Genomic DNA, 139175 nt, shown 5'->3' on the forward strand with positions numbered 1-139175 from the left:
ATCATAAATTATACATATTCATCATAGACGTATTATCGTTTTCAAAATATTGTATGAATCTATTTAATTTTATATATTTTAATTAACAGTTACATAAAATAAATAGATTATATATTTTAATAATTTATATTTTAAAAATTTAATAATTTTATAAAATAATTATATTCTATTAATTTACAATATAATATTTAAAAATATGTAAATATTATTATAAATATATATTTTATTTTTAATTATTTATTTATATAAATATATTCAAATAGTGAATACATTGAAATCATCTGAAATACAATTATAAATTATTTAAAAATATTCTAGTATAATTTAATCAGATCATATATATATAAAATTAAAAAAATTTAAAATATTTTATAATATAATTATTTAGAAACTAAATATAACTAAATTCTTACATTATAATAATAAAACATAATCTAAATTAAAATATTAATCACAAGAGTGTAATGAAAAATTAATAATTTTATAATTAAAGACAATAATATATAGTTATTAATTAAAACACAAAGATTAAAATTGTTTATTTTTAAATAATAAAATTGAAGTATAATTTATAATAAAGGTCGAGAGAGATTTTGTGACATAACCCCATTTTCTGCGGTTGATATTGAAAATCAAAATTTATTAGAAAGGAATATAACCATCTTTCTTTTTGTAGTTAGAATTTAATTAATTAATTATTTAAATTTTTATTGTAATTTATTTATTATAGAAATGATAGGCATTATATTAGAATTTCATATCTCCAATATAAAAATTTAAGAAAGCCACAAAGTCAAAATGCAATAAACAAATAGAAGAAAAAGAGCAGAAAGAATGGTTGAGTGAAAAATGCAAAAGCAATGGCAGTGGAGATATTAGAGCAAAAAGAAAGGGCAAAAACAAAACTTGGAATATCAAAAGCAGCATTTATAAACCAAACTGTAAACTTTTTCTCTAATTCATTCAACATGGAAGGAAAGATTTTCCTTTTTCATCTCCATGCATATCCCATGTCCTAAAAAAGGCTGCTATATCTCTGACTACCACCACCTATCTTCTCCCTCCAACCCAAAAGGTCAAAAAAAGCCCACTTCCCCTTCTCTCTCCATCTCTATCTCTTTCATGGTCATAACCCATAACCTCACTTCTGAAACACTCATCTTCTGCTAGCAAGCAAACCCATCTTCTCTCTGCCAAACCCATCAAGAAAAAAGAGAAAAGAATTGTTTAATGTCCATTTCTAATACTTTGTTTATGTGGGTTTTCATGGTTTCAGTAAGTAGGTAGAGAGATAAGGAGGATTCTTGATTTGGGTTGTTCTAAAGAGGATGATAGATCTGAAAGAAATGGGAAGCAAATGGAGGAAAGCAAAATTGGCACTTGGTCTCAACATGTGTCTTTATGTTCCTCAAACTCATGAGCAAGATTCATCTCCTTCTCCTTCCAGATTCTCGGACACCGTTTCCCTCTCTCCTACTTCTGCTCTTCGCCGTGGCTCCACTACTCCCACCCCTTCATCTTCTGGGCTCCGCTTGCCCAAATCCAGTACCAAATCCTCTAAGGTATGTCCGTATGTATATACTTATGCTATTTTTACAGGGTATACATATTTCTTGTATTTGCTTTGAGTTTGTTGTTAAGAAAATTCTTGCGATCTATTTCGGACGCGGATTAAAGTTATAATTATATAAGATTTATATATTTAATAAATAAATTTTATTATGTATTTTATATTTTAAATTTATAATAAATTAAATTTAAAAAAAAATTATTGTGATTAGTAGTTTCATTTCTAATGTTATTAAGATTTCTTCTCATTAATTAAGAAATTATTTAACATCTTGTTAATAAAAATGTGATAATAATTTAACTTAACTTGGTGGAGTGATTAATATATAATTTTTAATATAAATTTATGTTTAAGTTATTATCACTTTAATTTTTTATTAAAAAATTTAATAATTTTATAAATTAAATGTATTTAATATAAATTTAAATTAATATAAAAATTTATATAAAATTAATTAATATATATATAAAATAATATATAAATTTATATATAAATATTTAATTTTTTTAATGATAAAATAAAATATTATTAAAATTATAATAATTTTAATAAAATTTTATTTTTATATAATGTAATAGTTAATAAATTTATTTTCATCTAATATTGAGTGTATTTGACTTTTTTTTAAATAAAGTTAAATTTTAATTTGATCTCTTTAATATTTTTCAACCAATTAGGCATTTGAGTCTTTAAAATTATAATTTTATTTCAAATAAATACTAAATTACACGTCACTCACATGAATATCAACAGATGTTAAATCTTTAACTTGCCGTTAATGGATCCCACCAAAAACGATCTTTCCCTTTTCCTTCTCTCTCTTCCCGTTAGTCTGTCGCCTGTCGTCTCCGGCCATTTTTCTTTCTCGCTTGCAAGGCATTGAAACTTCAATCTTCTCTCCAATATCTCACCCTGCAGTTCACTAAACCCAGGGCTTCCATCAACGACTCATAAGCAGAACTCTAAGGAAATCTGAGTTTGCCTTATTTGAACCAGGAACTTGTGTTGCATGGAAGATTAAACCGGCTTGTTAGGTCATGTAATTGACCATCTCAACATCGTTGAGAAGAAAAAATTGAAAGGACCAAGCCCGCTCAAATGAATTGAAGATGCTCGAGATTGGTCTTACAATGAAAAAATTGAAGTTAAAAGAGGTGATTGGTCGCTGGGTTTCTGTCTAATGTACTATTAACATAGACTTAGTAGCTGACAATTCTAATTATATGCATCAATCTACAACCTCCATGATTTTACTTCCGAATCATATAGCAATAGCACAATGATCTGCAGGTGAATTACCTGGGTGCATCACTGCCCCTTAACGCAAGCATTGGCGGGGATTTTTCCCTCCCTGCTGCAAATGTGCTCTTTCAATCCATCAATCTCGTATTCTTGTACACATAGATCTTGAGAGAAAAGTATCTCCCGTAGCCTCGCTGAGGCCAGGAGAGAGATCCGCCGTCGGTTACATGGACAAGGCTATGCGATTGAAGTGTGAGGTGGTGAGGAAGAAGGTGGCGACGGTTAGGACGATGGCGCCGACCTGGTTGGTGAAAAAAATGTGTAATTTGGGTTTCTGGTAATTTCAGTTGAACATGCATTTTATGAAAATTAATTAGGATAATCTATGGTCGTTTTTTGAGTTAGTCATAACTTATCCGTTAACTGACTCAGCAAATGATTAATTAACAACGTTTAAATCAGAGCAAAATTAAATTAAAATGGAATTTAAAGGGCTTAATTAATTAAAAAAAAATCATTGAAGAATTATATCATTTTGTATGATATGTAATATGTGTTACTGTTAATGCCAGTTCATATCACTGCCTGGTGCCTAACTTTTTGTTTTTAGCATCTTTCTCAATTCTCACTCTTGTTTCAATGTACTTATAAGAGTGGGGTATGGTGGGTGTGTGAATGATTCCTGTATATATGTGAAGATGGGGCATTGGTTGTCATGTTGTTTTCAACTCTCTCTCCATAAGGCAGAGGTTCCTTTGTGGGGGAAGTTAAAAGTGGGCTAGTCCCTTTAAGGACCATTTTTTCACTTTGGCTTATTAGAAAAGTATTACACTACCACTCTCTAGTGGTGGTGTTGTGCTTCCTCTTCATTTGCCTTGATGGGAAAGTGCTTGTCTGGTCAGCACCTACTTTACTATTCGACACATACCCACACCCACACAAACATACGCCCATCCTTCTCTCTCTCTCTCTCTCTCTGCTTTTGATGGTAATTTAGAAAAGCCTGTAGACCAGTTGATTGGGATCTTTCTTGCAATAAGATTCAAGAAAGAAAAAGTTAGGGAATTAAAGAACTGAAAAATAAAAATAGGGACAAAATTCTGGAGCAAACCCATTATTTTCCCTTCTTTTGATGAGCTTTATACGTTTATATATATTTTAATTTGTTTTTGGATTATTATCTTTAAAGCTTCATCATTAGTTTGTTACTTTGTTTTAGGGTTGGGCTGGTCAATTATTCTTTTCCTGTGAAAAGTCTCCTCCTTGATTGTTGATAATTTGCCATTATTTCCTTTGCAATCTTTGACTGACTAAAATTTTATTAACAAAATTATGGAGCAAGCCCATTATGGTCCCTACTTTTGATGATTTTCTTTCATATTTCTTTTTGTTAAATTTAAAATATCATTATTAATGGCTCTTTGATTATTCTCTAGAAAGGTATTCTCTTTAGTGGCGTTATGTGCTTTGCAAAGCTTTTACTGCTTAATTTTGATTTCTTATTTGATTGATCAATTGGTTTAATGGTATGTACCATGTTTTTGGAAAATTAGCTGCCTATACAAGCAGATATAATCATGCCCTAACTCTTTCTTGATGCCTATACACATCAGTTTATTGTTTCCTGGATAACAAATAACTGTGGTTTCATTGGAACATGAGCAATCATCGAACCGTCTAGATTTTCAAGCTAACTGAGGTGTAGTAGGAGGATGTATAAATATAATTATTGATGCTCTTTCTTATGACTCATGAATTGATACTTTTGATTGAGTCTAACTTGATGCCTCAGATCAAGTGGTTCATTGCTTTCTTAGTATTAAAAATGTAATTTCTTTTCAACTAGTGTTAGACCTTGAGGAATGCAATCCTGTGGCAACACTAATAGCATCCAAATGTCTAGACCTTTTGAGGTGCTTTTACGTGTCAATAATCTCAATTGTTAATGAAATTGTTTACTTTCTGCACTTCTGAAAATTTGTGGATATACCGCAAGTATGCAAAGAAAGTGTCAACTGGCACATTCAAGGTTCTTGGAATTCAATATTTTTTGTCTTGAGTTTCATTTGAATCAATTTTGCCTATTGCTTATTCTAGCCTATGATAGTCCTCTTTGTCATTTATTTTCTCATAGCTTATATTTTGACTGGGAGCATTTTAGGATTAATGTTTCAAATGGCAAATGCATCCCTTGTGGACTCTGAGAACTTGATTGAAACTCTCTCTCAATGGTTTGGAATGCATGTCTCTAGTTGATAAGACTGCTTGCTTGGCTCAAATATGGTATCTATCTTTGTGCTGACACTTTCAAAAAAGCAATCTTTCATTCTCACCAGCTTGACCTTTTTAAATTGCAGAGTACATGTGCAATATGCCTGACAGCCATGAAAGCAGGACAGGGCCATGCCATTTTTACTGCAGAATGCTCGCACTCTTTTCACTTCCATTGTATTACCTCTAATGTAAAACATGGGAACCAGATTTGTCCAGTTTGCAGAGCAAAGTGGAAAGAAATCCCCTTCCAAAACCCGGCTTCTGATATTTCCCACGGAAGGCAAAGAATTAATGCGGTAGGTTGGCCCCGGGATGATACCTGGATGACTGTTCTAAGACGGCTACCTCCTGCTCGGCTTGATACAAACCGGCATATCCCATCACTTTATCATGCCCAAGAACCACCTATCTTTGATGATGATGAAACCTTAGACCAGCAACATGTGATTGCTGAGAGAGACGTGTCTATTATAGATGGTGTAGGTGATCCCAATTCTGTGGGAACAATAGAGATCAAAACATATCCAGAAGTTTCAGCTGTTTCAAGATCAGCCTCTCATGATAATTTCACTGTACTAATACATCTTCAGGCTCCCGTTACAAGTGGAAGGCATAGTGGCAGCAGTAATAATGCTGAATTGCCACAAATGTCTCAAAATTCTCGTGCTTCAGTTGATCTTGTTACAGTGCTTGATGTTAGTGGTAGCATGGCAGGAACAAAGCTTGCTTTGCTAAAACGAGCTATGGGGTTTGTGATTCAGAATCTTGGCCCCTCTGACCGACTTTCTGTCATTGCCTTCTCATCCACAGCCCGTCGCCTTTTTCCTCTTCGTCGCATGACTGAGGCTGGAAGGCAGGAGGCATTACAGGCTGTTAATTCTCTGATCTCTAATGGTGGGACAAACATTGCAGAAGGCCTAAGAAAAAGTGCCAAGGTGATAGTAGATCGGAAGTGGAAGAATTCAGTTGCCAGTATCATTCTATTATCTGATGGACAGGATACATATACTGTCACCAGTCCTAATGGAACGCATCCTAGAGCTGATTACAAGTCACTTCTCCCAATATCAATTCATCAGAATCGTGGCACAGGTTGTCAGATTCCCGTGCATTCATTTGGGTTTGGCACAGACCATGATGCTGCCTCAATGCATTCAATTTCTGAGATATCTGGGGGCACATTTTCATTCATAGAAGCTGAGGGTGTTATTCAGGATGCATTTGCACAGTGCATTGGAGGGCTCCTGAGTGTGGTAGTGCAGGAGCTACAGGTCAAAGTCGAGTGTGTTCACCGGAATTTGCATATTGGTTCTATAAAGGCAGGTAGTTATCGAACCAGTATCACGGGCAATGCAAGAATGGGTACTGTCGATGTTGGAGACCTATATGCGGAAGAAGAAAGAGATTTTCTAGTGACAATTAATATTCCAGTTGATAGGTCGATTGATCAGATGCCACTGCTGAAGGTCGGATGTGTATACAGAGAACCAATTACAAAAGATGCGGTGACTTTGGAGGGAGCTAGTCAAGTCTGGATACAAAGGCCTGAAATAATCGGAGCACAAGTAGTGTCAATGGAAGTAGATAGGCAGCGAAGTAGGATTCATGCAGCAGAGGCAATGGCTGAAGCTAGAGTTGCTGCTGAAAATGGTGATCTAGCTCGTGCAGTCTCTGTCTTGGAGAGCTGTTACAAGTCGTTGTCGGAAACTGCATCTGCACAGACTGGTGACAGATTATGTGTTGCATTATGTGCTGAGTTGAAGGAAATGCAAGAAAGGATGGCAAACCGTCAGGTATACGAGACATCTGGAAGGGCTTATGTCCTATCAGGTTTGAGCTCACACTCATGGCAGAGAGCAACTGCACGAGGTGATTCCACTGATAGTACAAGCCTTGTGCAAGCTTACCAAACTCCATCCATGGTTGATATGGTAACTCGGTCTCAGACTATGTTGTTAGGGAACCCATCATCTCATCGAAAACTCCGGCAAGCTCTGTCATTCCCAGCTGCTAGACCACAACCAAGGTAACTGGCAGCATTATCTTTGAAAGTTCTCCTCACCCTACATTCATCTATTCTATATCCAAGAACCTTTTTGTCTGCTTAATTTTTGTTTTTTTTCATTTTTTTTACTCTTTTGTTGTTTGGAAATCGGGCTATATTGGAAGAGAGGGATTTGGTTTTAAAAACTGTGGGGTATATTTCCTTGTTGTACTTATGTAAATGAATAAGAAATTGGGGGGGGGGGGGGAAGATGGGGGAGAGATAGCTGAGATGAGTTTAAGAGAAAGAATGGTAAAACGAAAAGGTGGGGTTAGGGTTTTACATAGTCCAATTATGGGTGGATGTACATAAGGAAAATTGGTGTTTTTTTTCTTTTCCTAAGAGGAAATGGGGTATAGCCATGTAACTGTGGGGATACTTGAGTGAATTCTTCTCTTCAATATATGATATGAAATATCTGCTCTTGATTCTTTTCAATAGCTTGCACTATTATGTCATATTCCAGAGTTTACTCAACTGGTTAAAAGATGAAAGAAATACTGCATATTGGCACCAATCTTTTCTTTAAAATATGAAGCTTAAAAATCATTCATAAATTCCATCTTACTCATAAGATTGAGTCAAGATCCAAAACATTTAACAATATAAACTTTATATGAATCCTATTAAACCTGGATCCATACATTTCAAGCATAGAAACAAGGTAATGAGCAGGAATGGAGCGTCTCAAAAAAACCATGAGGCATCCATTTGCACCATTTAGAGAAAGACAATTTACTTGGGATAGGCATAAGGTCCCTAGCCATAGTATGGGGGCACCTGTGGATAATAATGGGTCATGGCATAGCCTGGGAGATAATACTAGTAGCCATTTCCACTCAGGATTGGTCAAATTCTGGTTTCCTCTGTGAGTTCTGCATATTTTCCAGCTCTTGCAATCTTCCTCAGAAATTTGTTTGGATTCACTCTACTTGTAATATATGCCATATCTTCTTCAGCATCTATACTGTAACCAACCACTAAACAAAAACATGGAGAAAAATGAAATCATACATCAATCCACTGACTCTGTGAGTGGATATAATATCTCAATCCAAGAAAATTTATCCAAGAAATTGCAATAGATTTTCCTCAATACTTTGTTGATTGTCCTATACCATCCTGGGTGCCCACTTTCCAATGGCAAGTCTGTAAATTCAGGGATGAAATAAGGAAAAAAATTTCTGATCTAATTTAAAACTTAAATTAATGTAGTAAATAAAAATAAATTTAAAAATTGATCAAACTTAAGGATAAATATTTTATTAACTTGTAAAAAAAATGAAAATTTCTTAAATAAACTCAGCTTATCAGTTATTCATAAACTTGATCAGTCAATCAATTCATTTTATTTCAATCTCCAAGTAGATATTTTATTTAAATTTATTTTTATATAAAATTAAATTTATAATAATTACATTTAAATTAATATAATAAATATATTAATTTTATATAAATTTTATTTAATATAAGAGTTGTGAAGTTGATTTTATAATATCTCCTCTACAGTAACAAAGATTGAGCTAATTAAAAACATCTAATTCTTTTCCTTTTGGTTGGTGTGAGAAACCCCACACAATTAACCACAATCATCACCAAGATTAGCTTTTCTCTATCTAAATCCATAAATTATGCAACAAAAGCAGATAATAATTGAACATGAGGGCCTTACAAGATCATAAATCAAAAGCACAAATCATAACAAGCATTGCCCTTCTCAAATTAGTGTCATTTCATTATTTTGGAGGTAAATAAATGTTTCCACATAATTTATAATTTTTTGAATTAATAATAAATGTTGGTACAGTGATATAATTCACTGTACTTCTATAAGAGAAATTAGGTTTAATTTATGAATTTTGAAGAAATTAATTTTTTTTATAAATTATAAAATGAATATAAAGGATATCATAATAATTAAAAAAATAAAAAAAAATTGATAAATTAAATACTAAATTTAAAATTATTCATCTACTTATAAACAATATGATTAAGGCAATTATTTATTTACTTAGTACTTAATTTCAATTCTATACTTATCAGAGATTTTTTTTTGAAAATCTTATTGGAGATATTTAATTTAACACATTTTTAGCTTTTTTTTAATTATTCAAAAGTTTTAATTTAATATTAATTTAAGATAAAATAAAAAATTTAACTCCTAGTTAAATTAAGAAATAAAAAAATTTTTAAAAATTTAAAAATTAAAATTTTTAAGTTTTATATAAATTGAAAAATTAAGAAATTTAATCTAAAAATTTAATTTTTAAGCTAAATTAAATTTAAATTAAAATTTTAAGATTAATTTGAACAAGTTGATTAACTAAATTAAAATTTTCAATAAGTATAAGGATGAGATTAGAAAATAGACATTATTTATTATTTTAATGTTAAAGTTTTAGATTATTATACAAAAGAATAATAATTTTTTTTTCTTTTTTTTTCATAAAATAAAAAAGCGAAAGCCTCTAATAAAAAAGTGCAGTCTCAAGAAAAATGAAAAAAAAAAAGTGAAAGGGTGTCTGATCTGAGTCCTTGAGTAACGAAACTAGCACATAACTCGAAAATTGACAGTCGGACGGAATCCAACGGCTCTTAATTGACCATCATTAAGAACCAACGGCTATAGTCTTAACTGTCCCCATCTTCCCCATTCTACAGCCACGTGACACAACAACTCGCAGCAGAAGCAGAGCGACACCTCGTCTTGAGTGCATCACATATTTCCCTCACTCTTTGTCTCTCTCAACCGCTTAATCCACACTTTTCGCTCTATGCTCCCAAGCACACTCACAGCTGCTCTCGCTCTCTCTGGATCACATTGTTGAAGTTTTGATGGATTAATTCTTTCCTCTGCATCGCCGTTCAAGTTTTGCATCGGACTGCAGTTGCTCGGCGAAAGCCATAAAGGTACTTGAAGCAAGCTTCAGGTACGCTAGGTGTTAGAACTTGTTATTTTTTCTCTCTCTTTTTTAAAGATCTTTGGTTCTTCATCATTCGACTTCGCAATCTCTGATTGCGATTTTGGTAAAATGAATAAAAATCCAGTGCGCTAGGCTCGAGAATAGAATTTTCCGGCGTCGTGACATGGCATGCCGACAATGGGAATGAGATTCTATGATTTGATTAAATTAAAAATTTTGAATATACAGAAAAGAACTGCGATCTCCGCTAACGAACTCCACGTCACCATGTTAAAATACAATTTCTCTTAAGCCGTTGATTTGTACATCGGTTCCGATTATTTTTAAATTAATGCCATCATTGTCCAGTTTCTACGCTTACGGTACTAGCAATTCTACAGTCGAATTCTGGACGGCCGACACCCACTAGTAGTGGGTCCCACTTTATTCGCAGAAATGTTGAAATTCTACTTTGCAACGTATGGCTTTGAAGCCAAGTCTTTTTAACCGTTAAGCCTCTGTACTGTTTTGATATTTCAAAAATTTTTATCTTATTTTTTTTTAATTTCCACTTTTTTCAGCTCAACAAACATAAACAAATTGTGGGTTTTGTTTAGATTCTTAACTTCTAAAATGGTTGAAAGGTCTCTTTCGTGTTTGCAAATATGTTGCTTTCAAGAGGTGTGGTGGATGGGTTTGTTTCTTTTATCATATTTCATGTTTTTGTATTTAGTCTTATTAAAACCACCATTAGTCTCTATCTGCTGTTATTATATGGTGTCAAGTGTCTGTTTCTGGATTTGCTTTTGGACTTCTTATTAGTTTGCTCTCAATATCATCAAATTGTCATTGGTTTTGCCCCATTTTAGAATTATCCATTCTTTGAACTTTCTTGGCTGTGTTTTGCTTGGTTTAGATTTCATTCAATTAATGCTAGAAATTTCAGGGTGAGTTGCTGAGAGTCAGTTCGTATTGGACTGGGCTATTTTTCATTGTTTCTCAGGTAATTGTTGTTATGGTTTTGTAAGTTTCTTATGCAGGATAATGGCCTTGCTAGTTTTGAGTGTTGAGGAAATTTATTTTTGAAAATAGTTCTGTTTCAAATGTATAGAGGAAGCAGGATGTTACTTACTGAAGTTTCTGTTAAATTGTCATTTATTTGTGTGGGTCTTCTTTTTTCTCCATTAATGTAGTTATATTTGGTGTGGGGCGTTAAAACCTGGGTTGAATTTGGTTTGTGGAGTTACGTCTGGGGTATCTTTGGTCTAGAAGGAGTCTTTTCCTGAGTCATTTCATATCTAAATTACTTTATCTGTAACCATGCCTTTCTCACCTATTAATGAATTGTCTACCTCTCACTGTTTCTTCCGACTCCTGTTGCATTTAAGGCCTAGAGTCATGTATATTACTAGATAGTACTTCTGATTACTGTATATGACCAATAATTAACTTAGAGCATTTATCAAATGTTTTGTTACTAGCATCATAATCGAGTTTTTCATTTGGTATTGTATTGCTTATATCTTGCTTGAATAATTAGCATTGCACTGTTTATGGAAAATCATTGGAAGTGTAGGTGTTTTTGTTGGCCAACCATTGATTTACCAATTCCTACTCCTGTTGCATTTAAGGCCTAGAGTCATGTATATTACTAGATAGTACTTCTGATTACTGTATATGACCAATAATTAACTTAGAGCATTTATCAAATGTTTTGTTACTAGCATCATAATCGAGTTTTTCATTTGGTATTGTATTGCTTGTATCTTGCTTGAATAATTAGCATTGCACTGTTTATGGAAAATCATTGCAAGTGTAGGTGTTTTTGTTGGCCAACCATTGATTTACCAATTCCTACTAATCTCCTGATTGTCTTTCTCTATGCTAATTTTTAAGGTTAGCTATCATGCATGTTGCTTGACAATCGGTTGAAGCTTTTATTTCTCCTTTTTCCTAGACCTCTGCTTTTATACTCGAGTTGAATAATTGTCACCTATCATTAAGCTTTTGAGATCGTTTTTCTGTTGCAGATTGGAGGATTTAAGATCAGAGAAGTTTGGGAGGCAGACCCCTAATCCTAATGAAGGTTTCCATTTGAGTTCTTTTTCCTTTTTTTTTTTCTTTTTTAAATATGTTAACTTTATCAGTGATTTGCCTTCTCTTTAATGTTTCATTACACTGTAATACAATTTTAACCCTATTATTCCTTGAAAAGAATCTCAAAGAAAAGATGAAATTTTGATTCTTGGAAGTTGCATTATTGATTCTTGGAACTGCTCAAAATATATTAGTACAGTTTAACAATAGGATATTATTTCCTGCTAATTTGGCAGTTTAAAATGTCACCCTGGATAATTGCATATTTTGATTTTTTTTTTATAATAAAAAAACTGTTAATATATTGAACTTTTAGAAGATATTTGTTTTAAATTAGGATAGAATTGACTAGCAATTTTGTTTTATGGCTAGTGTTGGAATAAATGAAGCTTCAAGTGGAACTTGCCCTTGCTTGCCTCTTTGGTTTTATCTGGATTCAGCAAGGCTTTTGTGGTTAGTATGGATAATTATCCTGTCCCTTCTTTTGGCTTTCTATAATGTTAAAATACAAAAATATAAACCTCATTTACAACCTGCCCTGGTACATTGGCAAACTTCTGAAAGCCTGGGCATCTCCAATCAAAGGAGTTCCATTTAATTTTCCATTGCAATAGATGTGCATAAGCCATTTCACTATTTGTGCATTGATAATGGAACTAGTAACTGGAACATGTTTGAGTAGAGATGCGCAATGGAAGGTTATCTTTGGCATTCCTAAAGTAAATGCCTTTTCCTGCTACGTATTAACATTTCACAATGTTAAGGGATTTTGTACATGGTGCTGAACTGTATTTCTTGCCATCTATACAAGGACACTGAAGTTTGATTTCTGGTTGATTGCGGTGCAGATGAACTTTCCACTACATCAGGCTTAAAAAACTGGACATGTACGTGTTCATTGCCACATCAAGGAAATCAGAGTTATGTTAAATCTAACTGCTCTACATCCTGTGATTGCAATATAGGTATGCTGCTGGTATAATCATCCAGAAGTTCTGAATTACTATTGATATATAATAGTCGCTGCTGAATGTTTAACAGAACATAAACATGTTGCTACACAAAAAATGATCAGTCATGAAAATATCCTCTGTATGAAATATTCTTAACAGAAGTTTTTAATCTGGGAGATTAGGGCAAAAAATAGCTTATGCCTAAATTTATGAGTCCATATGCTAAGTAGAGCTTCTAAAACATAAATTGCTTAAGTTTCTGGTCTGGTGCCTATGGCAAACCATAAAGAAGTGAAAGTTTGTCTCATTATTATGTTTCCTGATATTGTTGATTTTGGAACTGCTATTGGTAGATTTATTGCTCTTTATGAGGTATAAATTCATGAATGAAAGACTGTATTGTGCTCTATTTGCCCCCTCAATTTCTCCTCCTCACAGTTGACATTCTTACATAAGGGATGCATATTTTGGATGACAATTTTTTTGAGTTGGATCCTTGCATTTTAAAAAAATAAAATTCAACAGTAATTTTTCTGATCCTATATCAACCCTACAAACAACATGTTCATGTTGTGGGAAAATATCTGTGTATTGAGTTTGTATGAAAATTAATTGTTTGTATTTGTTATGATTGGCAGCTATGACTATTCCTGGTATCTATTAACAGATTTTGCCTCTTATGTGGCAGCTGGAGGACCAAGTGGAGGTATATGGACATGTGTATGTGCTGCTGATGGATTTCCTAAAGTAGCTTCTGGCAGTCTTAATACTACCTGTTTTACATCCTGCAACTGCACTTCTGGTACTCCCTTGCTTACAGCCTCTTCTTCTTCTTCTTCTTCTCCCTTGCTTAAAACTCACAACACAATGCTTTTGTTTTCTTTGCATAGTTCCGTCTGTTAGTATATTGTTTGTGCTTTCTACAAAAAAAAAGTATTGTGTTTGTGCTTTGAATTAGGTGGCTTTCCATTGCAGAAGAGTTCAGATAGATTTCTTGGTTGAATCATTTGCTTTGGCAAGTGTAATGTTCTGATATCATGCTGTCCTAAGCGATCTAAGGCTCTTCACATCCTCCACTATTAGGACATGAATTGATTCAGTCGATATTTAATAATATATGGTAATACCCTAAGAAAGGGCAACCAATCCTCTTTGTTTTCAATGCATCTGTACATCTGGACATGTTCGAATTATATATGCCTCCTAGTTGTGATTTTTGATGGATAAGATCCTGTGCCATGTAGAATGTTTGATGTTAAGAGGAATTGATGATGACAAAGCCCAGTTTGTTGTGTCTGATCTGAAATTGATCAACTGGAATTTGAAGGATGCTGCTCTTTCAACCACAGGCTATATCTAGACCAATTATACAAAACTCTATCATGGAGTTCCCTGGATTTTTTTTTTCCTCTTTTAGTTGAATAGATTTTAAGTCATTCAAACTGGATGATGAAGCTCAAAATGACTGAAAATCATGTGTGATTGAACTATGGCATTGTGCAATAGATGATTCAACTTTTGTAGCTAAATAAGGAATTTATTATTTGTCTTTAACAGGCAATTCATTCCATTATCATTTGATGGGATAAGCTATACTGTGCAGTGGTTCAAACTGGTCTTTTACCTTTACTTCTCAAATTTATTTAAATGCAATGTGTCTTTTAACTGATCTGACTTTGATGATATTTCAACCTAGTACCTACTACCTAGTCATTTGCTACTGGTAAGATTTAGTTTGTAGCCTCACTTAGTGGCATTTGCTTGCTTCTAAACAGGATCTCTTACAGAAAATGGAGCTAGAAGAAATCACCTCTCTGGAAAAGTTGTTGTGATCATTTTGCTACTATGTGTCATACTTGCAACACTCACCTTTCTTGCTTCCATAACATGCTATGTCTATCGAAAAGATAAATGCCCTATCCAGCGGCCAATATTCTCTTCAGACAGAGATACAAGTTACAACAGTGCTACTAACTTAATAAGTCATAAGGCATCTTCAGTATCAGAAATCAAATTCAGTATTGATTCGCCCATTAATGCTATCTCAGGTAAGTGGGATTATTATGATGATATTGTTGTGTGATCAGCCTGACTTGGTTCTAATCAAAGTTTGGCCTCTCAACTGCTTATTGCTCAGATTTTTTTTTGACTTATTGTTTCCAATTTCTCAGGGTGTTTTCGCAGGGCTTCTTTATTGTGTAGGAGCGATTCAGAGATTATACATGGCACCATATTCCGATTTTTATACTCTGACTTGGATCATGCAACAGATAACTTCTCCAATTCCAATCTTATAGGACTTGGTGGAAGCAGCTTTGTATATCGTGGCCAGCTTAGAGATGGTAAAATTGTGGCAATTAAGCGACTTAAAGCTCAGGGAGGACCTGATGCTGACTCTGTCTTTTCAAAAGAGGTACTTCGTATTTTTGTTTTTCAAATGTTGGTTAAGGAACAGATTTTTTGTCCATTTTTGTCTCGAAACAAAATAGGAGAAGTTTCTGCTCCACAATTTTCCATACATACTTAGTGCATTATTTTGATGCTAAGGTTGAAGTGTTATCAAGACTTCATCACTGTCATGTTGTACCCTTGCTTGGATACTGCTCAGAATTCCAAGGGAAACATTCTGAGAGGTTGCTGGTCTTTGAATACATGCCTAATGGTGACTTAAGGGATTGTTTGGATGGAGTTTTGGGGGAAAGCATGAAGTGGGAAACTCGTGTTACAATTGCAATAGGAGCTGCAAGGGGCTTAGAATATCTCCATGAAGCGGCTGCTCCAAGAATTTTGCACAGAGATGTCAAATCCACAAATATCCTCCTGGATGAAAACTGGAGAGCCAAAGTAAGGATCTTATGTTTTGGTGGTATCTGTTATGAATATTGATTCCAAATTGAATGATGAAAATTGTGCTGATTGTGTATGATGAAGTTATAATTTGAAATAATTAAGGTAAAATTGAAGTGTAAGATGCTGTCACACATTTACTTGCTCAATTCATGCACATTTACTGTCTATGTAAACTACAAATGTGCAGATTACTGATCTTGGTATGGCTAAACGTTTAAAAGCTGATGGTGTTCCCAGCAGTTCAAGTTCTCCCGCAAGAATGCAGGGCACTTTTGGCTATTTTGCACCAGAGTATGCAATGGTTGGGAGGGCCTCTCTCATGTCAGATGTTTTTAGTTTTGGTGTAGTTCTTCTTGAGCTTATCACTGGTCGACAACCCATCCATAAATCAACCAACAAAGGAGAAGAAAGCCTTGTCTTATGGGTAAAGTAAATCATCTTCTATGTACTGCATGCATTTATTCCCCTAGTTTGAGATATTAACTTTTATTAGTGCTGTCTAAACATCTCAACAGCAATTAAGCTTCTCTGAATATCATAAATTCCTTACCAGATGAATAAGTTGGCATTACATGGACAAGGAAATTGTTCAAGATTTCTCATCTTCTTCCATTTAATTGTCTCGTCTTGAAATTTTAGATTTGAATTCCCATGGTCTTGTTTTTCTTATTGAAGACAATTATACAAGTGCAACTGTTTTGGGAAATAATAGAAGTGATTCATACTTCTTCTTTGTGTAGGCTACTCCTCGTTTGCAGGAAAGTAGGCTAGTAATATCAGATTTGCCTGATCCACGTTTGAAAGGTAATTTCCCAGAAGAAGAGATGCAGATAATGGCTTACCTAGCAAAGGAGTGCCTGCTGTTAGATCCTGATGCTCGCCCAACCATGAGTGAGGTTGTACAAATCCTCTCAACTATTGCACCAGATAAGTCTAGAAGGAGAAACATCCCCATAAATTTTTTTCGGGTAATGTAATAATCATAACTAACCTATTGGATGCTTTCTAGTTGATAATATTTCCCTGGTTTTTGACTATGAATGATTTGTCAATTCTCATTGCACGTAAAGAGAGTTATTAGGTTGTGTTATAGGCAATACAAGCTGAAATTAATAGATTGTACAATGAGAAATAATACAGTAATAATACACTTACAATCCTAACAATACAAAACATTCTATCATTGACTATTTATTCTTGGTAGACATAAGCAGTTTGTGCTCCATTGGTAAATGCCTAAGTTTCTGGGTTTCCCTTGGATGTGGTATGTCTGAAAACAATTAGTGTGTAAAAGACAAGTTGCATGTATTTTTCAAATCCAGTGGTCGCAGGTATATACTTGGCCTACCCTGTTATGCAGATGTATGCTAAATTGAATTAATCAATTCTGTTTTCCGAGAATGCAAAACTTACCTATACAAGTGAGCCAGTGATTGTACTGTAAATATTATCTCAAAATTTCTCAAATGTTCACAAAGGTACGTGCACATACCCCATTAATACATTTAGTAAATTTTTACATGCTTCATTTGTCATGCAGATGTCTTCCTCGCGCAGCATTAAAAATGAGTCATACATTCAAAAACCAGACAGTCAAGTTGAAGGTCCTGTTAATGCAGCAGAACTGAGACGAGATATGTCGGTTAAACAGTCAGCTCTGTGTTCTACGCCATTGGATGTTGAGGATACTCCCTCTGTTGAACACAATGCCAAGGGAGCAGATCCTGTTTCATCAGAGTATATGGAAAGACTGATTCTCTTGACCTCAAAAGCTAGGAGTTGGCGTGCCACAGATGAAGAAGCTGTGGACTTAATGGAACCTCGGTTTGAATCATTCCACATGGCAAATAGATCTCCTTGACAAACTAGCCATATATGAAAGCAACTGTTATGATCTAGGAATTTGCAGTTTTCTGTTACAAGTCTGGCAAGCAAGTTTTTAAGGTTCCCCATTTGATCTTTTTTCTTTTTCAATTAAATTTATTTCTTCATTTAAGTAAAAGAAGAAGAAGAAGAGGACGAAGAAGAAAGATCTCAGGCAAATGGACATTTATCTTTTATTATTGCACTTAAATTTTTTATGTACACCAACAGTTACAGTAGAAAATTCGTATTGTTTTTTGGTGATTGATGATATGCATACGAATCTTGATGGTCACATATTGCTCCAAATTTGCACTGTAAACGTATCCATTTACCTTGTTGTATATGAAACATTGTTGAGGTGCAAAATGATATTCCTGTTTCAAAATTGAATTCTTTAAATTAGGATAATCAAAACAATAATATACTTTGGGAATCTAATTGGTGGTCTTGCTAGAGAGATTGCTCAGTTTTGTTGGGCATTTGATTCATTCTATTGAATTGATATCATTATTGTTCTCCTACATTAGTTTGGAATAAAGTATTTGTGCTATATATAAGATTTGAGCAAACCTCTTCTTCTTGAATTAACTTTTAGGTAGAGTTAGACTCGATCTATTTTCTTTTCTGCATTGCTTTAATGTTGGGCCATTCGTAAATATGTTTGCCTGCAATTTCATACTTTGTGATATAAGATTTGGGTAAACCTCCTCCTTTTGAGCTAGCTTTTGAATGAGATCTGATCTTAGTCAAACTCAGGACTGGTCTTGTTCAATGGTTCATGAGCTCAAATTGGTCCTGGACCTGCAGTTTCAGTCCCGCTTGAATCAATGGCTCAAAATTGAAATCGGAACCACTAATGAACTGAACTGAATTCGATCTTGAACCATCTTGATTCGAAATTGGGTGGAACCAGTTAAGGCCAATTCAATTCTAATTCGTTCCCTTTTTCAACATTGAATTGTTGGTTTCGGCTTAAGTCGTGATAAAAGTGATATTTTTATTACTATAAATAATTTTAAAATATATATAATTTTCACTGATTTCACCAAATTTTGCTTCCTTCGAACGTCCTTTTCATTTGAAATCAATGGCCACAGTATAAACCAAAAGAAAAACTATTTCTTTCGAATGTGAACTTTCTTTCAACTATATATAACATCTTTCAACTCACTGTCTTTTGTTGACAGAGTTTATGAAGGTATTAGCTAGAAAGTATGAACAATTAAATTAGGTGTAATTTTGTGTGTGCGTGTGTGTTGGGTCTTGGCATCTCCCTTTGAATGGTAGTTGAGCCTAGGACTGGAAGATGGTGTGTTGCATAATATATATCTATGCATATAAAACCAACATATGATACCATCTACCTTCCTCTGATAGAAGTATTTGTCAATCATCTAGGGTCACCAATGGATCCTCCTCCACCCCCAAGTACACCACTGTTGCCACCGGCTCCGCCTGCTGGAGGATTCTTGGATTCATGGTAAGATGTTAAATCTAGTCTATTGTTTCATTTTACTGATTATTTAGAAGAAAACAATGAAAGCCAGGTTGAAATGATAAAATATTTGCTAGAATTTTTTTTTTCTAATTCTTTTTTGGAATTTCTAATATGCAGTTTGTGGTTTCTGTGCTGCTGTGGTCTGTTTACAAGCTGCTGCCCTCCACTATTTGAACCTGTGCCTCCTCCTCCATAAAACTGCATTTCTCAATTACCCACCTTTCCTTGGAATAGCTTTTGTGTATGTGAAGTGAAAAACGTAGATAGTTTATAGACACTTTTATCTTCCGATTTGGTCCTGTGATGTTAACAAAAATTCATGGAATTCTTCCATTTAAAATTTCTTTTACATTTTTGGAGTTTAAAATTTGCCGATCCAATTAGTCTGAGATTAAAACTTGATTATTGATATTATTTTTGAGTTTGAAACCTTGTGATAGTTGTTTGTCTATTTTTTAAAATATAATTGACTCTAATGCCTTATTAATTGTTGTATTTGTATCTTCTCAATCTCATTCTTGTTTTTTGGCAAAATGTGTGACAACAGAATTTTGTTTTTTTTTTTTTTTTCTTTTTCTTTGATAAGATGTAAGGAATTGCCAATTAGGCACTGAAAATATTAAATATCTATGCAATTATTTATTTATCAAGTCATTTACCATCCTACCTTGCTCGCATAAGCTGCTGGTCCAAGCAACTAATACATATATGTATTCACACCGTTGTAGCCTGTTTGGCATTGGCTTTCCAAATAAGAAATTATTTTTCTAAATAAAAGTGTCATTTTAGATATTATTGAGGAAAATAATTTAAAAAAGATTATTTTATTATTTTAATATTTTTATAACTAAAATTAATTAAATTTAATTTTTAATTATTTTTTAACACTTTCTAATTAGTATATTTAAAAAATCAATTTTTTCACCACATTTCAATAACAATGCCAAACACGTACTGAATAATGAAGTGAAAAAAAAAATTCTAAATTAGAATAGTTAATTGTCTTACAAGATTTATTTTTAAATGAAAGATAATTGATTTATTATGGCGTAAAAGATATGTGGCTTAATAGTCTTATTGTCACACATTAATTTGAGATTTAATGGTCTTATTGTCTCACATTAATTTGAGATGAGGTATTTGAGATATACATATATATACGACTTGAGTAAATTTTTTTCTTTTAAGCTAATATTTATGATTGAGTTAGATCTGATATATTTTCTCTACATAAATTTAAAATTTAATAGACCTCAAATTAAATTTTAAAATAGACAAATGATCTACATAGTTAAATGAGATGGTAGGGAGGTTTAACATAATTTAACCTATATATGAGTAATACTTTTCTCCAATCCTTCTAATAAAGTGAAAAATAAAATATAATAAAATAATTAATAACTTTAGTGTTGTTTAATAGGTTAAAATTTTTTTAATCAATATATTAAAAATAAAATAATAAAATATTATTAAAAAATTTAAATAAAGTCATTTATTAATTTATCACACATATAATTATATTATTTTATTTTGAAAATTTTAATTATTAAAAAAATTAGTGTCAAATTTTATAAGTAAATACATTTTTAAATGCACAAAATGCTTTTTTACTTCAATTAATTTTAAATTTTATTAAAAAGAAAGTTTAATAATAAAATTTATGGGGAATATATATATATATATATATATATATATATATATTTATTTATTTATTTATTTTAAAAAAAAGTTACTTTTTAAAAAATTTACTTCTAAAAAAAGTAGAGAATTTGAAGACAAATCCATTATTTTAAGTAATATTAGAATCTTTTCAGGACTTTAAGAAGATAACAAATCGTTTAATTTAGAATACAAGAGACAGAAAACCTGTAACGGCTCTCGACGAAGTTCTCCCACAAAGCAAAAGCATATATAATTTCTGGGTCACTTGAAACCTTGGGGACTCCAAAACGAAGAAAAGCGAGAGAATGGCCTCGAAACCCGGTTCAGCTCCGACGACGTACTCTCCGAACCTGGCCTGTAAATCCCGACTGCCCATTTTCAAAGACTCCGATGTCGATTGGGTCCGTCCTGATGGCCGAGGCTTCCACCAGTGCCGACCCGCCTGTACTTTCTCTGTCCCCAATTTTTTTTTTTTCAAATGATATATCAGGATTTGTTTTTCTTTCATTTTGTTGCTTTGACATTTATTTTTGAAAATTTTTTTTCCTTTTTGTTGCTCTACTTTCAGCACTTGGTCATAGCCCGTTACTTGCTCTACTGATTTTTTTTTTTGTTTGTTTAGCTGATTACTATTGTCTGTGTTTTTGTGATTGGATTGAATGATCAGTATTTCGAGGTGGGCATTTGGAGATTTAATTTGGGTTCTGATATCTTTCTTGGTTTATGTCTGGTTTATCTCTCTGTAGAGTGAACCATCAGCACATGCAATATGCTCAAGAAACTTTTGTTATAAAGGTGTTTTTTTGGTTCTTAAACTGTCTGGTTCATTTTGGTTGCTTCATTATCTTTCTTTTTTTTTTCAATGCCAAAAGTTAGGATTTTGATTTATTTTTCACTTGTTATTTGCTTCATGTGTTTGGTTGGCATGATGGGTGATTGGATTAAAGTGAGTCTTTTTATCATTTGTTATTGGATTATGTGAGTTTGAAACATTTTCAAAGCAGGGTATGAGTTTTCTGTTCTATGTTGATATTTTTTTTCAGATAGGTGCCATATGACATGTATATCAGTTGCTTTAAAATGTTGTTCATATAATTTTGTGCTTGCAAAATATTTTTATGGGGTTTTGATATTTACATTGTTCTCTGTAGCTTCAACTCTTCACTATAAAGAACTCTTGTTGCACATGTATTAGACACTTAAAATGGACATGGATGTTGGCTATATTTGTCCATGAGAACAAATTATGTAAAACTTGAACAAAGCTGAGTTTGATTACTTATGTATTTGATACGTGTACCCAATTTTGAGCAACATAGTTATTTGATTTATTGTCTACAAAGTTTTGGTTATTATTATTATTATTATTATTTAACAAGTGTTACCTACATGTCCATTCTCTGATGTTTTCCTTTCTTTTTTTCCCCCACTATGTGAAGCGCTGTGATGTTTCAATATTATTAAAAAACAATAGTTGATCCCAGTTAATGTAACTTCTTATTGGCAATACTTGTGCTAAGGAACTTCCACAAATCATGAATATTCTTTTTCCCATCTTTTCTGTTCTTTGCATCTTGAGTTTCCACTTTCACATCTATTTATTTTCTAAATTATGCTGTATTTGGGTTTTTTCAAGTGGTATGGTACAAAGGCAACTGGGCTCATTCCTTGTTAGTTTTGTTTATGATTTGTTTTAGGATAGTTTAAATTTTTATTACTAGTGTTGAAGTTAGAACAATAGAAGACAAAGGTTATTTAAAAGGAGAAAATAACAAGAGTAAATTTACGTGGTTTGGCTATCAAGAGCCTATATCCACTGACACAAAATTTCAAAAGGCTATATCTTTGTTCACTTGTATTCTTTTTTAATACATTGTCATATTTATAATGAAAGGCACAAGACATATATGGAATACCATAAATTAAGGATTCTCCACTATCCCTTAAATTGAAGATTCTCCATTATGAGAGATCCCTTGAATTGATGAAGAATCTCATCAATTCCAATGCTCCTTTTTGATGAGATTCTTGTCGAAGTTAATAATTCCCTCACAATAGCTCACAAATAGCACAAAAAAACACAAAGCAGCTCGTAGGGTGCACTTCCCTCTCCAAAGTCGGCAAGGAAACATCAACACAAAGCAACTCACAGGATTGCACTTCCTTCTCCAAAGGCGATGTTGGTGAAGGAAAAAATAACAAAACAGAACACCCTTAAGGAAGCACTTAACCAAACAGCAAAGCAACAAAAAAAAAAATTCTTAGAAAGCAGAACACATTTTCCTGAAGTCAACTTTTGTGCCAAAGCCTAGATCACCTATAACAGTGCACCAGATCCACCAGCAGCGCACCTGACTATGTTAAGGGCGTTGAGGTGACTCTAGAAAAAGAAGGTAGGACCACAGGAGATGAAAAATGCACCAGATACCTGTGCTCGCCGGTGCTTGGGATAGGAATCACAGAAGCTGCGCGTGGGGGCTACTAGCTGATACGGTGTCCGCAAGTGCACGGGTCACAGTAGTATAGTTTTTAAAAATTGATATCGATCCCACAGGGAATTGTGCTTAAATTGGAAATAAAAGTATAAGCAAATTAGAATGACAAAAATTAAAAGATATTAAAAATAAAATCTAAAAATTAAAATTAAGACAAAAATTAAAGATGTAAAATGAAATTTGGAATTAAAATTGGTATTTGAGGAATTAAAACTAGATCAATCAATTAACTAAAATTAATTAAACTAGATTACCCAAAAAATTAATTTGAAATATCTATTTATGAAATTGAGAGAAATTAAATCTAAATTCAATAAAAATAAAAATAAAGTGATTATAGAAATTGGATTTAAATTGGATTTAAATTTAAATTGCTATTTATGAGGTTTGGAGGATTTATATCTAATTTCAATGAAAAATAAATTGATTCTAGAGATTGGATTTTCAATATTGTTTGCATGTGGTTTTTCCCTAATTTAGCCAAACACATGAGAATTGCAATTTTGAGGGAAATCAATTCTTAAATTTTTGAAACCTTTTTCAAGCATCTCAAAATTGGTTTTCATTAAATCAAACCCTGTTTTCACGGTATTTCAAATCTAACAAAACCCAATTAATGCTCTAATTGATTTTTGAAAGTTCCTTAATCTTCTTAGCTTATTTCTAACACCAAGAAAATAAAGTTTATTGCAAGATTATCCATCCCCAATATTCACTTTTCAGTCCATCTATTAAGGATTAAAACTTAACTTAATGAGGGCCCATTCATCAAGCAAGGAAATAAGCACACAAGCAATAAATCAAAATATAACAATCTTCATTTAAATGGCTAAATCAGTTCAAAACCACAAAACAAATCAATATTTACAAACCCATCTCTAGAATCTCAATCAACTACTCACAAATCATTGTTTAAAGACAAACCCAAATGAAGAAATGAAGAAATAATGGAAATGTAAGCTAAAAGGGGTAGAAAAACCCAGCAAATTTGCAGCAGGATCTCTGCAGAAAAGTGCAGAAACTTGATCCTTGCTGCTGCTGGAAGAAGATGCAGAAGATGCTCCTCCCTTTCCCTCTTTCTATCTTTCTAAAAATGCCTCCCTTGCTCTCTTTCTATCTTTCTAAAAATGCCTCCCTTGCTCTCTATGCTCTCTATATGGAAAGAAAGTGATAAAATGGGTCTTTATATAGGCTAAGGGATTGTTCTAGAATGGGTAAAAGGGGGAAGGATCTAGAAAAAGTGAGGTAAAAAGGCTGGAGTAACGGAAATGCCACGTCAAAAAATTTTCCAGTAAAAACGACATAAGCCGAGTCAGTTGTGTCGCGGGTTGTGTCGCTCTCGGCCATTTTTTTTTTTTCTCAACTTCAAAATTTTTTTTTTTTTTTTTTTTTTTTTTTGCAATTCGATTTTAATCTCCTCCAAATGGCTACTCTGATCAAAATACATCAAATTTCTCCAGATTTAACCTACAAAACAAATAAATTCCAAAAATTAAACTAAGAAATGTGAAAATTGTAAAATTGACTAAATATATACTAATATCTAAAATAATAGCTATGAATAAGGGTAAATTATGTGCAAAAATTACTCCTAAATGATGATATAAAATGCATGCATCAAATTCCCCCATACTCAAACTCTTGCTTGTCCTCAAGCAAAATTTCATTAAAACTCATTTGGAAGGGAATAGAATCAGTCTTTGAAAACACAAAATTCACTAATCCAAACCACCAACTTACCTCTAGCCACCAACATTCCAAATTCCCACCAAAGAAAAGCACAAAGAATGAAGCAAGCACTCTCAACTATTACAGAATAGCTAAGAATTAACCAATCAACCCAAGCAACAAATACCAACCAACTACAAGAGTCAATTGTGCCAAAACAAACCTAAATGAAATAGATAGCCAATGTGTCTCAAATAGATGGTGAGTAATGTATGGAAGATTATATTGCCAAACCCATATGCAAGCATAAAAGATCTAACTCTACTAATGTAACAAGCATTTTTCAAAGAATCATTAGGTCTTTTTAAGGGTTGTAATGGGGTCTAATAGGGTAAAATTGTGGTTAACAAAGAAAGGGAATAAGGTAAACAAAATATGAGAATAATATTAATCATGAAACTCAAAGTGCATCCAATATTTTTTTTTTTTTTTTTTTTTTTATATCAAGAGGAAAGAAATTCACAATGAATCTCAAGTGCTATCACAATGATTATACAAAGGGACTATTTTTTTTATGCTTATTTTATTTTATTTTATTTTGATTTTGTATGTGTCCCTATTTCATGTCACACCCAAAATTACCTTTGGGATATTTTGGTGACCTTTTCAACTTTTGACAATTACTCTAGCACTTTTCAAGATGTTTCAATCCTCCGAGATTTTTTTTTTTTTTTATTTATTTATTATTATTTTATTATTATTATTATTATTATTTTTTTTTTATATCATTATCATTTTTTTATGCACTTAATTGCTAAAATACTATTCTCATAGATAGGTGGTAGTGTTTAGGTTTAATGGCTAGGTAAATGATTTGGGTTCCAAAGAAATTAGGAGATTAAGGTTCAAGGGGGTTTGCAAGGGTTAAAATGAAATTGAGGTAGGTTAAGGCTAAATGTGAGGTTTAAAATATGAAGGAATGCCTAAATCATATTCTTATCAAATGCAAGTTAAAAATTTCGCTTTGAAAGATCTAAGATGCTTGTTCTAGGAATGGTGAGACGACAATGACCATTTTCTTCCTTAAAGGCTTATCCAGACACTCAAAACTCAAAATAACTAACTAGCACTGCATACCTAAATTGATATATTAATTTTCAGCTATTAAGTAAGAGAAAGAATAATGCTTAAGACTTTGTACCCAGCTGGAACTTTCATTCCACTAACCATCTAAAGGCAAGCTGGATTGCTTGAATAAGTGGCTTATGGAATTCAAAGACTGGTTTAAAAATTCAAAAATTTTAAATGAGTGAATGATATGCATGAGTGTAAATGTATAGTCAACCTAATTGCAACTAAGTATGCGTAACTAAGTATATGAGGCTATATGCAAGTGTATATACGTAGTAATGAATGTGTCACTATATGCAAATGAAAAAGGAAAAATAATTTTTGCAAAAAATTTACCCTCTCCCCCATACTCAGAATGAACATTGTCCTCAATGTTAGAAGAGTGCATGGAATGGGATAATGTGCAGAAAATGGGTAGATCATATGTGCATAAAGAATTATTACCCTGTTGCATAAGCGATAGCACAACTTGTGTTGACAGTGACACAAGCTGAGATGAGAATTGTTACCTCATTGAAGTGCAGCCAATTTAATTAGATAAAATTTGGACAGCTGCTGCACTCATTGCAAAAGAAACAGTGCAATGGAATCCATTAATTAAATCGATTAATCTCAAAAATTTGGAATAGGGAAGTTAAGCTCAAAAATATAGCCATCAAGTGTAAATCCGAAGTAGCACATAAAAGCAAGTGAGCAATGTACTAAAAATATAAAAGAAAAATGTATTTTATGAGGAACTAAAAAAAACTGAATAAGTAAATGGTTCAAGTAAAATAAAAACAACACAAGCAAAATAAGTTCAAAATATGAAGTAATTAAGCAATGAAATTAAAGACATGAAATGTTTTTTTTTTTTTTTTTTTTTTTTTTTTTTTTATGCTCATTTGCTTGCAATGCATTGTATCCCATCTGCACAAGGAAATTAGAACAATGTTAAACTCTGAATAAGGAGTATATAAAAAAAAAACTTAAAACAAATGAAAGAAAAATTGGGAGTTATGCACAAAAATGCTAAGTTTAGGTCTTTAGCTTGACCATACTTACTCAAAATTTCATGGAGAATGAGAAAGATAGCAAGTTGCTATTTTCTCAATTGGCTCACCGGCTAAATAATGCCTCAACCTTTGTCCATTTACCTTGAAATTACCAGATTTTTCACCAAAAATTTCCACAAAGACCATGAGGTAAAACTTTCACAATTTTGAATGGACCTGACCACCTTGATTTTAATTTTCCTGGAAAAAATTTTAACCTTGAATTGAATAAGAGAACCAAATCTCCTTCTTTTAAGTCCTTTTTCTTGATATGCTTATCATGCCATTTTTTAGTTCTTTCTTTATAGATCCTAGCATTTTCATAAGCATCAAGTCTCAATTCTTCTAATTCATCAAGTTGCAAAAGTCTTTTATGTCCAGCAGCTTGCAAATCAAAATTGATTGCTCTAATGGCCCAATAAGCTTTGTGTTCTAATTCTACGGGCAAATGGCATGATTTCCCAAAAACTAACCTATAAGGTGTAGTTCCTATGGGGGTTTTAAATGCTGTTCTATATGCCCAAAGAGTGTCATCTAATTTAAGGGACCAATCTTTTCTGGACTTATTGACAGTTTTCTCCAAGATTTGCTTGATTTCTCTATTTGTGATTTCTACTTGGCCATTTGTTTGAGGGTGATATGGTGTGGCAATCCTATGCTTTACCCCATATTTTCTCATCAACTTTTCAAATTGGTGGTTGCAAAAATGGCTACCACCATCACTGATTATGGCACGTGGGGCACCAAACCTGGTCAAAACAAATTTTTTCAGAAATTTTACCACAACTTTTGCATCATTGGTAGGTGTAGCTATAGCTTCTACCCATTTAGATACATAGTCCACCCCTACCAAGATATATTTATTCCCATATGAAGATGGAAATGGCCCCATGAAATCAATTCCCCACACATCAAATAATTCAACTTCTAATATGGACTGTTGGGGCATCTCATCTCTCTTGGAAATGTTGCCTACCCTTTGGCACCTATCACACTTGCTTACAAAGTCTCTCACATGTTTAAACATTTTAGGCCAATAGAAACCTGATGTCAAGACTTTTTCAACAGTTTTTGAGACACTAAAATGACCACCATATTCAGAGGAATGACAATGGTAAATAACATCATGCATTTCTTCCTCTGGTATACATCTTCTAATTATTCCATCATTGCATCTCCTAAACAAAAGCGGTTCTTCCCAAGAATAAAATTTAACATCATGCAAGAATCTTTTCTTTTGCTGCCAAGATAAATCAGGTGGCAAGACACCACAAGACAAGAAATTCACAATATCAGCAAACCATGGAAGTGCAGAATTCAACACATACAACTGCTCATTCATGAAAAATTCATCAATTGGCACAATTTCATCATCTTTATTTTCAGTTTTTATCCTAGAAAGGTGATCAGCCACCACATTCTCAACACCCTTTTTATCTCTTATTTCCAAATCAAATTCTTGAAGTAATAAAATCCATCTAATCAACCTAGATTTAGCTTCTTTCTTGCTCATTAAGTACTTTATTGCTGCATGATCAGTGAAAACAATTACCTTTGAGTTGACCAAATAAGAACGAAATTTATTGAGTGCAAATACTACCGCAAGGAACTCCTTTTCAGTTGTGGCGTAATTGACTTGAGCTTCATCAAGGGTTCGGCTTGCATAGTAAATGGCATAAGGTTTTCTATCTTTTCGCTGGCCAAGGACAGCTCCAACAGCAAACTCACTTGCATCACACATAATTTCGAATGGCAAAGTCCAATCTGGGGGTTGCATGATAGGAGCTGTTGTTAATGCCGTCTTTAACCTGCAAAAAGCAACCATACAATCTTGATTAAAATCAAATTTAACATCATGATTCAAAAGATTTGTTAAGGGTTTAGCAAGTTTAGAAAAATCCTGAATAAATCGCCGGTAAAACCCAGCATGTCCAAGGAAACTCCGCACTCCTTTGACAGTGGTTGGAGGGGGCATTTTTTCAATAATTTCTATTTTGGCTCTATCCACTTCAATTCCCCTTTTTGAGATTAAATGCCCTAAAACGATTCCCTCTTGGACCATAAAGTGGCATTTCTCCCAATTCAACACCAAATCATTATCAGCACATCTCTGCAAGATTTTAGACAAATTAGTCAAGCATGAATCAAAATTAGTTCCATATACTGAAAAGTCATCCATGAAGACCTCCATAATTTCTTCAATAAAATCAGAAAAAATAGCCATCATGCACCTTTGAAATGTGCCAGGCGCATTACACAATCCGAATGGCATCCTTCGATATGCAAAGGTGCCATAGGGACATGTAAAGGTAGTTTTTTCTTGGTCATCAGGATGTATTGGAATTTGAAAGAAACCAGAATATCCATCTAAGTAACAAAAGAATGAATGCTTGGCTAATCTCTCTAACATTTGATCCATAAAAGGAAGAGGAAAATGGTCTTTTCTTGTGGCATTGTTCAACTTCCTATAGTCTATGCACATTCTCCAACACGTACTTGATTCTAGTGGGTATCAATTCATTATTTTCATTTTTAACCTGTCACCCCACCTTTCTATGTTACTACATGCACATGACTAACCCACTCACTTTAAGAAATAGGGTAAATAATTCCAGCAGCTAGTAATTTTAGGATTTCCTTTTTCACAACATCCTTCATTGTAGGATTCAATCTTCTTTGATGTTCAATGGAAGGTTTACTATTTGGCTCAAGGAAAATCCTATGCATACAAACTGTTGGACTAATTCCTTTTATATCATCAATTGCATAACCCAAAACTCTTCTATATTCTCTCAATACTCTCAACAATTTGTCATTCTCAATATTAGTCAAACATGCATTAATTATAACAGGATATGTTTCATTGGGTCCAAGAAAAGCATACCTGAGGTTGGAAGGAAGAGGTTTAAGATCTACCTTTGGGGCATCCTCTACCTTTAATGATGGTGGTTTGATCTCCAAATTTTGCACTCCTTCAAGTTGAAAAATTGTGGCTTCAGGATGTGGTGGAGAGCTTTCCAAGTATTGCGCAAAAATAGCCATGTTATCATCATCAATGCTCCCACCATGGACTAAGCAATTTTCAAGTGGGTCTTGTGGATAGCTTTTTCTGAAATGCTCTTGAACAATCTCATCAATAATGTCTACCCGCAAACAAGACTCAACTTCTTCATGTTTTCTTTTCATGGCTGGATTGATGTTGAATATCATTTGATCATCTCCCACTCTAAGTGTCAATTGCTCACCCTTTACATCAATTAATGCACCAGCTGTTGCCAAAAAGGGTCTTCCCAATAAGATAGGAACTTTTGTGTCTTCTTCCATATCCAAAATGACAAAGTCCACGAATGTTAAATTTTCTAACCTTGATAGTCACATTTTCAAGAATGCCTTCGGATACTTAATTGAGCAGTCACCAATGAGAGATACATGTTTGTGGGCTTCAACTCTCCCATATTCAATTTTTCATATATTGAAAGAGGCATTAGGCTGACACTAGCTCCAAGGTTACATAAGGCATTTGCCACACAGTTATCACCAATATGACAAGGAATGGAAAACACACCCGGATCTTTGAGTTTGGGAGGTAACTTCTTACGGATTATAGCCGCATTGCTCTCCCAAATTGATGGTGTCATAATCTTCTAGCCTTCTCTTGTTGGAAAGAATCTCCTTCAAAAACTTGGCATAACTCGGCATTTGGGATAGTGCCTCAGTGAATGGCACATTGATATACAATTTTTTTAGCACTTCAAGGAACTTGCCAAATTGCTTGTCTAGTTTGTGCTTGATGAATCTTTGAGGGTAGGGAAGGGTGGGTTTGTAAGGTTCAGTAGGGATGTATGGTTTCTCTCCCTCATCTTGCTCACTTTTGCTTTCTTCTTCTTTTTCATTTTTCTTGCTCTCAACTGAATTTTCTTCTTTTGTGCTTTCTTTTTCTTCTCTCTTGTTTTCACTCTCTTGACCTACTTTCTTACCACTTCTCAAGGTCACCAACTTACATTGTTCATGAGGGTTTTGTGGTTGGCTAGGTAGTTTCCATAGGAATTGCTTCTGATGAGCTTGCTTGTTGCGCCAAGTGAGTCTCCAACATGCGGTTGTGGACTTGTAATTGATCCATGGTTTGTCTCATGTGTTGCATTTCTTCCTCCAATTTGCTATTCATCTTGCTTTGTTCAGCAAAAAATTTCTCCATCATGTTCTCCAAGGATGGCTTCGGTTCATGGGATGGAAGGGATTGTTGTGCTCTTGCTTGATATCCAGGTGGTGGCTGCCTTGTGGGCTGAAATTGAGGCTGAAATTGAGGCTTGTTCTGCTGCATAAACTGCTGGTTATGAGCATAATTTGAGCTTTGGCCTTGTTGAGCAAAAGTTGCTTGTGGTCTCCATGTTGAGTTGTTCATATTAGAATAAGAATTTCCCATAGGTTTTTTATGATAAACTCATGCATAAGCAGCTTGCTCTTGCAAATAATCATCACCATAAGAAGAATAATTAACTCCACAACTTTGAGTTCCATTTGTGAAGGCAACTTGTTGCATAGTTGTAGGAGTTGAGGTTGTTGCCTTTGTGCAAAAATCACTAAGAAGCTGAGTCAACTGATCAAATTTTGCATTCATGTAGTTAACTGAGTCAAGTTCATAGATCCCAGCTTTCTTTGGCTCAAGTGCTCTAGGATTTCCCCATAAATGGGTATTATGAGCAATCTTCTCTAATAGATCATAGCATTCTTCACTTGTCATTCTCATGAAATCTCCTCCTGCTTGTGAATCAATTGTGTTTCTTATGGCTGGAGTAACTCTGGTGTAGAAATTCTGAACAATCATCCATTTGGGTATTTCATGATGAGGACATTGCCTTTCAAGCTCCTTAAATCTCATCCAAGATTCATACAAAGTTTCATCATCTCTTGGTTTAAAAGCTACCATCAAATTCCTCAAATGAGTAGTTTTCCCAGGTGGGAAAAATTGAGATAGAAAAGCTTGAGATAGCTGCTCCCAAGTAGCTATAATAGCTTGTGGGAGTGAGTCATACCACTCCAATGCTGAATCCCGAAGAGAAAATGGAAATAATGTGAGCGAATAACTTCATCGAAACTCGGGTTGTCTTTGTGTACCACATATCATCAAAAATTTCTTCAAATGAGAATGTGGATTTTCATGTGGGCTACCTCCAAATTGTGAATTCTGAACCATTTGAATAAGACCAGTTTTTAACTCAAATTGATTAGCTCCAATAATAGGTCTGTTATCTCTCACATCTGCACATCTAGGAAAAGCATAGTCTAACATGGATCTTCTTTGAGGATCATTTTGATTAACCACAGCATTTTGCCCGTTTTGCTCATTTGCTCCATTGTTTCCACCAATAGCTCTATTTTGATTCTCCATATTTTCTATTGTCTCCTCTTGCTCAAATATTTGTTGTTCTTCTTTTTCTGCTTCTTTTCTTCTCTTGTACTCCTTTTTGTTGGCTCGTGAATTTTCAATTTACGGGTTGAACAACAATTCGATTATCACTTGTGCTTTTCGATCGTCTCATAAACAAGAAAAGTACGAAAAACACAAGGAACAATAGTGAAAATAAAAGAAAAAAATTCTAATTAGCTTAAAACAATTAAAATCCAACTTAAAAACAAACAATTCCTAAGAACGGCGCCAAAAACTTGATACGGTGTCCGCAAGTGCACGGGTCACGATAGTATAGTTTTAAAAATTGATATCGATCCACAGGAATTGTGCTTAAATTGGAAATAAAAGTATAAGCAAATTAGAATGACAAAAATTAAAAGATATTAAAAATAAAATCTAAAAATTAAAATTAAGACAAAAATTAAAGATGTAAAATGAAATTTGGAATTAAAATTGGTATTTGAGGAATTAAAACTAGATCAATCAATTAACTAAAATTAATTAAACTAGATTACCCAAAAATTAATTTGAAATATCTATTTATGAAATTGAGAGAAATTAAATCTAAATTCAATAAAAATAAAAATAAAGTGATTATAGAAATTGGATTTAAATTGGATTTAAATTTAAATTGCTATTTATGAGGTTTGGAGGATTTATATCTAATTTCAATGAAAAATAAATTGATTCTAGAGATTGGATTTTCAATATTGTTTGCATGTGGTTTTTCCTAATTTAGCCAAACACATGAGAATTGCAATTTTGAGGGAAATCAATTCTTAAATTTTTGAAACCTTTTTCAAGCATCTCAAAATTGGTTTTCATTAAATCAAACCCTGTTTTCACGGTATTTCAAATCTAACAAAAACCCAATTAATGCTCTAATTGATTTTTGGAAAGTTCCCCTTAATCTTCTTAGCTTATTTCTAACACCAAGAAAATAAAGTTTATTGCAAGATTATCCATCCCCAATATTCACTTTTCAGTCCATCTATTAAGGATTAAAACTTAACTTAATGAGGGCCCATTCATCAAGCAAGGAAATAAGCACACAAGCAATAAATCAAAATATAACAATCTTCATTTAAATGGCTAAATCAGTTCAAAACCACAAAACAAATCAATATTTACAAACCCATCTCTAGAATCTCAATCAACTACTCACAAATCATTGTTTAAAGACAAACCCAAATGAAGAAATGAAGAAATAATGGAAATGTAAGCTAAAAGGGGTAGAAAAACCCAGCAAATTTGCAGCAGGATCTCTGCAGAAAAGTGCAGAAACTTGATCCTTGCTGCTGCTGGAAGAAGATGCAAAAGATGCTCCTCCCTTTCCCTCTTTCTATCTTTCTAAAAATGCCTCCCTTGCTCTCTTTCTATCTTTCTAAAAATGCCTCCCTTGCTCTCTATGCTCTCTATATGGAAAGAAAGTGATAAAATGGGTCTTTATATAGGCTAAGGGATTGTTCTAGAATGGGTAAAAGGGGGAAGGATCTAGAAAAAGTGAGGTAAAAAGGCTGGAGTAACGGAAATGCCACGTCAAAAAATTTTCCAGTAAAAACGACATAAGCCGAGTCAGTTGTGTCGCGGGTTGTGTCGCTCTCGGCCATTTTTTTTTCTCAACTTCAAAATTTTTTTTTTTTTTTTGGCAATTCGATTTTAATCTCCTCCAAATGGCTACTCTGATCAAAATACATCAAATTTCTCCAGATTTAACCTACAAAACAAATAAATTCCAAAAATTAAACTAAGAAATGTGAAAATTGTAAAATTGACTAAATATATACTAATATCTAAAATAATAGCTATGAATAAGGGTAAATTATGTGCAAAAATTACTCCTAAATGATGATATAAAATGCATGCATCACTAGCATGGCCGATGGTCACCGGACTTCACAAGGAGTTTGATCGGCACCCTTGCTTCCTTTTGGGGCTGGCAGTGAGACAGTGGTGTCACTTTATAATGGTGACCCAAAGACACAGCCGTTGGCAAGCAAAGCAGAGGAAGGAAAAAAGGGTTTTTCATTTTCAGGACCACTGCTCTGATACCATGTTGAAGTTAGAACACTAGAAGACAAAGGAGAAAATAACAAGGGGAATTTTATGTGGTTCGGCTACTAAGAGCCTAGATCCACGGACACAAAAACTTAAAGGGTTACATCTTTATCCGCTTGCATTTTTCTTCAATACATAGTCCATATTTATAATGGAAGGCACAAGACATATGGAATAGCATAAATTAAGGATTCTCCACTATACCTTTAATTAAAGCTTCTCCATTGTGAGAGATCCCTTGAATTAAGGGAGAATCCCATCAATTCCTACAACTAGAAGAAATCTTTTTCAGAAAGTTGAGCTTTCTGTCTTTCACATATAAAAGTATGGTGCTGCCTGTAATCTCATAGTGTGATCATGTGTTTTCACTTGTTATGTCTCCTTTGTAATTGAAAATCCACTGTTTAGTGTTTCAGCATACTATGGATGAGAGTGAATCTCATGTTTTATTGCAGAGTTTTTATGTAGACACTAAATCCTACTGGTTGGTTCTTTAAAAGAATTTATGTACCCGATGGAATACCAATTGAAGTGTGGAAGTGTTTGGGAGATATGAGAGTGGCATGGTTAACTAAATTATTTAATAAGATTCTAAACTCAAAGAAAATGCCTGATGAATGGAGGATGATTATTTTAGTACCTATTTTTAAAAATAAAGGAGACATACAAAGTTGCTCAAACTATAGGGGAATTAAACGTATGAGCCATACTATGAAGTTGTGGGGGAGAGTTGTGGAGTATCGACTACATCATGATACTGCTATCTCTCTCAATCAATTTAGCTTCATGCCTGGTCGTTCAACTATGGAAGCGATCTTTCTCATTAGAAGCTTGATGAAGAAATATAGCGATGTGAAGAAAGATCTACACATAGTTTTTATTGATTTGTAGAAAGCTTATGATAGTGTTCCAAGAGATGTCTTATGGAATGTGTTAGAACAAAAAATGGTATCTATTAGGTACATACAAGTGTTGAAAGATATGTATGAAGGAGCAATTACTATTGTGTGTACAGTGGGAGGGGACACGAGATTTTCCGATCTCAATTGGATTACACCAAGGATTAGCTATAAGCCCTCACCTTTTTATATTAGTTTTAGATGAATTGATGAAACATATACAAGAGAGTATTCATTGGTGCATGATGTTTGCGGATAATATTGTTCTGATAGATGAGACGCGAGAAGGAGTCAGTAGAAAGCTAGAGTTTTGGAAAAGTACTCTAGAGTCAAAAGGCTTTAAGTTAAATAGAACGAAGACAGAATACATGCATTACAAGTTTAGTGAAGGACTGAAGGTCAAACTGGTGATAGGGAAGGAGTTAGTGTGGATGACGTGGTATTGTCCCAAAGTAATCACTTTAAATATATCGGATAGGGGATGTGAGGAGGATGTTAGTCATAGCATTAAAGCCGGATGGTTGAAGTAGAGACGTGCTACGGGAGTTTTATGTGATCGCAAGATTCCTAATAAGTTGAAAGGAAAATTTTACCGTACAGCCATACGACCTGCTATGTTATATAGTAGTGAGTGTTGGGCACTGAAGGAGTCGTATGCGTCTAAAATAAGAGTTGCAGAGATGAGAATGTTAAGGTGGATGAGTGACCATACTAGATTAGATAAAGTCCGTAACGAGAGTATTAGAGAAAAGGTAGGAGTGTTGTCAATTGAGGATAAGTTGAGAGAAGAGAGATTGAGGTGATTTGGTCATGTGAAGCGTAGACATACGGAGGCTCCAGTTAGACAAGTAGAGCACATTAGGTTAGAGGATAGAAAGAAAAAAAGGGGTAGACCTAAATTGACTTGGAGGAGAGTAGTACAACATGAGCATTACACATTTCTGAGGATTTAACCCAAAATCGTTTAGAGTGGAGAAAGCGAATTCATATAGCTGACTTCAAATTATTGGGATAAAGGCTTAGTTGAGTTGAGTGCAGTGCATTATTATCAGCTTATTGGCTTTTAAACGCGCGCGCGCGCACACACACACACACTGACGTGTGTGTAATGTGATTTTATCTGATTTCCTTGAAAGATCATTAAGTTTTTTTCACTTGCAGTTTTTAGGACTGGTGCTGTAAATGCTGCTGCAGGATCAGCTTATGCTGAGTTTGGAAATACAAAAGTCGTCGTGTCTGTGTGAGTCTATTGTTTCCTTTAATATGCATATCATCCTCTCCTTGATCTCTATTATATATATATATATATATATATATATATATATATATATATATATATATATATATATATATTTTAAACCTTTTAAATTTATTGATGAGGTTTTTGTGATGTACTTATTCTGGCAGAGCTATTGGCTATGCAATAGAAACATGTTTTTACATTTTATGGGTCTTTCTTGGTTCAGTTTTGGTCCCAGAGAAAGTAAGAAAGCAATGATGTATAGTGATGTAGGCCGGCTGAATTGCAGTGTGAGCTATACAACTTTTGCTACCCCAGTCCGTGGACAGGTAGATGAACTAAAGGCATCTATGAATTTTGTGATACTCATGTTGCAAGTTGTCTGTATCTAATATGTGAGATTTTTTTTTTTTTGTTAGGGATCAGACCATAAAGAATTTTCCTCAATGCTTCATAAAGCTTTGGAAGGTGCGATAATGTTGGAAACTTTCCCCAAAACAACTGTAGATGTTTTTGCATTGGTGTTGGAATCTGGTGGCAGTAAGTTACAGCTTCACATTAGCCTTTTAAATCTGGGCCTAATTAGATTTTTGAAAAATGAAAAGGTAAAGGATGAAAAAAGGAAGTCTAGGTAAGCAAAATTTAAGGTTGTCTTACAATGAATATTCCTTCACAAAGGAATGACAGGTTTAGTCTGCAGGATAACACAAATACTGTTCTGACACAGCTGTCATTGCGTCAAACTGATATTGGGCACTGGTGCTTTTTGTGTTTAAGTTTGAGATTGAATAGCAAGTCCATGTATTCTTTGGAAGTTTATGTCCTTTTTTCTGCAGCATAATTTATCAACATAATTTTTTTGATACTGAGAAAGTTTAAGCTTACCTTTGATCTCATTAATGAACTTCATCATTTTCTTTGCAGGTGATATTCCTGTTGTAACATCTTGTGCAAGCCTTGCCCTGGCTGATGCAGGGATTATGATGTATGACCTCATTGCTGGAGTTTCAGTGGTATGTTTCCTGCTAAAAATTCTGTTTTCTGACACTTCTGTTTGTGATTAGCATGAAGTATGCATCATATATTTACACAATCTTTCATTACATTTAGTAAAATATCTATTTATAATTCACGTGATTGGTCTTTTTATTATTGTTTGATGCAAGTTATTAAAAGAACTCTGGTAATCTGACAGAGATCTAAAAATAGCACAAGCAAACAATTCTATTCGTGTAGTTAGTGACCATCAGTCTATTGATTTTGCCCAGCCATCAGTGTAAGAAGGGCATCCTTATGACCTTAAATCCTCTATTGTCATTTCAACGCGTTATCCTTCCGTAGTTTTCATTATCTTCACAAGTTACTATTACAGTTCTTGCTTGTAAAAAATTTAATCCTTCTTAGGGATCATAGTCAAGAAGCGATTCAGTTCATTGCTATATTGTCTTTCTTGCTGCTGGTGCAAGCAATTGGTTATCATTTGGCTGTACCTTCCTTCTCCATTTTCGTTAGTGTGCTTTCATCTGCACTATCTCTTGACAATATTAAGCTAGTTATTGTAATGAACTTGTCAATGGATATTAATGACCTCCTAGCTTAAAAGTTTCTTTGTTTGGAGAGCACACTGGTGGAGCCGCATAAGGACCAGAGGGGGCCAACTCCTCATCCAAAAGAAGCTCTTAATTTCCTTTCTAACTTTTTGGCCTTTGCTTATTGAACATGTGACCTAAGGAGATGATAGAGAATAGAAATTGAGTGGCCATGTTTACATTAGTTGCCTTATTGGAAGATTTGTTATGTATTTGATATTCTGAAGATCTTCTGATCTATGGAACTAATGCTTTTGGAGCTTTTTGCAGTGAAGGATTATGCGGTCGAAAACATCTGAGGATGATTCAATAAGCTTTAAATGCATTTATAATTGCCTTTATTTATTTATTTTTTTCGGAGATAAGTCTAGCTGCTTTAATCTTTTGCACTGAGTTTGCTCATGCTTGTTCCATTGTCAAATTTTCACACGTGCTAGCAATTAACATCTTTTGGTGCCTAGTCATGTCTTGGTACAAACCTCATCATTGATCCGATTTTGGAAGAGGAAAGCTGTCAGGATGGAAACCTAATGATTACCTGTATGCCTTCTCGTTATGAGATCACTCAGCTGACTGTTACAGGGGAATGGTCTGCTGCGAAGATGAACGAGGTATATCACTGAAATTTCCAGTATCTTTGTAATGCCAGTCACATTGTCAAACTGGTATTGGTTTTCTTTTTTCTCTGCTGTACATCATGCACTAAGCAACATTAGGTGTAGGCAATTTTTTGTGGTTTAGCTGTACTAAGTCTGTTCTTACTGACAGGCAGTGCAGCTTTGCCTTGATGCTTGCTCAAAGCTTGTGACAATAATGAGGTCATGTTTGAAAGAGGTTGCTTCTGCTACACAAGATTAGAAAGCAACTGAGAATAGTAATTGTGCCAATTAATACAAGTCACCTTTTTTAGCCATTTACCATTCCTGGTTTCTTCCCTCTCTCTTCATCATATCTTTTAAGTACGAATGATTATACAGTTTTATGAGATTGATTGGTATTTGCTGTGAGTTTTTTCCATCCCTGAATTTTCCCTGCGTTTCACCATGCCGCCTATTCATTTCCCGGACCCATTTGTTTCTACCAAGTAAATTGTTCTGCATTCCTGGATCAATTTAGTTCAGATTCTCCATTTTGCATTTCTTTGTTTATCTAGGCATTTAGATGGTAGGATCTTACATTTATGTATCTTTTCTCTGTGAAATGCAGACTTCATAAAAGGTTGAAGTTTCTTGAATTTTTGATCTCTTTTTTTTTTTGGGTCAAATTGGCTCTAGGGAATTGCTAATTTTAGTAAGAAAAACCAAATTGTAATTAAAAGTGTAGTTTGCTTTGAAAATAAATAATGACTCATGAACAAAATAAATTGGTGAAATTATAAATGCAACAATGTAAATATTTGATTTTTTTTTTTAATTTATGAAACTTATTTTTTATTTATAAAAAATAAATAAAAAATATTTTTATGTGAAAAATAAAAATAATTCATTACATAATAATTTTTCATGGCTTGTATTTTATTTTATTTTATTTTTTTCATTCGGCTCTATCCACATCTAATTTATTTTAGGATGATTTACATTGGTTTGCATCATTGCTTTTTTATTTCGTCTTTCTCGTAAAATCATGTTATGTTTTTCCTTACTAATATTACTGACGAAGTACTGCCCTCGCTAAGTCCCGATGGTCAACATCGTCGGTCGCTATGGCCGACTCCACTAAGTTTTTCTCCTTCGCTTGGCGCCAACATTACATATTCCGTCAGTAAAATTAATTCGGAAAATAAAATTTCTGTAGTTATTTAATAATTTTCTTGTAGTATTAAACTAACTAAAATATTTGGTATTATAATAATGAATGATGAAAATTGATATATTATAAAAATATATATATATAAAGAAAAATTAAATTATGAGTATGCATAATGCATCATATTATTAATAATAAAAGGAGAGTCAACGTGCGATTCGGAAAAAAGTGGACATATGGTGGTGGATCGTGGCTCTTGGATATGCATGCTCTTTGTAAAAGTAAGCTTGGTGTAAAGCAGACTCGTGGTGGCTTGGTGGAGTAATTAAGCTCTTTTTGGTATCATAATTCTACGTTGAGACGGGTGTGGGTAAAGAAGTTAGTATATAGGACAGATAGTAGAACAGATAGTGAAACAGAATACAAGATAGACATAGAAAACAATAGAAGATATCATAGAATGAGATCAATTAGGAAGGAACAGGATAGGAGGAGGATTAGGGTTGGTACTTGGAATGTTGGATCACTTACAGGAAAATTAATAGAGCTTGTGGATACCTTGAAAAGGAGAAGAGTGAATATTGCTTGCATTCAAGAGACTAAATGGGTAGGAGAGAAAAATAAGGAAGTGGGTAATTTAAGGTACAAACTGTGATTTACCGGAAAGGAGAGAAACAAGAATGTTGTGGGCATAATCATAGATAGGACATTGAAAAACGCTGTAATAGCTGTGAAAATAGTAGAAGATATAATTATACTAGTAAAATTAGTACTAGAAGGAGAAACAATAAATGTAGTTAGTGCTTATGCCCCACAAATAGGACTAGATAGTGAGAGTAAACAAAGGTTTTGGGAAGATATGGATGATTTAATACAAAGCATACCGAATGAAGAGAATGTTTTCATTGGTGGAGATTTGAATGGACATGTAGGAAGTGATAGGCAATATTATGAGAATATTCATGGAGGTTTTAGTTTTGGCAGTCGAAATGAGGAGGGAAAAAACATCATGGATTTTGCTATAGCATACGACCTGATACTAGCAAATACCTACTTTATGAAAAGAGAGTCACATTTAGTGACTTTCAAAAGTAGGCAACATAGAAGCCAAATTGACTTCCTCTTAACCAGGAAGACAAATAGAGCTCTATGCAAGGATTGCAAGGTCATTCCAGGAGAGGCTTTAACAAGTCAACATCGGTTAGTGGTCTTGGATGTCAAGTTTAGGAATAATTCAAGTAAGGTCAGAAGAAATAGTGTAACTCGAACAAAGTGGTGGGAGTTCAAAGGAGTAAAGCAAGTGAAGTTTAAAAATGAGCTTCTTGAGTCCGAAGCATGAAAGTTGGATATGGAGGCCAATGATATATGGATACAGATGGCATCAAAGATTAGAGAAGCAGCTAGAAAAGTACTTGGAGAGTCTAAAGGACATGGACCACCTGCAAAAGAGAGATGGTGGTGGAATGAGAAAGTACAAAAGGCAGTGAAGAGAAAAAGGGAATGGTATAAAAAATTACTTAAATGAGATAATAATGAGGCATATGAACAGTACAAGATAGAAAAGAAAGAGGCAAAAAAGTCAATTAGTCAAGTAAAAGCACAGACCTTTGAAAAGTTATAAAGAAGGGGAAAAAGTATTTATAGATTAGCAAGGAGGAGAGAAAGTAAATGTCAAGATCTTAATCAAGTTAGGTGCATTAAGGATAAAGAAAGAAAAATGTTGGTGCTTAAAGATGAGGACATTAAAGAAAGATGGAGAAATTATTTTAATGATCTCTTTAATAATAGTCAAAATGGTAATAGCGTGAATATAGACTATAGAATAATAGAAAAGAATGTGAATTATACTAGAAGGATTAGATCTTTAGAAGTAAAAGAAGCACTTAAGAGAATGAAAGTGAGTAAAGCCTATGGACCCGATGGAATATCAATTGAAGTGTGGAAGTGCTTGGGAGATATGAGAGTGGCATGGTTAACTAAATTATTTAATAAGATACTAAATTCAAAGAAAATTCCTGATGAATGAAGGAGGAGTATTTTAGTACCTATTTTTAACAATAAGGGAGACATACAGAGTTGCTCAAACTATAGGGGAATTAAACGTATGAGCCATACTATGAAGTTGTGGGGGAGAGTTGTGGAGTATCGACTACATCATGATACTGCTATCTCTCTCAATCAATTTGGCTTCATGCCCGGTCCTTCAACTATGGAAGCGATCTTTCTCATTAGAAGCTTGATGGAGAAATATAGAGATGTGAAGAAAGATCTACACATGGTTTTTATTGATTTGGAGAAGGCTTATGATAGTGTTCCAAGAGATGTCTTATGGAGTGTGTTAGAACAAAAGAGGGTATTTATTAGGTACATACAAGTATTGAAAGATATATATGAAGGAGCAACTACTATTGTGCGCACAGTGGGAGGGGACACAAGATATTTTCTGATCTCAATTGGATTACACCAAGGATCAGCTACAAGCCCCTACCTTTTTACATTAGTTTTAGATGAATTGACGAAACATATACAATACAAGAGAGTATTCCTTGGTGCATGATGTTTGTGGATGATATTGTTCTGATAGATAAGACACGAGAAGGAGTCAATAGAAAGTTAGAGCTTTGAAGAAGTACTTTAGAGTCAAAGGGCTTTAAGTTAAGTAGAACGAAGACAGAATACATGCATTACAAGTTCAGTGAAGGCCAAACTAGTGATAGGGAAAGAGTTAGTTTGGATAGAGTGGTACTGTCCCAAAGTAATCACTTTAAATATCTCGGCTCAGTCCTTCAAGTAGATGGGGGATGTGAGGAGGATGTTAGTCATAGGATTAAAGCCGGATGGTTGAAGTGGAGACGTGCTACGGTAGTTTTATGTGATCACAAGATTCCCAATAAGTTGAAAGGAAAATGTTACCGTGCAGCTATACGACCAACTATGTTATATGGTAATGAGTGTTGGGCACTGAAGGAGTCATATGCGTCTAAGATAAGAGTTGCAGATATGAGAATGTTAAAGTGAATGAGTGGCCATACTAGACTAGATAAAGTTCAAAATGAGAGTATTAGAGAAAATGTAGGAGTAGTGCCAACTGAGGATAAGTTGAGAGAAGGGAGATTAAGGTGGTTTGGTCATGTGAAGCGTAGATATACGGAGGCTCCAGTTAGACAAGTAGAGCACATTAGGTTAGATGATAGAAAGAAAAAAAAAGGCAGACCTAAATTGACTTGGAGAAGAGTAGTACAACATGACCTAGAAGCATTACACATTTCTGAGGATTTAACCCAAAATCATTTAGAGTGGAGAAAGCGAATCTATATAGCCAATCCCAAATTTTTGAGATAAAAGCTTAGTTAAGTTGAGTTGAGTATTAAGACCCATAAACCAATAAACCAATTACCTTGAGATTTTGAGTTAATATAGTAGTCGAGAGTATGTTCTTTTACTGGACTATAATAAAAGATTTTCCCCATGCACTAGATCTTTGACACCTGCAATTGCTTTCTCTATTCTCACCATATTCAATGAGGAGGTTTAGTTCCATATTTTGCAATTTAGCACATGATAATTCACCATGTTTTGCAGCCTCGGTGTCCATGTGAGTTGACTGCGTGCTATCTTCTTTCTCCTCCTTTCTTTCTTTTTTTCATTTTCTTTTAATTTACAAAAATAAGGCTCTCCGGCTATAACGGTGCTAACTCTCTTAAACCTGAGCTCAAAGTCACAAGATGATGTCTTCGATTTAACTCAGCCTTATAGCGAAGGACTTAGTATAAACAGAGATAATATTTAGTAATCATGTTAATGCGAAGAGTTGAATCATGGTGGAATAAAATTATTTCACCAAGTTAACCACCAAGCTAAGGTGTGGGCTATCTTCTTATTAGTCCCTGAACGAGTAATTATACAGGGACATTGTGATTGTTTATAGTATAATTAATTTCAAGCATGCTCATTGAATTTTGCATTAAAAAACAGAAAATGATAGAATAATAAATAAAATTTTAAATATATTATTCTCCATTAATATAACCACTTAATTATTATAATTATATATTAAGACGTTAAAATGTAACAACTCTAAAAAAAAAAAAATGTCTCCAGGTTATTTTACTGGCTGCGTACTGAGGTTGAGATCACCTGCATGAGAACTATCAACATTTTATAACTTGAAACTTAATCAAGATATTAATAAAATAATTATAGAAGTCGAATGCTACAGCCTCCAAATTGATTGTCATTAATTGTTAATTAATTGCTTGATTTGATGATGGAAAAGATGGCACGATCAAACTAATAAAAAAAAATATCACTTACATGTTCAACACCAATTTTAAATTTGTTGACTTCTAGACGGTGATGATAGAGCTGCTCTCAGTTGGATTCACAGGCCATTTGCTTATTTCAAAAAAGCTTATTCTTAGGCTTTGCAGACATCATCTGAGAGATAGTTGGTTTAATATATTGATTGAAACATCTAACCACGTACCTAATCTACCCAAATGCCACTGCTGCTAGTGCCTATGTGAGGTGTGGTGTTTTAGCCTTGAGCAAAAAATTTTCCAATTTTTTATATGTGGGTAATCGTTAATCTCATAGTTTTGAGAATAGCTCAGCAAATAGATATATTTTGAATTTTTTTCTGGTGTAAACCCGTGTGTGTGGGTTTTATGGTTTGAGTCCATTTGTTCTTTAAATATTACAGAAATTTTAATCCAGTTGACTTTAATATTTATCTTTATAATCTAATGATATGGTCCAACCGTAAGTGTACAGGTCATTCAAGTAGTATAAAAAAGTTATCATTTTCTTAGAGAGTTATATTTTAAATTAAATTTTTTATATGAAATTTACTAATCTAAAACTAAATTTAAACTAAAAATTAATTAAATGAAGAGATTAGAGATTTAATATGTATAAATGCAAATTCAGAAAAGAAATTAATTGAATGGCAAGTATCACAAAAATTGCAAGCAATAAATATAGCAAAATGAAATATGGCAAGAATTAAAGTAATAAGCAATAAAAATCAACGATTAACAATGATAATCGCCAGGAGCTGCGGCAATGGTTGCACAGGTAATGTTGAAAAGTAGCTATGAAAAGGGCAAGGTATTGGGCACCGCGTTACAGGGGATTGTCGAACCTATACCAAGGTATTCAGAAGATCGGTCGCTTCGGCTTGGGATATGAAGAAGATGCTCTAGTAGATGGAAGATTCTGGATGAGAAATATGCTCAGGGATCAAAGGTTTGACTGAACATTCGGGAAGGTGAAAGTTGTTCCGAAAATCACAGATGTTTTTACCAAACCAATCATTGAGAATCTAGAAGAAAGTGAAGAGTCTCCTTTAGAGCCATCCATCGATGTCATACAGCTAGACTCCATGTCTGAGGTGTTGATTTCACTAATCGCTGAAGGGCAAGAGCTTGATAATTGGGAAGCAGAAGATATCCCTATGCTTAATCTCGAGTAAAGTATATTTTGTTATCAACACTTGATCATTCTGTCCATGGTGACAAGTGTAATACTGAAAATGGACCCTTTTTTATGATTGAAGTATTAATAAATTAATAGCACATTTTGTGTCCAATTCTCTTTTCCTTTCGCCATTAAAATCCATTTTTTAATACACTCCACTTTCATTTCTTCAGGACTATCGACCAATCCAGACATAATAATTCAATTTACTCTGAAATTCCTTATGTTAACTTTGAAAGTCCCATAACTGCCATTGATTCGAGTGATTCCGAAGAAGAGTCTGTAGAAGAATAGGGCGAAAGAGATGTTCTTTCCCTAGTGCCTTGTGGGGATGAAATATGCACCATAAATTTAGGGATTGAGGAAATTAAGAGGGAACTTAAGGTCGTGAATAACAGAGAATTAGAGAGTATGATCAGTTTGCTTAAGGAATTCATTGATGTATTCTCGTGGAGCTATGATGACATGTCAGGATTGGATCCTCATATAGTAATGCATAAAATCCCTCTGATTCCTGGGACGACCCCAGTGAAATAGAAATTGAGAAGAATGGACCCTGACACGCTGCTCAAAGTTAGGGAAGAAGTCAAAAAGCAGTATGATGTTGGATTCCTAGAAGTGGTGAAATACCCCGAGTGGATAGCTAATGTTGTTCCTGTAATGAAGAAGGATGGAAGAGTAAGGGTATGTGTTGATTACAGGGATCTCAATAAGGCAAGCTTAAAAGATGATTTTCCTCTCCCACACATAGATGTGCTGGTAGACAATGCTGCAGGGCTAGGAAGATGTTCATGTATTGACGGGGCATCGGGGTATAACCAAATTCCCATGGATGAGGGGGACAAAGACAAAACTGCTTTTATCACTCAGTGAGGGGTATTTTGCTATCAGGTGATGTCCTTTGGATTAAAGAATGCCGGAGCTACCTACCAATGTGCCATGGTCACATTATTCCACGACATGATGCATAAGGAAGTAGAAGTATATGTGGATGATATGATCATTAAATCCAGAGGGGCAGAAAGTCACATACAGGTGTTGAGAAAGGTGTTCGAAAGGCTCAGGAAGTATCAACTGAAGCTGAACCCAGCTAAACGTGTGTTTGGGGCCAGGTCTGGTAAGCTATTGGGATTCATAGTGAGCGAGAAAGGAATAGAAGTGGATCCAGACAAAGTTTGAGCCATTCAAGAAATGCCATCCCCAAAGATAGAAAGGGAGGTGCGTAGTTTCCTGGGAAAACTGAATTACATTTCAAGATTCATCTCCAATCTCACTCCTAAAGCTGAGCCCATTTTTAAACTACTAAAGAAGAATAACACCGCCTAATGGGATCAAGTTTGTCAAGAGGCTTTTAAAAAGATTAAACAGTACCTGTCAAATCCGCCGATATTAGTTCCTCCAGTGACTGGAAGGCCGTTGATTTTGTATATGGCAGTTCAACAAAGTTCGATGGGATGTGTGCTAGGACAACATGATGACACGGGGAGAAAGGAAAGAGCCATTTACTATCTAAGCAAAAAATTCAATGAATGTGAGTCAGGATACTCATTCCTAGAGAAAACTTGTTGCGCATTGGCATGGACAGCAAATCGACTCAAGCACTACATGTTGAATCATAAAACGTGACTCATCTTCAGAATGGACCCAATCAAATATGTATTTGTAAGCCCGTTCGTGCCAAGGAGGATAGTAAAATGGCAGGTCATACTTTCTTAATATGACATTGTCTACATAACCAGAAAGGTAGTGAAAGGAAGCGTGATTACTAATCTCCTAACAGAAAACCCGATCAAGGATTATGAAGCCCTAGATTTCCAATTCCCCGATGAGTATGTTAATGAAGTCAGCAGTAATGACAAAGAACCAAATGACGTATGGGAAATGTATTTCGACGGAGCATTCAATTTGTCTGGTAATGGGATTGGGGCAGTTTTGATATCCCCAGATGGAAAACATTTCCCAATAGCTATCAAGCTAAGGTTCGACTACACCAACAACGTTGCAGAGTATGAAGCTTGTGTGATGGGTTTACAGGCTACCATCGAAATGAAGATCAAGAAATTAGAGGTGTACGGAGATTCGGCCTTGATCATTTACCAAGTCAAAGGGGAATGACAAACTAAAGACTCAAAACTGATCCCGTATCAAAAGTATCTCCTAGAATTGATCAAGAAATTCAAAGAGATTTTCTTCACTCACCTCAACCATAACAAGAACCAATTTGCCGATGCCTTAGCCACTCTAATTGTTATGACTCAGATGGAAGATGGACAGACGACACAGATGTTACAAATTAAAGCAAGGAGTGAGCCGGCGTACTGACTCATGATCGAAAAAGAAACAGATGGTAAACCGTGGTATCATGACATCCAGGTCTATATCAAAACCAGGGAATACCCTCTCGGGACAAGCAGAAATGAAAGAAGAATGATCAGGAGGTTAGCACTTGGATACTTCCCCAGTGGTGAAATTTTGTACAAAAGAAGTTCCAATGGCGAGTTGTTGAGGTGCGTGGATGCAAAAGAAGCAAGGAGGATCATTTTTGAAACTCATGAAGGGAATTTCGCTACTCATGCCAATGGGCATATGATGGCCAAGCAAATCATGAGACGGAGATATTTTTGGATTATTCTGGAAAAATACTGCATTGAGCACTTTCGAAAATATTATAAATGTCAAATTTATGCTGACTCGATAAATGTCCCGCCTCATCAGCTTTGTAATCTTGTCTCACCTTAGCCTTTTGCAATGTGGGGCATCGATGTAATCGGTCCTATTAATCCCAAAGCATCCAATAGGCACAGGTTCATCTTAGTGGCTATTGATTACTTTTCCAAATGGGTTGAGGCAATGTCATATGCTTATATCACACAAAATACATTCCTTAAAATTTTCAAGAATAATGTTATCTGCCAATATGGCCTTCCTGGCGAGATTATCACTGACAATACTAAGAATTTGAATGGCTCAAAGATTCAAAATTTATGTGACTAGTACAAATTCTAGCATCTCAATTCATTACCATACCGTCCCCAAATGAACGGAGCGGTGGCAGCCGCTAATAAAAATCTTAAGAGAATAATCAGGAAAATAACCGTCACTTATAAAGATTGGCATGATATGCTTCCCTTCACCCTTCATGCTTATTAGACCTCCATAAGGACATCGACTGGGGTAACTCCGTATTCATTGGTCTACGAAATGGAAGTTGTTATACCTATAGAAGTGGAAATTCCCTCCCTGAGAATTCTAAAAGAGTCAAAACTCGATGAGTCAGAATTTATTTAAACGAGGTTAGATCAGCTGAATTTAATAGACGAGAGAAGACTAACAGCATCGGGTCATGGGCAGTTATACCAAAGGAGAATGGCTAAAGCATTTAATAAAGACGTTTGCCCGCGCGAATTCCAATCATGAGATCTGGTTTTAAAAAAGATCCTCCCAAATAAAAAATGATCCCCGGGGCAAATGGTCACCAACTTACGAGAGACCTCTGTGGTTAAAAAGGCATTTTCTGGCGGTGCATTGATCTTGACACATATGGAAAGGGAAGAATTCCCAAGACCCGTGAATGCAGATGCTGTAAAAATATATTATGCTTAAAAAAAAAAGAAAAGAAAAAAAAATATAGGAGTGAAAACCCGAAAGGACGCTCCTAGCAAAATGTGTGAAAGAGGGCGAAAACCCGCAAGGGCGCTTTCTACAAAATGAGTAAGGGGTGAAAACCCGAAAGGGCATTCTGAAAAAGTGAGTAAAAAAAAAAATCATCCTCTAGGGGTGAAAACCCGAAAGGGCGCTCCTAGGTACAGAAAATGGAGAAATAAGGAAGGGGGCTTGAGACCAGAAGAGGTAATAAGTCACCATGGCATGAACGTTCGTCGGAAGATTACTTGAAATGGTGGCAGTTAAGGGAGTTCAAAGTTAGCTAAAAGGAATTTGTGAGATCTATTCTTGCACCCTTTTCTTTGAAATTGTACCTTTGTTTTTAAGCCATAATAAAATTGTTCCCTCACTCTAATTTGTTTTTTTTGCAATTGTATACCTTGATTTATGCGCTATTAATTCGTTAAAACTTTATTATAAGATAAGGATTTGAATATTGGTAACCTCATATACTTTGCTATGAGATTTGCAAGGGATAAACGATGGCCGGGCGATTGGTGCCAAAAAAAAAAAAATATAGGAGTAAAAACCCGAAAGGGCGCTCTTAGCAAAATGTATGAAAGAGGGCGAAAATCCGCAAGGGCGCTTTCTACAAAATGAGTAAAAGGTGAAAATCCAAAAGGACATCTTGAAAAAGTGAGTAAAAGGAGGAAATTGTAGGCCAAGTCTTGGGACTCGTTCTGACCCTCTCCATTAATCATCGATCTTCGGGACCTTGTTAAGTACACTTTGATTGGAAGAATATCTTGTGTCAGGTTTGCTTTGTGATCATTAAAGGTATAAATATAACATTTCATACCCTCAACGTCTGGATTCAAGATCCAAGTTGATTTTTAATTTCAAGCATTTTAATTTCCTGTCATCAACCTCTGAATTCAATATTCATGTTGATTTTAATTTCATTGCCTTCAACCTTTAGAATCAAGATCCAAGTTGATTTTTAATTTTCTGTCATCAACCTCTGAATTCAAGATTCATGCTGATTTTAATTTCATTACCCTCAACCTCTAGATTCAAGATCCAAGTTAATTTTTAATTTCTAGCATTTTAATTTCCTGTCATCAAATTCAAGATTCATGTTGATTTTAATTTCATTGCCCTTAACCTCTGAATTCAAGATTCATGTTGATTTTAATTTCATGCCTTCAATCTCTGGATTCAAGATCCAAGTTGATCTTTATTTTTCAGCATTTTATTTTAATTTCTTGCTATCAATCTCTGGGTTCAAGATCCAAGTTGATTTTAATTTTTAGCATTTATTTTCCTGCTATCAACCTCTGGGTTCAAGATCCAAGATGATTTCAATTTTCTGTTATCAACCTCTGAGTTCAAGATCCAAGTTGATTTTAACTTTCAGTATTTTAATTGTCTGTCATCAATCTCTGAATTCAAGATTTATGTTGATTTTAATTTCATTGCCTTCAGTCTCTGGATTCAAGATCCAAGTTGATTTTAACTTTTAGCATTTTAATTTTCTATTATCAATCTCTGGGTTCAAGATCCTAGTTGATTTTAATTTTTAGCATTTATTTTTATGCCATCAACCTCTGGGTTCAAGATCCAAGTTGATTTTAATTTTTAGTATTTATTTTCCTGCCATCAACCTATGGGTTCAAGATTCAAGTTGATTTTAATTTCTTGTTATCAACCTCTGGGTTCAAGATCCAAGTTGATTTTAATTTTCAGCATTTATTTTCCTGCTATCAACCTCTGGGTTTAAGATCCAAGTTGGTTTTAATTTCCTATTATCAAGCTCTAGGTTCAAGATCCAGGTTGATTTTATTTTTCAACATTTAATTTTCTATCATCAACCTCTGGGTTCAAGACCCAAGTTGATTTTAATTTTCATCATTTAATTTCTTATCAACCTTTGGTTCTAATATCCCAACCGCCCAAAATATGGTTCTGAATCTTTACATGATTCCTATACAAGAGAATTTCATTCTCTTTAATAGAAATTATGTAAAGCGGGGTTGTTGTAGACACCATATTTTGGCCTACCTTCGAAGGCAAGGTTCTTTTAAAATTGAAACTTTATTATCCGTTCTCGACCAATGTCCCGATCACAGGTAGCTTTTCCAAACTTACCAATGGCTCGTCTCTGGAACAAATCGATCTCACGCTCAAGTTAGATTACTTTTCGATCCCTTGGTCTTTATCTGATAAGTTTGAGTCAATAATTGGATCTCCAGACCATCCAATCTTGCCTGCTGTTGTTCTCCGATCTCTCTATGTACAAATACTGCAAAATTCCATTTGACTAATATTGTGATCGAGTTTCTCACTTGAATTGCCTAGATATTCCTCAAATGAAGTTAAGGTTTTATCCGGTCTCTAAATAATGGTTTCGACCTTAAAAAGTTTAAGTCATTTTCAAATCTTTGCAATATTCTAAAGTTCCATTTGATCTCTTGGAGTAGTTTGATATCTTATGATTAATAGTCGCTCTCAGGTTTAATGTTCAACTGCATTCAATCAATTAAGTACTCAAATAATTTGGTTTAGTTGATTTCCGATCTTATCAAGAAATTGAACATAAAAAACTTCAATTCATTTCAAAATAAAAATATACAAGTCAATTAGCAAGGGGGTCTTCTCCGCCCTGCTCCCCAGTTATATTCCTCTCTCTCTCCTCACCCTCGTGCTCCTCATCGCTGTCCTCTTCGACCTCTGGGATGAGCTTATCCATCCAGGTAAAGTCCTCCTCAGGATAACATTTCTTTAGTTCGGACAAGAGGTGGCTATGGGTGTTCACATATGCCCCAGCCTCTTTTATTGTGCTCTCCTCCTCCTTTGCCCGAAGATCCTCCTCCTTTGCCCGAAGTTCCTCAGAATAAAGGGCAAGATCGGCAGATCGACTAGCTCGGGTGACTTCAAGTTCTCGCTCCACTTCAGCTATCCTCTCTTCACAATACTTCACCCGATCTTTCAGTTTGACAATGTAATCATTGGCAGTGGAGAGCTGAGCCTTTGCAGTTGATGCATCCTGGACTGCCTTAAGAATCTCCTCCCTTAAGATGTGGGCTTTTTCTCTGATCACGTGTTGGTTTGCAATAGCCTCCAAGCCCAAACTCATTGTTTGAGTTAGAATACCATCAATACTCTCCTCAGCCAATCGGTTCTGATCTTCTTGGAAACAGATGGAGGCGCCCATGACCTTGGCTAGACCAGAATTTCCTCGGGTTGAGCGGTTTCTTTCTAGTGATTGGATAAGGAGTTAAGCTCCTCGAGAGAGTGTTCTTAAAGTGGGGCCAGAAGACTCCCCTTCTACATTAGAAGAGATCGGAGGAGGTGGACGTTCAATCTGCTGAGGTGGAGAAGCGACGACCTCTACTTCCGAGATCAGCTGCTCCTGAGGTCGAGGAGGGGAGCTCGATACTTCTACCAAGTTTCGTCTGGGTGTCTGAGCAGCAGCGACAGTAGCCTCTTTCATCACTTGTACCTTTCGGGAGACCTCCCTTTTTCGCTTGTGTCTCTCTTTGGAAGCTTCACCACCCACCATACTTGCACAAAGAAGAAGTCAGTGAGTTCGCTAAGATTGAGAGACTAGGGATCTGGATTATATCGATCACAAGATTGAGGTAGAAAGCTGAAGCTCATAATCTTTATGGGCGATTAGTCGCATCATCCACCATTTTAGTTCGGCCATCCACCATTTTAGTTCGGCTATGACCGCATCTAAGCATGAATATTTATGGGTGGACGCCTAAGCTTTTAATTCTTTCACCATGGCGTCTTCATCTTTATTTAAAGTGAGCTTCTTAGGAACTTGGGGAACCAAATAATTCCAATTACGTAGGATCCCCTCAAAGCCATTTTGGATCCTTTCTCCTAAGGATGAAAAACCGATCCTTCCAGTTCTTCAACGAAGAAGGGAGATCGGTGAAAAGCCTGTAGTTCGATTTTGCTTGAAAAAGCTAAAATTCATCATCCTTTCTTCGGGCAAGCCTATGTAGCTTGGCAAAAACCCTAATTGTGGGCTTCAGTCTCTTGGCTCGGCAGAGACCCCTAAAGGCTACTAAAGTCCGCTAGGAGTTCGGACGCACTTGAGCTACCGAGACATGGTGGAATTTCAGGATGGCCTTGTAAAATCCATCCAAGGGAAAATGGAGGTCAGACTTCAGCTACTCCTCGTATACTATAATAAGATGGCCTTCTTCAAAGAAGTGATCAGCCCGAAGATCGCCATGGCATCTAATCAGTTCAAATGAGTCGATCCGCAGATTGTATTCTTGACTAATAGATTGGAGATCAGTCTCTCTAAGGATTGACGATAGTTCATCAACTAGCAGGTTCTCCTTCTTCGAAGACGTTCTTTGCTTTGGTTTGGTAGCTTGACTAGTAGCCGAAATGATGGTTGTGCTTGATCGCCCGCTTGGTCTAATCATGTCACCTTCTTTCGAGGTCCATGACATATGGACAGAAGATGGGCTCACAGCTCTTTGACCCTTGGTACCACTCATTTTTAGGAAATAAAAAAGAAAATTGATAGAAAAAAGATTAAAGCTCTTACCGGAGTACTAGTCGGTACTGGAAAAACTTGGAAAACGAGAGAGAATTTGATGTCGATGAGAGAAATCTGAAAGTGGCATGATTCGCAAATGGCTACCCCCTCCCTATTTATACCCGCTAGTGCATTAAATGATGCATCGATAAGTGAGATCTGACCAGTGCCCCTAGAAAATTCCAGAAGCGTGGAAAAGAGATCGGATAAAGGAGATCGATTTATGAGTTCATTTGGCGAGATTAGATCGGACACAATTAAAAGGGATCAGAAAATAATGCAATAATAAAACAAAATAAATATTCAAATAAAATTTCATTTTATTTCCAAAATATCAGATTACATCATTTGGACGATCTCTCATGATCAGCAATTACAAGTATCCCTACACTATATTCTACCTAACTCAGACTACTTCTGAACTCAAAATGTTGCACGATGGGCCTATGTCAAAGCCTAGTCTTATGGCTGAATCAAAGATATATTTGATCAAAAAGCCAGCCACAAATATTGGATAGATGTGCAGCTTAGATAGGGTGACTATGACTCTCATGATATTAAGCGAAGTCATCGCCGATGTCATTGACCAGAACCGAGCTGCAGTCGGGACACCCGATATGGTTGGGAGCCAAATGAACTTCAAGAGGCGATCACCAACATCAAGATCCTCTTGTCTGAGATCGGTCTACTGATCATATCGGTAGACCGATTCGAGATTGGCATGGTCTTCACTTTCGACCTTGATCGGTAAATTAGTCCAGTTCTCTCGCTGTCATTAGATGACATTCTTATAGCTCTCTGATAGCCGGGGTCATAAATTTTCAGGCAAGGGGCGAAGGAAACAGTCAAAAAAAGATCAAAATGGCCATCATAATTAGAATTATCGCCGGAAAAGCTAGAATTGGGGAAGTGGTGCATTGGAAATAAACTGGAAAAGGAAAAGTGAAGTGTGAAGGTGATTTCCTATTGTTGCATATATATAGAACCCTAACATTTATCGGGAAACTCGAAACGGGCTCATCGATAACCGAAGAATTTATTGCTTTGACTGATACAGGTCGGATTGAGTAGGAGGTTGGAAAATAAAGAGATCGGGAAGTAACTCTGGGGTGGCGCGGTTGGTTAAATAACTTTCAGTCAGGACCTTCAATTAGCTCCCTTCACCATCAGAGCCAAGTTAGTTAAAGCATTGCAGGCATGATCTGATCCTCACCACACATCTCATTTGCAAGGATGCCCTCCTAGTTGCCAGACGCTAAACGGTTAAAGCAGCCCTATACATCTCGATCTACACCATTGATTACAATTGTAAGGATGGATTTGGAGCCCTCAGATCAAAAGCAGATGATAGATTTAGCGCCTTTTATTCTCACCCTTTGGATGCATTTTGTTAGGGGAGACCCTCGACCGTTGGATTAAGGGATGAAAGGATAGATATTTTGAACGGAATCCCAACCCTCCATTTTGATTCTCTTTAATTCTTAGATATCAGATTATGTCCTTTTGAATCTAGGCCTTCCGTCTCCTCCTGATAAGATCCTGACCCTTCATTTTGAATACCCATTCTCTATAAATACCTGCATGTAATACTGTAGAGAGAGGGAGGTGGTGATTATCGTGGAAAGACTCTAAACTCTGATTTAGTCTTATTGCTTGTCATTTGAAGCTCTCAAAGTTTTGAGAAACTTTAGAAATTAGTTTTCTGAAGTATTTTATTTTAAAGAGCTCTAAATCCTATGATTTTCATTTCAGTACCTGTGCACTACCCTATGAACCCAACTTCACTCCGCCTCATTCCCATCACTTTAGTATTTGTGCATTACTCTTCAAGCTCAACTTCATTCTTCTTTGTTCCCATTACCTCGGCTAAGCTCAAGTTCTTCGGCCATCTGCCTTCAGCTCTCTAATATTGTTGATACCGGAGTCTGCTCACCTGTCTCCCCAACTTTCTATAGGTAAGTGTCTAAACTGTCATTTTGTTGAATATCCTTGGTTTCTTTTCTCAAGTTTTTTTTTTTTACATATCCAGTCACACTAAATCTCAGAATAGGTTGTCTTAGCCCATAGTTATTTCCTTTGTCTTTTTTTTTTTCATTCGTAAATTTCATTTATCGTCACCCCGTTTTCATTCCTTTCGAAAGTAAATGTTTGAGTCATTGGCGACTCGTAAATACTCTAAAGAGTATAGGCAAAAGTACTTTAACAAACAAACAAAAACAATAGGAAAATAAACGTAACTCTAGCAGTCATAGAAAGATCACGATAGGCTAGAGGGGCTGAAATGGAAAATAAGCTATGAGATTAGGGCCTGGAATAAGCTCAGACGATATGACAAGAGATCAAAAATCAAGACGAAGTTTGGACCTTGGGCAAGCAACCAGAAAAGGGATGGTGTCTGAAACCAAAGAGTTTGGATAAAGCAATCATGTGGAAGATCAGCAAGGAGTTCGGCCTAACGTCCGCCATCTAGTTTTAAAATCCCATAGGCCAGGAAAAGCTTTTCACAGGGGTTTTCTGTGTCTTCGATATTTCTTTCCCATATAAAAAGGATCAAGAAAGACCCTTTACTTGAATCCTAGTTTGAAGTTCTTATAAAACGCCGTTCTTATAAATATATTAAGAGATCAGGGAGAGTTCTTACCTGAACTCAACCTAATTTTTAATGCAATATATTAAGAGATTGGAGGAGAGTTCTTACCCGAATTCTCAGCCAAATTTTTAAGAAAATATATTAAGAGATCGGGGGAGAGTTCTTACCCGAATCCTCAACTAAAATTTTAACAAATTATATTAAGAGATCGGGAGAGAGTTCTTACCCGAATTCTCAGCCAAAATTTTAACAAAATATATTAAGAGATCGGGGGAGAGTCCTTACCCGAATCCTCCACTTAAATTTTAACAGAATACATTAAGAGATCGGGAGAGAGTTCTTACCCAAATTCTCAGCCAAAATTTTAACAAAATATATTAAGAGATCGGGGGAGAGTTCTTACCTGAGTTCTCAATTTAAATTCTTAACACTAAGAGATCGGGGGAGAGTTCTTACCGAGCTCTCAACTTAAATTCTTAATACACCAAGGGATCGGCAGGAGAGTTCTTCCAAAGTATCCCGAATATTATGTTGAGGCCTAATGGAGAGTCCTCCTCAAAGCACTCATATTTATAGGGCAAAAATTCCTCCCTGAAAATATCACAACTTCAGTATTCATATTAATCCTCAAAATACCTGTTACACAACACCTATTCACTGAAATGTCATCTCATGTACTCGTGTTCTTGGGCAACCCGTAATAGTAAAATATCAATCATTCCTTTTATTCGTTCAAAGGATTAACATCATCATTCTAAGCCCCAAATTATCAATTTCAATTTATAAAGAGCACAACATTAAATCTGCTTACTCTCGTTGAGGGACGAGGTGGGGTGCCTAACACCTTCTCCACCCGTATACGAATCCCGAATCTAGAATCTCTGTTTTTGAAGTGGTTTTTAATCTTTACAAATGATTTTTTTTTTTAATTTCCCTCAAAATTAAAGTGGCAACTCCTCACTTTTCCCACTTCTGTGAGAACCATCCGGCGATCCCAAAATCCTTGCAACGACTTGGTGACTCCGCTGGGGACGGCATCCTTAACCTTGGTTTAGAGGTCTAAAAGCAGATTTAATTTTATGCTCATATAAATTAAAATTGTAATTAGGGGGCTTAACTTATAAAATTCAAAAGTGTTAATATATTGATTATTGTTATTCTTTCTAACAATTTTGCTTATTTTGATTATCTTGTTTATTATAGCAATCTTCATCTAAAACTCCCCCCGTACAGGGAAGAGGTAAATATGTCCCTTCAAACACTGATTATTTACATGATGTCCTCACACACTTCAGTTTTATACCTAGGCTTTCTTACCCTTTAGGAAATAGAAGGGAGTCATGTAGCGGTACCCGTGGGTCTTACCCTATTAGTATCTGTGAAAGCTTCTGCTCAGATTGGAACTTGTTCCATCTACTGTGATACCCGTGAATTCTCCCGTTAGTATCATAGTGGTGGAATGAGGCCTTACTGTATACAGTAGGGACAATTTGAGAACCTTTGAGCTTTTAGAACTCGAGCTAAACTATCACATTAGCTGAAAGCCATAGCAAACTACCTCGTAAGGTAGAACTATCCAATTAGATAGTACTTACCCAGTATTAGGATTTTCCCTATTCATAGGACAAAAGGGGCATACTTGTTTTTACTCCACTCCCTCTTTTACTTTTTAATTTTCTTATGCAATTTAAAGGTAATTTTGAATTATACTGTTGAGATAATCTGCACACCTTCCTACCTTAATAGGTGTAAAGATATCATCACTTTAATTCAAAATTACCTGAGTTTATCCTGCTAACCTACTTTCTATAGGTATTGTAAACTGGTATCTGTAAAGGATAAAGAGAAACTTTAAAATGGCATCCTCGAGTCAGTCAATTGAAGGAGTTTCAAGGCAAGAACAGAATGCTAAAAAATTGTCCAAACTAATTCATTGTTCAAAGCCCCTACAGATTGATGAGATAGGGACAGACATTTGCCCACTACCTCCATTTGATCCTAGTAAGGTTGAGGTCAGAATGACTGGTTTTGATGATTTATCCAGCAGTCGGAAATCACTTCCCGATTATGTCAAAGTAAAGTTCGAGAAAAAGTATGGGAGGATTGCAACTTTGATGTGGGTTAAAGTACAAGTTCCTACATTAAAAGCCATGCTATCAACTTGGAATCCCAGGTATAGGGTGTTCTCCTTCAATGATATTGATACGATTCCCACTATAGAAGAATATCAGGCGCTGCTAGAGATCCCTTATGTGGCGCAAAATCACATTTATCTACACTTTGAGCATAGGCAGACCTGGAAATGATTCGCGCATATACTTAGAATCTCTGTAGAGGAAGCAAAGGCAAAGGAAACCGTCAAGGGAAGCACACATGGGTGGTCTTGGACTTACATCAAAAAGCATTTGGATCTGCATATTTAGGGCAAGCAATGGGAACAGGCTTCGTTGGCACTAGCTTTGAGAATTTATAGCCTAATCTTGTTTCCCCGGCCTTTGGGAGTTATAACTCACAGTATCACGGAGTTGTTTTGGGCGGTAGAGAAGCAGAATGTCAACCCAATACCTGCCATCCTCGCAGAGACCTTTTTGACTCTAACGTATTGCTGATGACAGGGTAAAGGAACCATCAAGTGTTGTTCCCAATTGCTACATCTTTGGATCCTCAGCCATATCTGTCCTCTGGAAACTAAGGGATTAACCTGGTATCCTGACCAGCCTCTCATCGAAAAGATGGCTAAATTGGCAATAAGTTCAAAGAATGAACTACAATGGCAAGAGTAGATTCTAAGCTTCAACAGTCACAACTATTGCTAGAGGAAGTTGTAGACTACGAGCCAGCCCATTTTGTTCAGTACAGGGGATAATTTCTTGGTACTTTTGATAGAATTGACCAGGTGCGCAAGTTATATCCCAGCTTTGGTAACGAGGCAATTCGGTTCAACCCAGTTCACTCCCAATGTTGAAGGATTCCATCAAGCTCATTTCTATCATGATCCCGATAGAGAGGAAGAACTGAAAGCATTTCGCAAATCCTGGGAAAACGTCACCTTGATTGAATGGTCACCTAAAGGGCCAAACACCACGGAAGATTATCTCAGATGGAGAAAAAGCAGAGACAAGAGATATCGGGTTTCCAAACTAGTAAAGCCTAAGGGAAGCACACCTCATTGAGAAGTTCTTTTAGAAAAAGTTAGTACCAAATTGGTCAGCTCTCTACAGAATTCGAATGCCGAGAACCAGCAATTATAAGAACTTATAAAGCAATTAGAAGACCAACAGCAAATCCTGAAAAAGGAGGTAAAGAGGCTTAGGGAAGAAGTAATAGCAGGAGAAGCGGAATTTAAGGGACAGGAAATATGGTGGGGGAAAGAAAAGACCTTACTTCAAAGCACAGTGAGAGAGGCAGGAGTCCATAATGGTAAATTACAGGAAAAACTGGAATATCAGGAAATACTTATGGAAGAATATAAACAGGAAACCAAAAAGAAGAAGCTTGAATTGAAGGAGTAGGCACAACTTATTAATGACATTTTAAAAGAATGTGCCAAAGAAAGGAAAGAAAAAGAAAGGCAAGCAACCCTTCATCAAGAGCTGAGAAAAAATGTTGACCAGTTAGAAAGAATGATAGCACAAGGGAAACAAGAGCTGCTGCCAGAATTCGAGTACGCCTTGAAGATATTCAATCCTGCCAGACAAGAAGAAAGACTTTATGAGTACCTTAAAAGATGTCACTGTATTTTAAAGAGTCTTTCTGAACCTAGGCAATAGCAAGAATGCTATGTATAAACAGATTGTTAATGAATTATTTGAACCATGTTTAGCAAAATATGAATGAATAGTATAACTCCCGTGTGAACTATCCTCATTAGGGTTATTCGAAAAGACGAATGCATCATATGAACAAGTGTCATAGGCTCGCATATGATCCCATCATTCACTGTTGGACTATCGAGTGATGCCATGATAAAGTTGACACAATTCACCTTCTGCAGACTCCATTTTGACAGTTATCTGCCACCGTATCCTTTGTCTAGTTAGGATCTTTAACTGTAACAAAATTTAAAACTAATAAAAACTTTTTACAGGAAATCAACATTGCTCCAAACAAAGCAAACCCGATCGAGCAAGTGGTTAAACCGAAAAGAGTTTACTTAACAAGGTCCCGAGCAAGGAAGATAATGGAAGACCATGAACAAGTGCAGAACCTACAAGGACAAGTTTTGAAATTGAGAGACCAAGTCTCATAGTTGATTAACTAATGAGAGAGATGTCCCAGAGTAAAGAAACCACTCGACCTACACCAGAACCATATCTACCGGTAATTCCCCCACTTGCAACGACGATTGATTCCCATCAAGCTTCAACCTCTTTCACCTTCCAAGCTCCTATTCATGATTCTACCATCACTGTCAGTCCAACATTCCCAAATAATGACTTATCCATTTCTTATCATCCGGTTGTCTCAAACACTGAATTTCACCCTTCCATACCAATCCCTTCAGTTTACCCTACAACTAATTTTCCAACCAGAAGCATGGCTTATGTAGCTAGGGGTGAAATTAAAGAAAAGGAAAATGAGAAGTTTTCTACTCTAGAGGAAAGACTAAGAGCTATAGAAGGTCTGAACATGTATGGCTCAGTTAATATATCTTCACTGAGATTGGTGCCGGATGTAGTAGTACCACCTAAGTTTAAAGTCCCGGATTTTGATAAATATACTGGAAATTTAGATCCCCGCATCCATTTGGCCACTTACATAGCCAAAATGTTCGCCCTCACGGAAGATGACATACTTCTAGTCCATTTCTTTCATGAAAGTCTCTCTGGGGCAGCCTTACGATGGTGCATATAGCTGGATAGGAGTAAACTACACTCCTGGAAAGATTTGGCCGATGCTTTCCTCAAGCGGTAAAAATTCAATTGCAATGTCGCCTCGACACGAAGAGACCTTCAAAATCTGGTGCAGAAGGAGAAGGAGAGCTTTAAAGAATATGCACAGAGATGGAGAGAGAAGGCAGCTGAGGTATATCCTCCGTTTACTGATAATAAGCTTTGCTCTCTATTCATCGAAACCCTTAAGGCCTCGTATTTTAATTTAATAATCAGAAATACGTCCAATAGCTTTTCTGACATTATCCAGGCTTGTGAAAGGATTGAAGCTAACCTCAGGTTAGGAAGGTTGCAGGAGTTGATTGGAGAAAACTCTACAAAGAAAATTGCTAGTTTCAGGAAAAAGAAGCAAGGTGATGTACACTCTATCACCAGACAAGCTCACCCACCACTCCCTCAAAATAACTTTCAACCATACCCTCCAATTCAGAATCCAATGATAGCAAATGTTCTGCCCCCTTTTTCAAATTATCCTTACCCTCACCCTCAATATCCACCTCAAGCTGCTTCCCACCCCAAATCGACTGCTCAACCTATTCAGTTAAGACCACCTGCTCCTCAAACTAACCCAAGACCACCAAGAAATCCTGATCCGCCTCTCCCCTTTCCGCTCAATGAAATCTATCGATACTTATTGGGTATCAATTAGATAGTGCCCATTCCCCTTAACCTGGTTCAGCCACCATATCCTAGGTGGTATGACGCTAATGCCCGATGCGAATATCATGGTGGGGCAGTGAGGCATTCAACCGATAATTGTGGAGCTCTTCGGGGAAGGGTACAGGCTCTGATCAGAAATGGATGGTTAAAAATTAAGGGAAAAGCTCTCTTCTCAACATCACTTAAAACCCATTACCTAATCATGATACAGGGAATGGCATGAATGTGATAGAACCTTGGGATGAAAGATCAATCTTAGAGGTAAATCAGCTGATTCCGCATTTCAAGGAGATTTTTATAATCGCAGTAAGAGAGAGATATGTATGCCCTCAAGGAAGTGATCGACATAATTCAGGATGTCCCTACCATGGAGGGATGGCTGATTATGAGTTGCAAAACTGTGATGAATTCAGGCAGAAAGTTCTGAGAATGCTATCACTCAGAATTTTGAAATGTCAGCGGAGGTCAAGGATAGAGGATGAAGTGAACACAGCCAAATTTGGTCGAGATACCTCTACCCCTAATCCAAGAATAGTCTTTTCTGCTCCTAACACACCAATACCACTTGTACCACCAATAACGATCATCCGAACTCCGCCTCAACTCCCAGTCACTAATACCCATGCAGTGCCTTAGAACTACAATCTCCAAGTATTTCCTTAGAGCGCATACCCTCAACCATACCTACACTTAACCCATCACCTCTCCTAAGCCATGCTTCACCCCACATGAGCATTTCAAGATGACCTATATAGGACCCTCCAACAATACTACTCCCCAACCAGAGCCAAAATCTGCCACAACCAGTAACTCACTCCCACAAGATCAGGAAGTAGAATTTATAACCAGGAGTGGGAGATGTTACCGAAATGATGAAACAGAAAAGAAGAAGGGGAAAGTAAAAATCGGAGAGTCACCAGAAAATGTGGAGGAAGGGGCTGTAAGGGTTGAGAAAGAGGAATCTAGTGAAAAGAAAGAAGAAGAGGAACTGCTATTGCAGATCATGAAACAAAGTGAATATGACATCATTGAGCAATTAAGAAAAACACGCGCTCGAATTTTCTTGCTGTCATTGATATTGAGCTCAGAAGTGCATCGCCATGCCTTACAAAAAGTTCTGGACTTGGCCTTTGTGACTCTCGATATCACACCGGGGCAATTTGAGAAGATAGTTGGGAAAATTCAAGTATTCAATTTTGTCACTTTCTCGAAAGATGAAATAAACCCGGCTGGCTTAAAGCATACCAAAGCTCTGCATGTGACAGTTAAGTGTAAGGGGTGCATAGTCGCTAAAGTTCTGATTGATAATGGATCTGCCCTCAATGTCTTACCTAATGCCACCTTGGCGAGACTACCTGTTGATCTATCAGCCGTACGCCAAAGTGCCATAGTAGTAAGAGCCTTTGATGATACAAAGAGAGAGTACTAGGAGATATTGATTTGCCACTTCAGATTAGGGCATGCACTTTTAACGTCACATTCCAAGTAATGGATATTGAGCCAGCATACACCATGTTATTAGGAAGACCGTGGATCCATTCGGCAAATGCGGTACCTTCAACTCTGCATCAGAGAATCAAATACATCATGAGTGGCAGAATCAACACAGTAAGAGAGGACGAAGCCATGCTAGTCACTAAACCTCAATCGGTTCCTTATGTAGAAACAACCGAAAGATCCTTGGAAAGTTCTTTCCAAGCACTGGAGTTGCAAGGAACTACCTCGAGTGATGAAGGAGCTGCGGCAATGGTTGCAAAGGTAAAGTTGAAAAGTGGCTATGAAAAGGGCAAGGGATTGGGCGCCGCGTTACAGGGGATTATCGAACCTATACCAACTATTCAGAAGGTCGATCGCTTCGGCTTGGGATATGAAGAAGATGCTCTAGTAGATGGAAGATTCTAGATGAGGAATATGCTCAGGGATCAAAGGTTTGACAGAACATTCAGGAAGGTGAAAGTTGTCTCGAAAATCACAGATGTTTTTATCAAACCAATCATTGAGAATCCAGAAGAAAGTGAAGAGTCTCCTTTAGAACCATCCATCGATGTCATACAGCTAGACTCCATGTCCGAGGTACTAATTTCACCAATCGCTGAAGGGCAAAAGCTTGGTAATTGGGAAGCAGAAGATATCCCTAAGCTTAATCTCGAGCAAAGTATATTTTGTTATCAACACTTGATCATTCTGTCCATGGTGACAAGTGTAATGCTGTAAATGGACCCTTTTTTATGATTGAAGTATTAATAAATTAATTGTGCATTTTGTGTCCAATTCTCCTTTCCTTTAGCCTTTAAAATCCATGTTTTTTAATATTCTCCACTTTCATTTCTTTAGGACCATTGACCAATCCAGACATAATTATTCAATTGACTCTAAAATTCCTTATGTTGACTTTGAAAGTCCCATAATTGCCATTGATTCGAGTGATTCCAAAGAAGAGTCTGTAGAACAACAGGGCAAAAGAGATGTGCCTTCCCTGGTGACTTGTGGGAATGAAATACGCACCATAAATTTAGGGACTGAGGAAATTAAGAGGGAACTTAAGATCGTGAATAATGGAGAATCAGAGAGTATGATCAGTTTGCTCAAGGAATTCATTAATGTATTCTCATGGAGCTATGATGACATGCCAGGATTGGATCCTCAGATAGTAACGCATAAAATCCCTCTGATTCCTGGGACGACCCCAGTGAAATAGAAATTGAGAAGAATGAACTCCGACACACTGTTCAAAGTTAGGGATGAAGTCAAAAAGCAGTATGATGTTGGAATCCTAGAAGTGGTGAAATACCCCAAGTGGATAGCTAATGTTGTCCCTGTAATGAAGAAGGATGGAGGAGTAAGGGTATGTGTTGATTACAGGGATCTCAATAAGGCAAGCTTGAAAGATGATTTTCCCCTCCCACACATAGATGTGCTGGTAGACAATACTGCAGGGCTGGGAAGATGTTCATGTATCGACGAGGCATCGGGGTATAACCAAATTCCCATGGATGAGGGGGATAAAGACAAAACTGCTTTTATCACTAGTAGGGGGTATTCTACTATCGGGTGATACCCTTTGGATTAAAGAATGCTAGAGCTACCTACCAACGCACTATGGTTACATTATTCCATGACATAATGCACAAGGAATTAGAAGTATATGTGGATGATATGATCATTAAATCTAGAGGGGCAAAAAATCACGTACAGGTGTTGAGAAAGGTGTTCGAAAGGCTCAGGAAGTATCAACTAAAGCTGAACCCGGATAAATGTGTTTTTGGGGCCAGGTCTGGTAAGCTATTAGGATTCATAGTGAGCGAGAAAGGAATAGAAGTGGATCCAGACAAAGTTCGAGCCATTCAAGAAATGCCATCCCCAAAGACAGAAAGGGAGGTGCGTAGTTTCCTGGGAAAACTGAATTGCATTTCAAGATTCATCTCCAATCTCACTGCTAAAGCTGAGCCGATTTTTAAACTACTCAAGAAGAATAACACCGCCTAATGGGATCAAGTTTGTCAAGAGGCTTTTGAAAAGATTAAATAGTATCTGTCCAATCTGTCGATATTGGTTCCTCCAGTGATGGGAAGGCCGTTGATTTTGTACATGGAAGTTCAATAAAGTTCAATGGGATGTGTGCTGGGACAACATGATGACACGGGGAGAAAGGAAAGAGCCATTTACTATCTAAGCAAAAAATTCAACGAATGCGAGTCAAGATACTCATTCCTAGAAAAAACTTATTGGACATTGGCATGGATAGCAAATCGACTCAAGCACTACATGTTGAATCATAAAACGTGGCTCTTCTCCAGAATGGACCCAATCAAGTATGTATTTGAAAGTCCGTTCATGCCAGGGAGGATAGCAAAATGGGAGGTCATACTTTCTCAATATGACATTATTTATATGACTTGAAAGGCAGTGAAAGGAAGCGTGATTCTGAAGCCCTAGATTTCGAATTCCTCGATGAGTATGTTAATGAAGTCAGTAATAATGACAAAGAACCAAATGACATATGGGAAATGTATTTTGACGGAGCAGTCAATTTATCTGGTAATGGGATTGGGGCAGTTTTGATATCCTCAGATGGAAAACATTTCCCAATAGCTATCAAGCTAAGGTTCGACTGCACCAACAACGTTGCAGAGTATGAAGCTTGTGTGATGGGTTTACAGGTTGCCATCAAAATGAAGATCAAGAAATTAGAGGTGTATGGACATTCATCCTTGATCATTTACCAAGTCAAAGGGGAATGGCAATCTAAAGACCCGAAACTGATCCCGTATCAAAAGTATCTCCTAGAATTGATCAAGAAATTCGAAGAGATTTCCTTCACTCACCTCAACCGTGACAAGAACCAATTCGCCGATGCCTTAGCCACTCTAGCTGTTATGACTTAGATGGAAGAGGGACAGATAACACAGATGTTACAAATTAATGTAAGGAGTGAGCCGGCGTACTGCCTCATGATCAAAGAAGAAACAGATGGTAAATCCTGGTATCATGACATCCGGGTCTATATCAAAATCAGGGAATACCCTCCCGGGGCAAGCAAAAATGAAAGAAGAATAATTAGGAGGTTAGCACTTGGATACTTCCCTAGTGGCGAAATTTTGTACAAAAAAAGCTCCAATGGCGAGTTGTTGAGGTGCATGGATGCAAAAGAAGCAAGGAGGATCCTTTTTGAAACTCATAAAGGGAATTGGGCTACTCACGCCAATGGGCATATGATGGCCAAGCAAATCATGAGACGGGGATATTTCTGGATTACTCTGGAAAAAGACTACATTGACTACTGTCAGAAGTATCATAAATGTCAAATTTATGCTGACCCAATAAATGTCCTGCCTCATCAGCTTTGTAATCTTGTCTCACCTTAACCTTTTACAATGTGGGGCATCAATGTAATCAGTCCTATTAATCCCAAAGCATCCAATGGGCACAGGTTCATCTTCGTGGCTACTGATTACTTTTCCAAATGGGTTGAGGCAATGTCATATGCTCATATCACACAAAATACATTCTTTAAATTTTTCAAGAATAATGTTATCTGCCGATATGGCCTTCCTGGCGAGATTGTCACTGACAATGCTAAGAATTTGAATGGCCCGAAGATTCGAAATTTGTGTGACCAGTACAAAATCTGGCATCTAAATTCATCACCATACCATCCCTAAATGAATGGAGCGGTGGAAGCCGCTAATAAAAATCTCAAGAGAATAATCAGGAAAATGACTGCCACTTATAAAGATTGGCATGATATGCTTCCCTTCGCCCTCATACTTATCAGACCTCCTTAAGGACATCGACAACTCCATATTCATTGGTCTATGGAATGGAAGCTGTTCTACCTATAAAGGTGGAAATTCCCTCCCTGAGAATTCTAAAAGAGTCAAAACTCGACGAGTTAGAATGGATTCAATCGAGGTTAGATCAGCTGAATTTAATAGACGAGAGAAGACTAACAACAGTGTGTCATGGGCAGTTATATCAAAGGAGAATGGCTAAAGCATTTAATAAAGACGTTCGCCCGCGCGAATTCCAATCAGGAGATCTGATTTTAAAAAAGAACCTCCCAAATCAAAATGATCCCCGGGGTAAATGGTCACCAATTTACGAGGAACCCTATGTGGTTAAAAAGGTATTTTCTAGTGGTGCACTGATCTTGACACATATGGACAGGGAAAAATTCCCAAGACCCGTGAATGCAGATGCTGTAAAAAGATATTATGCCTGAAAAAAAAAATGTAGGAGTGAAAACCCGAAAGGTCGCTCCTAGCAAAATGTGTAAAAGAGGGCAAAAACCTGCAAGGGCACTTTCTACAAAATGAGTAAGGGGTGAAAACCTGAAAGGGCATCCTAAAAAAGTAAGTAAAAAAAAAAAAAAGAGATCATCCTCTAGGGGTGAAAACCCGAAAGGGCGCTCCTAGGTACAGAAAACGGAGAAATAAGGAAGGGTGTTTGAGACCAGAAGAGGTAATAGGTCACCACGGCACGAACGTTCGTCGAAAGATTACTTGAAATGGTGGCAGTTAAGGAAGTTCAAAGTTAGCTAAAAGGAATTTGTGAGATCTATTCTTGTACCATTTTCTTTGAAATTGTACATTTATTTTTAAGCCATAATAAAATTGTTCCCTCACTCTAATTTTTTTTTTCCAATTGTATACCTTGATTTATGTGCTATTAATTCGTTAAAACTTTATTATAAGATAAGGATTTGAATATTGGTAACCTCATATACTTTGCTATGAGATTTGCAGGGGATAAACAATGGCTGGGCGATTGGTGCAAAAAAAAAAAAATGTAGGAGTGAAAACCCAAAAAGGCGCTCCTAGCAAAATGTGTGAAAGAGGGCGAAAACCCGCAAGGGCGCTTTCTACAAAATAGTAAGAAGTGAAAACCTGAAAGGGCATCCTGAAAAAGTGAGTAAAAGGAGGAAATTATAGGCCAAGTCTTGGGACTCATTCTGACCCTCTCCATTAATCATCTATCTTCGGGACCTTGTTAAGTGCACTTTGATTGGAGGAACATCTTGTGTCAGGTTTGCTTTGTGATCATTAAAGGTACAAACATTACATTTCATACCCTTAACCTCTGGATTCAAGATCCAAGTTAATTTTTAATTTCCAGCATTTTAATTTCCTGTCATCAACCTCTGAATTCAAAATTCATGTTGATTTTAATTTCATTGCTTTCAACCTCTGGATTCAAGATCCAAGTTGATTTTTAATTTTCAACATTTTAATTTCCTGTCATCAACCTCTAAATTGAAGATTCATGTTGATTTTAATTTCATTGCCTTCAACCTCTCGATTCAAAATCCAAGTTGATTTTAATTTTCAGCATTTATTTTCCTGCTATCAACCTCTGGGTTCAAGATCCAAGTTGATTTTAATTTCCTGTTATCAATATCTGGGTTCAAGATCCAAGTTGATTTTAATTTTCAACATTTATTTTCCTGCTCTCAACCTTTGGGTTCAAGATCTAAGTTGATTTTAATTTCCTGTTATCAACCTCTGGGTTCAAGATCCTCCTCAGGATAACGCTTCTTTAGTTTGGACAAGAGGTCGCTATGGGCGTTCACATATGCCCCAGCCTCTTTTGTAGTGCTCTCCTCCTCCTTTGCCCGAAGCTCCTCCTTCTTTGCCCGAAGTTCCTCAAAAAAATGAGCAAGATCGGTAGATCGACCAGCTCGGGTGACTTCAAGTTCTCGCTCCACTTCAGCTATCCTCTCTTCGTAATACTTCACTTGATCTTCCAGTTTGACAATGTAATCATTGGCAGTGGAGAGCTGAGCCTTTGCAGTCGACGCTTCCTGGACCGCCTTAAGAATCTCCTTCCTTAAGATGTGGGCTTTTCCTTTGATCACGTGTTGGTTTGCAATAGCCTCCAAGCCTAAACTCATTGTCTGAGTTAGAATGTCGTCAATACTCTCCTCAGCCAACCGATCAAGGATTGCAATATCAAGGAGTTTGGCCTACCGTCTGCCATCTAGTTATAAAATCCCATAGGCCAGGAAAAGCTTTTCACAGGGGTTTCCTGTGTCTTCGGTATTTCTTTCCCATATAAAAAGGATCAGGAAAGACCCTTTACCTGAATCCCTAGTTTGAAGTTCTTATAAAACTCCATTCTTATAAATATATTAAGAGATCGGGAGAGAGTTTTTATCCGAACTCAACCTAATTTTTAACGCAATATATTAAGAGATCGGGGGAGAGTTCTTACCCGAATTCTCAGCCAAATTTTTAACAAAATATATTAAGAGATAGGGGGAGAGTTCTTACCCGAATTCTCAGCCAAAATTTTAACAAAATATATTCAGAGATCGGGGGAGAGTCCTTACCCAAATCCTCCACTTAAATTTTAACAGAATGCATTAAGAGATCGGGAGAGAGTTCTTACCCGAATTCTCAGCCAAAATTTTAACAAAATATATTAAGAGATTGGGGGAGAGTTCTTACCCGAGTTCTCAACTTAAATTCTTAACACTAAGAGATCGGGGGAGAGTTCTTACTCGAGCTTTCAACTTAAATTCTTAATACACCAAGGGATCGGCTGGAGAGTTCTTCCAAAGTATCTCGAATATTATGTTGAGGCCCGATGGAGAGTCCTCCTCAAGGCACTCATATTCATAGGGCAAAAATTCCCCCTAAAAATATAACAACTTCAGTATTCATATTAATTCTCAAAATACCTATTACAAAACACCTATTCACTGAAGGGTCATCTCATGTACTTGTGTTTTTGGGCAACCCATAATAGTGAAATATCAAACATTCCTTTTATCCGTACAAAGGATTAACATCATCATTCTAACCTCCAAATTATCAATTTCAATTTATAAAGAGCACAACATTAAATCTGCTTACCCTCGTTGAGGGACGAGGTGGGGTGCCTAACACCTTCCCCACCCGTATACGGATCCCGAACCTAGAATCTCTGTTTTCGAAGTGGTTTTTAATCTTTACAAACAGTTTTCTTTAATTTCCCTCAAAATTAAAGTGGCGACTCCTCACTTTTCCCACTTCGGTGAGAATCGTTCGATGACCACAAAGTCCTTGCGACAATAAGCAATAAAAATTAACGATTAATAATGATAAAAGGGTAATTTCGAAGTTTTGCATTTTATATTTAAGCTATTTGGGGATTTTAAATTAATTATCCAAACATATGAAAATTATAGGTTTCAAGGAAATTAATTCTTAAATCCTTTGTATACTCTTTCAAGTGAGACAAAGAGTACATTAACTAACTTAATCGTACTTTCGTAAAGTTGAAATTAATTAAGACCCATTAGGTTCCTTAATTAATCTATTAATCCTCTTAATCCTTAGTCTATTTCTAAAGTTAATTAAGCCTAATTTTTTAATTATCTCTCACTGGGTTTTATTCTTTCAATGATTCAACAAAGGATTAAGAGCAATACTTAATGAGATTCTACACTAAGCATGTCATTATGCACACAAAAAATAGATAGAAACTCATAATACTCATAAAATCTGGATAAATCAACTCAAATCCTCAAAATATCTCAAATATTACATACTCAACTCCAGAATCTAAGAAGAACTACTCTCTACTTATGTTTGATACAATGATTTTAGCAAAATAAGGAAATAAAAGATGAAAAGAGAATTAAAATTGAAGAAACCCGATGAAAGAAGGGTAGAAAATAGTGGAGTAGAAGAATTAGAGCTTTAGATGGAAAATAATGAGATTGGTGGCTCCTTTGTCTCTTGCTCTCTCAATCTTTCTTTCCTTTTTCTCCTCTTCTTTTTAAAATGAGGTAATAATGTCTTTTTATATGCCCTGACATTAACCCTGAAAATGGATTAAAATGGTGTTTGTAAGGTCATACACATATGACAAAATCTTGCCTCTTAAGTCAATTAATGAGGAATTGTATGGCTGAAATTGTGCCCATGCAGCGTCTTATGCAAAGTCAAAACTGGAAAGAATGAGTGAAGACAAGTTTGCATCGCCATGCACGCCCCTATGCATATTTTGGTAAGCTTCAGAGAGTTTCCGTGAAGGTGTATAAGCATTTATATAAGCTATGCAGAAGGTCATGCACATTTCGATAAGATTATGAGATTTTTCGGTCAGTTGCATAAGCTATTGCATAATCTATGCATGAGGCCATGCCGATTTCGACAAACTTGAGTTCATCTTTCGCGAAGGTACATAAGCTATGCAAGAAGCCATGTACATTTTGACAAAGTTGCAATGCTTCTCTGGGCTCTTGCATAAGATGGTGCATAGCCTATGCACTAGACTATGCAACTTTCGACAACTTACAAATTTCTTTGATTTTCTAGGCACAAGCTGCATAGGCTATGCAGCTCCTTATGCAACTTTCGATAGTCTTCAAAAATCTTCAATTCTAGGCTTCAATTTTTGCACTTTCAGACCTTGAATTCACTCTCACTTGCAAAATTACCTTTTGGTCCTTCAAAACACTATTTTATCTACAAAACAAAAACAAAATTATAAATTAATTCAAAAATGGAAAATTATATAAAATTAAGTAAATAACTAATAAAATTGACTAAAAATGATTAATAAATGGATAAAATGACGATGAAACTTAACCTAAATGACCATATAAAATGCGTATATTAAATACCCCTAAATTAGAATCTTTGCTTATTCTCAAGCAAACTTTAAAATTTAATACAAATTTTAGGGTGTCTTGTCCATGGAGTTATGAAAATCACCAACTGAAGTAATCTATCTCACCTTTAGGCATATCAAAAATCTATATACCTATCCTTAAAGAAGCAAAGAATCAAATGCTTACCAAAGTTTTCACCACTTAGCCTCAAGTCAATTAATCATTCGAAAGTTCCCAAACCAACCAATCATAAGAGAAAGTCATGCTCAAAAAGAATTCTAAAACAATCAATAGTCAAAGTGCCTCTATAGAATGATGGAAGTGGATGAATGAATGAATAAATTCCCAATCTCATAAGCAAACTTACCATTCTTATTTCCACTAATGTAGCAAGTATAATAAAGAGATCAAAAGACTTTTAGGGTTATAATGGGGCTACAGGGCTTAAAATGAGGCTAACAAGAAAATGGGTCAAAAGATTCAAAGCATGAAAATATTTTTAATCTTGAAAATATAAGGTACATTTCTTATTTATTATTTTTTTTTCTTTTTCACCTTTTTTTTATTTTTTAACTCTTTTTTTTTTAATAAAGGAGAGAAATATACAAGAGAAAATTTTAAGTGCTAGCATATTTTATAAAATGCATAGAATGAAGGGATACTTTGATACTTTAAGTTTGTATCTTGTATATTCTCTTAATACTTGTCCCTAAAAATACCACCCCCAAACTCATTTTCTTTAATTATTTTGGGTGGGTTTCCTTCAATTTGAATGACAATAATGACAAGTACATACATACTAGCACTTATACAAAACAATAAGCATTTCTTCTCCCTTTTATTATATATATATATATATATATATATATATATATATATATATATATATATATATATATATATATTTCTTCTTCTTCTTCTTCTTCTTCTTCTTTTTATTTTTTTTTTTAGTAGTGTACCAATTACTATGAATGATTATTCTCATGAAATGGTAGGTAGTGTTTAGTCTATTGGCCAAGTAGAAATAAGGGTTCCAAGAAAAGTTAGGAATAATGTAAGTTCAAAGGGGTTTACAAGGGTTAATTTTAATTGGGATTTTGAGTTGATATAGTAGTCCAGAGCATGTTCTTTTACTAGACTATCATAAAAGATTTTCCCCATGCACTAGATCTTTGACACCTACAATTGATTTCTCTATTCTCACCATATTCAATGAGGAGGTTTAGTTCCATATTCAGCACATGATAATTCACCATGCTTTGCAGCCTCGGTGTCCATGTGAGTTGACTGTGTGCTATCTTCTTCTTCCTTCTTTCTTTCTTTTTTTATTTTTTTTAATCTACAAAAATAAAAGTTCTCTAAGTATGACGGTCATAACTCCCTTAAACCCGAGCTTAGAGTCACCGGACGACATCTTTAATTTAACTTAACCCCATAGGATGTGATCTACAATAAACAGAGATAATATTTAATAATCATGTTAGTGCGGAGAGTTGAATCATGGTGGGACAAGATTATTTCACCAAATTAACTATCAGGCTAAGGTGTGTGCTATCTTCTTATTAGTCCCAGAACGAGTAATTATATAGTGACATTGTGATTGTATATAATATAATTAATTTATATAGTGGACATGTGGTGGTGAATAGCGTGGCTCTTGGGGACGCATGCTTTAGGTAAAAGTAAGCTTGGTGTCAAGCAGACTCGTGGTTGCTTGGTGGAGTAATTAGGCTCTTAGTAATATTGTAATACTAAGTTAAGAAAAAGTCTTCTATTCAAGAAGAGCAAATCTAATAAGTCCGATATAAAAGAGATTCATATTAGGAGAAATTGTTGAAAATATTAAGTGCTAGAATTCTCATATTAAAAAGAGATAAAATGAATGAAAACATATAAATGAAAAGGCCCATAAGCTAATAAACCAATTACCTTGAGATTTTGAGTTAATATAGTAATCCGGAGTATGTTTTTCAACTGGACTATATCATAAAAGATTTTCCCCATGCACTAGATCCTTGACACTTGCAATTGATTTCTCTATTCTCACCATATTCAATAAGGAGGTTTAGCTCCATATTTTGCAATTTAGCACATGACAATTCACCATGCTTTGGAGCCTCGGTGTCCATGTTAGTTGACTGTGTGCTATCTTCTTCTTCCTTTTTTTTTTAATTTTTTTTAATTTAAAAAATAAGGGCTATCCAGGTATGACGTTCACAACTCTCTTAAACCCAAAGCCAGAATCACCAGATGACGTCTTTGATTTAACACAACCCCATAAAAAGGGACATACTATAAGCAGAGAGAATATTTAGTGATCATGTTAGTGTGGAGAGTTACCATAGTAGGACAAGATTATTTCACCAAGTTAACCATCAAGCTAAAGTGTGTGCTATCTTCTTATTAGTCCCTAAATGAGTAATTATGTAGTGACATTGTGATTTGTTATAGTATAACTAATTTCAAGCATGCTCACTGAACTCTACATTAAAACGCAGAAAATGATAGAATAATAAATAAAATTTTAAATATATTATTCTCCATTAATAACCACTTAATTATTTTAATTATGTATTAAGACGTTAAAATGTAACAACTCTAAAATAATAATAATAATAATAATAATAATCTCCAGGTTATTTTACTGGCTACGTACTGAGGTTGAGATCAACCTGCATGAGGACTATCAACATTGCATAATTTAAAACTTAATCAATATCTTAATAAAATAATTATAGAAGTCGAATTCTATAGCCTCCAAATTGATTGTCATTAATTGTTAATTAAATGCTTGATGATGGAAAAGATGGCACGAACAAACTAATAAAAAAAAAATATCACTTACATGTTCAACACCAATTTTAAATTTGTTGACTTCTAGATCGTGATGATAGAGCTGCTCTCAGTTGGATTCACAGGCCATGTGCTTATTTCAACAAAGCTTATTTTTTGGCTTTGCAGACATCATCTGGTAGATTGTAGGTCTAACCTTGTACATAATCTACCCAAATGCCACTGCTGCTAGTGCCCATGTGAGGTGTTTTAGACTTCAGGCAAAAATTTTCCAATTATTTACATGTGCGTAATCGTTAATCTCATAGTTTTGAGAATAGCTCAGCAAATAGATATCTTTTGAATTTTTTTCTGGTGTAAACCCGTGTGTGTGTGTGTGTGTTGGGGGTAGGGTTTTATGGTTTGAGTCCATTTGTTCTTTAAATATTACAGAAATTTTAATCCATTTGACTTTAATATTTATCTTTAAAGCTGATTAGCACTTGTGCGGGCTTTTCTGTATGCATTCTTTTGTTTAATTAAAATAATAATGTACTGGTCTAAGTTATAATTTAAATATATTTCTAGTGTTGCATAAAGAGAGACTTTATTGAGATTTCTTAATCTTCAAATTAATATGTGATATTGCCTCATTTCTTACTTTTCATGATTCTTTGCTAAAGTGGACATTGAACTTCCTCTCCTGCTCTTGTGGGGTCAGAGTTCATTTTCAACTTGATTCAAGGCCTAGCTTTGACAAGGAGCAATTTTTTTTTTTTGAACTGATAAAATCATTGATTCAAGTGAACCTGAATGGATTATGGCAATTCAAGGTTTGTAAAATCAGTTTCTCTTTCAAATTGTGAGTTTTAACAACCCAGTAATGTTCAACAGTTTTGATATTTAACAAAGTTTCATTTTTGTTTTCTGGTTGTTTTCTGAAAGATTTCAACATGACATTGGAGTAGCAAACTCGTCTATAATCAATGAGACTGATGCATCAATACTCGGGTACAAGATGGAAATTGATGGAAAGACAGGAAAGTCTTTAAAAGATAAGGTGTTATGCAGAGTGTTCTCTGAGGACTATGAGAGGACTAGGAACAAGATATTAGATCCTAGAGGACAATTCATTGATCATTGGAGCAAGATTTTCTTGGCAGCCTGTTTGGTTTCGTTGATCATTGATCCTTTGTTCTTCTACTTGCCTATAGCCAATGATGATATGTGCTTAAATATTGGATTCTCCCTTGAAACCACTCTTACCATCACAAGATCAGTGGTTGATGTCTTTTATGTGATCCAAATATTTGTCAGATTCCATACAGCTTATGTTGCTCCTTCTTCTCGCGTGTTTGGAAGAGGAGAGCTTGTAATAGACTCTTCAAAGATTGCACTAAGGTACTTACAGAAAGCATTTTGGATAGATGTCATAGCTGCTTTGCCTCTTCCTCAGGTACGTTAAGGCCTTCTCCTTGGATGTGGTGTCCCTTCTTTACGCCTTTCAGCTATGGTTCTTGATTTATTTATCTTTTTCCTACACTTCAGGTATTAATTTGGTTAATAATCCCCAATCTTAGAGGATCAATAGTGACGGACACAAGGACTGTGCTTCCATTTGTTATCTTGTTTCAGTACCTTCCGAGAGTTTATCTTATATTTCCTCTCGCTTCGCAACTCGTTGAGGCCACTGGTGTGGTAACAGAAACAGCATGGGCAGGAGCCGCATATAATCTTCTGCTTTACCTGTTGGCAAGCCATGTCAGTATAATCAATCTCATTTCTCTATTGAGTTTCTGAGTTTCAAAAGTTTGACAGCGTAAATAAAGAAGACTAGTGTAGGAGATTGAAACTGTGTGGAACTCCAGTTTATTACCAAGAACATGAACAGAAAAGAAAACTCATAAATTTCTGTCATAATTATTCGTTCTATCAAAATTTTAAGCAATCTGAATAGGAAAAGACGCTTTATTTTGTTTCTTTGTCCTTGATGAGTAAAATCTAGTTCAATTTTAATATTTTATTTGGCTGAATTGTCATTATCTTCAATAAACAGGTCTCAGGAGCCATCTATTACCTTCTATCAGTTCAGAGGGAAATAGATTGTTGGAAAAGTGTCTGCAAAGCTGAGAATTGTCAAAATGGATACTTTGATTGCCATAGCGTTCAAGATCCTGGAAGAGTTGCCTGGCTAAACTCAAGCAATATCACAAATATATGCAATCCAAGTAATAGCTTCTATGAGTGGGGCATCCATATCAATTCATTGCAGGCTGGTGCAACAAGCTCATCATTTTCTAACAAGTTCTTTTATGGTCTATGGTGGGGTATTCAGCAGCTAAGGTCAGTTAATCTTTTGTGATACAACAGTTTGTGGGATTTGGAGATACCAATATAATTCAATGAAATGTTTCACATGAATCATCAAGGAATTTACCTTTTTAGTTCCTTAGCCTAGCTAACCTTTGAGGGGTGAGACAAAAAATAGCCTGGGAGCGAGAACAAGTGATCATATGGATTAATTGCATTATATTCTTTTCCAACTATGTCTGCAGTTCTGTGGGACAAAATCTTAGTACAAGCAATCATATTGGGGAAAACATCTTCGCCATCATTGTCTCAACAGAAGGACTAGTATTTCTCGCATTGCTTATCGGGAATATGCAAGCAAGTCCTCTAAACCTTCTTCTTGCAACTCCGAACCTGTAGATTCTTCTTGCAGTGGGTTCTGAAAATTTTGCCATTCTATGTAAGGAATAATCACACTGATATTCGTGTATTGTGGCAGAGATACCTTCAAGCCACAACCATGAGAATAGAAGAGCAGAGAGTCAAAAGAAATGACACTGAACAATGGATGCATCACAGGCAGCTGCCTCCAGAATTAAGAAACTCCATCCGAAAATATGACCAGTATAAGTGGTTGGCCACTAAAGGGGTTGATGAAGAAGCTATCCTCCAAGGACTGCCTATGGATCTCCGGAAAGAGATCAAGCATCACCTATGCTTTGGTCTAGTTCGAAAAGTAATTTATTTGATTTCTTAACTAAAGATCAAATGCTTGAGATAACAACCTATCCACAGACTTAGATATTCCAATAACTAATGTGAGGTTTGTAAAAGTAGTGATGAAATGATTTGTTATCTTATGACATGATTCAACAGGTTCCTCTGTTTGATCAAATGGATGAAACTATGCTAGATGCAATATGCGAGCGACTTAAGCCTGTATTATGCACCAAAGATCTGTTCCTTGTGCGTGAAGGTGATCCTGTCAAGCAAATGCTCTTTATAATCCGAGGCCACCTTGATTCTTATACCACGGACGGTGGCCGGACAGGATTTTTCAATTCATGCAGGATTGGTCCAGGCGATTTCTGCGGCGAGGAGTTGCTGACTTGGGCATTAGACCCACGTCCAAGCGTCACACTTCCATCCTCCACTCGCACGGTCAAGGCCAACACTGAAGTAGAGGCATTTGCTCTCATAGCAGATGATTTGAAGTTTGTAGCATCACAATTTCGCAGGCTGCATAGTAAGCAACTTAAGCACAAGTTCAGGTCATATTCTCATCAGTGGAGGACTTGGGCTGCTTGCTTCATACAAGCCGCATGGCGCCGGCATAAAAAGTTAAAAGAAACTGCCCATCTGAGGGGTCATGAGCCTGGAGTGCCACAACAAGGGTCATTCTGGTCTAGGTATGCAGAAAGTCTACTGGCAAGCACTAGATTAAGTATCAAACGCAGGCAATCTGGGACAGATTCTGATTCTGTCAGCTCCCTAGAGAAGCCAGCTGAGCCAAATTTTTCCGAGAGGTGAATAATCAACTCTTAGAAAAGGGGTTCCAAGAATTGTGCTTGAATCTTTTGTTATTAATAATATTTCTTCTGCTTATCAAAAAAACAAAAAAGTGTGCATGAATGCATTGTTTCTGCCCCACTTGTTCAAAAATTACTTACAGAAAAAGATACTTATGCTTCATTATTTATCAATATAATATCGCACAGATGATTAACTTTTTTTTTTTTCATTCTCTTGATGAATTATCCTCCACTGATGAACACATATATAAATTCAACCGTTTGTCTCTTGTTAGAAGAATATCCCAAAACAGCACAATCTTCCTTCAGGAGGGGCAAAAAAAAAAGAACATTTTATGTTTAATAGTAGTGCTTCTGCTGAACAACCAGGAATCGATAATTCAAACTTTGGTGGAAATCCTCCTTGTGCTAAAAAGCAAGGGAAGGAAATAAAGAGAGGGAATACTGCAAGTGACAATGACTAAGCTCTACTAAAATCTTGCTCCAATTCCCAATCAATTTCTAGAATAGCAATGCGATTCTAAAATGATATTTATATGTTTTTTTTTTTAATTTTTTTAAATAGGAGAATTGATTCTATAAATGAATAATATGTTTTCACTTGCTAAATCAAGATAAACGACTTGGCGATATTTATATATAGTTAATACTAGTAAATCGTACAGTTGCTTCTACACACAGTTTACCTTCATTACTTCATTACTGAACTCAAAAAGTCCACAGTTTTATCTTTCAATTTTATTTTTTATAATATTATCCATAGATTTTAATAATTTTTTTCAAAAAAATTAGTGTTTATTCCTTAAATTTTTTAAATTTAAGATTTTACCTATAAAATTTGATATATTTTTTTAAAAAAATATTATTTACCCCTCCAATGTTTTTATTTTTTTTTAACCTTTACATTTCTATGTAATTTCATTTGTATTTTTACATTGTATAATTTAAATCTCTTAATATTTTATATTTTTATTTTAATCATGACATTTCTATCAAGATTTTATTTAGTTTTTTTTTAATATTTATTTTTTATCCTCAAAAATTAATTTCTAATTCTGCCTTGTTCTTACCATTCCTTGCAATCAATACTTCTAATACTTTTTCTGTAAAAGTAATAACGGCGTGGTGTGCACTCAACTGAAATATTGAGTACATGAATTTAAACATAAATATTTAATCTAACAAGTTTGATGGACACCCTTATATTTATTTATTTAGCCTAGAAATACTTAATTCACGATTAATAAATTATTGAAAATTCGTAGTGAGTCCCTGATCAGTTGCCAGCTGAGCCAAAGACACCTGAGGTGGTTTAGTAGGACAAATAAACTGAAACAACTCAAATTAATTATGTAAATATTTCTATGCTATAACCAGCCTCTCATTGTTTTGTCTTCAGTAAAGACAAGTGTATTACATCATTAACAAACAAACCCTGTACCTACTTCGGCCATTGACCATAGCCTGGCCTCAATTAATTAGTTGGTTTAGTTGGCGATGTACTTTAAAAATATTTAATTGGACAAATATTTACTTCAGGAGTTCAATACTCCCATTTTGCAAACCTGCACTGCTTTGCAAGCGAAAACTGGTTTAATTAAAGCCTAATATTCACGAACAATCTGTATAAATGGAATTTTGCTGGTTTAGTTTTGGTCACAGAAACCTACAAGGAGAATGCGATGAGTCGTTTAGGTAGTTCAAGATTTGCTAGGTTTGTACTTTATGCTTTATTGCCAGTCATTCACATCAGTTCACTAACTAGCCATCTATACTACTTGGTATAACTGTTATGTTTATGTTCTCTCTGGCTTCTTGGTTTAGAGTTGAAGCTGATCGTCAAGAATCAGGGCTTTCTGCAATCAGTGGAAATGGTACAAGAAACCGCAGACACAATGTTGATGAGACTAATAAAATACCAGAAGAAAGTTTCAAGAAGGCTGCTACAAAGAAGATGGGAAAATCCTTGAGAGCAAAAGTACTGAGCAGAGTATTTTCAGAGGACTATGAAAGGACAAAGAACAAAATACTGGACCCTAATGGACAAACCCTTCACCAATGGAATAAGATTTTCTTAACTGCATGTTTGGTTTCCCTTTTTGTTGACCCTCTTTTCCTTTATTTGCCAATAATGAGGGAAGAGTTTTGCATAGACTATGCAGTCACCCTCAGAACTGTCCTTACTGTCATAAGATCATTGCTTGATGTCTTTTATGTGATCCAAATATTTGTTAGATTCCATACAGCTTATGTAGCACCTTCTTCTCAAGTTCTTGGGAGAGGAGAGCTCGTCATTGACTCTTCAAAGATTGCTTTGAGATACCTTCGCAAGGGCTTTTGGATAGACCTTATCACTTCATTGCCAGTTCCCCAAGTAAGTTATGATCACATTTAAAAAGAACAATAGCTTTCAATTGTACATTTAAGTTTTCTGATGTACCAAAATAAATTAAAAAAGAAACGGTATGTCTATTTCCAGGTGTTAGTTTGGGCAGTGATCCCTCATATTAATGGCTGGGGAGTGTTTCATTCTATGAATGTTCTTTGGTTCATCAGCATCATTCAGTTCCTCCCAAGGCTTTATCTTATACTTCCACTTTCGTCACAACTGGTTGAGGAAACAGGCGTTGTTACAAAAACAGCACTGACGGCAGCTGTTTATAACTACTTGATTTTCCTCTTGGCAGCCAATGTCAGTAAAACAACAAACTGTATAACCTGGTTGATATATTTTTATTCTTGTTATCTTACTGTATTGCTGAACTATTCTTTTTTCCTGTTATGATTTGATATCTATTTCTTCTTTTTATCCTGCATTTAACTCATTTAAACAGGCTTTTGGAGCTTGCTGGTACATTCTATCTACAGAGAGACAAGAAGACTGCTGGCACTGGGTCTGCAATATTGAGATGCAAAATTGTCCAAATGAATTCTTTGATTGCCGGAAAGCTGGAGACCCTGCCAGGGTTGACTGGTTCCAGTCAAGCAACATCACATATAATTGTAATCCACTGAAGAACCTATTTCCATTTGGTATAATGGGATGGGCAGTCACAAACAATGTTCAAGGATCAAGTTTCTTGCGGAAGTACTTTTATTGTTTGTGGTGGGGTTTACAGAACATGAGGTATTATTCTTAATTTCCCCATAAAAGATACTTGGAAAAATTCAGAAGCTATATTTTCTTTATCTGCAGTACTCTAGGGCAAAGTTTCACTACAAGCACTTACGTTGGAGAAAATGTTTTTGCTGTTATCATCACCACAACTGGGCTTGTATTCCTTGCATTGCTTATTGGAAACGTGCAAGTAAGGCTATCAAATGAAGTCCCCAAATCTTTCTCATTACTTTGCTTTTTTTTACCTTTTTGTATTCAATAATAAGAAGTATCATATCGATCCCACTTATCACTACAGAGATACCTTCAGTCTACAACTAAAAGGCTAGAAGTGTGGAAGATACAAAGAAGTGATACAGAACAATGGATGCATCACAGGCACCTACCTCCAGGTCTAAGGCAGTCTGTTCGAAAATATGATCAATACAAGTGGTTGAATGCTAAAGGGGTTGATGAAGAAGATCTTATTAAAAGCCTTCCTGTGGATCTCCAAAAAAAGGTTAAACGACACCTATGCTTTGATCTACTTCGAAAAGTAAGTTGTTTAAGCATTAACTTTATTTCTTGTCCGATGCTGACATAAATGATTGGTCATCATGAGTTCAACTAATATATTATGCAATTGACATGATGATTACAGGTTCCATTGATTGATGAAATGGATGAAAATATGCTAGATGCCATATGTGAGAGGCTTAAACCTGCATTGTGTGCAAAAGGCATGTTCCTCGTGAAGGAAGGTGACCCTGTCAACCAAATGCTCTTCATAATTCGAGGCCACCTCGACTCTTACAGTACAGACATTACGAGAACTAGATTCTTTAACTTGTGCAGAATTTGTCCAGGTGACTTTTGTGGTGAGGAGTTGCTGACATGGGCCTTGGATCCACGTCCAGGCATTAAGCTTCCATTGTGCTCGCGCACGGTCAAGGCCATTAATGAAGTAGAGGCATTTACTCTAAGAGCAGAAGACTTGAAATTTGTAGCATCACAGTTTAGAAAGCTACATAGCAAAGAGCTTAGGCACAAATTCAGGTTCTATTCTCACCAATGGAGGATATGGGCAGCTTGTACTATACAAGCAGCTTGGCGCCGGCATAAAACATTAAAGGAAATACCCAATTCCAGTGAGCCTGGAATGCCTCGACCAGGTTCATTCTGGTCTGACTATGCTGAGAGTCTAGTGGCTAGTACTAGATGGAGGAACAAATATAAGCAATCCGAGACTGAAACAGATCAAGTCACTGTGAATTCAATAGAGAAGCCAGAAGAGCCTGATTTTTCTGAGGAGGAATGAGTTAATGGTTGGCCTTAAGATGTCTACTTATTTAATGGTTGCCCTTGTGCATATGTACACAGCTTTATCTAGTAACCAGGTCTACAAGTACTAATGGAATCTAGAATTTTATACCTTGCAATTTATGTGCACAAAAATAAAAATCACACTATAAAGTGTCTTATTACACATGTAATGAAATAGCTTATTAGATAAGCAAACGCAGGCTGCATATGCATTAATTGATTAAAAATGGCACAGCCATCTGTCATTGCTGTTCTCAAGTTTCATTCTGTAAGAACATGAAAATATAGTGAAGAACTTGCACTGCTATCTGTAAGAATTTGCAAGGTACATTGTTTTGTAATCAGTATTGTTAATTCAAGAATCTGCAGATGAAGAAACCAAAAATATAGTCGAAAAGGCATAGTAAATGACTAGAAAATCTTCTTTTAAAGATTATATAACAAGTTAACGTACTGAAAAGTGTATATAAGCTGAAGTTGACATTTTTTTTCTGCGACAAAGCTATCATTATCAACAAGCGAATCTCAATAGATGTTGTCAAGTTAAAGTTTAAGCTATCCTTACCATTTCCTCCAGAATATTATACTTGTATAATGTGTTGCATTAGACGTCACTAGCAAATCAAACCTCGTACCTACTCCAATCAACCATTCACACCTGATCCATGACCTCATTCTTGATGTCATTTGATATGATAATGGAGTTCAGTTAAATTTAAAAAATCAAATCTTTGAGTTGCTTATTGGATTTCAACTCTCACATGCGGAAAACCCCCATTGGATTACAAGCAAGAGCAAGTTCGAATCTCTCGTAAACATAACAATAATTTACTCTTCTGCAAGTCAACTATGCAGTAATTTTCAAGTGAGTCAAGGCCTAACATTTGCTGATAGATTTCATTTCAAATCTTGCTAGTTATTCTATGATAACCACAGAGAAGTTTCATGGGTCGTTTTGGCAGTTGAAAGACTTGTCAGGTTCGTCCTAACAATATCCTTAACACAACCTAATTTCTAATAAATTTCGACTCTAATACTAGAATCATATATAATCTTCAAGAGTTGTGCTTAATTATGCTAAATAATGATCATTTTTCAAGCATATAACAAACACATTTTGTTTAGATTTAGAGTTGATGTTGATCCTGATGAATCGAATATTCTACAAGAAAACATACCTATAGCCATGGATTGTTGCTAAATCTGTTGCTAATAATATAGATTAGCAATGAATCTGTTATTAAAGCCTTTTAGCGGCTATTTAATCTGCCATTAATTCATAGCTAATTTAAAAACTAACTTTCAGCAATGAATTTTAATATGTTGCTGAAACCCTCAATTATAAAGTATCAACTACTAATACATTTCTAATCTGTCGCTAATCAATATTATTAGCAACGAAAAGTTGATCCATTACTATGTCTTTTGCTACGAGTCACGTTTTTCTTGTAACCTGCCTGCTAACACTAGAGAAGATTTGACAAACCTCACTAGCAAACCTTATGGTACTGAAGTAAGAGAAACAAGTCTAGGAGGGCTTATATTGGAATACAATTTTATTAGTCTGAATTATGACCCAATCCGAAAAGTTTATGATGCAACCTGAATTGAATACTTTATGAGATCCATATTGATAACAAATTGTAAATTTTTCCTATTGTGGAAAAATGTGAGAATTAGAAAAATCTATTGGTATCAGGATTTTAATGTTAAGAGTCATTGTAACTTGCTATTTTTATTGTAGTGAAATATATTTTTGGTGTCTTGCGTGTGGAAGTAGATTTTATAGTTGAATGACCATGTAAATCTTGTTTATCCTTTTTTTTTTTTTTCTTCTTTTCTCTGTATTATGATTGTTTGTGCATTAAATTTTTGTGCATGTTATAACAAATTGATACCAGAGCGTGTTGTACATATTCAATCTAGGGTTATTAATAGCATATAATCTAGATTCTACAAGGTTTATGGAATATTCAAATAAAATATTTGCTAATTCTACAATATTTATGAAAGTTAATTTTGGATACTTTTTCATAAGGTACGAGGAGGCAAATAAGACTGATATAAAGGAGAAGCCCTTGAGTACAATTTATCTGAGCTTTACTGATTATGTTTTGTGAGAAATTACAGGCAAGGAAATGACATCTATGACATGAAAGAAATTGAAAAAGTTGTATTTCATAAAATTGTTAACAAATTGCCTCAATTTGAAGATAAGAATTTTTAATTTCATAATAATAGAAGGTATGACCGTTAAAGAATATCTAGATAAATTTAATTCAATTATCATGGACTAGACTAAAAGAATATAGATATTGACAATGAAGACCAGGCTTTGATAGTGTTATGCCATTGCCACCCTCCTATGAGATTTTTGTTGATACCTTAGTGAATAGGAAGGATAGTATTTCTGCAACATCCCTAACTTTTAAATAATTATTATATATATATATATATATATATATATATATATATATATATATATATATATTATTCTAACCTTGGTATTGTGGATTTCGCGTATGTACTTTCATTTCGTGGAAATTCGATCGTCTCCCGAATCTGCAATTTCGGGCCGAGCAGATAAGCTGCTAGAACCATTTCAGATACAAGTCAAGATTATAGGCTACCCCACTGTTTTTAGACGTTCTGGACTCATTCCAGTTGTCAGATTTGGCATAGGTAAACTCGAACTCTATATTACTCAATTTTTGCCTTGTACTGAGTTAGAATAAAATTTATAAAATATTCGTGGATGATAAGAAAATTATAATTCCTATTGTAATAGCCTTATAATATTGTTAAGGACCACGGGGCAGGCTTAAAGAATTTTTAAAGTTAGTTTGGATAGTTTTGAAAAATATTAGTTTTGAATTCTTATAATTGAGTTGTTTGATGTTATGATTATTGCTTTGTTTGGAGGGCCCAGGAGGGGCCATATAATGATGATGAGATTTGGGTTGAGTTTAGAAGTGTTATTTGAATCATTTTGCAGGTTGGGTAGATCATAGGTATAGGAAAGACTCTGTCAGATTTTCAGCACAACTTAGGGTGTCTTTGGTCTTTTCTAAACTTGTATGGAGTCAAATATATTAAATAATTGCAGTGAAATTGTCAGGTGAGCCGGGATAGCCTTCCTCCTCCGCCCAGCCGACGCAGTGACCTCAGTTAAAGTTTGTAAGTAAAATATTAATTTTAATTGTAATTTCGATATTATTATATGTTCAAATATGCCCATGCATTACTTATAAATATGTATCTATGTAGTTAAACACTAGGCACATTTTATATTGCATTCATAATTATTGAAGTGCCACAGATGTTGTTTGTGGTAATTTGGAGCAGTGTGTGTGTGTGGCGTGCATGTGGTATGGTATTGGATTTGGACAAGACAGGTAGATACGGCTTGAGAGACACTCGCTGGGACTCGGTCCTTCGGGGTAGACATGGCTTGAGAAACACTCGCTGGGACCCCACATTTGATTTATTAAGTGAAAGTCTGGCTTGAGAGACACTCGCTGACAGAGGTTAGATTAAGAGGATTGTATAGGGGATCAGCTCCCATATATGTATTGCTTGACAGTGTTGGGTGGGTGAGTGCTCCAAATTGCTTTTTTACTGTTATGATATGAAAATTATGACGATGTTGCATTTCACTCCACAGGGTGCATTAGCTTTAAATAGTTATAGAGATTATAATTAAAATTAGTATTTTACTCTCTGAGTTGAACGCTCATTCCTGTTCATCTATTTTTCCAGGCTACAGGAGGAGTACTTGTTGTGACTAACCTGCTTTTCTTCTTTACAGGTCTATTAATAGTATTGAATGTATTTTGTACAATTGAGTTAAATTTTAGACTCCGCATGTGTTAGAAGCACTTATTTTTATTTTGGGCCTGTATTATAAAAGTTATGTTGGACCTGTAAAATTATTAACTGTATGTATGATGGGATTGGATGAGGGAGCTGAGCTCCTATTTGAGTTATGACATTTTGATTATGTGGAGGGTGAGCTAAGCTCCCCAATTTATTATATATTGTGTTTACAAGTCGAGCGAGTCAAAAATTTCCCGTTGAATGGTCTATTTTATGATCGGACTCTGTCCAGTTGAATTCTTGAAATTGAGCCCAAATGGGCCTTAGAGTTGGGTTGAGGAATAGTTAGGCTTACTACGGGTCTCGGGGGCTTTAGGCTGGCCCAAGTCCTAGTGCTAGTCCGGCCCATAGGTTAGGTCATGACAAAAGTGGTATCAGAGCTTAGGCTTTAGATTCATGGGAAAGTATGCACCTAGAGTTGTCACATGCAGAGTATAGGATTATGTTTCATCTTTTTTCTGTAATTCTTCGTTTCTAGATTCTGCGTTATTCCTCGGTTAATATAAGAGTGCTTCAATTTAGCACCTCAGTTTTGTGAAGTACATAGAAGTGTGAAATAGAGTTAGCAGATATGTTGAGGTCTGCCATGGAAATACGTTCTCCAAGAAACACTATATTTCTATCAGTATGGGTCTAAGTGTTGTGCCTATCTGGTGCTAGGCACGAGTACATAAAGGTGAGTTTTGATAGTATAATTGCACTAAATAAGGGTGAGGGTATCACTGCTGGTAGTCGTCAGTGGATGACCCAGTCAGAGTAAGTTTATGATAATAATAGATTCAAGAGAGATAAGAGATTAAGAGACCTAGTCTGTCAGGACGTATCATAGTAACTATACAATATTCTTGATGTCTGCTTTGTAAGCTGCAGATTACAGTACCGACATGAGATTATTGTGTAGAGCTGCGTGCATCCCTGTGGTGCTCCATGATGAGGGTGTTTGCGGATGGCCTCTGTTTTGGTACAATTATGCCAGAACAGAGTTCTATATCTGCAGAGGAGTTGGGAACTCCTAGTTAGCGATTTAGGGCTAGAATATTGAAAGGTCACAGTTGGGTGGTAACTAGAGTCAGTAACTCAATTACCCTAGCATGAGCTCGAGTTACATCAAGAGTTGCCATCAGACCAGAGGTTGCAGATTAGTTGCAAAGTAAAGGTGACATCTATAGAGTGAGACCATTTAGTCTTCGGTATAGAATTTTGGATGGTTTTTGCAATATGACAAATTTTTTGCTTAGAGCTTAGTGAGAATAGTATACCTTGTGTGTATCAGCAAGGTGTAAAGTACAACCCTACTACCTAGAAAAGGTCAGAACTATGAATTGATGATTTATAGAGCTATGATATGATAAGAGAGTCATTAATTTGACATAGTTTTGGCAAGGTGGTAATTGTAGCATCTTTGTTGCAGTAAATTAGGGTATAGTCCTATCTTTTCAAAAGGAATCGAAGGTTATTATTGATAATGATGACTTATGGAGTAGTGTCCCATATGTGATTGTAGCGTGAGATAGAGAGTTGTTGCAGTAAATTGAATGACAGGTTTAGATACCTAGTATTTTAAGTTTCAGCTAATTAAATGGATATGAAAAATAAGCGTTGCTACAAATCCCCTCCCTAAGGTAGTAGGGGGTAGTATGTAGTCCAAAAGGGTAAGAATAAAGATCACGCAGGAGAAGTATGGCTGCTATTCCCTAAGTTCATCCTTAGCTTCTTAATGCTTAAGACTAAAGTATACTCCAAATAAAGTAAAAGAAAAAGGACAAAAGTTAGCATCGATAAATTATAGAATATGTATATATATATATAGATGGAGTGCGGTTCAAATGTAGTAGGAGAGATAGTTTGAATGCCAGTAGAAGTCTAGCTAGGGTAGTTAGAGGATCAATTTTGAGTAACATTGAGGTATAGATGACGTGATAAGGATAATGGAAAGGTATAAGTTTCTGATATGACAATCAGGTTCAAAAAGAAAATAGAGCTAAAGGATGGAAGAGTGAAAGTTCGGATTTGGGTAAGATAAAAAGAGTTGACTAAAGAATAAACTGAAAAAACAGATTATGATAAGATTAGGAAGAATAGAGCCAAAATACCGAGGAGATGAATGTGGTTCTAGGAAGGGTAAACGAGATAAAAAAAAAAAAAAAAAAAAAGGATAGAAAGCGTAGAAAAGGATAGCATTAGGAAGAACATTGTTAAGTTATGGAACCCAAAAGTACAGGACTTAGAGCAGGTCATAATTGATGTAGTGTTAGGAGCCTGAGCCTAGAGCTTAGAGTTACAGGATCTGGATTAGACCTTATCTGTTTTCTACCCCCAAGGTAGGATAATGGGGCAATGACATAAGAACCCTTTTGGTTGTTGACAGTATAATGGAAATTAGGTGAGGTGTGCGACCAAAAAAGATAGTAACTGTTGAGCGTGTTGTGGTAACTTGAATTGTATTGTCAAATAAAGAAGCAAGATCAGTAGGAGTAAGTTGGATAAAAGTCAACATAAGGGATATAAATATGCAAGATGAGGGATAATGTCACAGAGGCTTGATATTAAAATTTAGAGTAGTGAGATCTAGAGTCAAAAATTGGAGTTAGACATATATTTTCAGTATGATCGATAGAATAATTATGTAAAAAAAAAGAGTAATAATAAATAAATAAATAATAGTATGATAATATGTAGCAAAACGCTAATAACAGTCAGAATAGGACAAGATAGGTATAGGTGTAATTATAAGATATTGAGAAGTACATGGATTAGAGGAGTGATTGTTGGTAATATTGGAGTAAATCTGAAAAGAATCTGTGAATGCTTTTATCTTCTAGAATATAACTAAGTATAAGGAGCATTCGACAAATAATTATAAGTATGGAAGATAAATGGAGAGTAAAAAGGAAATAGTAAATTCTAAGATGATATGCCAGGCAGGACAACAGTATAACAAATGGTAGATACAACTGATATCTTGTAATAACCCACAATAATTACAAAGAAATAATGAAACTAAAAAGAGAGACTAAGGGGTATGAGCTAAATCTTGTTTATCAAACAATGGTATACCATAAATGGTGGGAGAACATTTCTCCTTCTTTTCAAATTGGCTCGTGTTTTGATTCTAGGAGATTATGTTAAGAAGAGAGGTCGTGTCAAAGTGACCCAATTAATTGAAAATTTGATGGGCGTTAGTACATATCCAATCTTTTGAGGCGAAAATGACGATAATGGTGTACCTAATGTTAAGTATGAAAGAATGATCAGAGAGGCAACAGGAGTTAAATCGAGCTAGTTACTAGGACTTACAACCCTTTTGAACTATAAGTTGGAGGAAGTGCTATTTGCTAATGAGTTACAGCGAATGAAATTGTTGCTAACGGAAAAAGTTGAGGCTGAAGTTTGGAAAGCTATGGGCAGTATATGTGATTATATTAAGGAGAATGAACACGTGAAAGATGTTGTTCAGAATTAAGGCATGGCACATATTTCCCATAGCTGTGTTAGTTCAAATGGAACTTATAATTTCTGGGGCTCCTATCCATCCAGGATGAGTAATTTCCTACTAAGGCTGGTAGGGAATGATAATGTTCTGATAGGTAAGTTGGGAAAGGGGATACAAAAAGAATTTTCTATGGTTAATTACAAGTGTTACATAATGTGAAGAATGTGCTGGTAGGAGTCAATCGTAAAGTTAGAATTCTCAAAGTAATAGAACTAGTAATCAAGATAAGACTAAAAAAAAAAAAAAAGAAAGAAAGTTAAAGTTGATGATGGGATGGATATCCTTGAAGGAAAAGGTGTAAGGGTGAGATAGGACTAAGATTAAGGAATAAGTACAGCATGTTGAAAAGATATCAACGATAGCAGAAATAGGAAAAGAAAGTGGATAAGATCCAAAGGACAGGAAGAAAGCTCGGTAGAGCTAGTTATAATGATGAGGATAAGAAGGAATAGGTATGCTAGGAACACACTAAGAGATGTTTGAAACAAGTTATTATGAGATAATAGATTAAAGGAGTAGTAGAGCCTCGATTTAAGTGCCAATGTGTCAGAAGTAGGCCACATACTAAGAAGCTTTAGGAAGAAGTCTAGATATTTCTATTCTAGAGAAGGAGTGGGAAACAATAAAGTTGTATTAACTGAGTTGTAAGGGAATACAAATACATTTGTCCTATAAGAAAAGAGACCCAGTTCACTTTCCAATATTGATAAGTGGTGTAGGGTACGCTTGACACTTGGATGGAGCTCTACATAACTAGTTACATAAGATGGATAGGAGCTAGTCTAAGGACCTTAGTAATGACACAAAAGAGATTGAAAATTTGAAGTATCATGGGAGTGAGAAGATTTATAAGTATTGATCATTGAGGTCATAGGACAAATAACGGTTTCAAACGAGATGTATATGATAGGTGCTACAAGAATGCATTTCATAGGATACTATAGGGTAAGGAACATAAGTCATGTTTTTGGGGAACAGAGATTATTGAAACAAAGGAATGAGGACTGAAGTCACCAAGAGACATGTTAGGGCGTAATAAAAGTGAGGTAAGCACCAAAGTTGATTAAAGTTATCAGATATCAAGTCGAGAGTAGTGGAGTTATAATGAGTACTAGAGATGATTAAAAAAAGAGGGGTAAACGAGTAGTCAGATATGATGGTTTAGACTTAGAAGAAGGATGGTAGCTGGCATACTATGACAGGGGCAGATAGACATAAAAAATTTTAACCATCCATGCAGTTCTAAGGCGGAAAGATGTAAAATTTGCAATGGGTGACCGTGTTCTTGAAGGTTTCTCCTATAAAAAGGGTTATGAGATTTGGAAAGAAAAGGCAAATTGGTACTCCGTTATATAGGACCTTTTAAGATCATGGACAGAATGAGAGCAGTTGCCTATCAGTTAGAGTTGCTACCAAACCTTTCTCATGTCCACCCAGTATTCCACATTTTCATGCTTAGAAAGTATGTTCCCGATCCTTCTCATGTGCTACGACCTGACACAGTGGAGTTAAATGAGAATTTGATTTTTGAGGAGCAACTAGTAGCCATAGTAGACTATCGGATGAGACAACTTTGGTCAAGGCAAATCCCTATGGTTAGTCTTGTGAAGGAGTTAATCTATGGAGGAATGCACTTGGAAGTTAGAGCGGGATATGCGTAACAAGTACTTATAAGTTTGATATGCAACTATGCGTTATTGTTCTGCATTATGTAAAATTCGATGACGAATTTTCTATAAGGGGGGAAGAATGTAACATCCCTAATTTTCAAATAATTATTTTATATATATATTTTTTATTCTAACCTTGGTATTGTGGACTCCGCGTATGTAATTTCATTTCATGGAAATTCGATCGTTGCCCAAATCTGCAATTTTGGGCTGAGCAGATAAGCTGCTGAAACCATTTCAGAACCGAGTCAAGATTATAGGCTACTCCACTGTTTTCAGACGTTTTGGACGCGTTCTAGTTGTTAGATTTGGCATAGGTAAACTCAAACTCTATATTACTCAATTTTTGCCTTGTACTGGGTTAGAATAAAATTTATAAAATATTCGTGGATGATAAGAAAATTACGATTCCTATTGCAATAACCTTATAATATTGTTAAGGACCGCGGGGTAGGTTTATAGAATTTTTAAAGTTAGTTTGGATAGTTTTTGAAAATTATTACTTTTAAAGTTTTATAATTGAGTTGTCTGATGTTTTGATTATTGCTTGGTTTGGAGGGCCCAGGAGGGGCCATATAATGATGATAAGATATGGGTTGAGTTTAGAAGTGTTATTTGAACCATTTTGCAGATTGGGTAGGTCATAGGTATAGGGAAGACTCTGCCAGATTTTCAGCACAACTTAGGGTGTCTTTGGTCTTTTCTAAACTTGTATTGAGTCAAATATATTAAATAATTGCAATGAAATTGTCAGGTGAGCCAGGATAGCCTTCCTCCTCCACCCAGCCGCCGCAGTGACCTCAGTTAAAGTTTGTGAGTAAAATATTAATTTTAATTGTAATTTCGATATTATTATATGTTTAAGCATGCCCATGCATTACCTATAAATATGTATCTATGTAGTTAAACACTAGGCACATTTTATATTGCATTCATAATTATTGAAGTGCCACGGATGTTGTTTATGGTAATTTGGAGCAGTGTGTGTGCGTGGCGTGCGTGTGGTATGGTATTGGATATGGACAGGATGGGTAGACATGGCTTGAGAGACACTCGCTGGGACCCGGTCCTTCGGGTAGACAAGGCTTGAGAGACACTCGCTGGGACCCCGCATTTGGTTTATTAAGCGAAAGTCCAACTTGAGAGATACTCGCTGGCAGAGGTTGGATTAAGAGGGCTGTATAGGGGATCAGCTCCTATATATGTATTGCTTAACAGTGTTGGGTGTGTGAGTGCTCCAAATTGCCTTTTTGCTGTTATGATATGAAAATTATGACGATGTTGCATTTCACTCTATAGGGTGCATTAGCTTTAGATAGTTATAGAGATTATGATTAAAATTAGTATTTTACTCTCTGAGTTGAACGCTCACTCCTGTTCATCTATTTTTCCAGGTTACAAGAAGATTATTTGTTGTGGTTAACCTGCTCTTCTTCTTTGCAGGTCCATTAATAGTATTTAATGTATTTTATACAATTGAGTTAAATTTTAGACTCTGCATATATTAGAAGTACTTATTTTTATTTTGGGCCTGTATTATAAAAGTTATGTTGGACCTATAAAATTATTAACTGTATGCATGATGGGATTGGATGAGAGAGCTGAGCTCCTATTTGAGTTATGACATTTTGATTATGTGGAGGGTGAGCTGAGCTCCCCAATTTATTATATATTGTGTTTACAGGTCAAGCGAGTCAAAAACTCCTCGTTGAATGATCCATTTTATGATCGGACTCTATCCGGTTGAATTCTTAAAATTGGGCCCAAATGGGCCTTAGAGTTAGGTTGAGAAATAATTAGGCTTACTACGGGTCTCGGAGGCTTTAGGCTGGCTCAGGTCTAAGTGCCAGTCCGGCCCATAGGTTGGGTCGTGACAATTTCACTTGGCGTTAGTAATTTATTAAAATTGAAGGAGTTGAGAAAGAGCTTGCAAAATAATGGAGAAAGGTCTAAGGGAGAGCATTTAATGAGTTGGAGAATATATAACACACAATTAAGGGAGAATGTTTCAAATAGGAAAAACTCTAAGGCAAGATCTAAATTAAGAATGAAAAAGGCTAATTATTTTTAGTGCAGGGAGAAATGTAAATATAGAAGAGACTATCCTAAGCTAAAATAAATAAAATGAAAAGCAAATTAGAGAGTTTTGCAAATGTTGTTAACATGTTTGATGCAACAACAATGACAATGCTAGAGAAATTTTATATAGAGGGTACATTTTCAAAAGGAGCTATTGTAGAATCCAAAAGTAGTAATTAGTATCATATCTAATTGTAACATTTGCATTTTGGTCACACAAGCAAGAGTTATTACTCAAGTATTAATTATGACATGAAAAATTATTTGAATTGAAAAATCAAATAATTTAATAAGAATTTTGTTAGAGATTCAGGGAGCCCAAAGTGTCTGGAGAGAATTCTTCTAGATGGATCTTATGAAAGAAGACATTCACTGGATTGAAACTACATATAACCCAAAACTTTAAGGTAATAGATTTATGGGTCCTTCCCACTTATATATCTTTTACTCATCCCATTTTTTTTCAATGTGGAAATTTCACACCATAATCTCTCCCTCAAGTATGAATTTCTTCTACATTGGGCTTACTGGACTTGCCCCCTCTCAAATGAAAGCCTTTTTTTCTTAACTCAAGCATCACGGTGTCACCTAAGAGCCTCAATTACTCCACCAAACCTACTTGAGTCTGCATCTCTAAGAGCCATGCCAAAGCCATCAAGTGTACCCAAAGTCCTTACTCTATCAATTTGCTCTTCTTCAGAAAAGTGCCTTCCTGCTCCATTGTGCCCACCAGGAGTCTCTCGACTCTTCCATCCACGTGCCTGAGCACCATGGGGAATCACTAACCACTTACTTTTATTCTCATCTCTTGCCAAACCTTCGGCTTTGATACTACTTTGTTATAACATACACAATCGCACAATCACACAGTATATGAATAGAGAAAAAGAATAATACAGGATTTATGTGGTTCCACCATAAAGTCTCCTTACATGGGTAAAACAAGAGGAAAAAGTTTTACTATGATAAAACGAGCAAGGTACAATCATTCATAACTCTCAAACCCTAACTCCAATGTGTTTTCCGAATATATTACAACTCTATCGGCCCGTACCCTCTGCTACCACCACAGATTTCATTTTTTATCTCAATCGGGTCATAATACGGAACTTTCAAATTAAGGTACAATTCGATTCTGTGAAGATATATTCAAAATTTAGGCCACATAAAAATAACAAATTTAAACGTTAAAAATTCTGCTACTTAATTATATATAACACTTGTATGAATCAAAATAAATTCATTTTACTAATGAGAATGTTGCCATTTCTCCACTCTAAGCTTATAATTAAATAATATTATTGATTCCATTTTGACAGATTGCAACCAATATTAATATCAATTTAAATTAAATATTTTGGTCAAATTTAACAAAACACACAACTAATTGATTTTATTTTTTTTATTAACAGATCATTATTTTAAGTTAACATGTGAACAAGGATCAAGAGGAGCAAATACGTTTCTTTTAAAAGTGATAATGTTATTGGAGCATAAAATTTTAATATTATAATAAGAATATAATAATTTTTAATATTGTACTAAATATTAAAATATAAACAGTAATTGTATAATATTTTGCTACTATAACTAAAAAATTTACACTATTCAACCATAGAGAACAAGTTTTATTATTATAATCCATTAATTGTATGCCTTTTCTTCGTCAATAGTATAATATTTAATCAAACTCAAACCTATTACCCCCATAGTATAAAACAGTTAGGAATGGCTACAAAACGAATATTTTTAGTACCTAAGAAATTTAGGTGATCTATAATTAAATTTTAATTGAATTTAAATTTAAAAAATAAAATAAAATTTAAATTTTATGAATTAAGTAATGAAGTTATTTATATAAATAATTAATTAAATATAATATTTTGTATTAATAATTTATATGTAAATATATAGGAGTCTGTAATTAATAAGTGAGTCATATCATAAATTTTGTATTTTAAATTTATTATGAACTGATTTTAAAAAAAAAATTCATATGTGTGTATGTGTGTGGTGGACGTAAAACTCAATTACACCATGTGCTTATTGAGAAAATTCAATTTAACGTATTTTTAATTTTTTATCTAATTTAATATGTAAGTTTTAATTTAATTTTAATTTAGTCTAAAAGTTAATGAAATCAAAAAATTAAATTTTTTGACGTAAATCAAGAAATTTAGTCTCTAAATCACTAAATTAAATTTCTTAATTTTTAATTTAAATTAAAAAAATAAAAAATTTAACTTGTAAATTTTAATTTTTAAATTAAATTAAATTTAAATTAAATATATTGCGATATATATATATATCCTCATTAGTTAAGTCAGCCCAAGACGCTGCGCTACAGCTTCACGCGCGACTATCTAACTACCAAAGCTCACTTGGGAAGATGTTATCTAGCCAATAAGAAAGCAGTAGCGAACACCATCCTACAATACTGCCAAATCGTTTGAGTTGCACACGGTTTTTTTGTCCCAGCTGTGACGTTAAACATTATCACGCTTGATCACCGGCTCCGGCGCTATTGGATTTCGTCACCGACGAAGTAACCAGGAAACTTCCCTGCGTAATATATTAATCAATCTCTGATTTAGTCCACTATAAAATGGATAATCTCCTCCTTCATCAGGCCATAAACACACAGAGAGCAGGTCAAAAGGAAGGAAAAAAGACAAGGAGAGAACCTTTTTACAGGCTCTAGTATGGGGAGAGGTGGCCAAAACATTGGTAAGCTTGAAACCAACAGCCCTCGAAATAGCCCTCGATTCCTCACTAATCCCAATTTGTTCCCGGCTTGGGCTAAGGACGTTTATGCATGTGAGAACCATTTCCAGGTGACCCAAAAATCAGGGGTCCTGTCAGCGGACATTGAGAGACGACGCAAAATCCATGGCTTCAATGAACTGGACAAGCACGAGGGACCCTCCATTTGGAAATTGATCCTTGAGCAATTCGGGGACACTTTGGTCCGTATCCTCCTTGCCGCCGCTGTCATTTCCTTCGTTCTTGCCTGGTATGACGGCGAGAAAGACGATGGGAAGAAGGAGATCAATGCCTTCGTGGAGCCTCTTGTGATTTTTCTTATCTTGATTGTTAACGCAATTGTCGGAGTATGGCAGGAAAATAACGCTGAAAAAGCACTGGAAGCGTTGAAAGAAATTCAGTCAGAGCAGGCGACGGTTATTCGAGACGGAAAAAGAATTACCAATTTGCCAGCGAAGGAACTTGTGCCCGGCGATATCGTTGAACTCAGAGTCGGTGACAAAGTCCCCGCCGATATGCGAGTTGTGGAGTTGATAAGTTCGACGCTTAGAGTCGAGCAGGGGTCGCTGACCGGAGAGAGCGAAGCGGTTAATAAAACGAACAAGGCCGTGGCGGAGGACGCTGACATTCAGGGAAAGAGGTGTATGGTTTTCGCTGGGACAACCGTCGTGAACGGCAGTTGCATTTGCTTGGTTACACAAACAGGGATGGAAACGGAGATTGGCAGAGTGCACACTCAAATTCATGTGGCGTCCCAGATGGAGGAGGACACGCCATTGAAGAAGAAGTTAAATGAGTTTGGAGAATCGCTCACGAAGATAATCGGAGTGGTTTGTGTATTAGTGTGGTTGATCAATGTGAAGTACTTTTTCACTGTGGAGTACGTCGATGGTTGGCCTAGGAATTTCAAGTTTTCTTTCGAGAAATGCACTTACTACTTCGAGATTGCGGTGGCATTGGCTGTGGCTGCCATCCCTGAGGGTTTGCCTGCAGTGATTACCACCTGTTTGGCGCTGGGCACTCGGAAAATGGCCCAAAAGAATGCACTTGTTAGGAAGTTGCCCAGTGTGGAGACTCTGGGGTGTACCACTGTTATTTGCTCGGATAAAACTGGTACATTGACTACAAATCAGATGGCTGTAGCGAAGCTTGTTGCTATGGGACAGACGGCGGAGGAATTGAGGACTTTTAAGGTTGATGGAACAACTTACAGCCCTTATGATGGGGAAATATATGACTGGCCTAGCGGTGGAATGGATGCTAATCTCCAAATGATTGCCAAGATTGCAGCTGTATGCAATGATGCTGGTGTTGAACAATCTGAGCATAAATATGTGGCCACTGGTATGCCAACTGAGGCAGCTTTAAAGGTGAGATTCATTCATGTGTGAGTTTGTTGGTTCAATTTAGCTAGAATGTGTTTGATGAAATAGAACTTCCCTGAATCTTAACTCCTTGTCATTACAGGTTCTTGTTGAGAAAATGGGCCTTCCACAGGAACCATTACTTGATGGTGGATCATGTGGCAGTGATCTTTTACGTAAGTACAAACTTGGCATACTTTCTGTTTTGTTTTTTCTTCCACCAGCATTGAAATTATTGGGCTCAGATAGAACTTTGCGTACGTGATCTGCTTTAATTTTTGTTTTTTCCCTCTCACTTAAGGTTGCTGCCAACAATGGAATGAATGTGAACGTCGGATTGCGACCCTTGAATTCGACCGTGACAGGAAATCTATGGGAGTCATTGTCAACTCTCCTTCAGCGAAGAAATCATTGCTTGTAAAGGTAAAAAAGAGCTGATTTACTAGATAATTTGTCATTTGTCAAGATTTTGGTGGAATTTTAACATGAATTAATAACATTTGTGGCAGGGAGCTGTAGAAAATTTGTTAGAGAGAAGTGCTAAGATGCAGCTGCTGGATGGTTCTGTTATACAGCTGGATGATAACTCAAGAAGCCTTATTTTAATTGCCCTTCAAGAAATGTCTTGCAGTGCATTACGGTGTTTGGGTTTTGCATACAAAGATGAGCTCCCTGAATTTGACACATATGACGGCAGTGAAGATCATCCGGCTCATGAGCTTTTACTTAAACCATCTAATTATTCATCAATTGAGAGCCAACTGATTTTTGTTGGCTTGGTTGGACTGAGGGTGAGCTTTGAAAATCTAATTAACAAATTCTTCAATCATTTCAAGTTTGTATCAAGTATCTATAAATTTTCATTCATATATAGGATCCTCCAAGGAAAGAGGTATACCAAGCCATTCAAGATTGTAAACAAGCTGGCATTCGTGTAATGGTTATCACTGGAGATAACAAGAATACAGCAGAAGCTATATGTCGTGAAATTGGCGTATTTGAACCTGAAGAAGACATTAGCCCAAGAAGTTTAACAGGAAAAGAGTTCATGGTGTTGGATGATCAAATAGCACATCTTAGACAAAGTGGTGGTCTTCTGTTTTCCAGGGCTGAACCAAGGCATAAGCAAGAGATAGTGGCGCTGCTGAAAGAAGAAGGGGAGGTAGTTGCTATGACTGGTGATGGAGTGAATGATGCACCTGCCCTGAAACTTGCCGATATCGGAGTTGCAATGGGAATTGCTGGAACAGAGGTACCTTTTGTAATATGCTTGATTAATCATTAATTATTTTATATTGTTTCTATAAATCTGTATTGAAATTTCTTCTGCCTCTTCACTCTCCAGGTTGCCAAAGAAGCTTCAGATATGGTGTTGGCAGATGATAATTTTAGCACAATTGTTGCTGCCGTCAGTGAAGGAAGATCCATCTATAATAATATGAAGGCTTTTATCAGGTTGGCTTTTAGCAAATTTGTACCCTTCCCTTTAGCATATATACATAATTTCTAATTAATATCTAACTCCTATTTCAGGTACATGATTTCTTCAAATATGGGGGAAGTAGCCTCTATATTTTTAACTGCAGCTTTAGGCATACCTGAAGGCCTTGTGCCTGTCCAGCTTTTATGGGTAAATCTTGTTACTGATGGACCACCAGCCACAGCCTTGGGATTCAATCCTTCAGATAAGGACATAATGAAAAAGCCCCCTCGTAGAAAAAATGACTCTCTCATAACTGCTTGGATTTTATTCCGTTATCTGGTATATATAACAATAATTGTATATATGTTTATCCCCTTTCTAATTAATTAACTTGTGATTTTTGTTTATCTTTTTTAAAAGATTTCCATTCTTGATTATTTTCCAGGTGATTGGGATTTATGTTGGGATAGCAACAGTAGGTGTCTTCATCGTTTGGTATACACAGGGTTCCTTCTTGGGGATTGACCTTACTGGAGATGGTCACACCCTGGTTACATACTCGCAGCTCGCCAACTGGGGTCAGTGCTCATCCTGGGAGGATTTTTCGGTATCACCCTTCACAGCAGGAACTCGGGTTTTATCCTTCGAAAACAACTCTTGTGATTACTTCCAGAGTGGAAAAGTGAAAGCCACCACACTGTCCCTCTCTGTGTTGGTTGCCATAGAAATGTTCAACTCTCTCAATGCCCTTTCAGAGGATGGAAGTCTCTTAACAATGCCTCCTTGGGCCAATCCTTGGCTCCTTTTAGCCATGTCTTTCTCCTTTGGCCTGCACTTTTTGGTCCTATATGTGCCATTCCTATCTCAAGTGTTTGGCATCGTGCCTCTTAGTTTTAACGAATGGCTCTTGGTTCTTGCTGTTGCTTTCCCGGTGATTCTCATTGATGAGATTATCAAGTTTGTGAGAAGGTGTGCAACCAGTTTTCTAAAATCAGATGCAAGAAAATCATCAAAGCTCAAGTCAGAGTGAGCCTAGCTCCCTGGAGAATGCTTTGCAACAACTATATGGAGTCTCCTCCTTTGTAATTCTCATGCTTTACTGAAGGTGTTTCTGTGCCTTGAATGCTTAGCTATACATTATATGTGATCAGGATTCTCATCCTCAATCTCATCATCTCATCTTGTAAGTGGAAGAAGCTCTACGAAGCTATGTAAAATAGAAGGAAGATATATGCAACAATAATTCAAACTTTATGAAGGCTATTTTAAATTAAACACTGTGAATTAGAATAAACTTTATGAAGGCTATTTTTTTCTAAATAATATTATCATAATTAGCTAGTCACATAAATATATGTATATATTCATCTTTAATTTTTCATTCTTTTGATCCCATATGTAACAAACAAATACTTTTCGAATAGAATTTGACATTCTCATAAAAAAAGATAAATATAGAAATATTACATTTTCAAGTCACTTAATTTTTTTATTTTAACATTATTCACAAAGACAAAAAATAATTTAGTTAAGGGTGTTTCAGACTTTTTTTAATACTAAGTCTCATTAAATTGACTTGCAAAATAATTAATTATCTTTTTGTATATAATTTTAATTTTTTTTTTTTTACAGAATCATTTTTTTTCATGAGTTGAAAGAATTGAATTTCTGATTCTTCTAATTTCTCTTAAGGAGATTAGTATATAATTTCTCGTAGGCAAGTGTTTTCCTCCTAACACCTCAAACGAAAATATACACAAGAATTTTACTAAAAATGGGTGAGATGTATTTTGCATTTTGAAATTCATATTTAAAGCATTTGGATATACACATCATGTCCACCATCTACCTTAGGTCTGTGCACGGTTCTTGGGGGAACCGAACCGAACTGAAGAAATGTATCAAACCGACAGGAACTGAACTGAACCGAATTTATTTTGATACTTTGGTTCGATTCTGGTTCTTCACTAAGAACCGAACTAGAACCATACCGAAACTGAACCGAATCTGTACCGAACCGAAACTGAACCGAGAATCAAATTTCTATATATACTTTTCTATGTTTTTTTTAAGATATATTATATACTTTCAATATAATTATATATACTTATATATGTATATATAATTATGAACTAAATATAACTTAATATTACATTTCATTTTTCTATATTTTCTTAATAATTTTAGTTATAAATACATTAAATTACCTTATCATTCTTAATTATAAATATACTATTATCTTATATTAATATATAAATATTAATTCTTAATTATATTTGTATCTTATAATTAAATATTATATGATTAATAAATAGTTAAAATATATATTGTATGATGTACTATTATATTATATAATATATTTAATCATAAGTTATATATGCACCTTATAATTAAAGATTATATAATTTAGGTATAGCTAAAAGATATATTATATGATATATTATGTATTAATAACTTAATTCAAAACTATAATGTTAATTCAAGTATGACTTTTTAAGGAAATAATTATATAAAATTATTTTAAGAACCGAAAACCGAACTGGAATCATATCGATCCGAACCGAAACCAAAGAACCAAGAACTGTATCGAACTGAAATCGAAATAATGAAGAACCGAACCGGAAACATATCGAAATTTCAAAATTCCAGTTCAGTTATGGTTCCTAGGCAAATCCCGAACTAAGCTGGAAGCGAACACCCCTAATCTACCTCAAGCTCTCTTTTCCACACATACGAGGATCCAAATCACTTGCAAAAGCAAATTGAGTTGTACCTTAATTATGAATAAGGATTTAACTAAATACAAATCTGCATAGTAATTCTAATCAATTGCACATCTATATAAACATAATAATGTTGGTCTCAAAGCAAGCAAAATGTTGTAAGCAATAAGCATATATCCGTATAGAATGTAAAACTGCATATATAATGTATCTTTTTTTTACTGTACTTCATGATACATGATAGGAACTAAAACATAAGAAAAGAAATCAAAGTAAGACAAGATGAAATCTAAAATTATACAACTAAAAAATTAAAGTAAAATAATGCTATGTCACTTTTTTTTCTTTTTGTTTGATAAAATTTTGCTGGTAATTGAATTCAAGTCATAGTTAAAATTAATGCAAACCAACAACTGTTTGAATTTGATCATGCCTCCACATGATCTGAAACTATAGGAAAAACTGGTGGTTGCGTTGAGCAAGCTATGAACTGCATTTACATAAGTGCTGCAAAGTATCAGAAGGCAAGAAACAAGATTTATGTTAACCTCAAGCACAGAGAGGTTAAACCTGACTATCCCTGCACCAAACCAAAACTTACAAGGCTTGCTAGCCTCACATCACTCGCTTCTTTCTCTCTGTACACACTTCAATTAGTTTCTATTAGCTAGTGTCAGCTGAGTCCAAAGATCCCACTTCACTCTGTTGCTCATTTTTCACTAGATTCTTTAATAGTGTTCCTCTTTAGGTCTGGCTGTGACACAAAATTCATTACCACCTTCACGACTTTCGTCACTGGATGGACTTGCAGTCTCCGGGGTTGTCTGCTTCGAGTTCATTCCAATCCTCAAAGTTTTGATCTTTAACTTGTCAGTAGATTCTTTGCCATCACCTTCTGAGCCATTGTCAGGCCTAGATGTATCATCCATTGCTTTGTTAGCAACAATACGTTCATCTTGCGCAGAAGCACCTTTAGATTTTCTAGCTTTCTTCCTGGAAGTGGTGGTAGCTCCACTCCCTTCGAAATCAACTTTCAGTTGTTTTGCGGACTCTGAAATCAACTTCCCCTTTTGCTTTCCTGGTTTATCAGACGAAGGATCAGCATTTGGAATATCAGTTTCTGGCACTTCACCAGACAAAATATCATCTCCAACAAGTTCCCACCGTTCCCTTCTGAGATTTAGTATCTCTTCGTCCCCATCAGCATACCTAGCCTTGTGCTTCTTTCTAATAGGGTCATAGGAATCAAGAACTGCTTCATAAAACATCTTGTCCCGCGGCCACCAAACTTTTATTCTGCTACCAACCAATTGCTCACCAAGATCAGGAGGCACTTCCTTCCTTGGCGTTCGCTTCCTTCTGCTATTTGTTTTAGGGTGTCGTGAAAATCACACCCACACAAAATAAAAAACACAAAATTTAAAATTTAACGTACTTCGGTATAAGCCTACTTCACCAAATAAATCCACTATTAAAAAAAAATAATTACAACTACTAATTATTTTTCTCACTCTCAAAATCACTCAAACAAAACTCATGGAATTCAACACACCTCCTTACTTTGTGAGCTCTCTACAATGTATTCCATATAATTGCCAACCAACTACATATATATAGGCTACTGAAATCTAATCCTTTTAAAATTTTAATTATTAAACTTCATAATTTAAATTTTACTAAACTTCTTAAACTAATTATACTTTATAATTCCTATTGGACTTGGACTCTTAACAATCTCCACCTCCAAGTCAAATAAAATTAGTCTTCACAATTTCTATAAAAGTCAATTTTCTCTTAGATACTTCTTTGCACTCTTGATTGTTGATGTTGCCTCTTATTTCCACTTGCATTCTTCCAATCAATGTACTTTCTTCCAATTTGTAGAGATTCTTTGTGCCAATCTTCTTACCCTTCGTGATAACAAGAGCATTTAGGCTAATTCTCATGACTCCACCATAAATCGAATACCCATAATCCAAAGAATCCAACTTACCCAAGAAATTAAGTTCCTTTCAAATTTAAGAACGTATCTCACTTCATTGAACACTTTTACACGATCACTATGCAGTTTGATTTTCACTCTTCGAATACCTTCAACTTTCATCTTGTTCCCATTGGCTAGCTTTACTTTTTCTCATTCATTTTCTTCAATCACATCAAACCACTCCTTATTTGAGCAAATATGGAATGGACAAGCAGAATCCATTTACCACTCATCTTGTGATAGATCTTTTGCCTTCTTCTTATCATCATCCACATTCAAACATTCACCATCAACTCCATCATTCATTCCAATTGCGGCAGTTCCTTCTTTTACTTTTCCACGACTCTTTTGAATTGTTTAAACTCTGCAAGTTCTTCCTTCATCTTCATACAACGGTATTGAATGTGACCCTTCTCATGACAGTAGGAGCATTCTCTATTTTCATGGTCTACTCATAGTTTCGAGCTCGATCTATTATTCCTTCTCCAATTATTTTCACGTGGATTGCTTCTACCATGAATAGAACCAGCAACAAAAGCTCCACCTTCATTACTATTATCTGTCTTCTTAAACTTCTCATCATCCAAGATCACTGCGGTAACCTCCTCCATCTTCAAAGTCTCTTTTCTAATTGTTAGAACTATCACCAAGCTTTTATAAGAGTGTGGGAGAGCGGTTAAAAGTAAGAAGGCTTTATCTTCTTCATCAACTTTCATACAAACAATAGCCAATTAGATAATTAATTTATTAAAAATATCAAGGTGATTCCTCACATCAGTACCTTCATCAATTCTAAGTTGGTAAAACTCCTTCTTCAAGTATAAACCATTTGTGAGTGATTTTGACATCTACAAGCTCTCCAATTTCTGCCACAAAAGCAACTGACAAAGTCTCCTCCAAGATATTATACTTCACATATGGGGCTAACAATAATCTAATCGTACTCACAGTCCTTTGTTGAAGCTCCTCCCAATCATCATAGTCATCGGTTGCTTCTCATTTAATATTTTAATTAATTCTTATTGTATAAGGACATCTTTCATGATACTTTGCTAGAAACTGAAATTATTTTTCCCATTGAATGGCTCTGCCTTAAATTTTATACTCGTCATCTTTGACATATCAAACTACAGCTCTGATATCACTTGTTATAAAAATCACACCCACACAAAATAAAAAACACAAAATTTAATGTGCGCCTACTCCACTAAACAAATCTACTATCAAGAAAAAATAATTACAATCACTAATTATTTTTTTCACTCTCAAAATTACTCAAATAAAACTTACGAAATTCAACATACCTCTCCACTTTGTGAGCTCTCTACAATACAATTTATATAATGGTCAACCAACTACACATATATATAGGCTACTAAAACTTAGTCCTTTTAGGACTCTAATTATTAAACTTCATAATTTAAATTCTACTAAACTTTCTAAACTAGTTATACTTTATAAACTAATTATATTTTCTAATTCTAATTGGACTTGGACTCTTAACATAGGGGTTTTTTCCCTATAACTTCCATCTCTAGATGATTTGGTTTTCTTAACATTCGATACATCAGCAATGCCTACATCTGAAATACCATTAACTGAACTTCTTTTCCTAATATCTGTTCAGAATAATGAGTTGTCTCTTCTGATGTTCCTTACCTTTATCTTTGTTGACTGATGAGATGGTTTTTCCTCATGTTCACTAAGGAATCCCACTCTCTTATCTGACAAGGTATTTGTAGAAGGCAAAGATGCCTCTTCAGTAGTCTTTGCATCAAGTCCAATTTTACTTGAGCACTTCTGTTGCTTTTACTTTTGAGTTGCTTCTACCTATAGATTGGTTTCCCAAGCTGAATTCATCTTCAGCTGGAGTTATCTCCTCATTTGCAACACTCAATACCTCTCCTTTTGATAATTTTAAGGAACTAGGATCAGCACCTTGATTTGTAGAGCTTGCATTTTTCTTTAGCTGGCCTCTTTTGAGATGATTTCCACTATTAAGGCTTTGATCATGTGATGCGGAAGAAGAAGCACCTATGACACAACCATTTTCTTGTCTCAATCCTGTGAGTTCTCTCACATGTGCTGATGATAGAGATACCTTCTTTGGAACTAGATTTTCTGATCTTAAATCTACTCCCTTATCACGAGGCTTTCTCTCATAATGTAATTTTGTAGTTTTTCTTCTTGAAGAAATCCAGGAATGATCATTGCCTTTTTCTGGATTCATCAAAGAATTAGGTTTTTGCCCCCTTTTCCTTGGGACAGTCCTTTGTTCTTTTTCCAAGTTGACTTCAGATTTTGCATCACCTTGTGCATTGTTGGAAAATGGAGGAGATGGCTTTAACATAAAGGAGAGCTTAAAAACAACTTAAGAATACAAAATAAAGACATAAGTTCTGCAAAATATACAACACGAAAAACAAGGAAGAAAGAGGTAGATTCTAAGCTTTTGCAAAGACATTATAGAAACTTAAAATTAACATAGCAAAAAAAAAAAAAAGAACCAGTGGGAGAGAAAATAAACCCAAATTCCATTAATAAGAAAGAGAGCATGCATAAACAAACATAGACTTTTTTTATTCAAAAGTAAACATAGACTTTTTTTTTCTTTCTTTCTTTTCTTCCTCAATTTTTCAGCTCTCCAATTCTCACAAACTGCGCATACTCTTGGCACTTTTTTCCAACAATAGCATCTCTTTTTTATAGGGAAATATTACTTTTTTTTTTCTTAACTAATGCTATACTTGCACCATGCTTAGATATGCTCTTTTCTTTTCTTATACACATGTTAAAAAAATCACATCAACTTCCAACACTCCTCCTTAATGGGATTTTTGCTGGAGGTGGACATCTTCATCTTGGATCATAAGTTCTTTAAACAACGTCAAAGATTGATCTTTTTATGTTGGCTATCTTGCAAACAATGAGCTCCTTCTTGAGAGCAACTAAGTATTCATAAAAAAAGAAGGCTAATGCCTTTCAACAATAAATTTTATTTTACATTTTTTAGACTTGCTAAGGTCCCTTATAATACGTTCTTGCAGTTTTCTGATATGCTTAGGTTCCTTCAAATAAAGGTTCTTGCAGTTTTGAGATTTGCAGGTCTGAATCTCCAATTTAAACACTTGTTGGTCTAAGATTTTTTTTTCCTCTATAGTTTAAAGACTTACATGTCTGAAACATCAGTTTAAAGACATGATGGTCTAAAATATCAGTTTATAAACATGTAGGTCTTCTTCAAGCAGCTTCAATAGGTCTGCAATGGTTTTACAAATGGCTCTCAAAGATCATTTGGGCTCTGATACCATGTTAGAAAATGGAGGAGATAGCTTTAACACAAAAGAGGGCTTAAAAACAACTAAAGAACAAAAAAAAAAAAGACACAAGTTCTGCAAAATATGCAGCAGAAAAAACAAGGGAGAAAGAGGTGGATTCTTGGCTTTTACAAAAACATTATAGAAACTTAAAATTAATATAGAAAAAAGAGACAAGTTGGAGAGAAAATAAACTCAAATTCCATTAATAAGAAACAGAGGATACATAAAACAAACATAAACTTTTTTTCTTTCTTTTCTTCCTTATTTTTTTTTAGCTCTCCAACTCTCACAAATTACACATTCTCTCTGCACTTTTTCCTAATAGCAACATCTCCTTTTTATAGGGAAATATTGCTTCTTTTTTTTTTCTCTCAACTAATGCCATACTTGCACCATGCTTAGGTATGGCTCTTTTCTTTTCTTTTCTTTTCTTTTCTTTTACACATGTTAAAAAATCACATCAACTTCCAACATGCATCATTACTTTCACAGTGCTGGATAAAAAAAACAATTCTCTAGTACTTTTGTAGAATTATTATTGACATTGTCAGCATTTCTAGTTGAGCTGTTTCCATTAGTTGTTAACTTGGGAATAGCATCCACAGCTTAGAAACCTTCTCCAAAAGAAGCAGTAATGGGTGATAGCCTTAGTCACCAAATGATCCCTTGAAGCATTGACCTGATCACATTTGAGGGTAAAAGTCTCATCCTGGCATATAGAAGCAACTATTGGAGCATACTCATCCAAAGCTATGCTAATGGACTGCATTACCTCCTTGAGATAAGGTTTAAGTTTAGCAGCGCAATTAGTGATAACTTTTTCCCCAAGCTTCCATGCAACAGGAGAAACACTCTGATTTTCCTTTCTTATACTGGTCAAAAGGGTAGTGAGAAGAGCCACTAATATATCTCTATTTTCATCTATGATCAGGGTCATAATTGTTTCCATGGCCAAAAATACAGTATATGGTTAGACCTAATGATTTTTAGGAATTGCTAGAACATCTTTATAATTAGTTCATCCAACTCCAGGTCCAACGTCACCAAGCATGACCTGACTTTTGCAACAGTATCAAGAATGAAAATTGCCTTTGTATAACAATGACTTGACACATGGGACAATTTCTCAAAAGCTGCTATAGTCAACTAAAAAATTTCCTTCATATGGTCATTATTGTAAGGAGCATTAGGTGTAGTTATTCTTGTAATCTCACTAATACAAGATGCTAATAGAACTTTCACATTAGTATCTGAGTTCCTCAAAAGGGCATTAGAAATTAAGGCCATCATGGGTAAAAGTGCATCTTGCATTGATCTCGATGGTGCTGGCTCGACATTTATGAGCAAACACTTAAGTTATCAAGCATAGTAAGAAGTTTATCAATGGATGATGGAGGGTCCAGGAGCCTATTCCTAGTCTCCTTAAGTTGCTCCTCTAGCTCAATCTCATTGACAGCCATTTTTAACATTCTCAGCAACAAAATCTAAGAACCCCTAAAAATAGCAAACTAAGAGTTTTACTCTCTCTCAATCTCTATACTTTTGGAGATTTTCACTCAAACCCAATCACAAAAATTCTCATTTATAACCCTAACAGCAAACAATGCCTTGTTAGCTCTAGTGACAACTCAATGCTATGTTACTTTGAGAAGCAGTATTTTGTTTCTGGAGTTTAGACGAATCTAGTGTAGAATCGCCATAGATTGGCATATGGCTTCTACCTTCGATGTTGTTCTCGAAGTTGGTTGGATTATTCCTTATTGCTCCTCTAATTTCATCAAGTTCATCAATTAATTATTTCATTAATTCACACGTACCAATAATGATGAATGCAAAATTTAGACTTATGGGACTAATGATGTGTGCAACATTTATCCCTAATGTCTTATGTACTTCACTCACAATTTGACTCTTTTTAAATTTCTTTTTTATTACATAAAAGAAATTTTTAAAAATATGAATAATTAATTTTTTTTCAATTTAGCTTGGCTAATAGAAAAAACCTTCTTAATTATAGAATATTTGACCATTAATTTTTTTTTAATTATGTCAATAAAAATATTAATTAATTACAGACACAGTATTGAGAAATAGGAGCGAATAACAAATGCAATATTTAGATTTAGATGTTTTGTGTACAACACCTATGATTTTCTTTAATTCATTTTTTATTACTTAAAAAGAAAATTAAAAAATATAGGATACTATTTTTTTAATTTAGTTGGGAAAAAAAACTTAAATTATATTAAAGTATGAGCTCATTCAATTTTCTTATTTAATTGGACTAATAAAAAAAATAAATTTTATTAAAAAAATTTTGAGACTAAATGTGAGAATCTATTAAAGACATACTCACATTCCCGTTCGAGTCCAATGTGTACAAATTAGTGTCTTGTGTATATATTTTACTTACAACTTGAATATTTTAAAATTCATTTTTATTACTTAGAAGCAAATTTACAAATTATGGCCCACTAATTTTCAATTTAATTAGGCCAATAAAAATAATCATTTGTATGGATTTTATTTAGTTGGGCCAATAAAAAATTCAACTTTTTAAACTTTTTGTTAGAAATTTTTTAGGACTAAATATGAGAGTCTACTTAATGGTTGCAAGTGACTATAAAGAAGACCACTCAAGCCATAATTGTCCAATGCTTGGGTTTTCAAGCTTTATACAATGCAATAGAAGAAACTTTTTAATTTAATGATATATTAATCACATGTGTCTCAATTTCTCTGCTACATAAAGAATCAGTTCTCTTTGTTACTTTGTAGGTATGAAGCTTCCTCTTATCTACTAGAATTTTTCTTCTCTTTGTTATTTTGTAGGTATGAAGCTTCCTTTTATCTCCTAGAATTTTTCTTCAATCTCGTGGTAAATGAGAATTTTCAACTTTTCTCGATTGCTTAGTCTTTTTTAATTGTTTTGGAGTCCAAAGGCACACCATTCACATAATTTTAGTTCTTAGAGTTTAAGTCGGTGATTTCCTTTATTATATGTTGCCGAGAAAAAAGTGAGGACTAAAATGTATTTAAGTATTCGAATTTATCTTGCTAGGCTTTGGAATAGTAAAATAATTTGTGAGATGAGGCATAATTACAACTGCATGTGGGAGTTGGTATTTAATTCTTTTCTTCTAGAATTTTTCTTCAATCTCGTGGCAAATGCGAATTTTCAACTTTTCTTGATTGCTTAGTCTTTTTTAATTGCTTTGGAGTCTAAAGGCATGCCATTCCCATAATTTTAGTTCTTAGAGTTCAAGTCGGTGATTTCCTTTATTATATGTTGTCGAGAAAAAAGTGAGGACTAAAGTATATATAAGTATTAGAATTTATCTTGCTAGGCTTTGGAATAGTAAAATAATTTGTGAAATGAGGCATAATTACAATTGCATGTGGGAGTTAGTGTCTAATTCTTTGTAAGACTTAAGAGAATTAGGTTTGGCATAACATAGCATTTTTTGTGTCTTACTCTAGTTCCTTAGCATATAGAGATGTTTAGTTTTGTTGAGATGCGTAATAAATGGGCTTCAATTTTATTGGAAACTGTAATGGCTAATATTTGATTAAGTTCTTTTTATTTATTCTCACTTCTTAAGTTGAGTGGATTGATGTGCACTAATGGCTTTAATTACAATGCTGCTTGTTTCTTCAATTAGTTCAGGTAACGACTTACATTGCAAATACTACTAGAAGAAAAAGCTGACAAAACATGTTGTGAATAGCGAAAGTATAAAACTATAAATAAATAAAGCAAATATGCCACAACAAAATTTACGTGAGCATGCCTTCTTCTACCATTATCAAAATAATCAACAATCTCAAACCTACCAACTCAATTACACCCAAAAAACTCATACAAAAATTGGTTAGAGTAAATACATTAGTTAGTCCCTCTTATTTTCCTCTAGATATAATCTACTATATTTACTAATTTAACTACTTTATACACTATAAAATGTGTCTTCAACTATAGGCCAAAGCTTCTACTTCATGGACAAAAGCCAAATAACATTTTCACAATACTCCTATTTATAGTATTAGTCTCCCTAATCTTAATCTGATTAGGAATCTAAGTCAATTTAGGAACAACACTATAATAGAAGTTCTTTATTGTTGATGAATATTTCTCTCACTTAAATTAGAAAAATGTATCTCTAAATCTTATGAGGATTATGAGTCATAAATATAACAAAATATTTGAGATTTTCATGTTGGTAAATGTTGTGTGGTGGATGTTGAATGGTTGTTACCATGCCCCTAAACATTTTAACTGTACCTGAAGACGATGAAGAGAATTTTGAAAAGTATGTAGAAGAATTCATTGCTCCAAATGTAGAAAAATTCATTGCTCCAAAAGCCTATTTTGAATCTGTCATTGAAACTATACGTCAGATATTACTAAATTTTGTCTTTTCATGTCGTAAGCAATTTGCAGTAGAATAATGAATTTTTGGCTTGAATTATATCATTTATGTTTTAAATCACAAGAATCTGGAATATTGTAGATGAGTTTTTGAAACTTTATTTCAATTGAAATGAATATAATGATACCTCATAATCACCCCTTAAGATTCTATCAAGGTAAAGGCTTTTTTTCCATCTTTTTCAGTGAATTGTATTAATAGAAATTAAATTTGTTCTTTAAGGTTATTTTTTTAATCTTATTTTTTTTTCTGGAAATTGTTTTATTGTCAATTAAAAGGAATGATCTTTTGTTTTTTGGTTATAACTATAATAGATGAACTGCTAATACATTTCTTATTGAGTAAATCAACTTATATATACATAGGAAGTAGTTACGATAAACTCAACCTTATACCATAGTTACAAATCATGTTACAAGCTAAAGATAATAACTGACAGATCATGGCTAAGGATAATGTCCAAAGGGATAACCTTATCACACCTCTCAATTCAAGTAGGATACATATTGAATTGTAAGTTTTGCTTTGAGCAACTCATGTCGTGGACGTGACAGTGGCTTAGTAAAAATATCTGCAACAAAAATTTAGAAATACAAATTATTAAATAAAATTATTTTCATTAAATTTCATCCAACTCCAAGTCCAATGTCACCGAGCATGACCTGACTTTTGCAATAGTATCAAGAATGAAAAATGCCTTAGTATAATAGTGACTTGACACAATGGACAATTTCTCAAAAGCTACTATAGTCAACTGAAAATTTTCCTTCATAAGGTCAACATTGTAAGGAGCATTAGGTGTAGTTATTCTTGTAATCTCACTAATACAAAATGCTAATGAAACTTTCACATCCATATCTAAGTTCCTCAAAAGTGCATTAGAAATTAAGGCCTTCATGGGGGATAAAAGTGTATCTTGCATTGATCTCGATGGTGCTTACTCCACATTTATGAGCAAAAACTTAAGTTTATCAAGCATATTAAGAAGCTCATCAATGGATGATGGAGGGTTCAGGAGCCTATTCCCAATCTCCTTAAGTTGCTCCTCTAGCTCAATCTCATTGACAGCCATTTTTAACACTCCAATAAAATCCTAAAACCCCTAGAAACAGCAAACTAAGAGTTTTACTCTCTCTCAATTTCTGTACTTTTGCAGATTTTCACTCAAACCCAATCACAAACATTCTCATTTATAGCCCTAAAAGCAAACAATGCCTTTCTTGCTCTAGTGACAACTCAATGCTGTGTTACTTTGAGTAGTGGCATTTTGCTTTGGAGTTTAGACGAGTCTGGTGCAAAATTGCCATAGATTGGCATATGGCTTCTACCTTTGATGATGTTGTCGAAGTTGGCTAGATTATTCCTTACTGCTCCTCTAATTTCATCAAGTTCATCAATTAATTATTTCATTACTTCACACGTACCAACAATGATGAATGCAAAATTTAGACACGAGGGACTAATGATGTGTGCAAATTTTATCCCTAATGTCTTATGTACTTTACTCATAATTTAACTCTCTCTAAATTTCTTTTTTATTACATTAAAGAAAATTTTAAAAATATGAATAATTAATTTTTTTTTTCAATTTATCTTGGCTAATAAAAAAAACCTTCTTAATTATAGAATATTTGACCATTAAATTTTTTTTAATTATGTCAATAAAAATATTAATTAATTACAAACACAATATTGAGAAATAGGAGCTAATAACGGATGCGCTATTTAGATTTAGGTGTTTTATGTACCACAACTACGATTTTCTTTAATTCCTTTATTATTACTTAAAAGGAAAATTAAAAAAATAGGATACTAATTTTTTATTTTAGTTGGGGAAAAAAACTTAAATTATTTTAAATTATGAGCTCATTCAATTTTCTTGTTTAATTAGACTAATAAAAAACATTAAATTTTATTAAAAAAATTTTGGGGCTAAATGTGAGAATTTATTAAAAATATGCTGGCATTCCCTTCTTGAGTCCAATGTGCACAAATGAGTGTCTTGTGTATTTTACTTACAACTTGAATTTTTTAAAATTCATTTTTATTACTTAGAAGCAAATTTACAAATTATGGTCCACTAATTTTCAATTTAATTAGGCCAATAAAAATAATCATTTATATGGATTTTATTTAGTTGGACCAATAAAAAATTCAACCTTTTAAACTTTTTGTTAGAAATTTTTTAGAACTAAATATAAGAGTCTACCTCATAGTTGCAAGTGACAACAGAGGAGACCACTCAAGCCATAATTGTCCAATGCTTGGGTTTTCAAGCTCTATACAATGCAATAGAAGAAGCTTTTTAATTTAATGGTCTATTGATCACACGTGTCTCAATTTCTCTGCTACATTGATTCAATTCTCTTTTTACTTTGCAGGTATGGTGTTTCATCTTTTCTGCTAGAATTTTTCTTCAATCTCATAGTAAATGCGAACTTTCAACTTTTCTCGATTGCTTGATCTTTTTTTTTTACTATTTTGGAGTCCAAATGCATGCCATTCGCATAATTTTAGTTCTTAGAGTTCAAGTTAGTGGTTTCCTTTATTATATATTGCCGAGAAAAAAGTGAGTACTAAAGTATATAAAAGTATTCTAATTTATCTTGTTAAGCTTTAGCATAGTGAAATAATTTGTGAAATGAGGTATAATTACAACTGCATGTGGTAGTTGGTGTCTAATTCTTTGTGAAACTTAAAGAGAATTAGGTTTGGTGTAACATAGTGTTTTTTCTGTCTTACTCTAGTTTCTTAGCATATAGAGATGTTTAGTTTTGTTGAGATGTGCAATAAATGGGCTTCAATTTTATTAGAAACTGTAATGGCTAATATTTCATTCAGTTCTTTTTATTTATTCTCACTTCTTAAGTTGAGTGGATTGATGCATACTAATGGCTTTAATTACAATGCTGCTTATTTCTTCAATTGGTTCAAGTAACAACTTACATTGCAAATACTACAAGAGGAAAGAGCTGACAAAACATGTTATGAATAGCGAAAGTGTAAAACTATAAATAAATAAAGTAAATAAACCACAACAAAATTTATATGAGCATGCCTTCTTCTACTATTATCAAAATAATCAACAATTTCAAACCTATCAACTCAATTACACCCAAAAAACTCACATAAAAATTGCTTATAGTATGTAACACCCCTCACCTGACTACAGTGTAGCCGAGCAAAGTGTGCTACATTCGGTGCCGGAGCACCCTATCTTATCTTACTTTATTCCTTTCATAATTTGATCTCATTATATTTTAATATTAATTATTTTTTTGACGGAGAAACCAGCGGAGTTTCCCCTATTTTATTACCAGTTGACGTGTTTTACTATTTACCTGTTTGAAAGTTTCAACAATATTTTCAGAATAAAGTCTTATCCATGCTAATCATAATTATCTCATCAATCATTCTCATAATTTTCTCATATTTCAAATCTCATTCATACATTTCAATTTCATAATCATTTCCATGCATACTCAATTCGTATGTAAACATTCTCAAATTACATAAGCAAAATTTTCAAATTTCCTTAATTTACATAATTTACAAAATAATTACAAAATTTCATAATTTACATGATATACAAATTAATTACAATTTGCTAATTTATATTACAATATAAGAAATAATTAACATACACAAAATACATGATATGCTTAATGTGAGCCCTATCTACATGCATTGCTGAGGTGGTGACAACCTTTGACACTCTGCAGATCTGAACTCTCAAAATTTCGATCAAGCGTCCGATTGGGTTCTAACTTGATACTGCGCGAGGAAACAATTCCATCGCGCTAAGCATTGCTGCTTAGTGGTGCAATAATATAACAAGGAAATAATATACAAATAAAGATAGATATAAAACATAATTCAAATAATCAAGATTTATTTATACTTCACATGCGGTTTCTAAAATTTAATGTGTTATATCCTAATTTGGTCTTCTTTGAAAGTGTTTATTTGCTAATGTACAATAATAATGTACAAAGAAAAATGATTAGAAAATAATAAATTTATGCCTATATTGTTATATAAGCACATTTGCAATATTTATTTATGTTATAATTTTCTTTGCTAATCTTTTAGCATTTTCTCTATACTTGCTAGGTTGTCTCAGATTATTTCATAATAAGTAAATTTTGATATCTGTCCAGTTCATTTCGATTCTTTCTAATAAATAACTATCCTAATTTATTTTAGGTCATCTTACTCATTTATTTTATTTAATTTCTAATATTTTTAATTGCTAATATTCTTAACTTATCTCAATAAATTACACTGCCCAAGTAACCTACGACAGGCTGACTAAACTGGATAACGGGTCGTTGGCATTGGACACCACGGTGCATCGGGCCGTCATACCATGGGACGCAGAACGTCAACCACGTATGCAGTCAGTATGGCTAAAAAGCCATGATAACACATAATCGGGCATAAAAGCCATGAATGTTGGCATAAAGCCATGAATACGGGCATAAAGCCATGAATACAGGCATAAAGCCTTTCACAGTACTGCTAAAACAATACCCTATTGGCATGCCAATCTATCCAATCTGACACACGTGTCTAGGCAATACAAGGGCACATAATATCATTAAATATTAATATATTGTGTTTTATGAATTCATTATTTCATGAGAAATTTCAATTATAATTCATACATTCATTTGATCATTTATATGATCACAATTCACATCAATTATCCTTTTATACCATTGTACTCAAAATACTTCTCCTTTCTATAATAATGAGAACTAATGTCTCATTCATACATTAATATAGTTCATTTATTCATTCATTATGTTATTCATATTGATCACAATTCTAAACAATGGTTCACCTGTACCATTGTATTCAAAACATTTTCCTTTCTCATTTATACATTTAAGAATCTACTTATGTAATTACAAATTTTATATTTCAAGTTGAGTTACTAATATTTTATGAATTCCACTTGTGATGGGCATATAAGCTCTAACTATCTATTCACATCAATTAGGTGACTTATTTATCATGTTTCAAGTAATCCATGAAAATTTCATGGATTTCAAATTTATGCTCTTAATTTCCTTTTAACAGTTTTGACTAAGATGCATAGTCCACATTTGTCATACAATTCTAAGCATTTAAGCTTAGAATTGGTTCTAGGTCTTCATCTTAGTTTGTTACTCATTTTGATTACTATTCACCTTACTAGTCAACCAAAATGTTGACTTTTTCATACTTAAGGGATATGTTAATTCTAATTACACCAAGATCCCACATTTTGAGTTTTACATTTGCTAGTATTAATTGCCAATTGCAATTTAAAGTCCCCTAGATGCATTTCTAATTTCAAATTTTGAATTTCAAGTTTTAGTGTCACTATTCACCTCATTGGTCAACAAAAATGTTGAATTTTGGATAGAAAATAGGTGTATTGGTTTTAACACCCCAAACATACCACATTTTGTATTTAAAACTTGTTGGAATTGATTTCCATTACCATTTCTATGCTTAAAACAAAAAGGGCAGAATTTTCAGTTTTTTAAGCCTAACTTTACTGTTCCATTAAGCCCTGTTGCAGTGGGAATTTGAGGAAATGGTAAACATGAAAGTTGTTCCTTATTTTGTCTAGTTGAATTTCGTTTTTTGAATCACTCCATTTGGAGTTTTGTAGCTCCAGATATGGTCCAAAAACCATAGCTGGCCGGATTGCCAAAACTGCAGAATTACCAAATCTACAGTAACATGAACAGTGACTGTGACTGCCATTTGGGTTAGGTTCTGGCCATAATTTGGGGTAGGTTTCTTCATGAAAGTTGTTTGTCTATGTCTTAACTTGTTGCTGTAAAAATTTCAGGTCAATTGACCATTTCTACAGTGAGTTATGGCTAAATGAACAGTTACTGTTCATTTGGTCATTTCTGCAGGTGCTGTTGCAGGGTATCCGGATTGGGGCCAACTTTTGGTCCTCTTGCTTTGGTCTTTTGGGCATGGTTTCTTCAGCAAAAATGTGCCATTATAAGCCTAGTTTCATGTCCAATTGGCCAAACACCAATTGGACCTACACAGCCAAAGTTATGGCTGTCTAAGTGGACTGAAATTTCAGTCACCCTGCTGCTGTCCCTAGGCAGCATACTCATTCACTTTGCCATGCTACATTTCAGTCCAAATTATGGTCAACTTACCTAAAATGGTCACTAATTGACCCTTAAAATGTTTTCTAACAATTTGCTAAGCCAAGTCAAATTTTCACTTCTCAAAACCCTAATTCCCATCTCCATTTCACACTAGTTACCCTAGTTAACTAGCTAAGTCATTATCCACATAATTATGTACTTCAAATATGATCTCTAGTCCACTTTAAGTCCATCAAAAACACTCAATCTTGTTCCTTCCTTAGGGCAGCCAAAATCCATGGTATGTATACACATGAATTTAGTCCATTTAGTTTACAAATTCCTACTAAATTCAAGTCCCTAACATGGAAATAAAGAAATCTTTGCATAAGTAAGCACTAACCTCTTGTAGGGCAGAATTTTCTAAGCTTCAACTCCACTTTCTTTGCTTTTCTAGGCTGCCAAACACTTCCCCAAGTTGTATGGACAAGTTTTAATGAAATGTGTTTAGGGTTTTATAGTGGAAATTCATGGGAAATGGAGGAAATGAAAGAAAATTTTCATGGAGGGAGGAAGAAGAGAGGGTCACGTTTTGAGGAAGAAGAAGAATAAGATGACCAGAATTTTTGGTCTTTCTTTGTCTCTTTTAAGTGATTTAAGAAAGCTTGTTGAATGGTGATTGGTTGGGAGAAAGTAAATGACATCATCATATGTCATAAATGGGCATTTTTCTCATTTTCTATTCTTTTCTTCTCTACTTATTTTCAATTTAATTTTTAGCAATATTTATTCATATTTTGAATCATAATAATTATTTACTTAACTGGAAAAGTCGGCCAAAAATCACCTCTGAAGGCGAAATGACCAAAATGCCCTCCGTTTGGCTTAACGGGTCAAAATTGTCTGTACCGATTAAAAAATTTTTCTAAATATTTTCTTGGCATTCTAATGCCATAGAAACCTCAATGACCCTTCTCTGGAGTCCCAAAAATTATTTTATGAATTTTTCCCCGGGTCTAGGGCTCCTCGTTGCGAGAACTGCAACTTCACTCTGGTTACCCATCGCTTGGGCACCGGCTCGTTTAACTTGGTTATATTTTATTTCAAAAATTTTTCCTAAATTTTTCTTATTAATATTTGAGTTAATTATGGTTCCTGACTTTAGTTTAAATATTTTTCCGAATGTTCTAGTTGTCCGGACCGACACCGATCACCGGAACAGTAGAATGTACGTAATTGCTACAATGAGGGTGTTACATAGTAAATATATTAGTTAGTCCCTCTTATTCTCCTCTAGATATAATCTACTATATTTACTACTTTAACAACTTTATACACTATAAAAGGTGTCTTCAACTTCGGGCTAATGCTTTTACTTCATAGACAAAAGTCAAATAACATTTTTCACAATATAGTATTAGTCTTCTTAATCCTAATCTAATTAGAAATATAACTCAATATAGGAACAATACAGTAATAAGAGTTCTTTACTATTGAGGAATATTTCTCTCACTTAAATTAAGAAAATGTCTCTCTAAATCTTACTACGATTATGAGTCATAAATATAACCAAACATTTGTGATTTTCATGTTGGTAAATGTTGTGTGGTGGATGTTCAATAGTTGTTACCATGCCCCTAAACGCTTTAGTTGTACCTAAAGATGATGAAGAGAATTTTGATAAGTATGTAAAAAAATTCAGTGCTCCAAAAGCTTGTTTTGAATCTGCCGTTGAAACTATACGTTGGGTATTACTAAATTTTGTCTTTTCATGCCTTAAGCAATTTGCGGTAGAAGAATGAATTTTTTGCCTGAATTATATGATTTATGTTTTAAATCACAAGAATTTGACATATAATATATGAGTTTTTAAACTTTTATTTCAATTGAAATGAATATAATGATACCTTAGAATCATCCCTTAAGTTTCTATGAAAGTAAGGGCTTTTTTTCCATCTTTCTTGGTGAGTTATATTAATAGAAATTAAATTTGTGCTTTAAGGTTATTTTTTAAATTTTTTTTTCTTGGAATTGTTTTATTGTCAATTAAAAGGGATGATCTTTTTTTGTTTGTTTGTAACTATAATAGATGAACTGCTAATATATTTTTCATTGAGTAATACAACTTATATATACACAAGGAGGTAGTTAAGATAAACTCAACCTTATACCATAGTTACAAATCATGTTACAAGCTAAGGATAATAACCAACAGATCATTTTCAATAGATCATGTTCAGGCTAAGGATAATATTCAAAGGGATAACCTTATCACACCTTATCATACCCTCTCAATTCAAGTAAGATACAGATTAAATTGTAAGCTTTGCTTTGAGCAACTCATGTCGTGGACATGACAGTGGCTTAGTGAAGGCATCTGCAATAAAAATTTAGAAATGCAAATTATTAAATAAAACCATTTTCATTAAATTTCATTATTTTTTTTTACATTTGAATATGTTGTATTTTATGTTTTTTTTATAAATATGAAACTTGTCAATGATTTAGACTTTATTTTATTTTGGGATATATATTATATTTCCTCGCTTCCCACATTTCTATTATCTATAGTTTTGAAAATGTCGCTTCCTTGTCTGTTTTCACATTTTCCTATGCCCACGTTAATGTTTCCATTTCTATGCTACATAGGACAAACGCTAATATACCCCTAGAATCATGTGTTAATGGTGCCCACTGCCTACACAATGTGATTTTCATATATTATAGTAATATTCTGGAGACTTCCTCCGATGTTTGTTTCGGTTGAACCAAAATCTACAATTAGTTGCCCAATTTCTTTTCTTCTTTCTTTACATTTTATTGTGTCAAACACATAGGTTTGGAATGCTGACAGCGGACTGATATTGAAAGTAAATTTGTCATTTTATGAAAACTTATAGAAAAAAATTAGAGTACAATAAGTAATAAGTAAGATTATTTTTGACTTATTTTGATAAATTATTATGACATGATTAATTTATTTTTAATTATTATAATTTTTATAAGTTTAAGTATTTGATAATTACGATATTTTAGTTTAGATGTTTAATAAGTTAGTACAGGGGTGCAAGTATATATTTAGCCAATGAGCTAATGAGAACCTTCTTTCTTCTCTAACTTTCTAAAATAATTTAAAAAAAAAAAACAGCAAACTACAAAGAATACAATGTTAGACTAAATCAATTGGATTTAATTAACATTCAACAACAATCTTTTTTTTTTTATGTAAAAAATATATATGATTATAATTTTTTATTTAAAATATAAATTCAAATATCTTTTTTAAATGCATGTTTAGAATAATTCCCTACATGGTTTTGAAAATCAAATCAATCCGGTTGATCAAATTGTGAAATTTATGAATCGATTCATCAAATGGTTCGATTCATCCTTAAAAATCATATATCATCAAAATAGAGAAAAAGCTGGCGGATCAGCTGAATATCGGTTGACTCAATGGATCCGTTATAGTTTAAGTGGGTCGAACGGGTCTTTGTTATTGTTTTTTAATTTAGCCAATTTAATCAAAATTATGTCATTTTGTTAAACCCTTACTTTAGACCAAAAAAATGCTGCTTAAGTGTTCGACTCTTTTATTCTTTGATTTTTAAGTTGTTATTGCTTTATGATGACTTATTTTAAATATAGTTTATATGAAAATGTATGTTATATTTATTTTTTAATTAAATATAATATAGAGCATGATTTGTGGACGTTTATATTAAATATGGTGATTTGTATTGCGTTAATAGCATTATTATATAGGATTTTATACAGCTGTCCAATTGAATCTTAAACTTTTGAAGGTTTGTTTGGCATTGCCATTGAAATTACGGTTGAGAAAATCACTTTTTTAAATATACTAATTAGAGAGTATTAAAAAAATAATTTCAAATTAAATTTGATAAGTTTTAGTTATGAGAATATTAAAATAATAAAACAGTTTATTTTTTTCAAACTGCTTTTTTAACAGCATCTAAAATAATACTTTTATTTAAAAAAATAGTTTTAACTCTTTAAACGCAATGCCAAATAGACACTAATACTCTCCTTTCACTAATTTTAGATCGGGCCGAATCTGGAAATCATGATTCCTCTATGCTAGTGTATGTAAGCATATTAGAAATATTTTAAATTTAAAAAAAAAGAAGATAATATCTATCTTAATTCGTTTTGTATCTGTTTTATATTCTAGACTTTTGAAATTTCCAATACAATATTAAACTCTCATGAGTTAAATATATTAAATTTTTTATGAAAATTTATATAATTTATGAAATAGAGAGATAGAGAGAGAGAGAGAGAGAGAGAGAGAGAGAGAGGGGCATGGAGCCATAGGGTGGGCAAGAGGGCCTTCGTCCTTGGACCCATAATGTGGAAGGCCCAGCACAGATCAAATCCAGCCTGTGATTAATCAAATGGGCGAAAGTGATTAATGCGAGCACTGGGGCTGTCTATTGTTTTTCCCATTGTCATATCTCGAGAGGAAAAATAATAATAAAAAAAATGCATAAATACTTAAAAAATTAAGAGTTTACATGTTAATATTTTTTTTTTCTTAAACGTGGTTAAAAAAAAAAAAAAAAAACCTATATATTTATGATGCTAATAACAACACTATAAAGGCTAAGTATGTGACTTTTCAATAATATAATGTTTTTTTGGGTTAATTAGAAACTACTTATAAGTGAAGAGTTACATAATCGGATAATGTTCTCTCCAACTTTCATGATATTAGTGAAAATTATTATTATTATTATTATAAAGAAACAATACAATGCTTAAATTATATATATAAAAAATCTAAAACTCTATTTGTTTGAAGGAAAGTGTTTGTTGGAAAACATTTTTCTTATTTTTCTTATTTTTCAGGGTGTTTAAAAAATTTGATTAAAGAAAAATAAATTGTTAATCAAAGAAAAATAATAAAAAAAAGTCACTTTCCCGACTAATATTTTAAACATTAGAAAATATTTTTTAACTCATTTTGAATGTTATACTAAATAATGGAAAATACTTTATAAAATCATCTATGTACAAATTATTTTTCATAAAACAAACTGATGTTACTATAATTCTCTAGGTCATTAAATAACGGGTCTTGAATCCTCGAGTTGCTTGATATCAAAGAATAAGATAAAGTCTGGTGGCTATCCAATAGTCACTCTGACACCCAAATTGGTAATAATGAGATTTTTGGATAATGACAATGAAATAGTGAATTAATTAAAAAAATTTATAAAACATAATTAGGTAAACATTTGAAATCTATTTATATAGTGGTTAGACACAATCAAAATAAGTCACGGCTGGACCTCTTACCCATTTATAATCTGCATGCAACAGCATGTACCTTTATCAGCATGCTTAATTTCACCCACATATTTCGGAACCATGTTATCCCTGTCATTTCGATCTCATATAAGGAAGTTGATTTCTTTTGTAGTAGATTTATCAGAGTCCGATTTCATGGAGATCCAGGATACATTACCTGCTACAAAATCACTTCAGACCCGATTTGCTACTGAATCCGATTAATGAAAATTCGGATATGGGTATGGCCACTCCAACCCAAAGAATTCAGATTCGAGGACTAAATTATATCATAAACGGAGTCGAAAATTATGTATAAAAAATAATAAAAGATTTAATGTAAATTAATAAAGTAAAATTAGCAGAATTTAATTAAAAAATATAAAATTCAGAGGCTAAATAAATAATACATTTCATTAATTAAAAATATGAAAATCCCACCGTCATGGAAATGAGGTCCCTATGAACACCGCAATGTGCATATTCTGCAGACTTCAATAGCAAGCATTTCTTTTCTCATAGCTAGTTCATTCAATTGAAGCATTAAATAATGTAGGGACATGATAAATCTTGTCCCTTCTAAATTGATATGTGCATTTATTGTTTTATATATATGGTATGCATATAATATAATATAATCCATTTGGATATTGTATATATAATTGCATTAGCATTTCAATTTTTTGTTAATTAATTGCTTTTATTATTAATTAGTATTCTTAATTGTAATCAAATTGCATAATGGGTAGATAATTAGATAACAAAATGAATGTCAATATATTAAAATTAGATAACAAAATAATTAGAAAAATTATATTTTTTATTATATAAAATATAATAAAATTAAAAAAATTATTTAATAATTTAAGTTAATATATTAATAAAATAATTTATTAATATTATTAAGTGGTGAAGTTATTTTTTTTTAGATTAATAATTGTTACTTAGTTGTTAAAAAATTATTATAAACAGTAATAATATATATTCTAAGTAAATTGCAACTTAGGGTGTCTAGTTCATGTGGTCATGGTGTAAAAGAATAACTTGAGGAGCCAGGCTTGACTCTCTTTAGCGTTTATTTGAATTTTTTTTTCGTTGAGTAGACCGGATTACTTAGTTTAGACGTTGCTGAGTTGACTGGTTATTCAGCTGGGTTGATTGAGTTAAGTCCGGTTCATAAAATCAAATTGATATTGATTTATTTTCTAATTAAATCGATTAAATTAATTAATTTAATTCAATTCAATTTTCACTAAATGTTATTAATTTATATAGGGCACAATAAGCAGATCTCATTATCGATAAATTAAAATTGGAGAATTTTTTTTTTTAAATGTTGAGGACGATAATAAAAAATACTTAAAAGTCAAGGAACCATCAACGAAAATTAGCCTAAATTTCAGTTTCCAATTTCCACCACCATATCTAAATGCTAATAAGGAAAAGTCAATTTTGGGATCACCGACAAATGGTGTAGCCAGTTCACAATCACATGTTACAGACACAATTAACCTTGAAATTATTGCTAGTAAGAGCCTGTTGATGAGTTTGGACCATGCAACTGTTTTTTACAACATTATTATTGTTATTATTATTATTATTATTATTATTATTAGATAAAAAAAAAGAGCTCTCTAATATACCGATCATTGTTCTTGGATCAAGATTTGCAGTTAAATTGTTTCATTAGTTTCTGATTAACTTTCATGAAACCTATCATCCAGTCATAGTAGATTTTCAATAAGTTGCAAGTACAGATCATCCGTAGTTGATTCACCTATTTACTATTAGTAGAGATAATATTTAGTTTTAATGTAATTATAAAGAGTTGAATTGGAATCAAATCCTTTCAGCTCTCAAAACTTATCATTAAACAATCGTGAGTGTAGTACAACATTATTATTATTATTATCACAAATATATATATATATATATATAATTAAAATTTTAAAATTTTTTTAAAATACTATTACTCAAATGTTAATTATATCATAATATAAAGATAAAATAGTAATTTACTTTATAAAATAATAATAATATTATGAACAAGTAATTTTTTTTTTTTTTACGTTAGACATTAACATGACTTTCTTGTATATTGTTGATTAGAAAACACCAATAATCATTTGATTAGAAGGACCGTTGGCTGTACAAGACTGGCAAAGCACGTGTCAGGACGGCGTACATGACGGAGTCAACTCCTCTGAACGTAATAACAAAAACTAAACTAAAAAAAAATTCTATCTTTGGTTTGGACACATTCATATGTTCTTGTCCCTTCGTCCTACATATTTACCTATTTTGCGACTTTTAAAACCATAGAAAATACATACACTTCTCGTCTTCTTTCCTCCTTTAGCTTAATTTCTCCGTCACTTCCCTACTGTTCTTATACTCTTTCACTTGCTATACTGTGAAATAATGTCTTCAAGCATGTCCACCATTTTTTAGACGAGAATAACAAGAAAAGAGTCTTGTAATGTTGAAGAATGGAAACTGTTCATTGTTCATCAATCCCCAGATGGCAAACTTTTCATTTTCAGTTTCTTTGAAAAGTTTTTTGGGTTTTAGTTACTTTATCTGAATGAATCAACAGATAAACAAAGTGGAGGGAATTGGGTTTCATGAAATGTACTTTGTATGGCTCCCCTGTCTCTGTATAGTGCTCCTTCCAGGTTTGTTAAAATCTTTGCATAAGAATCAATAGTCAACCCCCCCCCCCCCCCCCCCCCCTTTTTTTTTTCTAAACTTTGAATTATGTTTATATTGGAAATGATTGTCATTTTGCTGAAAGCTTTTCGATTTCTGTGATGATAATTCTATGGTTTTTAGTTGCCATTGTTATGGCTGATTTTTAGTTTTCTTGGAGAATTTTTTCTTTCTCTTCTCATTTATACTTAATGGCTTAATGTGGCGAAATAATTTAGTTTTAATATGAAAATGATTAGTTCCTTTGATTCTAAGGGAAGTTATTGCAATTTTATACTGATGCACATCTTTGAGTACAAGTGAAGGCATCTGAATTCTAGAGTTAGGCTGGTCTTAGAAAAATGGCATATTCAATTTTAAAAGTTGTGATTTATGGTTTTCTTATGTATGTTCTGCTTCAACCGCCGTTGAATTTAAAGATAGTTATCCTATTTCTTTAAATATTTGCCCATGACTTTCTACAGATTTAAGGTCACGTGTTTGACTTCCCCCTAAAAAGGGGGATAGCCTCTTTGGAGCCAGCTTTCATGCCCAAGTTGATGTAGATATTTATATCTTTTGTTCACATGATACCTGGTTAAAGAAACTATTGACGGCCCTTTTCCTTCTTGTGGTTTTGAGATTATGCCTTGTCAATTTCAGTTGATATGGTGTCTCACACCTACAAATATTTGAATTTTTGGCCTGATATGTGCACATCTCTGACCTTCTTGTGTCACAGATAGAATTCAGTGATTGAAATCATAGCTGTACTTACCACAAGAACGCAATGGGGTATGGTAATTCAAGAAGTGTAAGGTTTGCACCTTCCTGGTTCTTTAATTTCTGTTATGATTTCAGAAATTTTCATTTTAATCTTAATTCATACATTTCCACATGCGTTAGTTTCATATTTATGATGTTTTCATTGTCCAATTGTGTTAGTGGATCGTTCAGTTGCTGAATTTGAGACTTAAATATAAAATTTCAGGTTTAAAGATGATCTTGAATTAGCCAAGCTCCCAACAGTCAATGGAGATGGTGTAGTTAAGCTTGCATACAACATTGATGGAACACAAATATCAGAGTCTAGTTCTAAGAAATCTGAAAAGGAGGTGCCTGGGAAGACTGGAAGATCATTGAAAGCTAAAGTATTGTCTAGAGTTTTCTCTGAGGACTATGAGAGAGTGAAGAAGAAGATATTGGACCCTCGAGGACCAACAGTTCACAGATGGACTAAGATTTTTTTAGTAGCTTGCTTAGTTTCACTCTTTGTAGACCCTCTATTCTTTCACTTGCCAATAGTCTCAAAAGAAGCTTGCATACATATCGGAATACCCCTTGAAATTGCCCTTACAATTATTAGAACTATAGCTGATATCTTTTATGTGATTCAGATTTTCATTCGTTTTCGAACTGCTTATGTTGCGCCTTCCTCCCGTGTTTTTGGGAGAGGGGAGCTTGTCATAGATTCTAAAAAAATTGCAATAAGGTACCTAAAACAGCAGTTCTTGATTGATCTTGTTGCTGTCCTGCCTCTCCCCCAGGTATGCCAATTTAATTTTTAGTTGCTTGCTGTCTTTCTATCACTTATAAATGCTTTCATGTTGTTAAAATGATAGCATTTTCGTGGCTTTTTGTTCATTGCAGGTGTTGATTTGGTTTGTTATCCCCCATCTTGGTGGCTCAACAATGGCAAATACTAAAAATGTCCTTAGGTTCATCATCATTTTTCAGTACCTCCCAAGACTTTTTCTTATCTTTCCACTTTCATCAAGAATTATTAAGGCCAATGGTGTTGTGACTGAAACAGCATGGGCAGGAGCTGCTTATAACCTAATGCTATACATGCTGGCAAGCCATGTAAGAACAGAGGAACCCTTTGGAATTCAGTTTATGTATTCCTAATTTTTTTTAAACATAGAATGGATTCCTCATCTCTTTGTATGATCTAAATTGTAATGTTAAAACCTGCTTTTTTTTTTCTCTTGGTGAAAAGGTTTTAGGAGCTTGCTGGTATCTTCTATCAATTGAGAGGCAAGAAGCATGCTGGAGAAGTGTTTGTAATCTAGAGAAGCCTTCTTGCCAATATGAATATTTTGATTGCCGCCAGATGCATGACCCTTTTAGGGAATCCTGGTTCAAAACAAGCAATGTGACAAATCTTTGTAATCCAGATATTGATTACTATCAATTCGGTATATTTGGTGATGCTTTGACATATGGCGTTACTATTTCAACATTCTTCGACAAATATTTCTACTGTCTTTGGTGGGGCTTAAAGAACCTGAGGTAATGTACATTCTGAACCTGAAATCTGTGTGTTTACTTTGGATGCTCCCATGTTCTTAGAATATATAAGTTTTTATCTCTTGCTTTATATAGGACTTGGAGATATTCATTGCTAGACGCACGGAAGATCACCTTAAGAATTTGAAGAAACCATTTAAATGTGAATTCAATTCTGTTACAAATTCCTTTTTTTTAATATTTTTTTTACATGAGTCAATTTGTTCAATAAGCTCGTCTATAGGGCTGACCTTTTCTGGCAGAGGCAAGCTCTGTCTAGTTACTGGAAGATGTATCAGAAATTCATAATCTTACAATTATTAGTTTAACCTCCTGTTAGTTGATAATTGTAGTTAACTTATTTGTTTACTCTTCCTTGACAAACAAAAGGGAATTTTAAGAGTTTATTGAACAGGATAAATTGTTAAAATAAATTGAACTTACCTTGTTTCTTTATATAAGATGAACTGTATCCATTTGGTGATTCATTGTTATTATTATTATTATTATTATTATTATTTTGCTACATTGCACTTATTATTTACGTTAATGCTTTTTCATCTTCGTCCGTTCTTGCAGTTCATTGGGACAAAATCTTTCGACAAGTACTTACGTAGGTGAAATAAGTTTTGCCATCATAGTTGCAATACTTGGTCTCGTTCTGTTCGCGTTGCTCATCGGGAACATGCAAGTAAGCCTGCAGATTACATCTTCAAGTTTATGGTTGCTTTTTTATTTGATTGGAATCGTGATCTTCTAGCTAGTTTATCTATTAGGACTATAAAAGAAACTACGATAATTTGAACTTGATCTTTTATTCTTAACTTTCTTTCTAGAAGCAAGACATTGAGAGGGGCCATTCAAAGTTACAGAAATTGTCTTGGTATATTGTGCATCATTAATTCTTGGAGTGTTTTCAAAGAATTCTAACAAATCTTTGAACAGTGATGATCTTAATATTTTTTTCATCAGTGGATTTACTGGTTCTCTTTAAACATTCCACTGGCAGAGATACTTGCAATCAACAACTGTTCGTTTAGAAGAGTGGAGAATAAAGAGAACTGATACAGAACAATGGATGCATCACAGGCAGCTGCCACCAGAGCTAAAACAGTCCGTTCGGAAATATGATCAGTACGAGTGGGTGGCCACCAGAGGAGTTGATGAAGAAGCTCTTCTCAAAGGTCTTCCTATGGATCTCCGAAGAGACATCAAACGCCACCTTTGTCTTGATTTAGTTCGACGAGTAAGTCATATATCCTGCACTCTTATTCACCTTGCACTTGATATGATTTGATAACCTATTTGATATTCATGTCATTCTCATTAGAAGGAAGAAAAAGGTTTTTATCTACCTACTTGAATGAGATTAAGAAAAAAAAGAAGATCATACTGAAGCATAGATTGCAAATAATTGATTTATTTAGTTTAATCAACTGCAGTCAGGTTAAGAATTCATTTATGCTGTACAGAGCAGGTAGGCCACAAAAGTTAGAACTTCAGTTAAAAAAAGGGGTGATTCTTGATTAGAAGCTAACAATAATACATTAATCACGAGAAAGGTTAAAAAATTGTAATTGTTATGTGATTAACCTTTTAATCTCTCTTTTAAATGAATAGGTTCCATTATTTGATCAAATGGATGAAAGGATGCTGGATGCTATATGTGAGAGGCTGAAACCTGCGTTGTCTACTGAAGGCACATTTCTTGTCCGTGAAGGTGACCTTGTCAATGAGATGCTTTTCATAATCCGTGGTAATCTTGATTCTTACACCACCAATGGTGGTCGTACTGGATTTTTCAATTCTTGCCGTATTGGTCCTGGTGATTTTTGTGGTGAGGAATTGCTGACATGGGCTTTAGATCCAAGGCCATGTATCATCCTTCCATCATCTACTCGCACTGTCAAGGCCATTTCAGAAGTTGAGGCATTTGCACTGAGAGCAGAAGACTTGAAGTTCGTAGCATCACAATTTAGAAGACTACACAGCAAGCAACTGAGACAGAAATTCAGGTTCTACTCTCATCAATGGAGAGCATGGGCTGCATGTTTCATACAAGCAGCATGGCGCCGGTATAAGAAACGAAAGGAAGCAGCTGAACTCAGAGCTAGAGAAAACCCCACAGCAGCTAATCCTGAACCTACTTCAGCAGGCACAGGCTTAGCTATGCGTGCTGCAAGGCTAGCAGCAAGCACTAGAAGGGGTGTAATTAAGTATTCTGGGTCAGATAAAAGCGTTGTGAGCTCACTGCAGAAGCCAGCAGAACCAGACTTTTCGGTAGATGAGGACTGAGTTACAGAACTTCTGAAATCAGCGTCAAGCTTGTCTGTACAAATTAGCAGTTTGTGTACATTAATTTATTATTTTAGTGAAACTATGAGGATTGCTTCAATTCTATTTGTTCTATTATGTCCATAAACATATGGGATATTAGTTAGGGGATCTTGTTAGAAGTTGAAGTTTACTGTCAGGTTTCCAGAAGAACAGAAGGAACACATTTAACTGGATATATTTGTTTGAATATTTGTAGAAGTTTGATGCAAGTACTGGTGAACGAAAACCCAAATGGAGCAGGCAGTCTGGTTTTGATTTTAACATCAAACCCATTATTGTTTATCTATGGGCAATGTTGGGTTGAAGTAAATGAAATTTGAGGAAATAATTTTACGGCTTTGAGGCTTGAGTATCACTATCATAAAATAAAGTCTCTAAAGATTTAGGTTCTGTTTGTCTATGAAAAATATTTTTTTGCAAATCATTTTCGTATTTTTTAGCATTTTTTCATATTTTTTAGCGTTTAAGGCATTAAAAAAATTAATTAAAAAAATTAAGTCATTTAAAAAAAATGATTTTTATTTTTTAAAAGAGAAAGTTATTTTTTATTTTATATACTTTAATAATCTTATTAAAATATGAACACATTCATAAATGCATGAAATAAACACATATCATTAATTTAATATTATAATTAAATAACGAAAAATATTTTTCATGTACAAATCATAAAATAAACAGAATCTTAGAGAATGAACTAGAACGTGAAAGTAAATTTTATTGTGTAAATGAAAGAAACAAATGTTAGGTCATAAAACTTGCTTGAACAGCTATTAACAAAAGATGAAAATTAAAAAAAAAAATCACTCAATTGCTAAATCTTTTATTACGATGTAGTTTGAATTTTGAATATGTTAATTTATGGGTGTAGTCTGAATGGAATATTTTGTCTAGTTTATGATAGTCATGCAGGGCATGAACCAATACATCAAACATATTTATCTTTATTAAATTAAATATACTAATGAGCTTTAATATTCAATATAATGAGATCTTGAACTCAACTCTTAATTAAAGCCGCTAGAAATTATTATTCATAGAAAACTTGTACACAAAAATTTAACTTTTATGATTTTGAGCCTTTGAAATGTTCAATTTAATTAAAATTCAATTATATTCTGTACTTGTTAAAAAAGTTTAATTTAGTTATTTTTAACCTTTTATTTAATTTGGTTTAGAAGTTTTAATTTAAGCTTAATTAAGCTCAAAAATTAAGAAAAATTAAGAAATAGAGCTTCTTAATTTTTAGGTTTAAATAAAAAAATTAATAAATTTAATCACAAAATTAAAAAATTAAACTTTTTAATAATTAAAAAATTAAACTTTTTAATTTTTTTATTTAAATCAAGAAATCAAAAAATTTAGTCTATAAATTTTAATTTTTAGATTAAATTAAGCTTAAATTAAAAATTTTAAATTAATTTAAATAAAAAAATTAAAAATAGAGTATAAGAGCTAAATTGAATAGTTTACCAAATTTTAATTGATTGAAGGTAAATCCATGTGAAAAATAGAGAAAGGAAAAGTGAAAACAGGGCCCAAAATGTTTAGCCAAATATCCACCAGATCGGAGCAGCAAATGGCCCAATGGGCCCAATCCATATGGAAGCTTGGAAATAGTCCTTCACTGTCTCAAAGGCGATGAATAAAAAAAATTGCCATTGAACATATCTCTTAATTAATTTTTATGAGATCAAATTGAAGACCCAATTTTCAATTCTGAACTTATCCTCCTTTATGCTGGACTTTGGAACAAAACTTTTGAATTCCATGGTAATTGGTCAACGGATTTGAACTGAAATTTTATGCCAAGTCAAATTCGACATATGGAAAGTGAATGTAGGAAATGTTTAGAACAAGAAAATCTTTAGCCGAAAACGGTGCAGAATGTGTAATTAAGAAGAAAAAAGTTCAAAGCTTTAGCAAAAACCATGCATGCTTCCCATTCAAGGTTTAAAAAAACACCTTTAATGAACATATCAACTTGGAAAAGTGTTTGGATAAATCAAGAAAAGAACACAAAACAAACACAAGTGGGCTTAATAATTCTTGGAAACTTTTGGAGCCCATAATTTTTGACTGTGCCTTAAATTCAAGAAGTTCCATAACGAGTTTTGTTGCATCATCAATGTTGTTCTACTTTGGTTAGTCATTGGGAATTTTTATTCTTTCTTTGTTTACAACTCAACTTTGGAGGGCAGAAATGCCAAATTTTCCTTTCCAAGCAAATGGGATTTAAAAGAATGGCATGAAAATGGATTCTTGGTGTTCCCATTTAAGGTCTTTTTGCTCATCCCTTAATTGAAAATTGTAAAGGGGGCAAGAGGGTATGAGGAATTTGAACAAAATGGATTCTTGGTGTTCTCAACTAAGAACTCATGGTATTGGTTCAATCTTGGTTAAGTGATTAAAAAATATTGAAAATAAAATGTCTAGTAGTTAAGAGTCATTATGTTGCAAGAAAAGATGATCATTGGTAATTGGTTGAAAGAAAATTAAAGTAAATGGGAGTTTGTAATTTTACCTTGATGAGTTCTTTTCAATTGGTGGAAATTATTGAATGCCATTTCAAATATAAAATAATTGTACTTTATCTTTTATGACCTATCATTCACTCACCTAATGCATGCCTTCATTATGAATTGAAAACCTTGCAACTATACGTATACTTAAATGTCAAATTCAATTCAACATACTTTTGTCAAAAATATACACTTGGATTTAATGTTAAAGTGGTAATGTTCTCAATCGAAAATTCTTATTTGTACTTGATCTATTATAAACTCAACATATAAATATATGAGACCTCATATATTTAATAGATATATTTATCATACATTCTGTAGTCATAAAAATATTAGTAATTTAGTATTTATTTTGTAGTATATAAATTTAGAAGCTAAGTATTTTAATTTTTGAAAAATGTGGCAATAAAAAAGAAGAGAGAGAGAGTTAAAGGGATAATTTGAAAAGGTAGAATCTTCTTTCATTTTATGGGAATAAACAAAGAAAAGCAATAAGATGAAAGAGGGAGTTTGGTTTGCAAGGCAATAAGGCACTAGAGAGAGTATGTGCTGGACAAATTGACAGTGTGAAACATAAATTTACATCTAAAAGAGGGACAACATTAGTGAAAGGGAAACACAATTGGGGCCCAATTAAACATAGTCAGAGTCCCACACATTCCCCTGCAAACCTTCCTTCTAAAGGGACATTTTATGGACCCTTTTCACTCACCACACCAAAACCCATCCATTCCTTTCCTCTGGCTGTGAGCTTAGTCATTATTGAAGGACCCACTTTGACTATTGGCCTGGTTTAGCTAGTTTCAAGTGGGTTTAGCCTTTGCAATTTGCATTAGTTAGTAATTAAAAATTCCAATAAAAACAAAGTAGTAAACAATCATGTAAAGAAAATATTCATAATTTTAGTTTCCATCAAATATTTAATTTCATCCATGTACTTATCAGAGATTTAAATTAATATATTTTGATATTTTTATTCAAATGATTTAAAAATTTTAATTTAAACTTAATTTAATTCAAAATTAAAATTTTAGACTATATTTCTTGATTTAAATAAAAATTAAGAAATTCAACTTCTTATTTTTTAGGTTAAATTTATTGATTTCTTAATTTAATCAAAAAATCAAGAAACTCAATTTTATGATTTTTTTTCTAAATTTTTGAACCAAATTAAATTTAAATTGAAATTTTTTTATTTTACGTTTATTTTTATCTATTATTTTTTAAAAAATTATTATGTCCATAAGTATCTGTCATTTGAAAATATCAAGGAATATTAATTATTTTATTCAAATTTTATCATTCTCTCTAATAAATATAATAACTATTTGTACAATTTCCTAATACCCCTTCTTTCTTAATTAAGTGAAATAAAAGATAATTTAATTAAATTAATTATTATTTTATTATAATTTAAATGATTTAATTACCTTCTTAAAAATCGTATAAAAACTTTAACCACAAATAAAAACATGGAATAATTTAGACAAATAAATTAATTTAAAAATCTCTAATAATACAAAGGTGAAATTAAAGCATTAAGCTTTCTAAATTTTACCTTTTGGTCAATTTTTTTTTTACTAATTATATATTAGGATCAGATAAGACAAATGGGTTTAGGGCTAATAAAGCCACAGTCGTTGCAACAAACCACTCTCATGCACCGCAATTATGTCCTTGACCATTGACAAATTTGCTTGCCCAAAAAAGAGGGAACTAGGACTTTCATAAAAAAAATAAAAAAGAAAAGAAAGAAAAAGGATTTGATGACCTAATGCCCTCTTAATAAAAGAAAAAGTTGATTAACCTTGCTAATAATCCAATATTAGAAGATGACTTTGTTGATTACCCTCTGAAAAATTGCTTCATTAATTTCAAGTTTGTCATTTGTAGTCCAAAGTAGTATTATCATTATGTTGGTAATTAGTTTCAAACTCTTCTAACTCCTTTGAGAAGAGGGAACTTCTTGTTCCATGTGATTTCAAATGATTATTATTATTATTCTTTTTAATTAACCTTTTAATAATAATTTCTATCACATTTCTTATTACATCCGTGATTAATGTAAAATCTTGAATTTTTAAGAATAAAATAATCTTAAATTTTTAAGAATAAAATAATCTTGAATTTTTAAGAATAAAATAATCACAATATTTAAATAAATCTATCTTAACTTTTGATTCTATATTTATTGATGTCAAAATATTTGCCCCAATGAGTCGCAGCTTAATGCTATTAGAATTGTCTTCATAATTGTGAGTATCAGTCGAAGTTAATTATATTACAAAAAATTATTTATATAATATAAGACTGAAAAAACTTATCTAATCATGATCTATAATAAACTCAAAACATAAATATATAAATCTCACCTATTTATAAAGAAGTCTCATATTGTATCTTAAATTCATAATCAACCGGTTTACATAAAAATTTCCCTATGGAAATTTTCATATCTACTTTCTTGGACACTAAACAATTATCATTAGAAGATTAAAAGCAAGACATGCACCAACAAAGCAAGAATGATCACAAGCAAAAGCAATCCCAAATTCCCAGTATATATATTTCTTTCTCAAAGAGACAAAACAAATTAACCCACCTCATGATTCAAGTGGAAAAAAAATAAAAAATCCATAAAGATTTTGCTTCTTATGAATTGATGAGCTTCATGGGATTCTGACTCAAGCTATACATGCATACACATGCTACCATTAGCTTTCACAAATGCTTGTGGATTCCATACATGATCATAACTTATCAACAAAACATGCCCCACTGGACTACACTTTGATGCTTAATTGGATTACCAATTTATTTATTTATTTTTTAGAGCTAGAGGTTCAAGGAAGCAATCAATAAGTTGGTATGCTCATCCTGCAAAAAGGATAATTGCAATTAGTGAAGAATTGTACTATGTCAGATTGAATTGGTCGTTATTCTAAGCATATAAAATATGATTTGATTGTGCAACTACTATAGGTTTGGGACAAATTAATTAATTATCTATATCATTAATGATCATCTCTTCCATTATTATTATTATTATTTAATTCAACATATTAATTTTGTTGGAAACCCCAAAAAAGTTCATTTCTTTACATTATAGCCAAATCCCCACATTTTGAATTCTCTTATGCTACCATGTGAAAAAGTTTACCAAAGTCCAACACAAAGAGTAATTATCATACAGATTGTTGGTGAATTGACTCATCTGTATAATTCAAGTTTTCAGGGATTGACCTAGTTACTATGGTAAAAAAAAATTATATTTTTTTTGTGTTGAATAATTTCAAATTACACCTAAAATTTTAAATCATGACACTAATTATCTTTTATATTTTTAGTATTATTCCAATTGAAGTTTCAAGTAATATATATTTCTTTTACAAGTTCTAAAATTTTTAAAAATTATTAATGTATATGTGATAATTCTAAAAAACGTGGGTCTCGTGAGGAATTTAAGATTGAAAATTTTAAGTAATTATTCAAATAATATAGCTCGTTAATCATTATAATAGTAAAATTTTCTCAAACCAAAAATATAATGAGATTTTTAATTATAATAATTAATAAAATTCCAAATAAATATATACTTTAATGATTCAAAATAGAATGTAGTTAAATAATTGAAAATCATATTGGTAAAAATTAAAAATACAAGGTATATATATAATTTGTCATAATTTTTTTTTCCAACGGCTAAAAGCAGCTGCGACAGCAACTTTAGGAAATATGATTCAGATAGAACCTTTACTGCATAATTAAGTTTAGGGTAGTATACAGTGGGTAACCTTATTTATATCTAGTCTATCATGGATTTAATATATATATATATATATATATATATATATATATATATATATATATATATGTATTACTTATTTCACGTGTCGTTGTAAAGAAAATGAATTAGGACTAACTCAATCTTAGAAGTTAATTCAAGAGAGAAAGATTATCCAAGGTTTCATATTTATCACTCTTACTCATTTTGCACTCTTACCTTTCACATTGAGTTATGAACATATAGAGTATAAAGTTTGCACGAATGGATCATCGTGGGTAACTCAACATCAAGATAAGAGTTGGCTTAGATATCATATAGAGGAAATAGACAAGGTTTAATTCAATATCGAAAGATAGTTCGAGGAGGAGGATTTATCACTCTTACTCTTTTCACATTCTTACCCATTACACTTAAGTATGAACATTTAGAGTATGAAATTTGTGTGACTGAATATTTGTGGGTAGCTCAACATCAAGACAAGAGTTGGCTTAAATATCATATAGAGGAAAAAGACAGGATTTAATTCAACCCCAAAAGATAGCTCAAGGAGAAGGATTTATCACTCTTATTCCTTTCGCATTCTTTCCCCTTATGTATAAATATCCAGAGTATGAAGTTTGTGTGACTTAATATTTGTGTGTAGCTCAACATCAAGATAAGAGTTGGCTCAGATATCATTAAGAGTAAATGTACATGGTCTAATTCAACTCCAAAAGATAGCTCAAGGAGAAGAATTGACCAAATCTTTATATTTAACTTTTACCTTATACCGATTAATTTTACGATATATATTATATCTTAGATATATATAGACAGTATTTAGACAAGAATTTTTCTATATATATACACGTAAATAATCTTTCTGTTAAAAGAAAAGTATGAATGATCTGAAAAGTAGTCAATAGGTTTTGCTTTATTTTGGCTAAAGAACTTTCCCTTTAATTTTTCCCCCCATGACTTTCTAGACAGTCCTTTACACTCTTCGGGGCTTTTCCCATTTAATAGCTTCCTTTGGTACCCTAATCACCATTTGCATTCAGATCTCCAATGTAATCATTTCCAGGCAACAATTATTAGTTCAAACAGATTAAATAAAATTACATATATAATTATAATTCTTAATCTTTTATATTACGAATTAAATATTCAAATATCAACTTTTTTCTTGAAAAGCTAATATATTAAAAAACAAAAAAAAAATAACTATAACTGTTCGACCAAATTTATCAATAAATTTTAATATAAATATTCAAATTATTCTCAGAACTTTGAATCTACTGTGTGTGTATATATATGTGTGTAATATATATATATATATATATATATATATATATATATATATATATATATATATATATTATTTATTTATTTATTGTTGACCGTTATGCAAAGATAATATATGTAGAATTCATGTATGTATATAATTTTGGTACAAGCAAAGGACTGGCACAAGGCATGTGAAGTATGAAGAAGAGCAAGGAGAGTTCATTTTCATTCACATGGTGGGTGATGAAATTAATATTAATATTCAAATTTAATAAAGATTATTGATAATGATGGGGCAATGACGAGATGGTGATAATGATTCTTGATGGGGTATCACTGTTGGACTTAAATTTTTCGATATTTAAGTCAATAAAGAGAACAAAAAAATACAATAGTAATTAATTAATTAATTGATTATTAAGATGTAGGAGGAGACAATTTTTGCAAGTATTAAGGATAGCATGCCATGGTTTATTGTCTCTCCTCCAAAATGATCGCCGAATTCTTTTTTTCTATTCAATTCTTTTAGGTTGTAAGATTTAAATTTAAAATTTATTAATTTTTTAAATTGATTGGATCAACTCACATTTTTATTTGAAAATGACTTCAA

The 139175-nt window shown here is 34.1% G+C and overlaps 7 protein-coding genes, 1 long non-coding RNA gene and 1 other non-coding gene across 20 annotated transcripts; 8 read left to right on the top strand and 1 right to left on the bottom strand.

The window, feature by feature from the left end:
- The first annotated feature begins 956 nt into the window (after positions 1-956).
- On the top strand, positions 957-7568 carry LOC110642335 (E3 ubiquitin-protein ligase WAV3). 4 transcript variants are annotated; one of them, XM_021794332.2, is made up of 2 exons: positions 957-1562; positions 5170-7568. In XM_021794332.2, exons 1-2 carry the CDS (start codon positions 1329-1331, stop codon positions 7114-7116), a joined length of 2181 nt encoding a protein of 726 aa, XP_021650024.2. In that variant the 5' UTR covers positions 957-1328; the 3' UTR covers positions 7117-7568. The 4 variants fall into 4 exon arrangements, with proteins under 4 accessions (XP_021650024.2, XP_021650025.2, XP_021650027.2 ...); XM_021794333.2 differs by lacking the exon at positions 957-1562 and adding an exon at positions 2252-2724; XM_021794335.2 differs by lacking the exon at positions 957-1562 and adding an exon at positions 3131-3149.
- Positions 7569-9819: 2251 nt separating this feature from the next.
- LOC110642344 (receptor-like serine/threonine-protein kinase NCRK) lies at positions 9820-21297 on the top strand. 8 transcript variants are annotated; one of them, XR_009149361.1, is made up of 14 exons: positions 9820-10060; positions 10980-11036; positions 12064-12119; positions 12503-12583; positions 12979-13095; positions 13772-13885; positions 14859-15131; positions 15255-15496; positions 15631-15927; positions 16121-16357; positions 16674-16901; positions 17474-17877; positions 19198-19279; positions 19415-19792. XR_009149361.1 is itself a non-coding variant. In XM_058148236.1 (11 exons), the coding sequence occupies exons 3-11, from the start codon at positions 12514-12516 to the stop codon at positions 17792-17794; spliced, it is 1827 nt and encodes a 608-aa protein (XP_058004219.1). In that variant the 5' UTR covers positions 10779-11036; positions 12064-12119; positions 12503-12513; the 3' UTR covers positions 17795-18091. The 8 variants fall into 8 exon arrangements, 2 of the variants coding, with proteins under 2 accessions (XP_058004219.1, XP_058004218.1); XR_009149359.1 differs by having other exon boundaries at positions 9820-10040; XR_009149362.1 differs by lacking the exon at positions 9820-10060 and adding an exon at positions 10691-10714.
- Positions 21263-39717, top strand: LOC110642346 (exosome complex component RRP41-like). The gene is made up of 7 exons (XM_058148237.1): positions 21263-21403; positions 36816-36894; positions 37121-37223; positions 37314-37434; positions 37819-37907; positions 38945-39094; positions 39252-39717. The coding sequence occupies exons 1-7, from the start codon at positions 21265-21267 to the stop codon at positions 39339-39341; spliced, it is 771 nt and encodes a 256-aa protein (XP_058004220.1). The 5' UTR covers positions 21263-21264; the 3' UTR covers positions 39342-39717.
- Positions 32123-32229, top strand: LOC131181164 (small nucleolar RNA R71). Its single transcript, XR_009149792.1, has one exon. It is a non-coding gene; the product is annotated as a small nucleolar RNA R71 (small nucleolar RNA).
- LOC131180733 (uncharacterized) lies at positions 33757-34568 on the bottom strand. Its single transcript, XR_009149365.1, has 2 exons — positions 34537-34568; positions 33757-34414 (listed from the first exon to the last, which is right to left on the bottom strand). It is a non-coding gene; the product is annotated as an uncharacterized LOC131180733 (long non-coding RNA).
- Positions 39718-75878: 36161 nt separating the features above from the next.
- Positions 75879-78706, top strand: LOC110642336 (protein CNGC15c-like). Its single transcript, XM_021794337.2, has 6 exons — positions 75879-76343; positions 76436-76648; positions 76944-77230; positions 77443-77554; positions 77676-77912; positions 78053-78706. Exons 1-6 carry the CDS (start codon positions 75906-75908, stop codon positions 78704-78706), a joined length of 1941 nt encoding a protein of 646 aa, XP_021650029.2. The 5' UTR covers positions 75879-75905.
- A 1684-nt stretch (positions 78707-80390) lies between these two features.
- LOC110642338 (protein CNGC15b-like) lies at positions 80391-83123 on the top strand. Its single transcript, XM_021794339.2, has 7 exons — positions 80391-80422; positions 80533-81082; positions 81188-81400; positions 81543-81835; positions 81905-82016; positions 82125-82361; positions 82467-83123. Exons 1-7 carry the CDS (start codon positions 80391-80393, stop codon positions 83121-83123), a joined length of 2094 nt encoding a protein of 697 aa, XP_021650031.2.
- A 13515-nt stretch (positions 83124-96638) lies between these two features.
- LOC110642333 (calcium-transporting ATPase 1, endoplasmic reticulum-type) lies at positions 96639-101071 on the top strand. Its single transcript, XM_021794331.2, has 8 exons — positions 96639-98379; positions 98477-98549; positions 98675-98796; positions 98883-99164; positions 99248-99625; positions 99719-99828; positions 99907-100135; positions 100242-101071. Exons 1-8 carry the CDS (start codon positions 96949-96951, stop codon positions 100824-100826), a joined length of 3210 nt encoding a protein of 1069 aa, XP_021650023.2. The 5' UTR covers positions 96639-96948; the 3' UTR covers positions 100827-101071.
- A 24941-nt stretch (positions 101072-126012) lies between these two features.
- On the top strand, positions 126013-131267 carry LOC110642330 (protein CNGC15b). Of its 2 annotated transcripts, none has more exons than XM_058148239.1 (8): positions 126013-126348; positions 126847-127180; positions 127353-127908; positions 128012-128224; positions 128361-128653; positions 129230-129341; positions 129660-129896; positions 130271-131267. In XM_058148239.1, exons 2-8 carry the CDS (start codon positions 127152-127154, stop codon positions 130943-130945), a joined length of 2115 nt encoding a protein of 704 aa, XP_058004222.1. In that variant the 5' UTR covers positions 126013-126348; positions 126847-127151; the 3' UTR covers positions 130946-131267. The 2 variants fall into 2 exon arrangements, with proteins under 2 accessions (XP_058004222.1, XP_058004221.1); XM_058148238.1 differs by having other exon boundaries at positions 127104-127180.
- The last annotated feature ends 7908 nt before the right edge of the window (positions 131268-139175 follow it).

The sequence above is a fragment of the Hevea brasiliensis genome, chromosome 6 (genome assembly GCF_030052815.1).
Source record: "Hevea brasiliensis isolate MT/VB/25A 57/8 chromosome 6, ASM3005281v1, whole genome shotgun sequence".
Taxonomy (NCBI): Eukaryota; Viridiplantae; Streptophyta; class Magnoliopsida; order Malpighiales; family Euphorbiaceae; genus Hevea; species Hevea brasiliensis.

What these genes read in the sequence shown, in the direction of transcription:
- LOC110642330 (XM_058148239.1), top strand. Translation starts at nt 127,152, where the DNA reads ATGGGGTATGGTAATTCAAGAAGTGTAAG. An exon ending in GGTAATTCAAGAAGTGTAAG is followed by an intron (nt 127,181 to 127,352) that starts GTTTGCACCTTC and finishes ATAAAATTTCAG; the next exon opens with GTTTAAAGATGATCTTGAAT. An exon ending in TGGGGCTTAAAGAACCTGAG is followed by an intron (nt 128,654 to 129,229) that starts GTAATGTACATT and finishes CCGTTCTTGCAG; the next exon opens with TTCATTGGGACAAAATCTTT.
- LOC110642333 (XM_021794331.2), top strand. Translation starts at nt 96,949, where the DNA reads ATGGGGAGAGGTGGCCAAAACATTGGTAAGCTTGAAACCAACAGCCCT. An exon ending in CAACTGAGGCAGCTTTAAAG is followed by an intron (nt 98,380 to 98,476) that starts GTGAGATTCATT and finishes TTGTCATTACAG; the next exon opens with GTTCTTGTTGAGAAAATGGG. An exon ending in TTGGCTTGGTTGGACTGAGG is followed by an intron (nt 99,165 to 99,247) that starts GTGAGCTTTGAA and finishes ATTCATATATAG; the next exon opens with GATCCTCCAAGGAAAGAGGT.
- LOC110642335 (XM_021794332.2), top strand. Translation starts at nt 1,329, where the DNA reads ATGATAGATCTGAAAGAAATGGGAAGCAAATGGAGGAAAGCAAAATTG. An exon ending in CCAGTACCAAATCCTCTAAG is followed by an intron (nt 1,563 to 5,169) that starts GTATGTCCGTAT and finishes TTTAAATTGCAG; the next exon opens with AGTACATGTGCAATATGCCT.
- LOC110642344 (XM_058148235.1), top strand. Translation starts at nt 12,514, where the DNA reads ATGAAGCTTCAAGTGGAACTTGCCCTTGCTTGCCTCTTTGGTTTTATC. An exon ending in ATCCTGCAACTGCACTTCTG is followed by an intron (nt 13,886 to 14,858) that starts GTACTCCCTTGC and finishes GCTTCTAAACAG; the next exon opens with GATCTCTTACAGAAAATGGA. An exon ending in TCCCCATAAATTTTTTTCGG is followed by an intron (nt 16,902 to 17,473) that starts GTAATGTAATAA and finishes TTTGTCATGCAG; the next exon opens with ATGTCTTCCTCGCGCAGCAT.
- LOC110642346 (XM_058148237.1), top strand. Translation starts at nt 21,265, where the DNA reads ATGGCCTCGAAACCCGGTTCAGCTCCGACGACGTACTCTCCGAACCTG. An exon ending in CCACCAGTGCCGACCCGCCT is followed by an intron (nt 21,404 to 36,815) that starts GTACTTTCTCTG and finishes TTTCACTTGCAG; the next exon opens with TTTTTAGGACTGGTGCTGTA. An exon ending in ACAAAAGTCGTCGTGTCTGT is followed by an intron (nt 36,895 to 37,120) that starts GTGAGTCTATTG and finishes TTCTTGGTTCAG; the next exon opens with TTTTGGTCCCAGAGAAAGTA.
- LOC110642336 (XM_021794337.2), top strand. Translation starts at nt 75,906, where the DNA reads ATGGAAATTGATGGAAAGACAGGAAAGTCTTTAAAAGATAAGGTGTTA. An exon ending in TGCTTATCGGGAATATGCAA is followed by an intron (nt 77,555 to 77,675) that starts GCAAGTCCTCTA and finishes GTATTGTGGCAG; the next exon opens with AGATACCTTCAAGCCACAAC. An exon ending in GCTTTGGTCTAGTTCGAAAA is followed by an intron (nt 77,913 to 78,052) that starts GTAATTTATTTG and finishes ATGATTCAACAG; the next exon opens with GTTCCTCTGTTTGATCAAAT.
- LOC110642338 (XM_021794339.2), top strand. Translation starts at nt 80,391, where the DNA reads ATGAGTCGTTTAGGTAGTTCAAGATTTGCTAG. An exon ending in GGTAGTTCAAGATTTGCTAG is followed by an intron (nt 80,423 to 80,532) that starts GTTTGTACTTTA and finishes TTCTTGGTTTAG; the next exon opens with AGTTGAAGCTGATCGTCAAG. An exon ending in GCTTTGATCTACTTCGAAAA is followed by an intron (nt 82,362 to 82,466) that starts GTAAGTTGTTTA and finishes TGATGATTACAG; the next exon opens with GTTCCATTGATTGATGAAAT.